This window comes from Astatotilapia calliptera, chromosome 22 (assembly GCF_964374335.1).
Source record: "Astatotilapia calliptera chromosome 22, fAstCal68.1, whole genome shotgun sequence".
Lineage (NCBI taxonomy): Eukaryota > Metazoa > Chordata > Actinopteri > Cichliformes > Cichlidae > Astatotilapia > Astatotilapia calliptera.
This window is the reverse complement of record NC_137442.1, coordinates 18473384-18586445: the sequence shown is the minus strand read 5'-3', so window position 1 is coordinate 18586445 and position 113062 is coordinate 18473384. Positions and strand designations below refer to the sequence as shown.

General features: G+C 41.5%; 9 protein-coding genes across 12 annotated transcripts; 6 read left to right on the top strand and 3 right to left on the bottom strand.

The window, feature by feature from the left end:
• Positions 1 to 4897: 4897 nt before the first annotated feature.
• On the bottom strand, positions 4898 to 7071 carry LOC113014685 (lens fiber membrane intrinsic protein-like). 2 transcript variants are annotated; one of them, XM_026156362.2, is made up of 5 exons: positions 6718 to 7071; positions 5892 to 6100; positions 5540 to 5689; positions 5307 to 5441; positions 4898 to 5190 (listed from the first exon to the last, which is right to left on the bottom strand). In XM_026156362.2, exons 2-5 carry the CDS (start codon positions 6064 to 6066, stop codon positions 5129 to 5131), a joined length of 522 nt encoding a protein of 173 aa, XP_026012147.1. In that variant the 5' UTR covers positions 6067 to 6100; positions 6718 to 7071; the 3' UTR covers positions 4898 to 5128. The 2 variants fall into 2 exon arrangements, with proteins under 2 accessions (XP_026012147.1, XP_026012146.1); XM_026156361.2 differs by having other exon boundaries at positions 6533 to 6751.
• Positions 7072 to 9184: 2113 nt separating this feature from the next.
• ubqln4 (ubiquilin 4) lies at positions 9185 to 17782 on the top strand. The gene is made up of 11 exons (XM_026156359.2): positions 9185 to 9435; positions 10852 to 11003; positions 11182 to 11330; positions 11430 to 11692; positions 11850 to 12008; positions 12171 to 12393; positions 12548 to 12687; positions 13119 to 13202; positions 14766 to 14881; positions 14960 to 15125; positions 16344 to 17782. The coding sequence occupies exons 1-11, from the start codon at positions 9292 to 9294 to the stop codon at positions 16494 to 16496; spliced, it is 1749 nt and encodes a 582-aa protein (XP_026012144.1). The 5' UTR covers positions 9185 to 9291; the 3' UTR covers positions 16497 to 17782.
• A 2197-nt stretch (positions 17783 to 19979) lies between these two features.
• On the top strand, positions 19980 to 22749 carry LOC113015258 (ras-related protein Rab-25-like). Its single transcript, XM_026157206.2, has 5 exons — positions 19980 to 20329; positions 20864 to 21059; positions 21288 to 21481; positions 21660 to 21740; positions 21829 to 22749. The coding sequence occupies exons 1-5, from the start codon at positions 20293 to 20295 to the stop codon at positions 21951 to 21953; spliced, it is 633 nt and encodes a 210-aa protein (XP_026012991.1). The 5' UTR covers positions 19980 to 20292; the 3' UTR covers positions 21954 to 22749.
• A 5914-nt stretch (positions 22750 to 28663) lies between these two features.
• Positions 28664 to 43259, top strand: LOC113015041 (zinc finger protein 385D-like). Its single transcript, XM_026156942.2, has 8 exons — positions 28664 to 28829; positions 30947 to 31062; positions 37563 to 37670; positions 38205 to 38367; positions 39831 to 40079; positions 40166 to 40347; positions 42092 to 42193; positions 42535 to 43259. The coding sequence occupies exons 1-8, from the start codon at positions 28820 to 28822 to the stop codon at positions 42775 to 42777; spliced, it is 1173 nt and encodes a 390-aa protein (XP_026012727.1). The 5' UTR covers positions 28664 to 28819; the 3' UTR covers positions 42778 to 43259.
• Positions 43260 to 48330: 5071 nt separating this feature from the next.
• sgo1 (shugoshin 1) lies at positions 48331 to 52538 on the top strand. Of its 2 annotated transcripts, none has more exons than XM_026155671.2 (9): positions 48331 to 48820; positions 49361 to 49569; positions 49718 to 49761; positions 49853 to 49914; positions 50140 to 51006; positions 51135 to 51266; positions 51410 to 51580; positions 51870 to 51984; positions 52076 to 52538. In XM_026155671.2, exons 1-9 carry the CDS (start codon positions 48676 to 48678, stop codon positions 52233 to 52235), a joined length of 1905 nt encoding a protein of 634 aa, XP_026011456.1. In that variant the 5' UTR covers positions 48331 to 48675; the 3' UTR covers positions 52236 to 52538. The 2 variants fall into 2 exon arrangements, with proteins under 2 accessions (XP_026011456.1, XP_026011455.1); XM_026155670.2 differs by having other exon boundaries at positions 51801 to 51984.
• Positions 52539 to 52778: 240 nt separating this feature from the next.
• kat2b (K(lysine) acetyltransferase 2B) lies at positions 52779 to 61619 on the bottom strand. Its single transcript, XM_026155669.2, has 18 exons — positions 61284 to 61619; positions 60335 to 60461; positions 60095 to 60240; positions 59917 to 60003; positions 59634 to 59815; positions 59352 to 59543; positions 59081 to 59184; positions 58823 to 58948; positions 57937 to 58070; positions 56790 to 56998; positions 56570 to 56696; positions 56360 to 56470; positions 56123 to 56266; positions 55907 to 56021; positions 54938 to 54968; positions 54669 to 54732; positions 54493 to 54577; positions 52779 to 54230 (listed from the first exon to the last, which is right to left on the bottom strand). Exons 1-18 carry the CDS (start codon positions 61482 to 61484, stop codon positions 54037 to 54039), a joined length of 2379 nt encoding a protein of 792 aa, XP_026011454.1. The 5' UTR covers positions 61485 to 61619; the 3' UTR covers positions 52779 to 54036.
• A 1088-nt stretch (positions 61620 to 62707) lies between these two features.
• LOC113014257 (ras-related protein Rab-5A) lies at positions 62708 to 70016 on the bottom strand. 2 transcript variants are annotated; one of them, XM_026155673.2, is made up of 6 exons: positions 69839 to 70016; positions 66384 to 66604; positions 66000 to 66151; positions 65762 to 65884; positions 65187 to 65280; positions 62708 to 64755 (listed from the first exon to the last, which is right to left on the bottom strand). In XM_026155673.2, the coding sequence occupies exons 2-6, from the start codon at positions 66547 to 66549 to the stop codon at positions 64640 to 64642; spliced, it is 651 nt and encodes a 216-aa protein (XP_026011458.1). In that variant the 5' UTR covers positions 66550 to 66604; positions 69839 to 70016; the 3' UTR covers positions 62708 to 64639. The 2 variants fall into 2 exon arrangements, with proteins under 2 accessions (XP_026011458.1, XP_026011459.1); XM_026155674.2 differs by having other exon boundaries at positions 64026 to 64755; positions 66384 to 66601; positions 69839 to 69989.
• Positions 70017 to 70904: 888 nt separating this feature from the next.
• Positions 70905 to 76249, top strand: otud6b (OTU deubiquitinase 6B). Its single transcript, XM_026157060.2, has 8 exons — positions 70905 to 71191; positions 72318 to 72466; positions 73827 to 73928; positions 74169 to 74369; positions 74859 to 74979; positions 75071 to 75132; positions 75243 to 75349; positions 75612 to 76249. Exons 1-8 carry the CDS (start codon positions 71122 to 71124, stop codon positions 75694 to 75696), a joined length of 897 nt encoding a protein of 298 aa, XP_026012845.1. The 5' UTR covers positions 70905 to 71121; the 3' UTR covers positions 75697 to 76249.
• Positions 76250 to 76506: 257 nt separating this feature from the next.
• lrrc69 (leucine rich repeat containing 69) lies at positions 76507 to 78664 on the top strand. The gene is given in 8 exon segments (XM_080296485.1): positions 76507 to 76721; positions 76855 to 76995; positions 77087 to 77145; positions 77282 to 77459; positions 77769 to 77861; positions 77951 to 78040; positions 78042 to 78131; positions 78295 to 78664. Coding segments are annotated over 8 exon segments (954 nt in total). The 5' UTR covers positions 76507 to 76526; the 3' UTR covers positions 78403 to 78664.
• The last annotated feature ends 34398 nt before the right edge of the window (positions 78665 to 113062 follow it).

The window sequence follows — 113062 nt, the reverse complement described above, 5'->3', positions numbered from 1 at the left end:
TTTTTCTAACTCAAAACCTGTATTAACCAGACAGGCTTGGAAAAGAGGGAATCTGAGAGCTAAAATACCAGATGTCAAGACACACCCTTCTAAACCATGTAACTCAATAATATATCACTGATGACCTTACTGACATTTACCTGTCAGCTAAACAGAGGTGTAGCTTGACCCGTTCTCTTGTTTTCAGAGAGGGCACTTGTAAAGAGTTAGTAGCTGGAGGCTGTAGGGTTTCTCACACATTCCAGTAAAAAGGTAGAATCTGACACTGGAAACACAAGGTGACTTAAAAGTGTAAGATTACAAGGAAAGTCACAGTTCCTCCTAAAACTATGAAATCTTTTAAAGAAATATCAATGAAACGGGCACAATCCTGGCTCTTTAGTACGCTACTAGCAAGTGCTTAATTCATCATTTATATATTTTTACTCCTCCTTATTATGTCATTTATAAATACAGATGTGTTAACACCATGCACAGACACTGGTAATAAACATAATTATACTAATGGTCATATCATATATATCTATTATATTTACTATATAAATGGTGAATCAAGCACTTTCTAATACCTTCTTAATCCTGAATAGTGTAACATTATTAAAAAGCGTGACCAAAATGGCAAGTTTTTGAGTTTTGAGCTACTAAGTCAAACTTTGTGGATAATTTGTCTTTTGGGGTTTTTTTTTTTTTGTGTGGCAGAGATAAAATTAGGTTAAGTCTCTGTGACAGTTATTAAGATTTAAAAAGCCATGCTGCTTTCCCCAGTCCTAATATTTTACTAAATTAAAAACTGATGTCTGCAGAGTTTAAAGATTGTATTACTTAAAAAAACAAAAACAAAAAAAAAACAGACACAAAAATAAAACAGAGTTGATCACTGCAGAAGAAAATAGGAAGTATGTATAATGTTCTTAATGTACTCTGTTCTGTGTACACTGTTACAGTTTGAGCTAAAGATGTCTTTATTCTTTTGCGGCAGTTACATTTACATTTTTTAACTACTTGTTTTACAATGTACTGTATGTAGAAATTCTCTTAACCCCCTCATGACTCTGTTGCTTTTCTTCTTCTGCATTCTTGAAACTGAACACGGTGAGTAGCTTGAGCGACGTGCGATAATGCTGCTAAAGGCCAGTCTGCGCTGCGCTGTTTGTGTTTAGCTTCGTGCATCTGATAGGTAATAAACATATGAAGCCACTTCAGAGTAACACTGTAACACGGATTCAAAGCTGTATGACTTTATGTTCTCATTATTTGTTGTGACTTTTTTTTTTAATTTTTTTTTATTGTTTTCTGCTGGAACTGTAAGATCAAACTGAGCTAGCTCCATTTGAAATATGTTTTTCTTTTCAGTTTCATTGTTATCATAGGCTCACTTGAAAAGCAAAGCACAGCGTGTTATTACCGCATGCCTGAAATTACACCCTGGTTTGCTTCAGTAACAATTTCAAAAGGATTTTTCATTTTTTACATCGTCACGTCTTGTGATCTTTAAGGCCTTTCCGTTGATTCCTTCAGGCATGAACTGGCGGATGAATATAAAAGCAAAGAGAAATGTCTGGATGCTCAAGCAATGTGCAATGTGGTGGAGAGGGTAGAGATTAGCAGTCAATTGCGTGTTCCTCGTTCATTGTAAAAAAACAACAACAAAACAATCCCCCCACAAAGAATCGTTGCTTTCCAGAAAGGATCAAGAGACATGAGCTGCACAGGAGGTTGACAGTAAATAAAAATACACCAAAAACAGTATGAAACTGGGCTTCCTGTCCTGGGGTGGAAGTGATTATGTCATTAACACAAAGAAGGATCAATCAAGTCTACATTTTTGCTTGTGGACAAATCCTTTACACGGGAGGAAGGATTGATTTAATAAAAGCCGCTAGCTGCTAAATTGTTATATATAGGTGTGTTGTAGTCCTCGCTACCTGTCAGTAACAGGTCTCAGTGTGAAAAGGTGCATATCAGTGGCTTGATTTTAAAAAAAGAAACAAAAAAGCAGAGAGAGCAGTGGAATTTGACCAAAGCTGGATTTTTTTTTTTTTTTCTTTTTCTGTTGACCAGAAACCTGTCGTCATGCTCGTTTTCCTGCATTACTTTCACTTAGTGGTTCTTTGGATTAGTTGTTAGCTTTAACCAAAATGCAATAGATGACACTGAATATATAGAAAACATAAAATATTAAAAACCCTCTTATCACATGAAGATGTTCAAAACGTTAACGTTGTGATTTTGTTGATATATTATCAAGGTTCATGTGGGACCAATTACAGTTGCAGAAGGTTCACTGCAAACTCCAAATATGTGCCACAGAAACTGATCCTACTTTTAACCAAAATGCTTTCTCCAATTACACGAGCAGCAGACTTTCACTCAGAAAATGTGTATTTAGTGTAAAATGAACCATTTCATATTCACTGCTGTGTAGACTTTTATTTATACAAGTTGTTTAAATTATATAGTTTTTTCTTCTTTATTTGCCTGTGAAATGTTTCATTATTTCTTTGTCTCGTGTTGTGTTCACTTACATAATAAAGTCTTTCTAAAACCACGTCCATGTAACTTGCCCCTGAAATATCACAGTGTAATAAAAATAGATGCATTCAGGGACCGAGAAGCGATCAAAAACACGTCTCGTTTCATACTTGCTGTGCACGCGTGACTATAAGCTGATGGTGAAAGTAATGAGTGAGCAGCAATAGCAGGAACCTGGCACAGGGTGTTTAGGATGAATCTCCACACGATGTGCCGGGGTGGGACGAGGACAGTTTTTATAAGGTCGCGCTGTGTCAGCGTACTCTTCCATCTCCGAGGGCAATAACTAATCAGTCGGTGGACGACCCGGGCAAAGAGACGTTTGGCTCTTGCTCATATGCTCCATCTTGTTTAATTTGAAGCCAAAATCCACAGAACATAAAAAAAAAAAAATTCAGAATAATATATGAATGTGTATTTTAATGTTTTGGTTTTTTTGTTATCTAAAAAGCTTTTTTGTCAAATGGCCCAATAAAAACCGGAATGTCTGTTTATACTACATTTGTTTCACATGTTAATATAAAGTTTTACTGTTGGTTAGACAATTGCCATCATTAAAGAGACATGACCATTAATGAATCAATGTTTCTGATCCAATAATCTAATGGATAAGATTTTGCATTAAACCTACATACATTTTGGGTACATATAAAGTACATTTTGATCTTGACCTTCATGCTATATATATATATATTTTAAGTATTATGACTTTTAGTTAAGTGGAGGGTCTGAATACTTCTTTCACCACTTAAAAAAATGATGATTCAGTACAAATAGACATTTCAAGCTCTTGTGTAGCATCACTTTTCATGTAATGTGGCTAGACATTAATTTACAAATGTGCTCACTATTTTGCATGCCACTTTTCTGCACTGCTTTTTTTTTAAAATCAAATATTCTGATTACCTGTTGGACCCCCTTGCCTTGTTCTTGATACCTCTTTGTGCCAAAACCAAAAAAAAGTCTTCAAAATCCCCCAACAGACTGACAGCACAAGGATGGCGTGTTTGATGTGAGAAAAATAACACGTCTGCAAAGTCAGATTTACTAGAGATGTTGTCACATAAATCATCAGGTTGTGTCAGTGAAACCTAAAACCTTCCAGGTGCTCTCAGTGACAGCAGCAAACATTTATGAGCAGACCTCTTAGAAGGGCGACCTCCCCTGCATTTTTGTGTTTCCACCGTGTGTAGTTGCCAGTTAATAACCTTTTCATTTGATAATAAACCTCTCTTGATTCTGGTTACAAATCAAAAACAAAACACTAATGTTAACCTTAAATCTTAAATGTGTGTACAGATAGATGAATAAAAATATGTCAGTACCCTTTACTCTGTTACTTTGTTTCACTCTGCTGCTATAAAAATGTCTTATTGCAGGACTGTATTAAGTCCTTAAAATAAAAACAAAATTGAAAAAATTGCCAAGTCATACCACAGACTGTAAACCCAGACTCTGGTGAAAGGTTCACAGAGGGTTATGAAAGAATCTGGAGAAAAGCACACAATATTACAAAGCTTCTCTCTCTACAGCAGCCACGGGTGACCAAGTATGGAAACTTGGACCAAGGGACCTGTCCACCGACTGTTTACATTTCTCCCATTGTTTCTGCGTCATTGAGTAGCCAAGCATTCATTACCTGAACAGCTCCTGCTCTCTTCCTTTCAGCTGATTCGAGAAGTGGATGAGTACCAAGAAAAAGACGGAAGCAGTTAGTAAAGATAAAGGCAGTAAAACAATCGCTTGCTGTGGACCCTGCCCTGATGTGTGCCCCGGTCTGGGAGCTTGGCGTTCCTCTCAAAATCTATTCTGCTGTTTGTAGCCTGTTTGACACACAAACACAAACAATCTCCCTCTAGTTTTCCATGAGCTGTCAAGCCTTAAGGGGATGTCAAAAATCAAAGGCAAAGCTCTGCCTTTAAACAACAGCCCAAAAAAGATCATATATTTTTCTATTACTTTGGGGAAATCTTTGTCAGCTGTATTGAATCTGATAGCTTCAGGGGGAACCCCGAGACAAGAATATTCCCCACAGAGGTTTGATGTGCTGTTCTTTGCTTTGTGGATTAATATTTTTGCATTACATACATTCCTCCAGTAGAGTTTGCTTATTAATAAAAAGTATTTCCATTAGTCTGCGGTGCTGAAAGTTAAAGGAGTGACTGTATAAAAATCTGATCTACAAAAACGACAACCTTACCAGGTATTTAATCCCTGATTTGATGTTTAATATAGTGGCCCTACATTCCTCATCAAATCTGACTAAGATAGGACTTCCGTGGTGTTTTAGTGCTGCCATCTCCTGGTGAGATTTCCACACAAAACTTAAGCCAGTAACAAATTACACTAGTAAAAACAGCATCAGTCATGTTATAGCTTTATTAGTTTCGTTTGTCCTCTATATTGTTACTGTGACTAAAAGAAAGTCTGTACTGCAGTGACTTTTTAAAAACATGCTAAACAGACCATCAAAGACCTCCAGCATCGGTATAAGACATAATCTCTTCAGTAGATCAGTCAAGGCCACCTTTCTGCCTTTCGTGTATTCGAAGAGGCAGCATGTCTTTATTTTCTCAAACAAGCTGCCTGTCTCGCTCTAGCGTGGTCCGGTTCCTCTCCTGCATTCACACATTCTGTAGGCACATATGTAGAAAATACCTGCAACAGGCCGAGATGAGGCTTTGATCATCAAATATATTCAAATGGTCGGATTTTAGGTATTTAATGGTAACTTAAGCAGTTATTGACTTTTGCAACTGGATGTCCTTTCTCACCTGCAAAGAAGGTCATGAGCATCGCCACCCAGCCGAGTATATATGACCAAGAGAAACGCCAGTCACCGAATCGCTTTCCCAGGAAGTTGATTGTCACCCCAGTGTAGATGGCCATCGCCAGGAGAACAAAGAAAGCTGAGAGGGCGATTGGGATGCACATGTCAGTGATTCTAGTGCCATTATTACTGTTTCTGTTGGTGTGTTTTTGCCGACTCAAAAGAAAGACAACTCACTTGAGACGAAAAACATGATTCCTGCGGCAAAGGAGCGGTTGAACCTTTCAAAGGAGGAAAAGTGCGCAAAGGACATGATGCCAGCAATGATGCCTGCAAAGCACGACATCCCTGAAAGGATCATGAAGGCCCTGGTGGCATTCCAGTAAGCTGGGTGAAAACAGACAGAAATGAACAAGGCATGTATGACAGGATTGTTTTGATTGTTGAACCAAAGAAATTCAATTGATTTTATTTCACAGCCATGTCAATATCCAAAAATGAAAAACAGACATATAAATGTACACACTCCTTTGATTTGTTACAAATACTGTGGTGGTCCAATGGGCTGAAGACACCCTGGATCTCTTACCTATGCTGTCGGTCTGCATGTAGCACTTGTTGGACATGCAGTACCTCCAGAGACCCTGGTGGGCATAATTTCCAGAGAGTCGATACTGCATCCAGTAGTCCGTGGCAGTGGAGACCACTAACAGGATATTACCCACTATGGCACAGAACAGACCCCCTCCCATGAAGCTGTACATTTTGAGCAGAGATAATGGGGCCGCTGTAGAGCACCTGTAAAAACAGAAAACGATAGACATTTTTCTTACACTGTAAAAGCCCGTTTGATCAAAACCTGCAAAGAAAAGGTTAAATATGTCACAGCTGAAACAAACACCTGCAGTGTGTTTCTGCCTTTGCTCTGTGCATATGTGATAGTAGAACATTACCCAACCTAAAATACGTTAAACAGAAAATTAAATGTTCACGATCATTCAAATTATCCCAAAACTACACAAAGGCGACAGGAAAAAAAGGGGAAAGGGAGCTAATTATGAATTTTTTAGCCCAGTTTGAAAACAGCACATAAAGCCAACCAATCCACAACAAGTACACTGGAACAACATGAATCTGATTGAAAATATTACTCTATATACAATCTTAGAACAATCACATTTTTAGCTGTCTTTTACAGAAATCCAGCATTTGATTAGCAGTTAACATTACCTGTTCTTTAGAGGAAACATTACTGTGACTTGAACAAGCAAAATATGTGTAACAGCTACTCTGTGTGATGCCGCAGTTTGTTTCTCATGTTACGCCGGTTCTTCTTCAGCAGTAAGTGACCATGAACGCAAACGTGACACTGGAGGATAAACACTCAAAAATAGCAGTTAAATCTGATCCCTTACCTCGTTTCTGGAAATGCACCTTTCTCTACTGCCCGCCTTCCAGAGGTAGATAGAGTAAATACGAACAGGCAGAGGGGGAGAAGAGAGAGCAGGCTGGAAAGAGAGCGAGAGAGTCAGAGACAATACTACAACTGTAAAGTTGTCCCCTCTGATTTTTTGTTGAGGAAAGCAAAATCTTTTGCTGCCATGAGTCTCGCTCAGTGAGATACACTTGAATGAAACACCACAGGGGCCACGGTGCAAATGACACGCGTGTGCGTGTGTGTGTGTTTGTGCGTGTGTGTGTGCGCAGTCTCTGGCATTCGTGTGCCCTTAGAGAAGGGGTGTTCCTTTTGGGGGGTTTTGTTTGTTTGTAAATGGCTTGCTCTAGAACTGGGGATGTGCATAGGTATGCAGGACTGTCAGTGTCAATGCAACATGCTGAAGCAAACACTTTTCTTTCAGCTCTTACCCCCTGTGGCAGCATGTACAGACACATATAGAGGCAGCGCTCTATACAAGCCGTATCTCTGTCACAATTTAAACCTGATACAGTATATGTTCAGATCACGAGCTCTACCCTGCAGACAAGGTTATAAAGGAGATTTTTAACTAGTCTGAAACATTTTAAAAACAACTTATATGGTTCACAAAATGAAATAGGAAAAAACACACCACACACTTGGATGTTTGGTCACTGTGAAAATACTCACTGACGTAGGGAATTTCTGTACTCTCACTATAAACCTTATCACACCCACACACCCTTATCCTAAACCTACCTATGACGAACCTATGATGCTTTTTAGAAAATCTGTCCACTTTTTCTAGATACAGTTACATGTATATTGGAAAAGGGGTACATACATGAAAATCATCTATGCTTAGTCGATTGAGATTCAGATCACTTTATTAATGCCAAAAAAGGACTATTTGTTTGCATCTTACGGACACAACCTGCTCACACAACCTAGTCCTTAAACACAAACACTGTTGCATGTCAAGGCAGAGATCAACAAAGAATGAGGTCATGGGAAAAGAATTAAAATAAATACATTAAACATAAAATAAATAAACAGGACAAGTATCTAAAAATGAACAATCATAGAAAAAAATAATCTAAATGGACCCTGTCAGTGTTGAGTAATCTAATAGCCGCGGGAGTGAAGGATTTAAAGTATACATTTGATCCACTCTGGGGTACACAGAAATGGTGACCTAGGAGGAACTTCCTGAAATCAGATGAAAAATATGTTAATAATTTTTATTGCCTGCTTCATTATCTGATTTCCCAAAGAGTGAGCACAGATGTCTCTGCTTGGCCCCTGTGACTTTGAAGCAGGTGTTAACAATACTGCTGACAGAGTTCATATCCTTAATAGACAAAACACTAAACCAACAGATAAAGGAAATGTTAAAGGACTTTACCTAAAATAAATAAATAAAAAACACTGCATAAAGGTTCATCACAAGGGTTAATTAATTAACAAAAACCTATAGTACTGTGCAAAAGTATCGATCACCCTATCGTGTCTTTATATTTTGCTTCCAGAGAGCCAGACCTTCCTGTAAATTTATAAGTGGTCTTGAGCAATAATTCTACAGGCTTTCTGGAGGCCTTTCTAACTTATTCTTTGAACGTTGATGGTTTTTTCTCTCATTTTCAGTCCAGCCATAGTGCCTGGCCATTTTTTAAGCCACCTAACACTGACCTATGAATCATTAAAGCTTAAAGAGGCACCTAAACTCACGAGAGTAATCGCTGTTTTGTCTACACTTAATAGATACCTTACATATTATTTTAGGCACAGGCTATCACAAAAACACATGATTGTTTTACATTTCTATAGCTGAATCTGTGAAAAGGGCCAAAGATGACACAATTTGATCGGCATAAGACAGCAGTTTTGCAATAAAAAGTTGATTACCAAAGAGCTAAACTGCTGAAAACACAGCAGATGATGGATGAAAGTCACGTCCTTAAGGGACAGGAAAAAATCCAGTAAAGCCCTGATACAGAACCTGAGAGATGCATCTGGACCTTCACTTGATTTGTTTACTATTACTTTTCCTATTTACAAAGTTTGTTTTTTTCCGTATATATTGTATTTCCATGGACGAATATGGCTCAGCACTGTACTTTTAAAAACAGAACGTTTTGTTTCTACATGCTTTAATTTTAAATAAATTTTGTTTTGTTTTTGTAAAGTTTGAATAGAGAAAATCGATAAATGTATGAAAGCTTGGGTGGCTTATCTCTCACCTAATACCTAAATAAATAAATAAGAATACGCCGGTCTAAAATAAAGAATGTATGTAAGATACCCGATGTGCTGCCAAAAGCCTGATTATAGTGCAGACATGTTTTAGAAAATCATTTCCGATTTTGTTTATTTGGGGGGTGGGGATGTTAATCACACGTGTGATGTTTTAGAACATCCGTTTCCTCTGGTGATACATGTGATGACCAATGATGACCAGGCAGAGACAGCGTACATACGGGAGCTTGTGAAATTCGTTCTGGAAAGAGGTTTTGACCTCTCATGATCCGGAAGCCGACGCCAAGACCCGAGCTGTTCCATCGGCGGAGTAAAGATGGCTGACCAAGGCGCCGCAGATCCTGGTAATAACAACAATAATAAACCTGAAGCCTCCGAGGGAACTATTATAAAGGTCACAGTGAAAACTCCTAAAGACAAAGAAGAAATCGCCATCGCAGAAGATGCCTCTGTTACTCAGGTTGGTTGGGTTTTGCTGGTGGGGAGCTAGCTGCTGCGCCTCTAACGTCATGCCTCTGCCCACAAGTTCAGCTAGGAAGCTAACGAGCTAGCCCTGTTAGCATTTGTCGTCACTCTAGCCGGCAACCAGGGGCTTTGTGAAATTAAAGGGGCTGTGTTTAGCGGAAATGTTGCCGCTTAGGGTAACAAATGTTCGGTGATATTAACGTTGGTGACATCCAATCGAGGAATATGACCACACAATAGATGAAATTGCGAACCGGTTAGCCTGCTAAGTGTTAGCACTTAGCAAGTTAGCCAGCCAACTTGCTAGCAGAGCCATTAGCTAACTATGTAGCCAAACAAGTGTCAGCTGACGCTTTAGTTATGCCACTACCACAAGTAGGAACCGATATAACCGATAGTTGATGTAACCACGACAGGGGTTTCGGATTTACAACATACTTTAATTTTCTGTTTCAGCCCGACGGCTTTAGCGAAAGCTAAACTTTGCTTTCCCTCTAGAACATTCTCAGTGCTGCCCCTGAGTCATTGGGCTTTCTTGGGAATATACAGTTTCTCAGTGTTACTGTTGGCTTGGCGACGTGGGGCACTGAAAGCATAACGCAGTCTTTTTAATCACAATAAAAGGATAATCTCTTCAGATGTGTTTGTTATGGCTGCTTTGCCACTGAATGGTTGTGGTTTCACTGTTCATACATGCTAGCCGTGTTCTTTAATCTGTTCATGCACACGGGCCTGTGTTTGTTTGGTGTACATAACATTTAGTGCAATGACCAGGTTACATGTATAAGTATTAAATTGTTTAAGTTGCATTGTATAATCATGCGTATTTACTTGTGTAGATTCTGTGCTGCTTTTACACAGAGGTTGCTAGGCCCCTGTGAACGAAACGATAGTAGTCAACAATTCTGGGCCATTATTAAACCATGGTACTGATTCCTTTTTTAAATTCTTCTTTTACAGAAAGCGGTCTTAAAGCTTTTCATGTTTTATCAAACAGAGTAAAGTTGATGAAAAGTAACAGGTAGACATTGACCATTCTGATTTTCTAAAGGGCTGATTGCAGTCAGGAAGGCCGATTATAGGGTGCTAGTGATTTCTTTTTCCTTTGTCCTTAAAATACTCATCAAAAGTGTACTTTATCAATGTAATTTTCACAAAGTGTTGAAAGACTAGTGGTAATCTGATAGATTTAGAGTGCATGGTCCCAGATAATGGAATATTTAGAAATGGCATCTGTAATGCCAGAGGTTTGCATCAAAACAGAACCAGATAATAGCAGCATGTCACGTGAGTAATCATCTCTTCCTTTATATTGTAATTTTCATTTCCAGTTTCTGTCTCCATCTCTTCTCTTTTTGTAAGAAATTTTCTGGTTCACTTCTTATGTTTTTACTTTTTTCTTGTCTTTTAGTTTAAAGAAGAGATCTCGAGGCGATTCAAAGCCAAACAGGACCAGCTGGTTCTGATTTTTGCAGGGAAAATCTTAAAAGATGGCGACAGCCTCAGCCAACATGGCATCAAAGATGGCCTGACAGTGCACTTGGTCATAAAAACAGCACACAAGTAAGTCAACAAACATGCTGATTCAACCAAATGCTTCGTGTCTGTCTTCAAAAAGGATTCATTAGATTTACAGTTCAGTCTTTTTTGTGCATTTGGATTCATGTTTCTCTTCAAAGCACAAGGCGTTCACAGCATTACTAAGTTTGTCTTTTCCCCCCCAAAAAAATCATCTCTGTAGGGCGGCAGATGGTGGTAGCACATCAGCCTCTAGCTCAACATCCACCCAAGCAGGCAGTACCTCCACTTCAAATCCAGGCACCAACCCCTCAACCACAACAGGTTCTACTGGCTCAGCCCCACCACCCACACAGACGCCCAACATACTGAGTAAGTGCAACTTTGTGTAATTTTATACAGGCAAACACCTTTCACTGTTTGAGAAATGCGGTGTGTTTAACCAGCACTCTCCAATCTTTCCTCCTTCAGCTGGCTTCGGTGACCTGGGTGGTCTAGCTGGACTGGGCATGGGCTCGGCTAACTTCATGGAGCTGCAGCAGCAGATGCAGAGGCAGCTTATGTCCAATCCAGAGATGCTTTCTCAAATTATGGAGAACCCGCTGGTGCAGAACATGATGTCAAACCCAGACTTGATGAGACAGATGATTATGGCTAATCCTCAGATGCAACAGTTGATGGAACGCAACCCTGAGATCTCCCACATGCTCAACAACCCTGAGCTTATGAGACAGGTAAACAGAACTAAGAAGGGCTGAATGTGTCATTCAGGTAGCACAATATTAGATTCCCACTATATTATCTGCCTTTTTTTAAAGGATTTTACAAGCTCTGTTTAAAATGATACCTTGATTCAGTTGTTTCCTTTCCTGTTCTTATAACACCTCACAGACCATGGAGCTGGCCAGGAACCCAGCCATGATGCAAGAAATGATGCGCAACCAGGACCGGGCTTTGAGCAACTTGGAAAGCATCCCAGGAGGATACAATGCTTTGCGGAGGATGTACACAGACATCCAGGAGCCCATGTTTAGCGCTGCCAGAGAACAGGTATCTGTGAGGAATACTTGCTGACAAATGTTTTGTTTTTGTGCACTGTTGGTGCTTGTTGAACTTCTCACTCATTCTGTAGTATTTGTTGTCTCTTTTTTGTCAGCATTGCATAGCTAGTAGTATTCTGACAGTTGTGTTTCCAAATGTGCCTCCTTGTAGTTTGGTAGCAACCCATTCTCAGCTCTGGGAGGGAGCTCCGAGTCTGGTGCCCAGCCATCACGGACAGAGAACCGAGAGCCCCTACCAAATCCATGGGGGCCACCAACTTCTTCTAACCCTTCTGAAAGTGGAGGGGGCAGCACGGGGAGCAGTAGTACCACCGCAGGCACCACCCCAAGTGTGTCGAACCCTCTGGGCATCAATCCTGGCAGTCTGGGAAATGGTAAGCCAGAGCGAGCCTGAATTCCTTAAATTTAATATTATCTAACTATCAAATTATTTATTTGTAAATAATACTTTGATGTAGTGAATTATGTATACATTACTTTTTTTTGAATTTCTTGTCTATATTTTCTATTGTTTTCTTTTTATTGTAGGCATGTTTAACAGCCCAGGCATGCAGAGTCTACTGCAGCAGATCTCTGAAAACCCTCAGCTGATGCAGAACATGCTGTCTGCTCCCTACATGCGCAGCATGATGCAGTCACTGGCTCAAAACCCAGAGTTGGCCTCCCAGGTAAGCTTAAAGATGGATACACACACACATTTAAACATACATATAATGCACAGCCATGCAGAAAACAATTAGATTAAAATATTTTTCTGTTCAGAATGTGCATCAGACAGGTGCACATGTTTATACATAGACAAGTGGATCATAATGAACAACTCGGTTTAAATGTACTGTCAGTATCAGGTTAGCCACTGGCATTAAGACAATACAGAGATTGTCTTTTAAGCTCATATTTAGACCAGAGCAGCTTCATGATAAAGTGCTGCTGAGTGATACTAAAGACATATTGATTAGGTTACAGCATCAGTTTGAAAGCTGTGGTGAGGTGCTAAAATGAATTTACTTAAATCTTTCTATTATTTTAGTGAGTAAGCAGCATAGCCTGATGTGGAATGATCATTTTGCTTGACTGTATTTCCCTTTTTCTCTACCAGGTTTTGATGAATAACCCCTTGTTTGCTGGAAACCAACAACTGCAGGAACAGTTCAGAGCTCAGCTGCCTATCTTTCTGCAGCAGGTACAGCATATTTGTTTAGTTTAGTACCGCAGTTCTAGATTTGCATGTTTTCTATAAAAGACTGTAACAAAGAATGGAGCTGATTAGATCTGCAGGGTGGCATAATGAGCCTCAGTCTATGTATCTGCCGAGGGTACATGATGAATTATATCATTAAATAATATCTATTTAATACCTGATTTAGAAGTTAAAATACATTAAACACATTGAAATATGAGGAAATTACGTGTTTCATTTTTAATTAGAAGTGAATTTGGCAGTAGTATATCAAATGATCACCCAGAAGGGTGGAAGTGACTGTCGGTTTCATAGTTAACAGACTCCATCTGGGCAACCAAACCACAAGACAACAGCACACAAACGGCTCCCTCACAGGTGCTGCTGCGCTCACTTAGAGCAGTGCTGGCAAATGTCCCAGGTTCTTTAAATAAAACTGAAATCTGAATATTAGAAGAATCTCCTGAATAGTTGTTATTTGTTAGTTGAGTCGCTTTCCCACTTGAGTCAGTTTTTGGATAATTGCATCAATACAGTTTCTACTGTTCTTCTTTCTCACATGTACCACACAACATGTCACAAATTTGAAGCAAAGTGTCAGCTTTCAAACTATTGGCAGTACTTCACAGGGTTCACTTGAGGGAACTACTGGACCTAGCATGCAGGAAATATTTGCTAACAGTAAATGTAGCAGAATATTACCTGTGGTGCTGACACAGCAGCACCATTTGACATAGCATGAACTTTGTACTAGGTAGCTGGAAAATGTTTGATGTAATTGCGTCTGACTTTTAGTCTGTGAAGGTTCTCAGTCATCCAGGTCATCGTAGTCAAAGGGGCTTGCAAAGAAAAGCGTCTGGACTTCTTTAAGTTGCTTGAAGACATTTCACCTGTCATCCGAGAAGCTTCTTCAGTTCTAAGGTCAAATGGTGGGGAGTCCCAGATTTAAACCTAGTGGGAGAATATCCCCCCACAGAGGAACAAAAGGACCCCCTGATGATCCTCTAATCGCCTGAGCTACATCTATGTCCACTGTGAGCGACCATCTTTGAAGAGAGGCAGTGGTTTACGACACCAACTGTCTGCCATCTATAATCCAGCTTTGAGTTCCCTCCCCAGACGCCTGAACGCCCACTCACATCCTGGGCCATCTGACCTCAGGAATTCGCATGATAAGGTGGGGCCAGGTTTCACAAAGAGCTCACCCGAAACTCTGGCTGATTGGGACCCACACCCATTTTCACACCTTGGCTCAGGCGATTAGAGGATCATCAGGGGTCCTTTTGTCCCTCTGTGGGGGGTTACTCCCACTGGGTTTAAATCTGGGACTCCCCACCATTTGACCTTAGAACTGAAGAAGCTTCTCGGATGAGAGGTGAAACGTCTTCAAGCAACAAGAAGTCCAGACGCTTTTCTTTGCAAGCTCCTTTGAGCCTGACTTTTAGGTTGTCCAATGCACCTCTGTCAGCTGAACAAACCTGCAGTGCATGTGTGAAAACAGCTGTAACGCTCACACAATTTAGACTGCTAATCCTGTGACAATTTCAATGAACTGTTGGGTTGCAGATGCAGAACCCAGAAGCTCTGTCAGTGATGACCAATCCACGGGCCATGCAAGCTCTGATGCAGATCCAGCAGGGCCTACAGACACTGCAGACAGAAGCACCAGGCCTCATGCCCAGGTATGCTAACACACATTTAAACATCGTTCATTTTTGAGGTGGATATACTCTCTGCTGTTAATTTTTCTTTCATCCTAGTTTGATGCCAGGTGGAATTCCTGGAATACCCACAGGAGGGGCCATGCCCACAGAGAACCCTGCATCCTCACCCAGCAGTGCTGGAACAAACATTGCCCAGCAGCAGCTGATGCATCAGATGCTCCAGATGTTTGCTGGAGGAGGAGGTGGAGGCGGAAGCGCAACGGTACACATGCATAGGAATTACAGTACTGTCTTGAGCCACATTTCTTTTTATATTTTGGTGGTAAAATAGGACATAGTTCCAGTGTTTTATTGAAACATGGAAAAGTATAAAAACTGAGTTTTTTTTTCAGTTTTAACAAGGTTTAAAGTCAACATTTGGGTTCACTATCTTTATTCTTCAACATAGTCTGAACTCTCTTAGGCAGCTGTTTTGTCATGTCTTCGGGAATAGATCTCTAGGCTTCTTGAAGGACATTTAAAGCTCTTCTATGGATGTTTGCTGCCTTTTGTTCCATCCTCTGTCAAGATCATCTCACACTGGATTTTGACATACCTCTCAGCCTTTTCTCACTGTTTGTCCTCCTTATGAAATGGCTTCTTGACAGCCGCCTTCCGTTTAGACCATATATGATGAGACTTCAGTGAGCGATCCACTGAAGGACCAGATGTACCTTGCTGGTCCTGTGTCAGGTCTTTGCTGGAGTTTTTCCTTTGTCTTAAAGGTAAAGTCTGTAAAATATCACTAGATGTCAGTAGATTGCAAATTGCAGTTAACTGAATTCAATTTTTCTTACCCCTCTTAATTCAAGTGTGTAATCATAGGTACAGTGAGCACTGGGGTACACACTACACTTTAAAATATTTGAATAATGTCAACACTTAGAAATGAATAACGAATAAACTTTGTAAAAGGTGTCCACAGCGTGGTGATGAGTCGCTGAAGCGTACTTCTGGCAAATGACAGCAATAGTGTGATGAGTTGAGGATATCCTGAACTTTTTTGTCATCAAGTGCTGCTTTGTTTCACTGGTCTCTAGCTCTCTAGTCACATACATAAACATAACTAGGTGGAACACTTGAGTTAGGTTGTTATCTTTGGGTGGATGATTTATCAGCCTGTGTTAAGTGGTCAAATAACATTCCTGTGAAAATGGTCAGGTAAAAGGACTGGACTGAAATGAGTGGAAAATCAGCCAAAGAAAAACATTGAAAGGCCTTCAAAAAGCCTTCTTGAGGACGCTTTTTAAAAGGACAGAAAAGTGGCTAAGCAAAATATAAAGAAATGGTGGCTCAAGACTTTTGCACAATACTGTACAATTTGTGAACATGTGTGCTCTCAGATGAAATGACTGCTTTACAGAAAAAAAGGGGGGGGAATGGACATGGTCACAGTATGGTACTAGTATAATTTGTCTCGCATCTCATTTTGTCGTTGTAGACCCAGACCCCAGAGGTTCGGTTCCAGTCCCAGCTGGACCAGCTTAATGCTATGGGCTTCATCAACCGCGAGGCCAACCTGCAGGCGCTCATAGCTACTGGAGGAGACATCAATGCTGCAATCGAGAGACTTCTGGGCTCACAGCCCTCGTAAAGACATACAGTACCTAGTGATACACAGACATGCGCATACATACCTAACTCACAAAAACACCCAGCATCTACAGAGAACCAAAATAAATTTCAGTGTATTGTCCCCAACTTAACGGAACGAACGTGGGCAGGATCTATAAGACCTTCACTCTACATCTGTTCTCAGATCATGCCCCATTTCCCATACTTTCACTCTTTGCCACCATCCAACCAGATCTCTGTCAAGAGTGCTGCCGTAGAGTTGGACTGAACCACTCTTACCGTAAAGGGTATTCTGGTGCAGAGAATAAGAGTGAAAATCTCTCCTGGAAAGGGATTCCCTACCATTTTCACTATATATTGTTTTCTTCATGTAAAACTGGAGTAGAGTGCTACAGGTTAACATTTTCATGATACAAATTGAACCCACGTGATGTGATTGGCATCTGGCTCTTTTTCCTACATGGCTACTGTGAGGTTTGCTGGTATTTAACTAGCAAATTGATAAATGAAGATTTTCTGATTACAGGTGGCAAACCTGAGTGTTAGCAGGAAGGTAGCTTGTCCACGCAGATGATCCACCTTATTTCCTCCTTTCCTTGTTCTAAAGATTCTACTTAAATGGCTGTCGTTCCCCAACAGCTTTCACTATTTATTGCAAGCTCTTAATAACATGACATAATACGTCATTCAAGATAAAAGTGCCCACTCACAGGTGCAGTGGCTTTTCCCCACTGAGGCACCATTGCTGTGCCTGCTGTCTTCCACTGCCCTATCATCAGTGAATTGCCTCACTCAGTGGGTTATTGAGGACCCTGCCCCAACTAAGAAAATTTCACGCACCATCCAGAACTTTAGCCATAATCAGATATCACATCGCAGCGTCTCTGAAGCAGAGGGCGCAGTTAGAATGAATAAGAATGAAACAAGTTTTCCTTTCGTTTTAATCTTATTCTTCATTTTAATTTCTCTTTCAAGGTGCAGTTAGTACCTAGAGGTGATTTGTCTCATCAAAATAAAATGGAAATCAAATGATTAACGAAAAATGAACGATGGAATGGCTTTACAAACAACTCTGGTACAGTGGCATCATAAATTTCTCAAATCAAGCCTAGGTTGTTTTATTTTATTTTTTTCCTTTTGAAATTCTCAGCAATGTAGTTGTGGTAACCTTGGCAACTGCTGCTATAGCTTTGCTTTGTCTGTTGACCTCAGCTGGAAAAAAAGAAAATCCATCTCCGAATTGAACATGTTGGAACTAACTTTTAACAGTACTGTACTAAAAAAATAAAACATGATTTAAAAACAGCCCACACATGTGTCAGTTGATTATGAAAGTTAATTTGTATGAAGTCATTGAACTTTGTTTCTGTTTTTTTGTTAAATGTGAAATGTTGAAATCTGTAAGATTAAATCTACTTTTGGAGGGTTTTTTTATTTTTTATTTTTTTTGTTTTTAAACACAGTTGGCCATCCTTTAAGGTTTTAGTTTGGTACCACTAATTGGATGATATTTTAAATATTTTAATTTTAAATACCTTGGAAGCTTGCAGAAAAGTACACAGATTACTATTAATGATGCTTAAAAGTTCCAGGAAGTGTTTTCATCTCTGATATTAATTTAGTCAGTTAAAATCAATATTTTCACTATTTGTAAGGAAATGTCTTGTCAAAAATGAACTTACTGTATATTATTTTTATCTTTTCTATTGATTCAAATATTGTATTTCTTACAAAAATAACGTGGTAATTCAGATTTTATACAGTCACAAATAGTCTGTAAGACAAACATGTCACTATAACAATAACACGCTATCTTCTTATAGAGTGCTGAGTTATGAATTACTGTGTGAGCCTGAACTGTGTTTCCTGGTTTGTATTCATATAGGATCGATTGTAGCTGTGTTCTGCTAATCACGATAATTAAAATATACTTTAAAAAAACGTAAAGGAACATTTTGAACACATCAGATCTATGAAGAAAAAAAAGGAAATGCTTGATATCTACATTGATATAGACTGGGTAATTGGTTAGGAATGAAAGGATGCCAGATATTTTAAAGGAAATAGTAATTATTAGCCTACAGGTGGCTAAATTTAAAGACACAAGTGAAAAAAAGATGTGGCAGACTAGTCAATTTGACCAAAGCTTCAGTTTATCAGGTATGCATACTGCAAATGCAATGTCAGGGTAGGCTCCTAATGAGACTGGATGGTCTCCTCTCGGATCTAGATCTGGGCATCCATGATCTGGAGAATGAGGTGCAACCTGATGGTGTCAGACGGACTGAAATAATAATAATAATGATGATAATAATGTCCAAGAGGTGTTTTATTGGATTTGGGTCAAGAAAATGTGGGTGGGGTCACTGATACCAGTTCATACATCCCAGAGGCGATCGTGGCTCAAGAGTTGGGAGTTCGCCTTGTAATTGGAAGGTTGCCGGTTCGAGCCCCGGCTCGGTCGTTGTGTCCTTGGGCAAGACTTCACCTACCGCCTACTGGTGTTGGCCAGAAGGGCCGATGGCGCGATATGGCAGCCTCGCTTCTGTCAGTCTGCCCCAGGGCAGCTGTGGCTACAACTGTAGCTGCCTCCATCAGTGTGTGAATGGGTGGATGACTGGGTGTGTAAAGCGCTTTGGGGTCCCTAGGCGGGACTAGTAAAAAGTGCTATACAAATACAGGCCATTTCCCATTTCCTGTGTACTCTCGCCACATGAGGCCAAGTATTGTGCACCAGGAGAAATCCAGGACCCACTGCATCAGTGTAGGGTCAGATGGCAGGTCCAAGGACTTTCTCCTGATACCTAATGGCAGTCAGCCTTTGTCCCTCCATGAATATGCCTCCCTAGAACATCACTGACCCACCACCAAACTGGTCGTGCTAAACATTGTTACAGGAAACAAAGTTTGTCACAGCTTCTCCAGCTGGTCTGTCAGGGTGAACCTGCTCTGATCGGTGATAAGCACAATTCACGAGTGGTGTACTTGGCAATTCTGGTTTTCTACACTAAATGCCAGCTGGGCTCCGGCTCCGCAGTCCATAGAGAACCCTCAGTCACCCTCATGAAGTCTGTTTCTGATCGTTCGGTCAGAGATATTTACACTGTCAAATGCAAAACTAGATGAGGGACAACTGTCACTGTTGCCTCTCTAGTGCATCTGTTGTTAATCTCATCAACACTAAAGCAGCTGAAACTGAATAACAATCCCCGCTGCTACTTAACTGATCAGTTAAATATCCCAGAAGTTTAACTGACTTATTGCTATATGCTTATTAAATTCTGTTTAAGCAGTGTGTTACATAATAGTTAGTACACTATAAAGCACTCTTAACTCCAAGTTTAATGATCAGAAAGGTGGGGAATGATGACGTGTGTTTGCACACAGAAACCACCTTTTAAGTGAGGTCACACCACAAATGATCAGAATCAGTGCGTGAATAGAGCAGCAGAGGGTGGAGACGCTTCATGACTACCTGCCAGTGGTTCTACCTGTTCCACCTGCTCTCCTCCCTCCAGCCCTCCTTTGGGTGTCAGCTGATGAGAGCTCAGGACTGCCTGCCCTCAATCTGAAGCTACCCACTATGCGTAGATAAAGAAGCAAGCGGCTCAACCAGTTCCCTTTTTTCTTTCCATTCTTTTCTTCACCTTTGCTCTCTCTCCACATCGGAGAGAGAGACTCAGGACTGAGGCTGGATTTTTTTTCTTTCTTTCTGTTTTTCTTTCTTTTTTAAACTCTACTTTGGGAGCTAATATTTAAAGTGCCTTCAGGATATTTACTTAGCAAAGCAGGAACCGTTCGCCTCTGAGTGCAGCATGGGGTCTGATGATTCGTACAATTTTGTCTTTAAAGGTGAGTCATGTTTGCTTAAGCTGTGATTGTGTAGGAAGACATGAATGTCTTTTTCTCTGTGTATTATTGCGTATTTGTAGACAATGAAGCTGGCAGGTACAACTCCGGCTGTAGCTGCCTGCTGCTATTTCCAAGGAAGTGAATAGAGCAGGGAAAGTAGGAAGTGATCGCTCTGTATCCATTCGGCTGTAAACCATTTAACCTTTGACCTATTGTAGAAACATATAATCTACACGTTATAATCTTACAAAGAGCCTCATGATAATGTGCATGTTCCTTATTAAAATAAACTTCCATCCATTCCAAAGGGAAATCAGCCCCAGGGGAGATGTGCCACGTCTGTGTGGTGTCATAGTGTCTAGTATCTTTTGAGGGTGACAGAAAGTCTGGATATAAAAGAATATGTTTCAGCAAGTTACCATGAGATAGGTTTATCCTTGATTTGTTCTAATACTCAGTGTTATTGGTATCTAGTTTTTTAATCAAATAAAGGATTAAGAGCCATTTCAATACCTGTTGTGTGTGTTTGTTTAGTGGTTTTGATCGGAGAGTCTGGCGTAGGAAAGAGCAACCTTCTGTCTCGCTTCACCAAGAATGAGTTCGCCCATGACAGCCGTACCACCATCGGTGTCGAGTTCAGCACACGGACCGTGCAGATTGATAACCTCACCATCAAAGCTCAAATCTGGGACACGGCTGGCCTGGAGCGCTACAGAGCTATCACCTCAGCGTGGGTACACACACATAAGCACACACACCATTTACGAATGAGTAACAGACACAATTGAGGTGGGAATTATGAGATTATCAGTGTTGGCTCACACATGTTTGCCAGTTTAAGTAACACTGATTGCACTGTGTTTAATTAACGGTCACACCTCTTTCATGCACAACACCTACTTAAAGGAATTGTTTCCTGTTTGAATGTAACACCCAGCCCATGTGTGTTCCTCCTCAGGTATTACAGGGGAGCAGTTGGAGCGCTGCTGGTCTATGACATTAGCAAGCACTTGACCTATGAGAGCGCAGAGAGATGGCTGAAGGAGCTGTACGACCACGCAGACCCTCATATTGTGGTCATGCTGGTGGGAAACAAAAGCGATCTGGACACTCTCAGGACTGTACCCACAGATGAGGCCAGAGACTTTGCAGGTAAGTTAAGTAGTGTTGTATAGTTATTTCTTTAATGTTGTTTTGGAATATTTCTAATATATGAGACTGATTTTATTTCTATGTTTTGCAAAAATTCTCATAAATGGTGTTTTCACTGCTAAATACATTTTGCTCTGTATTAATGTTTTTTTGTTTTTCAAACCCCGGTGCGATTCAGAAAAGAAAGGTCTGATGTTCATGGAGACATCAGCGTTGGGCTCCACCAATGTTGAAGCAGCTTTCAGTGAAGTTCTCACAGGTAAAGGTGCCCAGAAAGAGCATTCACACCCTCACTTGGACTTGTGTCTGTGTTGATTGCCAATCTTCTTCGTCTCCGTTTTCTCCAGCGATCCATAAGAAGGTGGCCAGCAGAGAGGTGACCCGTGGCTCCATCAGTGCTGTGACCCTCTCCAGCCCCCTTGGGCCAAGCAGCGAGGCACAGGAGGAGCGCAAAGGCTGCTGCAGGAGCTAATAACAGACTGCGGCACCTCCCCAGAAAGATCTGCTGTGTACATACTGAAGCATCACCATGCTTGACTGTCATTCAAGCGAGGCTTCTGCTTGACACTGAGCTCTCAGTGTTCAGGCGTCTTTCAGTATACCATCTGTACAGTATCTAATTTACTGAATAAGTGTTGCAAATGGTAATTCACTTTCATGTTTTATACATATTTCTTTTGATGGCTGACGGGCAATTTCTGCATTAGATGACATTTTTTCCTTTATGTTTCTAGAAATACTTTGTAATTTTTTATTGCTTTTATAAAGGAATCCAGAGGGAACGTCTTGGAATAAGTTATTTATGCTTCTTCTATTTGCTTGTACTTGCAACAAAAAGTCATGAAACATCTCCATGAGACTCGAGCTATGTGGAAATAGGAGATAAAAGGAGGTGAAATAAATAAAGTTATAGTGTTAACACACTAGCTGAATAAGACTGGTCCAGTTTGAATCAATTCATATGCTGTTAGATAAGTTAATCTTTAAAAAATTGTATTGGTGGAGTTAAATGAGGGATCAGTGAGACCGATGGTATTCCTACATCATCATAGTTAATGCTATTTTAGGACCAATCACATGTGTTGTCAGATATATGACTTTTGGGGGGTGGGACTGAAGTGGGGTAAGTTTGTCTTCACTGCTTTCTGACAAACACTGAAGTAGAAGTAAGGTAATAAAAAGAGCATCAAAATCAATGTAAGGAGCAGGTTGTCCTACTTGAAACCAAAAGTCACTGTTGATTTGTTCAATAAACTGGTGTGAGATGATTAGAGTTTTGTGACATGGTGCATTATCCTGCTGGAGGAAGGCGTCAGACGATGGGTAAGCTGTGGTCATGAAGGGGTGGGCATGGTCAGGAACAGTACTCCTGCAGGCTGTGGTGTTTAAACAATGCTCAGTTGGTGATAAGGGTCTCAAAGTGTGCCAAGAGAATATCCCCCACACCAGAGTTATTAAAGTTTTGTGTTTTCTAAGTAGTTTTATTTAATTTTTTGTTGTTTATTTTAGTTTCAGCTAGGTTACAGAGTGTACTTTCTTGTTTCAGTTTAGATTTTATTGTTGGAAAAGATTTAGTTTTAGTTTAGTTTTCATTAGTTTCAGTGTTAGTTTTAGTCTTTTATGGTTATTATTGTCTGAGGCAAGATATTGGTATTCCAATAACAACACAATGCTTTGAAAGCAGATGACTAACAGTCTTGTAAACATCTCACAAGTCTCAATAAACACATTTATCATGTGTCATCAGGCAGGTTAATAATACATTTTTGCTTAATTAACAGGTACCAAAGGTAAGAACATTTCCTTTCTCTATATATGTGTTATTTTAGTTAGTTAGTTTTCCCAGGTCACAAAATGTTTCAGTTTTTAGCCTATTTTAAATTAACTTTAATAACCTTGCACCACAACATTGCAGGATGGAGCCATGCAAATTTTGATCCTACCATCTGACTGACGCAGCAGAAATCAAGACTTGTCAGATCAGGCAAGGTTTTTCAATTTTCTGTTGTCTAATTTTTGTCTGTGTGAGTTTTAGGCTCAGTTTCCTGTTCTTAGTTGACAGAAGTGGCACCAAGTGTGGTCTTCTGCTGCTGTAGCCCATCTGCTTCAATGTTTTATGCATTTCTGCTTGGTTGTAATGAGTGGTTATTTGAGTTACTATTACATCCTATCAGCTTGAAGCAGTCTGGCCATTCTTCTCTGCCATCAACAAGACATTTGCACCCAGAGACCTGCTGCTCACTGGATATTTTCTCGCTGTAATTCCATTTTCTGTGAATCCTAGAAATGGTTGTGTAGGAAAATCCAGTAGATCAGCATTTTCAGAAATAGACCAGTATGAATTATGTCCATTGATTTTCTAATCATTTCAGGGTGCTCTAGATTATATTAGTTGTCACGAAGCAAGAGGCAGGGTACACCTTGGACAATCTGTCAGCCTGTCCCAGGGTAATGCAGAGATATAGATAAAATAATTCACTCTCACGTTCTATGGTTAATTTACGACCCCCGGTTAACCTAAACTCATGGATGTCTTTGGACTGCAGGAGGAACCTGGAGTGCTTGGCGAGATTAATATAATATACAAAACTCCAGGTTTGAGGTATAGGTCAAGTAGTAGTTTTTCCCCAAGTGGCAGAGAGATGGTGTCACACCAGCACGATTGGTTTTCAGATCTTGCCCAATGATAGTCCTGAGATGGTCTTTGAAGGTGCTATGTCTCCTCTCAACCTGTAGATGGCACTGCCGATGTTACAAGTTGAAACCACAGCCCGAGGGTACTATAGTGAAATACATTTGTTCCCCCTCTCATTCATTTAGTAACGCCTACATGTCTCATACTCCTGTCTCATCTCTTACTATGCATCACATTTACGTTCATTATATTAAGTTAGCAACCTTTGCTGCCTATGATGTGGGGTATTAATTTACATTTTCCCCAGACTTGGTAATTTTATGTCAACGTGTCCACTCGCAGAAGAGCTCCAGACTATGGATGTAATTGTACAAGCTCATATGGCACAACTGAGTGAATATAAATCTACAGCGGTGGTAGTTAATGACATTCTGGACAGATAGTGCTCTATCTCTGGTTCACAGATGTGCATGAGGAGCCTTTGCTGTGGTATGAGCGTGCGTGTGTGCTGCGTGCATGCTGTGTCCCCAAGCAAGACTTCTCTGCCGGAGATGATTTTGCTACAGTGAAATGACCACAAATGCTTTTATTAAGCTTCTCTCGTGAAAATATGATAGGAAGGCTCTGCACCAGGCAGTAAATGTTTAATTATACCTTGTGAATGGGGATATTTTATAGGCTGAGGAAAGACATCTGGTGTAATAATCCACACAGGCTGAGCAAGCTGCACAGGTTGAAAGCCTGGTCACCAAACCTGTAAATTTTGCTTCATCCCATGCCTATAAGGAAGGTTTATACTTACTAAATCTCTTTTAAAAAAGAAATAAAATAAAAAAATACAGGTTCCTTTATTTTTTCTGAATGAAGAGGGCTGAACAGTGAAGCAGCATTTCCTTCTGCTGATTGTTCCAATTTTTTCCTAGTGTGTCAGTGTGTTTCTGACCCAACCTTGAAAGTAAGGCTCTCATCATGGTTGGAAAGAAATGGATTTAGCACAAACATGTGGTGGCTATTACTCGCATGCTACTAGACATGTGTAAGTTGTAAAAAGTGTGTCTTAAACCAGGACTCGTATATATGCTAAAGTGATAAGTGCAATGGCACCTCTGACCCCAACATGGATCTGTTTATCTCCGGCTTACGATGCCCCCCTCTCCATCCCTGCAGCACTTTGTTTCGCAGGGAAATCTTGGAGTTTTAAGTCGGAGCATCAAATCTGTACGGTTTGGGTTGTAAACTATGTTTTTCTTATGACCTTTAACTCTCATTTCTGTTGCCTTGCAGTTTCTCTTCTGCTCTCCAAATCCCGCTTTCGCAAATTGTGTCTCTCACTTGGTTTCTGCCTGTCCAGAGCTCATTTTCACTTGTTTATATCCGCTTCCTGTATTTGTTTGTTTATACGCATGATCAGCAGTGATATAAGTCCTACAATCATAACACAATCCCACTCATATTTACATTTCATCTAAAGAGAAAACAAAACAGAACAAAAACCCCCAGCTGTCCTCTGTAGCCATTTTTAAAAATGGATTTTTTTCACTTCCTCACATCTAAAGTACTCCAAACACACACACGCATGCACATGACTTGAAAAATAAATTGTCAGCTTTTGAATCAAGAAAAGCAGCAATGCTTGCAGTAGAGTGACAGCAGTTTTTTTTTTTTAATGTTTATTCAGCAGGATGTTTAGACTCATTAAGGAAGACTTTTAGTTATCTTTGGGGGGGAGATTCAAATACAGAAATGCATGCTAGTTTGCTGTTGTGCAGGTGGCAGACAAGGTCATGCACTAATCAGAGGTTTAGCCCTTTAGTGCCTCCACATGTACAAGTGCCATTCAGCAAGACTGAACCTGAATGAGCAAAAGAAGAGATAAAGTGGTTTGAATGCATGTCACCCACTTACACGCTTTTCACTGAATAGCAGCATCATGTGGGCATGCTTAAAAACGCATTAAATACATAACTTCCACCTGTTGCAGATTTTTTTTCGCGCCTTACTGTGTGGGTTCACAGCTACAAATGTGCACGACGTGAAAACAACGTCTGGGCGTGAGTGTGTGTGACGGCCTACATTCCTGCATCATCCCGCATCTGTCAGCAAAGAGCACACACTGATATTTCCACATCAGCTGACATCATCGCATAAATAGAATCCAAGTCAATGCCGCTGATTGCCATGGTGATGTTGTTATGGCGACCAATCAAAAAGAGAGGTGAGCTGATGGGTGCCTGTGTGTGCTCTCAAAAAAATATAAAATAAAAAGGCGCAGTGGAGGAAAAGAAAGCTGAAAATGGGCAGAGAGGTGGGTTACTGCCTCGAGTTCATCGCAAGCAAACTGTTAAAGAGTGCTTTCATCGATCTCTGTTGAAGACCGGAGGTGTTTTAGTCTCGGCTCGGCTTATCGTGGAATTAAAACGTCCTATAATTCAGTTCTCTAGATTAGTGTTTGCACATTTGTCTGCCCCCTCGTGCTTGGCTGTATCGCCTCCCCATATACTCGAGTCAATTAACTCCTTTAAAAGCCTCTAATTTCATAACGGAGCCCGTTGTGCTTGGCTGTCTGTGCTCAAGGCCCAGCTGGGGTCACAAGATTCCTTTCCAGCATGCAATTAAACAGGTTGACAGCCACAAACGAGGCTGAAAGCCTCAGCATCGGTCCACTTAACATAATATTACATACCTCAGTTGCCATGACAGCCTCAGTGTTTGTCTGTGAGTCAGTGATGCTAAACAGCTGCAGGTGTAAAGCTATTATTTCTATTATTAATTATTTATCGATCTGCTATTTGTGGGCTGCTTCGAGCTGAGTCCAGAAACAAAGTAAAGTAGGAGTGCCATTAACAGATTAGCTCTGCTGTCACAGGTGAGCTTTCTGCCTGCTCTCAAGTTTGAATTTTTGCTTTAAGTGATGACATCTGGAGAGTGGGAAGCAGGCAAGGCTGTTCTGGCACATTAGCACAATAAAGTCTTCTATCCTCAGTCATAACACCTGACTTTTGTGTAGTTTTGCTGCTCTGACCACAGCTCCACTGATCCATTTTCTTCAAGGTGGCCTGACAAAAGTTTGGCGCCAATATTTCAGAGGTGATTTCTCACCCTGGCACCACTCCTACACTGGAGGAGAAGAAGCCACGTGGCTAAAACTAGAATGTGAAACCACGGGCTTCCAAATGTGTGACACTGAGATGAAGCAAAACTTTTCAGCCATCTCCAGCAAAAGAATGGGACAGGCAATAACAGCTAGCGCACATAGCCCCCTAAAAGCCCTCGGCTCTTTCTCAGGGGAGCACAAAACGCCTGGCAGCGCGGCGAGTGACAAAAGGGGCGTGAAATTGAGTTTATGAGTAGATGTTTCCATGTCTGTATTTTCCTCCTCCTCAGCTTTTGTTCCATGTGGCTCATGAATGGAGGCGCAGTCCACATGAAATGGCTCAGGCTGGAGATACGCCCCGAGTGTAAAGACACCGCATTTATTTGCGAACAAGCACATCACACACTATTTTGTTCCACTGAATAAACACTACTGAATGACTCCGAGTGAGGCCTGTTGCGTGCCACGCTTTTGTATTATTTATGTTCACTTAATGCCTGGTTTGTGTGGCTTCTTTTTGCTTCACTTGTTAATCACACATTTGTGTGTGCCTGTCTGTTTATTACCAATTAAAATAGCCTGTGAGCACACAAAGTCTCTCTCTCTCTCTCTCTCTCTCTCTCTCTCTCTCTCTCTCTCTCTCTCTCTCTCTCTCTCTCTGTGTGTGTGTGTGTGTGTGTGTGTAGTTTCAGGACAGCACTTGTTGAACTGACAGCCTTCCTGAGATAAGTCTCCCTAGAGTTTTTGGATTGTGGGAAAACACATGTTGTTGTCCACTTTATTGGCACAGGGAGAAAACATGTTTGGGCTCGAGGACAAGAAAGTCAGTCTGCCAAAAGATACAGTACATCTGAGCTCTCCAAGCATTTGCGGGTGCATGCAAGTCAGAAAGACAGACAGGAGCGATCCATGTTCTTTTTAAGGATGAATGATTATAGAATTTGCAAGCTCACATTAAAGTGTGCTTGCACGTATGTGTGGCAGACTGTGATGTTTTCACCTACTGTATGTGTCCGTGTGCAGTTTCCTCTCCATGGAGCGAAAGGATGCATCTAAAAATACCATAGGCCCGAGAGGAAAAGGAGGATGGGAAAGCACTTACCAAAGCAATAAGTGGAACACAGGTCTCTCCTTTCCTTTCCCGTGCGCACCTTTCCCATGCACTTTTATTGTGGATGTGTCAACTAGAAGTTCAAATTAAACCTAAATAATTTCTGTTGTTCCAACGAGTTAAAAATGTGCCTGTTGGTTTGTGGATGCTGGCACTGAGGGTGCAGTGGTGTGTGTGGGGGTTACGCAAATCCTGGGTGGTAATGTGTACCAATTAAGGTAATTTCCGGGTATTTGCCAAATTAAAACCAGACTTCTGGGAGATGTAGATACACGGACAGATTTCTACACGGATTGTGTAAAGATGAGGAGGAGGGGTGAGTAGTTGAGGAGGAGGAGGAGGAGGAGGGAATCCAGATGGGAAGGAGCAGCATCGGCGCAGGAAAGAAGGAGAGAGAGGGAGAGAGACTGGAGCAGAAGACACGAAGCCTCATCTCTGCTCGGAGATGAAAGACACTTTTATCACACACTGAACAATCGGATCTCACTTGGTGCCGCAATGTATTTTGGTATGTAAACGAAGCTTTTTATTATTATTATTGTTGTTTTACATTAGTTTTTTAATAGGCTGGTAATAAGCGGAGTCACCTGTTGCTATGTTGGATTGGACGTGAGCTTCGTGAAGTCAGTCACCTGCACAGCGGTATAGACAGAGGGACTCAGCGCACAGGTTATATCACGGTGTTTTTGACTTTAAAGTCCGTTTACGCAAAAATAAGTATCGAAAATATTAGTCTATGCATAAAAGAGATGCAAAAATATAGTAACAGCATGCTGAGAGAAGACAGAAGCTACTTTACTGCGTTTCTTAGATTTCATAACTTGCATTTTAAACGGGTTTCACGATTGGGCTGTTTGATTGCTTTTGATCGTTGCCTGCAAGTTATTGATTGTCACTCCGCTGCGCTTAACAGACTGCAGTCTGTCACGTGTTTCTCAAAGGCATAATAACTTCTTTAAAGTAATCCATCCCAAAAGCAAATCAGATCAATCGCGCAACGTTGCGTGCGCGCACTCACACGTGCACCCTGCAAGACTTTAGTCAGTTAATCAGAGTAATGGCAGAGCGGATGGGTGTGTTATGATTGTGATTGCGATGATTACACACGGTCCTAAATCAAACTGTAATCAAGCTGAGAGAACATGCAAACTATAGAAAATAAGGCTCTATAATCACTCAGCACAACAAACAAGACCCTTATCAGCCATGGCCTCAACATACTCGTGCACTGTTTTTCAGGTTGCATGTGCACTTATGTACGTGCTTGGCATATATTTGAGTTTGTTTTTGATTAGACCCCCCCCCCCCCCCGTCACCAAAAAGTGTTTTGAAAGGGCTGATTGCTTGCTCGTATGTGTAAAAAAAAACCCTCTAAAATGATTTATTTGAGTAAATAATTTTAAAAGCAAAAGAACAAAAAAAAAAAACCAAAAAAAAAAAAATGACAAAGAAAAATGAAACTGGGAAGGTTGTCAAGAAAATAATAGGCCGCATTTGTACCCAGCATAATTACAGCATACAATGCATCCCCCCAGCAAGAGGTAGAAGAATCCTGCATAGCCTTTATTTAGTCAAAGAAGAAAAGTATGAAAAGTACAGTTTTACTCAAATTCTGCAGTTTTCTCTCTCTCTCTCTTTTTAAATTTCTTTTTGCTACCCAAATTTAAGGCAAGTATCTCAAAATTTTGAATAAGTTAGATAAAGTTAATTTCTCAGTTTTGAGTTATTTTCTTCAGATGGTTAGTTCTTGAAAATTTGAGCTAAATGAGCTAAATTTTTCACTTATGGATGACAAAAACAAAACATGTACAAGGGTTCAGTATCTTACACAAGGACACTTTGACATCCATTTCAATTCAATCTAGCACTAAATCACAACAACAGTTGCCTCAAAGCACATTTCATTGTCAGGACCCAACCATAATACAGAGAAAACTCCAGCAATCAGACCACCCTCTGTGAGCAAGCACTTGGTAACAGTGGGAAGGAAAAACTCCCTTTTAACAGGAAGAAACCTCCGGCAGAACCAGGTTCAGGGACGGGTGGCCATCTGCTGTTGCTAGAATGGAGATACTGACCACTGAGCCACTCTAAGAACTTAGGAAGTTGTACTTGATTACAGTTTACAGCAAAGTGGGTGTTTCAAAGCAACATAAGATGATTTATAGCTGTTCAGACAGAAGCTGTGCCTATTTAAGTAATTTCCAGGATCTGTGAGTGAGAGAAGACCACTAGGATCAAATATTGGTATATTTTTTCCAGTTAGAAAGCCCATGAAAGCAAATTTCATGTTTTGGGCTACAATATAGCTGGACTGATCCCAAATGCACTCAAATTGGCTCAACATCTTATTTGAATTGAAAACATTAACACAAATGATGAAAAGCATTTTATGTAATAAGGTTTAAATTCAAATAAGACAAGACAAAGATGTAAGAAAGCATAAAAAATGTATCAAAACACTGCAACCAGAGAAGTTTTTGAGCACAGAATGGTTCGCTCTGGTCTATTAGCTTTTATCATCATCATCATCATCATCTCAAAGGTACCACCTCATCGCCATCGAGTCATTGCTCCATATGTTTATCTATCTGCCTGTCTCCTTCCTCCTGTGATGTCTCTCAGGTAATGTGTGCCACAGCACTCTGCCGCCGCTGGCTCGTCCCACGCTGGGCAGGACCCAGCCCTCTCCTGACCCGAAAGCCCTCCTCCCCCTCCACCTGCTGCCTGGATTCACTGACGTGAGTACTGTCAGTCATCGTAGCTGTCATGGCAACAAAGCTCTCACCACCTGCACTCTCATGCCTTTTATTATTATTATTATTATTATTATCAAAAGCAAAATTGTTCATTTTACCATACCAATGTTTTGCCTCAAGCGGAGGAGTTAATTTCGTGGAATAGTCTGCCTGCATGAAGTAAAATTTCAATGCACAGATGTATGAGCACGCTGCCTACACCTTTCCAAATATATCATCCTTAATGCAGAGAGCTGTGACATTTCCACACAACCTGGGGGGTGTGGAGCTGAATCCTTGGTATTCCTCCTGCAGAGCTTTTCTTAGAGCTGTCTGCCCCGGTGTTTGTGAAAGGTGAAGGTGGAGAGAACCAAGGCAGGCCAAGTCTAAGCCCAGAGGACTGTAGATGTGTCAGGCTGAGGGTTGATGTATGGTTTACACGGAAATCGTGTGATATCTCTTCGTATAATCCAAGGTGTTAAATGCCTTGGCTGTGTCTATAAGAGTATGCTCATAACTCCATTGAGTCTGACCAAATAACTGCTCGGAAGCAGAGCTGACAATTGTGCTTTTGTTCCTCCCTCGTCTTTACTCTTCTTTCCCATGATATGCTGTCAGATGTTTGGAAGATGTCTCAGAAGAGACACGTGAGGGTTCAAAAAGAGTGTATTTGTCTGCCTTTTGTGGCCTCTCACAGTGTAGCAGTTATTTTGCATGTGTGAGGGATTGTGTGTAGCGTCCGTCTCTTTGTCAAAAAGCCCATCTGCCACCCAGGGAGACACTGCTCTAGGTCTCGGCCCTCTTGCCTCCCATTTCACCTCGCTTTCATCCACCCCTTCCACTTTCTGTGTTGCTTGTGCTCCAACGCCCTCTTCACTTCAGCTCTCTCTTCATATGTATTTTCCACTTTGTCCCCTGCTGTCATCTTTCCTCTCGCTCATCCTCTTGTGCGCTTTTTCTCCCTTTTGCAGCTTTCAGATCCACTTCACCTTCCTTTGAACTCCTCTGTTCACTACTAAATGTAAGGCACATAATAAGAAACTTAATATTACAATATTTGTTGCTATTGCTGGGTGACCTTAATATAGCACGGACAGAAAAATGTTTTTAAATATCTCACTCATACTCTCCCTGCTGTCTTTTCCCTGTTTGTCTCTTTCTGTCATTTCTTTGATTTTACCCCATGTTCAACACATTTCCCAGTTGGCAGCCACAGAAATAGTGTAACACCTGTAAAAAGTGACTGAGCGCTACATTGTTCACTACTCTTAATGCTGAATGAGTAATGTTGGAGATTTAACTCCTTTTTTGGAAAACAAGGTTAGAGAAAGAGTATTGGCTAAAAACTTAAAATCCAGCATATCTCCACACTAAAAGCCCTCTTTGCCACCTCTGTAAACTTGAAATCTGCAATTAGCTACAGGCTATTATCTCAGTTAATTGCTAATCATTATCTCTGTAAAGTTAAAGAAAATAGTGACAGTGTCAAAAACCCACATATAGTAATTTTACTGTCAGAAATGACGAGGAAAGCAGTGAATGCCCTCACTGATGATAAGAGAATTTGATATGTGGTTAAAATATTAGCTTCTCATTACATTTTAGCATTTACATTAGCTAATTAGCTTGCCATTATGTCAACAGTTCAGTCATAACTGGCAGCCAATGTTTTTAATCGCTAATCTATTTAACAGATATTAATAGTGCTTAGTGATGTTTTGACAAAACTCTTGCTTGTTTCTTCGTCCTTGTTTCGCTTATAACTTCAACTGTTTAGCTATTTTTTTAGCTTATAATTGATAACTTTTGATTCATAATGTTAGCTAGCTCCTCAACTGTTTAACTTTTCATTTTGTTTATTCCACTAACAGTTTATTATGTTATGCATTTTTTAATCTATACTGTTAAGTTACTAGAAACATTAAAAGAGAGTAGAAGTTGAGGGACTGTAGTTAGTAGCTAGTAGCTTCAATAGTTCATCCATATTGTGCGCTAACAGTTTCCAGAGTGAGGTCCTTTAAACAAATGTTTTGTTCGTTAGAAATATTTTTCAGACTCATCTATTCTTAATGTAACCATTCACACCGACCATGTAATTTCACTGGATGTTTTGTAGCATTTTTTTTCCAAATCTGACCAATCACTGCATTTGGCAATATGTGCGCTCATAACTCAAATTAATACCAGTACTGAATGTATTTGAGATGGAAATATTAAAATATTCTATTATACCACAGACACACTGCTAGATGCTGCTCCAGGTCAATCATTCTCTGAAATTATTTCTCTCCTTCCTCAAACTCTGCCCCAACTCTGCCAACAAGAGCTCAAATGGCCCCACTGAGATCCTGAAATATGTACGAAAGCAGTCGTGGTAAAGCTTCAACTCCTGGATCAAACCATAAAATTCTCCCTGCTGCTGTCTTTTTGTGAGAATTAGATGAACCCAGAATCTTAGTTTCTTACTTTCCTTGTTTAGAAACATCATGACCAATTCATCATTGCTTGATGGTCACTTCATTTTTTTCACTGTTTTTCGAGGCTGAATTGTGCGTATACGTTACACGGCTTGGATTGGAATTTTGGATTGGAAAATTTTAGCTTTAATTTTAGCTACCTCTACAATCTATTATCATTTGTTATGGAAGCTTGTTTCTGCCACTGGGAAAAAAATAATTGACATACAGAGATAATTTTAAATTTCTGAATATCTCAAAATTTCAACTTGCTCACTATCTCAAAATGTAACAAAAATCGAGATGTTAAGTTGAAATTCGAAGGTACAAACCTTAAATTTTGACTTTGGACAACAAACTAAAATTTTCTTCAGTGGCAGAAACAAACTAACATAATTTATAAATGAAGTTTGGATATCTTTTTCTAATACTTATGTGTTAATTTTAGTTTTTCTTCTCAAATCTGTTCAGATGTACTTAAAAAAAAAAATTCAGAGCATTTTAATTTCTCTTTTGTCATTTTAGTTGAACTAATCCTGCTGTACTCCCTTTGGGTTATGCAGACATAATCTCATTTGTGAATCGCTGAACTCTTTCGGTTTTGCTGTCTTTATTAAATAAATTAAACCTCTGAGGTCCCCATATCCTTCAGTTGCTTTTGAGTGTTTGGAATGAGCTGAACGAAAATAAAATATCGTCTAGAACGTATTTTGTCAGAGAATTGTCTTGCTCCTCTGAATCGAACCTGTGGGTGTGAAGTAAGTGGGCACGCAGCTGAACTCTGACGGCCTGTGTTTTCTTCTGAAATGTGTCTCTTTATGTGTGGGTTCTTCGTGTGTGTGTATTTGTGTGTAAGCAGTGCATTCACTTGTGTGCTTTGGCCTCCATTAAACTCTGCACAGGAGTTTGTTTGGTGCCCACATGTGCGTTGTCATGACTACAGGGTTGCAGGCATGTGTGCGGATGCTTGTCGTGATTCAGGGACCTCTGCTTTTAAAACTTGGACTTCAGAAGCTTGGTTGGCTCGCATTCTTTTTATTTCTTTCGTTTTGGAAACAAAAAAACCCAGATATTGTTTCCAAGAATAAAATAATTGAAATGACAAAGAGCCCAAAAGCAGCAGCTCATTCGTCAGAACTCACTCCCTTTAGGTGTTTGACGTCAGACATTCACACATACCTGTCATGCTGGTACACAGTGTAAATCCAGGAGCATTCATCATTATAAAGTTAGAAGTCTGCTTTACTTCACTTGGCCATATGTTTCTGCCATAACTGACTCCCTGGAGCAGAGCATGTCTGACATGCTGACACCCTGTGTGCGAGGAGGTTTCTGGAGGGAATATGCTGGATATAATTGATGCTGTGTGGTGGATGTGATGCCTTTATTTAGTGTACAATCCACTGAATGTACTGCAGAAATCTTCATGAGCTCACAGTGGCAGATTTGTTTCTGCATGTGATATATGTATTTGTGCGAGTGTTTGTGCAAAACAAAACTGAAGAGGCAATGAGTAAGAAGGGCAAACTGACTTTGCTGCAGGTGCTAGTCCATCGTAGTGCCGAGTGGGAGTGGAGGGTAAGAGGGTGACTCCACGGGGAGCCGGGAAGGTGACTTTGATCAGACGCAGGCGAAGGGAGAGGGTTCAGAGGTAAGCAGATGGAGGGGTGAAGTGAGGAACGTGTGATGGAAGGTCAGGAGGAGATACAGGAACCTTGGGGCTGTGGAGCAAGGAGGGAGCGAGCGGGCTGTTAGCTGATGTTAAACTGTTCGATCTCATTCACAGAAACATAAAAAAGATGTCAAAAATACTCTCACATAAAGATGTTTGTCACACGTTACATGACAGATTTAGTCCTTTGCTTTGTTTCTTAAATTTCTACGACTTTTTGCATTTTACACATGATACACGTGATATATGTTTGTTTTTATGTAAGGTTGCTGGAGTTTTCTATAGACAAACAGCTGCAGGGAAACAGGGAGATAAGAGACTTGCGACTGCACAGATACATTCCAGTGTAGCAGCCCAGAGTGATGATCAAAGAAAAGTAGTGAGAACACACACACACAGACACGCACACCCAATGTTGAGTTTTTCACTTTTGAAGAACGTGTTCAGGTTTGGCTCTAAAGAAACAAGGTACATCTCCACTGCAGTGCTATACTGAGGGTTCTCTGGGGTTAGAGGACTAGCTGGCTGACCCATAAGAATGCATAAATTTTTACTTTTACCACTAACCAGATTTCCATAAAACCCCCACTCCACACTCCCCACTCCCCGCCCACTTTGGCTGCTTATATGGCCTCCTACATTTCATCTCAGGTAATAGTCTTGTTTTGCTCCACAAAGGCCAGTTGGGTTTTATTACACTGAGTAGTTTTGCTCATTACAGTTTCCAGCAATGTCCAGCAGTGCACAGTGTTGTGTGGTCAGATAATGGTATTGTGTTCACGCATATATGCAAAGGCATGGACAGGTTTACTGCCTCTCTCTTACACGCATAAATAAAAGTAGTCTGGGGGGGTGAAAAAGTCTGAAACTTCATTAGCTGATCTGCAATACGAGGCAACACAAACATGATTATGCTGCACGCAATTTAAAGCTATTTAACGTAGTTTTCTTAATATGGTAATGGTTTCTCGCTGTTCAGTTGGAAAGACCATTTGCACGTTTGGTGTTATGAAGTCTTCCTGGAACAGGGCTGTGTGAGTAAAACTCTCACCCCTGCAGGTTTTAAAGGTGCCTGTAAAAGGTTTTGTGTTTTCTCTGTTATGGATAGCAAAGGCTGTGGCACATGGCTTCAAGGTGGTCTGAGTGGACTGCAACAGTGATGTGCAGAAAGAAGGGCAGGGCCATTTTACCACTGTGCAGCATCCCTTTTTATTTTAACAGTCTGTAAATGTCTGGGAACTGAGGAGAGTAGCTGCTGTTCAACAGTCCTCTGTGGGGGTTTTTGTCCATCCATCCATCCATCCATCCATCCATCCATCCATCCATCCATCCATCCATCCATCCATCCATCCATCCATCCATCCATCCATCCATCCATCCATCCATCCTCCCTCCACTTCAGAAATTGTACAGAGATTTCTTCAGATTCTCTGAATCTTTTGATGATATTGTGCAATGTAGATAATGTGGTATTCAATCCCTTCACAATTTTACGTTGAGTAACACTGTTCTGAAATTACTCCTCAATTTGTAGACACATCTTTCAGCAGGTTGGTGCACCGCAGCCCAGTTTTAGAGATTAGAAACTTTGCATCACTAAGATATCTCATGTTACTGCCTTATTGCCAGTTAACCCAATTACTAGCAAAAAGTTCCTCCAGCTGTTTCATTTTAGCACCACCTACTTTTCCAGCCTTTTCTTGCTCCTGTGCCAACTGTTTTGAGATCTGTTGCTATATTTTTCATGAAATACCAAATGTCTCAGTTTAACATTTGATGTGTTTTCTATATTGTGGTGTGAATAAAATACGTTAAACACAGTGCACTGAATTTTTCAGGATTGGCTTTGCTCTTCAGAGTGCTTATGGCCACAAGGGCAAAAAGCTTTACCACACGTGACCATTTGGAACATGTGGAGAAAACCTGTGGGCAGCAGACAAGTGCGTTATGCTGCAGAGTGGTGTGACAGGTTTCATATAAACATTTTGAATCCTGTTCTATCCCATGAAAACAGTTCAGTGTCAGTGTAATTAATCCCAGCTGAAATGACCAAACAGACGGCACTGTGAAAGCTTTTCTAAGTCACGTTACATCATGTCAGTCAAGATGATATGTTGGTATTTGTCTCGGGCAAGCCGAGGCAGCAGAGAGCACGTGGTTTGCTGTGTTGTTGATTTCACTGATAGATGTGTGAACATCAATATTGTTATGTTTATGGGCACCAACACCCTTAGTAGGTCCTAAAAGATAAAATTACCTGCTGATAGCATGACATTTAAAGAGGAGATCACTTTTTACTACCTAACTCAGTCAAGTCTGTTAGAGCATAATCCAAAACCAGTTCAGACATAACTTTTCACTTTTCCTTGTTGCAGATGGATCATATACATAAAGCTCTGATTGGCCCAGGCTTCGGGCTAACGTCACACTTAATAAGAAAGCCCAGTTCCTGCGGCGTCTGTCGTCTTAGATTCAACTCTGAGGTGGGCGATGCTGTGTGGGAAACACATGCTTTGTCAGTAGTTTTTTGTCTTTCAAGGTGCGCTTGTTTTTCTCACACACACCCTTACATGACAGTTGAACCACAGAGAAGACCTGCCCTTACACATGGCTGTCTTACTGGTTTTGAAGGTTTAAAGCTTTCTTACTTAATTACTGGGTCAAATGTGAACTCCCCTGATATTTGATCTTGGTAGAAAATTCTGTATCATTTTGTATTATTTGTGCCATAGCATGACTCATAAGAAAGCAACTCAACAACTGCAAAGTACTGTCACGTATTGTACGGAAATCTTTGTAAAAATGTGGAAAAAGTGCACATAGTGCTGCACTTATTTACTTTAACGACTACCACTTGATTACTTACTACACTGGCAAAAGTAAGCAAGTCAGAGAATGATAGCTTTCTGCAGTTTTTCCATTCATATTCAAGTCATGCATTGTTGTGTAAAGTAAAGATAGCCACTTTACTGCATGAAGCAAAATCTTTTTTTTTTCTTTTGCTGTTGGGCATCAAGGCTCAGGCGTCCTCCCATTATACCGGCACGAAGCATGCGAAAAAGCTGTTAGCTCTGGACGCCCCAGATTCAAAGATCAGGACCTGTGAACCGGTCTCCAAGGAAACTGCAGTCCTGTTGTCATCGTGCTCACGGCCCTCCAGCTCTGACACAACATCAGGAGGTGAGTGCATTTCTGCAACCATGCATGCACACATGTGCACAGACATCACGCGCATGACACCGTTAGCCATATGAATGCACGGCTCAGACCTTCTTTTTCTAGTCACGACCTTAACTCTTTGATGTGATAAACCACCTGCTGCTTTGGGTTGCACGGTGAAGTGATTAAAGGTTGGGCATTATCCTCTGCTTCTTCTTCGTGTCTACATTTTCTGACCTCATTCAGTGGTCTCCTGAGATCAAAAGAGCATTGAAAATGCGTTGAATATGATCTGTGGGTAGCTCTCCTCCACTATGTATGAGTGTACGTTTGCTCAAGGGCCTTGGGCACATGTGCGTCTGCAGGCATGCAAGTGTGGCGGCGTGTCAAAGCACAGACTGCTTTCCAGCGTTTGTTTATATTTGTGCCAGTGCTGATGTGCTACTTTTGCACATGCGTGGGCGTTTAAGGATTGAAAATAATGCATTTTGCCACAGCTAAAGAAGAAAGAGGTTGAAGAAATATTCTTGACAACGCCGACAGGAGAGTTTGTTTTCGAGAAAGTGAGAGGGTGAATGATCATTTCAAGAGTTTCGAGGAAGTGGATGAGAAGCAGGAGCGCTCTCTGAAGATTACTTTAGTGAGAGAGTGGGGAATCAGTGGTAACAAACAGACACCCACTCAGTGAGGCAGAGCTAATAATCATTGTTATTAACAGAGAGTGAATCCTTAAATCTGCACACGCTCCTCTGTGGGAAAGTGGGCACCACAAAAGATAACAGAGTCAAATCATCTCTATACAAAAGTATCCGTTTAAGTGCCGCGAGGCAGAAACTCAGGAGAAATCATTGATTATTAGTGTGATTAGAGAGGTTGATGGAGCTCATAATCATGTGTAGCCTGCTGAGCTTTTATCTTTCTCTTATCATAAAGAATTCAGGAATTTCATAGAAGTGGAAAAATCTTCACGTTTGTCTTCCTTAGTGCTCATTCTTGCCAACAGGATTTTCCCTAATGCATTTTTTTGGGGGGGGGGGGGGGGGCTTTGAAGCTTCAGCAGTAATCAACAGAAAAAATTCAAAGTTTCCCATCTGAATTTAATACCCCAACACTGTCTGACAAAATCACCACACGCGTAAGTTTAAAAGCTTTAAGGTGCTGCTGCGCTGTGCCGCTCTGTGAACAGAGCACAGAGCGAGGGAGAGCGAGCCGTGGAGAGCAAGACCTCGTAGACTGAGATTCTTCACTGGCCATAAAAGTTGATAAATGTGTACTAAATCTAGAAATTATGTTGCTAAGATGGCTACAGTGTCTTAACTAAATCACCACAAATCCATTTATTTCTTCAGTCTACAGAAAAAAAATACACATTCAAGCAAGCACATTCAAATATCACAGTTAAGAACTGAATATCTACCCAGACGATGAATATCCAAACAGTCAAATATTAAAGTATAACCTTACTTTCCCCTCCTTTGTTTTAGAGCCTTCATCGCTGAACCCTACCTCAGAAATGGCACCATCAACCAGTGGCTCCACTGAAACTGTGAAAGCACCTTCTGACCCTTCCTTGTCACCCATTTCAAGGACAACAGAGAAAGAGGCACCAAAAGATGGAGAGGCAGAAGCTCCAGGAGAGGAGACCGAAGAAGCAAAAGCTATTCGTCTTTTGTACTGCTCTCTCTGCAAGGTGGCTGTCAACTCAGCCTCCCAGCTTCAGGCCCACAACAGTGGTGAGAGGCAGTCGCTGCCACGGCCAGACTTTGCCCACATGAAGCGTGTTTCTATACTTTGTTGATCTGACTTTATATCTGCTCAGGCACCAAGCACAAGACCATGCTCGAGGCCAGAAGTGGCGATGGAGCCATAAAATCCTTCCCCAGGATGGGGGTCAAAGGCAAGATGGCTGCACCATCTGAGTCATCGACAGGACTCCAGAATAAAACTTTCCACTGTGAGATCTGCGACGTGCACGTCAACTCTGAGACTCAGCTCAAACAGGTGATCCGTGCAATAAGTTTTTTATTTCATATTTATATCCTGTTCATAGCCTGTACATAGCTTGTACTCACTACAGCCTGTACATACTTATAGTTATAGAATATTCATAACATACTTCATACCGTGTACATTATAACATACCATAATAGACCTATTTCTGTAATATACTTACATATCTATATTATTGCTAATATATATTGTAATATATCTATATCATGGCTAAAGCACTTCTGTGTTTGACATTATATAGAATCTTAAAATGTTTTACCATGAAAGGTGGTTTATAGATTTTTAATACAAACATCAATTAATTACAATTACAACATGATTAATACAAAAAACTTTGTATATATATGTTAATATTCCGCTGCATTTGCTTTTACCTAAAAAAGAAAAAACAGAGATGCTTCATGAAAAACTACTCACATGATGAGAAATATACATTCACTTTGCTAGGTACTCCTTGCTAGTACCAGATTAGACTCGCTTTGTGTTTGGACCTGAATTGAATCTTCATGGCATAGATTCATAAAGCTGCAGGAAGCATTTTGGTCAGGTGCACAGTTGCTGCAGATTTTCCAGCTACACATCCATGATGCTAATTTCCCTTTCTACCACATCCCAAAAGTGTGCTTTTAGATTTTGATCTGGTGACTGTGGAGGTTGTTTGAGTACATTAAACTCTTGTCATGTCCAAGAAACCAGTTTGAGATGATTTGAGCTCCGCATACCTAAATGCACTCAGTTGCTGCCATGCGATTGGCTGATTAGATATTTATCTTAACGCACATTGCAATGCACAAGTGTCTGGTGGTCATTACAGGAATCACATGATATAATGTAAAGCAAAACTTCAATTGTATGGTTTAAGGAAGAAAGCAAATTTATTTAATTAGATTTATCCAAGAAGTGATCCCTTGTTTTTCGCAGTCACACCATGCAATGACCTTATTTTATTGCACACTGATTGCCAGTAGTTGTTTTGTTCCTGCCCTCGGGGAGTGACCAATGGAAGGTAACATAAGAAAACTGACTGTTGCACTAACTTACTGGTTAGTTCCTCTTGTGCATGTAAAGTTATTAAAAGGTCAGCTGTCACACAGATTTGCTATTCAAAGAGTTCAGGAAGTACAAAGCCACCGCGATCCATCGTCACTTTATCCATCATGCATTAAAGACGGGAAACTCAGGGCCATGCAAATTTTATTCTCAATCACAGTGTGAACGGCTCACACCTGTCGCTGCAGGTGAGTTAAAATCACAGATCCCTCAAGATAAAGAGCACAAAGCTACTAAGCCTTTGCTATTTCACTGAGCATTTGAATATGATGTTAGCATCTCTGTTCGTGATGTGAATGCATAGCGTTGGTCTTCACCGCCGACTGTTTAAAAGTTAACTTTGGCCAGGTGCTCATGAATATTTAGCAGCTTGCTGCTGATTGTGTGGCGCGTTGGCCACAGCCATCTGTTTGTGCTTGTCAGTCAAATTTTAAAAGATTTCCTAACCCGCCCCTCATAAATATTTGGAGTCTCAAATTCAGAGTCAACAAAATACAAACAGTCTGCCTGAATTGCCAAAAATAGGAGCTTTGATTCCTGCTTGCCTTTAATTTCTTTTTCACATTATTCAGATTACCAAGCATCATCTTCTTCTTTCACCCATGCCATCTTTCTGCTGCAGCCCGTGTCTGTGTGGGTTTATTTTGCTGCGTGCTTATCTACGTGTCTCTTTCCTCGACTCCAGCACATCAGCAGCAGGAGACACAAGGATAGAGCGGCAGGTAAACCAGCCAAGCCTAAATTCAGCCCCTACACCCTCACCCAGCGTCACCAGAGTTTCCAGGCAGTGAGTACCATGTTATTGCTTGACTTACTTTCACCCCCTCATCATTGTGTTTGTGTACATGAGTTGATCCTCATGGGCTTCTTCCAGGAAGCTCCACTCCCTACTGCCAGTGAAACAAATAGTCAGCAATAGCTCAAGGATAATAAATTTTCTGAATTCTAACCCCTTGACATGATGAGTTGGACAAAAGGGCAGGATTTCACTGGAACAGAGAGTGGATTATTAATAAAAATGCCTGGTGATAAATGGAACAGCTTGTACTTTCCTACTTTAAACTGTTTAATTTCCCAGGAAAAACAATCAACTTGATACTACTTTGTCTGCCTGTCTTTCATCCTCAGATAAGGCTGACTTTACAAAAGAACCAAGATCTGACCAAGCCTCTGGCGTCTTGTGTCCTCCAGCGTCAGCTCTCTGTTGCCGCCGCTGCTGCCATGGCATCTTTGCCCCCATTCCCTCTCCCACCTGCATCAAACTCGAACCCCGCCCTGTTTCACAGTCAATCCCTCCCCCAGGCCCTGCTTCATCCGGCACCCGGACCCATCTGCACAACGCACACATCTGTTCTGTTTTCCCCCTACTGACCCGGCCGATGTCTCTATTGCTTCTGAACTACAGCTAAAAGCAGACATGAGGCCCGAACAAGATGTGATATAAGCCAGTGCCCTTTGTACTTCACATGCCAACAGACACCATGGGTGTCACGGACCAGAGTGGGTCAGATTGAGGTAGCAGATGGGCGAAAACAGAGTATTTTGAAATGTGAGAGAGTGTGTGAATGCTACCGGGTGCGTGGACAGACGTATTCATCACAGAAGTGCAAGTTTTTGCTTTATATTGTAGCACTTTTGCTAATAATCTTTGACGCATTAAAGAAATTCCCTCTCTCGAAATATATATATATATATATATGTGTGTGTATATATATATATATAAAACAAAGATGCAGGATAGCGAACTTCCATGATGAATATATCTGTGTGTGTTTGTACGTGCACACGAATGCTATTCAGAGCATGCTTAATTATTACTTTCCAATTTAATAAAAAATTCCTGGGGACGCTCACATCAATTGCACAATGTTCCTACTTTTCTTTCTGTCTGAGGCTTAATGCATTCTCACGAGGTTATTGTGAAAATGCTCCAAAAATGTGCAATTTATCAAATAAATAAGTGCAATAACGATTCAAGTTCATGTCTTTGTCGGATGGAAATTTTGAGCATCAAAAAGATGAGAGCGTACCCAAGACAAAAAACATTTGACTTTCTCATTTCAACTCCTTGTGTACGTGTCTCCGTGTATGTGCCGGAATTGTTGACGCAGCCAGGTGTCGCCTCCTCTCCAGATCATAAATCTCAGTATCTGACTACGACTTAAGCTCAGTTAATCTCCTTTGATACTTAGCAGCACACAGAAAATTTTTCCTAGGTTTTTTTTGTTTCAGGTAAAAAGGACACATCCATGGCAGGATGTCTCCGAAGGCCCCTCCACATATCCTCCAGCTTCAATCTCTGAGATAAATCAGTGCAGGAATGTTACCGATGTTATTGTCTGTCTTTCTGATAAGGTTTACTACACTGCAGCTGCAAGCAATGTGGTCAGTTTGGTGCACTTAGTATGGATACAGTGAGTGTGTGTGTGTGTGCTGCAAGAGTACCCCTCGTCATATTTTCTTTCATCAGACACCAAACTGGATTAATTTGTTAGATGTTTTACTTCTGTCTCCTGCAGTTGCTCCAAAGCAAATAACCTTACCGGCCAGTTCGGAGAGTTATCATCCAATATGTCACTGCCTCCTGATTCTTCCCATTGTCACGGCAGTTAATATTATTATAAATTGCCTGGGTGATGACTGTGAACATCTGTGTGGGGGATGCTCAATTCTCCACACGCTATTGGAATTCAGACCTCCACTGGCCCCCTAACTGCCTGGCTCACTCCCTGGCCAGCCTTCACCGCCTTTTCTCCTTCACCTTTTGCCATCTTTCTTTGGTTATCTCACATGTTCACGTCTATGTTCTCCACCAGCTTTCTGGCAGGTGCACGTGCACACATAAACATATGTCAACAGTACAAAAGCCTGACTTGGCATCCAGGGAATTTTTTATTCTGTGCTACCTGGAACGACTACAAAAGTACAATGCAGAGCTATGCATGCCATGTGAAGGCTGCTTGCTGTTCACGTTCATAAAAAGGCTATAATAAGCTCTTGGCGTGTGAACGCAACCTTTTGACACATTTCAACTCAGTTCAAATAAGTAAGAACAAAGGAGGTTGTGTATACAATGAGTATGAGTGACAGGAATCACCATTCAAGCTTAAAATACTTACGTTTTTCTTATTATTGTATTAGACCAGAGTTTGTTGAAAGAAGAGAAGCATACCTTGGTAAATTCACTGATTTGCTTCATAGCCTTTGAATCATAGAAGAAGACCAATCCTACTCTCATCTCTGTATGGAGGTGCCAGTATAGTTGTGTCTCCATCACACAATTCACCATTTTATGGGGTTATCGTGGATGTTTATCAGGACTCTGTGAAGGGAAATGTCTCACTTGGCAACAAAAACACACCTTGCACACAACACCTATTAAACAAAGTGCAGTTTTGACGCTTGAGCTTTTGCAACTCATTAAACAACTGAGACCAACAAATGGGCTAATTGGTGAAGTTTAGAGACACAAGGATTTATTTGAGTAACAAAACCAACCGCACAGTCTACATGAAAGTGGACCTGTTGTTCTCGTTTCTAGCGCCGTATTTCAATTCTTGCATTCAACCAGAGAAACTTTGATCAAAAAAAATAAAAAATAAAAAATCCTGATTTGTGTTGTAAAAGCTCTGGATGCACACACCTCATTCACCTGCTATGTCAAACAAAACTTTTTAAGTTCTTATTACTTTAAGGCCACAGTTTTAATTGATTGGCTGCCCCTCTCAGTCAGAAGATTTAAACAGCAGGTGAGTGTGGTCTCTCTACTCAGAGGGTTAGTTAGCAGCCCTTCTCTATGACATCATGTAGTGCCAAGAGTAAAACAAGAGATTTAGGGGTGTTGCAGGGAATACTTACACACACACTGATCACATTATTTAAAAGACTGACCCTGTAACACTACAGATATGACTGGCCCACTTGAACATGGCATTTTCAGGGATCTGAATTTTCTTTTTTTCACCTATTATAAAAAAAAGAATTACGACAGGCCTGTTCAGAGACCTCATGGTATTTGACCAGGTGGTTAACAGCAATCTGTGGGCTTTAAATCCAGTCAAAGTATTGCACATCTAAAGGCTGGCACTCCTACACCACAAGACCTTTGCAAGCTGCCCTGTGGGAGCAATGTCTCTCCAGCTCGAGTGGGCAGACAAAAGGTGAGCAGGCTGAGAGGGCGCTGCAGCATAAGCACCATCTGTCTGGGTCAGCATACCTCCATGGCAATCTAGTGAGCACAAGTTAAAAGTTCAGACAAAGCCTTCAATTTGACCTCTTGCTTAAGATGCATCTGTGGCTGTTGCAGCCCCAGACAGGATATGTTAGGTCCCTGCAAGGCTTTCCGGTCCTGTGGAGGCAGTGCAGCAGTATGGCATGGCGCAGCAGATCAGTAAAGGGAACGGATGTTGGCTGTGAAGTTAATGTCTCGGCAGGGTGTTCAAGAGCAGGCTGTAAGGCATAATGGCCAAGGTGCAACCCACTGAGAGCTGATTGTGTGTCTGGGGCCCGGTCCTGCTGTCGTCTGTGTTCAATGGGATGTGAGTGTGAAGGAGTGCTGCTGCAGTTATGTTTGTTAGTAGTGCAGCAGCTGGTTTTGCATCCATAGAAGGAAAACTGCTGGAATCCTTCTGCATTGCTGAAAGAAAGAAAGAAAGAAAGAAAGAAAGAAAGAAAGAAAGAAAGAAAGAAAGAAAGAAAGAAAGAAAGAAAGAAAGAAAGAAAGAAAGAAAGAAAGAAAGAAAGAAAGAAAGAAAGAGGCCACCTACTCCACCAGTATCGGATCAGTCTGAGGCCTATAAAACAACCTCTACTAAACCTCTACAAAGTTTAATTTTAGGCTTTGATTACACAACCTATGTTATGATTTCATTACCATAAATTGTGATTATGGCACCATAAGCACATTTTCCATATTAAAAAATGGGACTTTGTATTTTTGGCCCCAGTAGAGGCGAGCTCACAGATTAGAGTTAATACTTTTCATCTGGTAGAAAGGCAGATGATGGTTTCATTGGCCAGTCAGGATGTCTGGACACGGATGTAGGAGCTAGAGATCTGAGTGGACAGAGATGAGTTTATGATCTCTTTATAACCGTATTACGTCACAAAAGGTTGACAGACTCCTACTGGCTACTGTTATACTAAAAAAGGCAACCTATTCGTGTGTGTTGATGTCTCGTCTTGCTTTTTATTATCTTTATTGTACCCTAATTTCACAGTCAGCCACAGCACTCACTCTATTTTTATTTTAATCACTTCCTCCTATCCCTTTTCCTCTACCTGTGATAATAAGTTTCTCTCCAGGCAGCTGACATGCGGGTAGCGAGGAGCTGCATGAAAAGACTGTGTGATGGATTTGTCCATTAAAGCAAGCTGAGCTAAAACCCGCGGAGTCCCTCTGGCTGTCTATCCGTCTGACTTTATACGTTTCTCTCTCTTTTTCTTTTGCTCTTTAATGCAGTCAGACTCTCTAAAAAAACACACACACGCACAAACACCACTCAGTATTTCCCCTGCTGTGAGGCAACAGCTGTAACATTTGCTTTCTTTTAGCAAGAATAATACACCTTTTAAGTAAACACCAATGAGTCACCACAGGACTGTAAGGCTTACACACACTCACTCAGTTCCACCCCAACACTAAAATGGCATCAGCTACATTCTTTCAAAATAAGTGTAATTTATTTTGTTTGTAATTAAACTTGATTGCTACATGTCCTCATGCAGGTAATGTTGAAATAATCCCGCTTAGAATTCACAAAGAACCAAACATTTGTGAGAAAGGTCAGCTAAACGGAGGACTGTTAATGATCCATGGTCTTGTCCAATATCAGGTGCCTGTTTACAGCTGAGCCAACTTTTCTGAAGTCATTTTTTTTAGTGGGTGACAGTGACAACACCCAAACCTTACCAAACCTTCGCTGTAGTCTCGGTTTGCTTGGCTGGCATCCTCCTCACTTGCAGAAGGTCCAAATGAATTAGCTGCAGTGCAATGCCAGAAAGGTCCAGGTTTCCTCCCCATCCCATGCCAAGCAAGACATCCCCTGTGTGGCTTGGAAAATTAAATCAGCTCATGACTATGTAATACCAAGTAATCCAGTATTTATGGAACATTTATTGAGCAAAACCTGGGTTAATGATGGGTACTTATGGGTGCAGGGTGACTGTGAGAGAGGCAGATCTCTATGTGTGCATGTGTGTGTGAGAGAGAGACAGTGTGCATAAAGGTATGCACTTATTATGGGCCTCATGTCACAGAGAAGAAGACAGGAGTCTGTATACTGGAAGAGACTGTCAAAAGACCTGCTAGCTCAATAAAAAAAATACATTGATCTAATCATTGACTGTCTTTCTTAGCTGCTGTACAATCGTACACTGAAAAAGCCACCGCAGTTTCAGGAAAAACTCAAAATAATATGACTCAAACACTGCTTGCCAGAGGGTTTAGGATGAACACAGTTATCAGCTCCATCCACATGCAGCTGAGCACTCTACTGAGCTCTGAATGCTCTTATCTTCAGCAGTCAATTATGCTATAAATGCTCATTTTGGTTGAATGAGCCTGATCCTTAATGGGTTTTAATCTAATTCCTACTTGTGAAAAAACAGACGTTTACTATGGCTCTATTTCCCAGTTGTGGATGTTTTTTTTTCTTTGCTTTGTTTCCAGCTGACAGGGATGATATGGGTGAAAAGGGACAGCTTGAAGCGGCAGGGATTATAATTAGATAATTGTACTTGTGTGCGGTAGTCTCCTGTTTAGTCTCAATGGAGCAGAATATGCAGACGAATAATGAATACTAAATAAATTACGTCTCCTCTGCGAGGAAACGCGGTTTGTTTTCTATTATACATTAGCGCCATCTAGCGGACGGCCGTTTCATGCGGAGGAAGTGACGTCGTCTGAAATTCTTACCAATCAGCAGTCGAAGTTCTCAATTCGAACGGCAACTCTCGGAGGACGGAGGCTGCGATTAAAAAAATTATTATTTTGTTTCCTCATTTTAAGCGCTAAATGTGTTTTTTGCTCGAGTGGTATCATATAAACGGATTGTGTTGGTGATTTAAATATTTATTCCGGTAGGTTTCATTTGGTGCTGTTTTCGAATACAATGCCAGACTGCAGTTAGTGAAAAGTGCGTTGACAAACGTTAACGGCTAGCTCGCACATTAGCTTCCTCGTTTGTTTTGCTCCGATATACCGTTTTGCTACTGCGTTAAGCTTTTGAACTGCACACTGAACTTCGCCGTAATAACCGATCCCGAGTCATGGTGAGAGAACGGACCCAGAAGAAGTCCTTCCAGCAAAGTCTGGAGGACATCAAGGAGAAAATGAAGGAGAAGAGGAACAAACGTCTGGCCAGTGCCACAGCCCCCAGCGGGGGCCGGTCAAGGATGATGAACAAAACAAGTGGTAAGTAAATAATCTTTTGTCAATTCTGCCCACCCCCCAATAAAGTTACCTAATAGAATAGAAAAAATTTGTTGTTATTGAAATAACGAGATTGGGAATGCCTCTCCAGTTTGCTGCATCCATGTTAAACCCACATTCTTGCATTTATTAATCCATGAAGTTACTGAAACACACTATAAGATTGTTTAAAAAAAGGTAGTTGGAACATAAAGCTCCTGGGTCAGCTGATTTCCAATCTGCAGGTGAAGATTTCTGGCATGGGGGATAAGTATAATAAATAAACAGAATGTAAATATAAATTAATTGTGGTAATAGAAATAGAATCTGTGAAACCCAAGTTTTTAATGAGTGTCTGCCTGAGGGCTGCAACTCAAACAGATTGTGGCCAGGCTGAGAGCTGTCGTTTACAGCTGTGTTAATGGCCTTCAGTAGAGCTTTTTTGTCAGCAGCTGAGCAGCCAGCATACCACACTGTGAGACGGTGTGTTAATATTCTGATAATGATGCTGACATTTACTGGATTCCGTTTTTCTTTTCTCAGGAAGTACCTCCACGCACACCATCCTGATGGGTGTGCAGGTGAACAACAAGGCGCTGGCTGTGGCCTTGCAAGCTGAAAAGGAGAAAGTGAGGCAGGCTAATGCAGTGATCCTGCAGCTGAAAAGAGAGCAGCAGGCACTCTTCCTTCACCTGCTTCTGCTCAAGAGAAAGCTGAAAGAACAGGAGGCTCTGCAGGCGAATGCTTCAGAGGTACGCACTGTCAGCTGTCAGATTTTTTTTTATTTTATTTTTTAAATTAGGAATGTCCTAAGTTATTAGTAGACCATATGAATTATTTTGAGACACTGCACTTTGAATGTAAAAGAAAATGTATGAATTATTTATTTGCTTCGTTTAGACTAAACCTTCTACTGATGCCAAGCACAACATGCATTCAGTTAGGTAAGGTTTTAAAACTTAATGACTTACATAAAAAATGTTATATGCCTTAAACTGAGTGAAATATTGAGATTTGCTTCCTCTTAAATTACAGAAGAAAGCGGACCAGCCAGAACCTGGACCACATCATCTGTGAATCTTCACCAGTTTGTGCAGGTATGCATAAAAATACTTCAATATCCCAGATTTTTTGTTATGTATTATCCATGACTGTTAACTTATTAACCAAATATATTACTTATTGGAGGTCTTTCTTTTAATATAGTAACTTTGGACATTGTCTCAATCTTATTCTTCTGACATTTGCATCTATCTTAATCCTACAGTCAAGACATTGAAATTATTTAATGTGTGTGTGCGTGTTCGTTTGTTTCTTCATAGACCCTCAGCTCTCTAACAAGAATGGGGATCCTCAGTGTGAAAAACAGGTGACCTTGCCATCTACAGTAGGAGTGCGGCGTCAGCGTACAGATAAAAACAGGAGGAGGTCTGAACGTTTGCAAGAACAGAGGATTCTGGGTGAGGAAGGTCCAGTTCCTGGCTTTGGGTCTTGGATCCCAAGTCCTATTCGCAGTGACAGTGAAAATCTCAGTCAAATGCAAAAATTAGAAGAACAAGAGATGGCAGATCCAGGTTTCGCTGAGGAGTTACAGCACTCTACTCCTGAACCAGTGCCACCCAAAAAAAGCAGACAACAGGTCGCCAGGAAGCAGACACAGCAACAGCAGCTGTCCTCCAAACCAGAACAGGTTTCAAGAAAACCCGAGAGAGGGCGCAAACCAGAGCGTGCCCCATTAAAGAAACCATGGGAGAATACCAAACCCAGAACCAGGTCAAAGAGTCGGGACCGATCAGCCACACGGGCCAAAACGGCACCTCCAGCACAGGGCAATAAACTCAACACTTCACTGGGATTTAATGACACATTTGACTTTGACTGTGAAGAGACCGTCCACATCACGCCATTCAGGGCCAAGGCTGAGGATAATCAGCGAATTACACCCTTGAGTGAGGAGGCTCAAGAAACAGGACAGGCCCAGGCTGAAACTTCACCTGTGATTTCCAAGCACAGTGAATCCAGCTCTTCATCTCCATCTTCTGAATCAGAAGACAGCCTTTATGTTCCTCACAAGACCAGACAGAGACCAGCTTCCCCTAACAAGACCAAGGGCATCACCACTCGAAGAGGCCGGCTCTCCAGCGCAGTCAGAAAGACGGAAAACATCCCTCCGAAACCAGAGATCACTGGTAAGCATTTAGATTTGTTTTTAATCTCAGCTTTTGTTTAATTTTTTATTTGTTGTTGGTCTCTTTTTTTCTTTAACATTTGATAATTGAAGACGTTCTGGTATTTTATTGAATTTTGTTTTTTGTAGTCTTCAGAGATGAAGAGGCAAGTCCCAAGACTACAGGCTCTGAAGAGGCAGCAGGTCGCCTCGATCAGTCACCTGATTTTAGCTATTCTAACAGCCCTGACCCTGTAAAGATAGAACATGATAATTATCAAGGTAGGTGTTTAATTTGTGCCATTAAAAAACGAATTAAACAAAAAACATAATAAACATAAACAAAAAAGTATGAAATGGTAATTAAACTGTGTGTGTGTGTGTGTGTGTGTGTGTGTGTTTGTTTGTTCGTTCTGGTGCTTCAGAGGCTCGTGGAGAAGGAATGGAGAATGATTGTTTGCTTCCTGTCAGCCCTCTGATTGAAGCTGAGATGATGAGAATAGACAATGTCCTGTCCAATTTTGGAGATTCCTCCGGTGAAGCTCCACCACTTTTACCCCACCAAACTCCAAAGAGGCTCAAATCATGCAAGAAACGTAAGCTGTTACAGGATTCAATCCAAAACTGCATGTCCAGTTTACACATCACTGTGAAAGTGTTCTCTTTCTGATAAATAACCTTTTGTTGCCAACATCTTTGAGCACAAGGGGCTGGCTGATTCACCTTTTTGTTGTGTTGCACTGGTGTATGCGTGTGAATTTACCGTTTCCTTTTTCCTCTTTCTCACGGGTCACGTTTTCCTTCACGTTCCTGCAGGTGGGCTTGGTGTAAGGCCAGCAGGGCGGGGCTTGAGTCTGTGTGATGTGACCAATCTGTCCCCTGCAGCCTATCGTAAATTTTCCTGTGGAGGCTCATCTGATTCTCGATGCTCCACCCCCGTTCCTATCCGCAAGCGGCGCTGCACCATGGCGGTCAACTACAAGGAGCCCTCGTTGCACGCGTAAGCTCACAAACGCTCTCTACTGCACGTGGTTTACTGTGTTTTTATTTTCTTTGTTACTGCAAGAAAACTCAACATTTCTCCTCAATAGGAAACTTCGGCGGGGAGATAAGTTCACAGATGTGCAGTTCCTCCGCTCTCCAATTTTCAAGCAGAAGCCTGGCAGGAGGTCTGTGCAGAATCCAAGGAATTCAAGGAGCGTGCATCAGCCGTTTGAAAAGTACAATGAGTCTTTTGTTGGGTGTCGCTGAAAGTTGTTGCCTGACTTTGAAGTGATTTTTAATTTAGTTTTTTTTCTTGTATTACTGTCAGTGAGATTTCTTTGTGATAAAGAACAACTGTGATGATTTTTATATATTTCTTTATGTTTGTCTCTTAAGCTTTCATTTCTGTTATTTGTCTTTAGGTGAATGTAGTATTAGCCTTCTCAGATTTCCTAATTTTGCCATTTCCCAATTTTAAATTGTTTATTATGAATTCTTTAAGAAGTTTGTTTGTAATTCTGCTTATGTTTCTTCTACTGTATGATAATAAACTTCATATAAGCGTTTACACATCATTGTGACAGGTTAATATCTGAACACAACAAATTTGGGCTTAACTCAATGAGGTCTGGACATCAGTTTTAGTGTTGTGTAGTTGCAAAGGAACACTGGCCATGCAAACCATTTATAGTCTGGTTCTCATCAAAGCCCTGTTTCGTTTTTTTGGGCCTGAGAAGCTCAGCTGTGTTTGCAGCTGAACCCAATTAAGGCTAGCAAGGTCTTTGTGTAGGAAAAAGTGCACACACGCAATTAGCCTCACTTCTGTTTTATTCAGTCTATAAAATAGGCTAATGCTATGTCACTGTAGAAAGCATGAAATTATCTCTCCAGACATTACAAAAGGTATTTTTTTTTCTAAAGCTTGAAAAGTACAAACACCTTTTTTACAAAACAGTAAAAGTACATAGTATTGCACAATCTTTTCGTTTATCTCCAAAGTATAAAGTTATCAATCTCCATCTGCCGGACAAAAATAAGAAATAATAAATTAAGAACTTGCCTTAAGTATCATTCTTCTAAATTACAGCACATAAATAAGAATATACTCTAGATAATTAAATTAGTCCTTAGTCAACAGTGTAATTTCTATGTAAAACAAATTCTAAAGGAAAGGAGATGCTCTCATTCATGTTAACTAATACTTGGAAAAATAAAAGTGCATTTTGATAGTCAAATTGCCCTACGTGACACGATAAAAGCAAAAGATTGGGTTTTTTTTGTTGTCCTTTTTCAGTTCTGGGAAAGAAAATATATGTTATATACACATTTAAAATGTACAGTGGGGTATAAGTGCATTAAAATCTGTACAAATTTAAAGTATGTATTCCTCTTTTGGCAGGATGAACTCTTCACAGACAAACTTTGACTTCATTAACGTCATGCGTGCTCACAAGAGTAGAGTTTTACAGACAGGAAAACTTGGACTCTCAGTCCCTTTTCTCACAGGTAACACTAATCTACCGCGCATGCGGCAATTCCTCATGACATCTCTACCTGAGTCAACTGAGAGGAGGAGGCAGACACAGAAAAGGCAGTATGAAAACAAAGATTAAGTAAGATGGGTGGTTAATCTCTGATCAGCTGTCATGATACAGTGCTTTCAGCACACAAACAACACCTGCTCTGCTTAATGTTTTACTACTGCTCTTCTTTTCTTTCCATGGGCCTCTGAGACACATGGTCAAATACAAAAACTACAATGCTTTTGTCTGGAAACGGAAACAGTCTTACAGTTCTTAAATGAGGCCTTCCCCTTGTGACCCATCTTTCAGGGTATTCTAAGCTACTGATTTATGGTCTAGGCCAGCAAGCATCAAACATTACAAAAGTGTTCATCCAAGACCCGTTTGCACCTTTTACATTAAGATATGTTTCTGAAACCTATCTACTCCAGAATCAGTAGTCGTGTCCTTTGCTTTGCTTGTCTTTTGCATTGTCTAAAACAATAGTTCATTGTCCCAGGACACCCTCATCCTTGTGCAGGTGAAGACAAATCTCTTCCTCTGGTTTACTTCTCAATTAGGCCCGCCTCTTTGATCTTAGTGTAGAAGAACTTCTCCAGTAGGTTCGCACACTTGTAGTACTCGCTCTCTGGAGGGTTGTATTCACGACAGTTTGTGAAAATTCGCTGCATGTCGGCCATAAAAAGCTTCCGTGTCGTGTAGTACCGGCTCTTTAGACGCTCGCTCATTGTCTTGAGGTCTGTAAAAATGTGAAATTTCAATTATGATACCTTTCAGTGGTTGGATGAGTATAGCATTTAACAAATAAACCCCACTTAGTTCATGCTTTAATGCCAGCTGAATAACAACAGTAAAAGATGTGGACTTTAATTAGAAATGATCTGCTGTCGTACCGCAAAACAATGTACAACTATGCAATGACTAGTGCAGACAATTAGTAATACACAAACTGTAACTCATCTCCTCCCCTTTAAGACAACTGTGCTTGTTAACACACGTACCCATGGGGAAGCGTATGACTTGGTAGTACCCAGGTGCTTCTGTTTTTTTCACAGGCTCCATAAAAGGCCAGGCATTCTGGTGACTCTAAAACACATAAAGCAGTCCTTTAAGAAAACTGTTTGTCTGTGTATGTGTGTGTCAGATGTAGACCCCATTATACGTGTCTATCCCTCACCTTCACATGTTGGAGGATAGTTTTCAGAGTGCTATACAGTTGATCGGGGTCTTTCAGTTCTTTCCTGAAGAGTGAAAAATGGTAGAAAAAACGATATAAAACTGAGGCTAGCGAAGTGCTATTTCCAGATGTGCATGCGTGTTATTATTGCCTGCAAATTTTTGTCATAAATGAAGGCCAGAGACAATGTCTGACTGTATCATTGTTGACAAAAATGATCAAATATATAATGTGAATACATTAGCCAAATCATTAGTGGAGCATCTTACCCTTTGCCCACAGGCTTCCAGCCAGTTTCACCTGTTGATATAAATAAACTAATATTACACTCATACACCAGAATGGAGTCATTCTCTAGTCACTAGAGGAAGAATAGGTCAGCAACTTCCGTGTAACCACAAAAAAATGCTGGCTGGCGAATGATTGTGCAGAATTTTTTTTGGAAGTAGTTGGATGACCAATTAGTTACGCAGAGGTTGAGCGTGTTGCACTCTAAACCTGGCAAAAGTCTGCAACGAATTCCCATTTAATTGGAAAAAAGATAGACTCTAAACAACTTGCAGTCAGTCTTTGCAATAGCAGACATGATGCTGACTCAGTCTTATTGCTGATTTCTCACTGTCCTGACACACCAATGTTTCTATAGAGATGTTAGCTGACTGGAAGTGGTTTACAATCTGGTTCCCTTCTTCAAAGCAACCACTTCAAAGGCAGGCACATAGCGAGCTGAGTGCAATAATTTTGGTTGCCCTGCAGTCTCCAACCACTGTTTTTCTTGTGTGACATTGCAATTACTGCTTGTCTTGTTGCCACAAAACAAATTCAAAAAAATTCATCATAATTCTTGCATTCACGTGCAACCTGCTCTAGTCCTTGGCTGGTAGCCATACATACGGAAAATAACCACCCATCCAGATTTCATAGAGAACAGCCTTTAAATCCGAAAAGTATTTGATTAATTAGCTTTTAGTTCTGCCTAACCTGTCACTCCGAGGAAATTAACAAGGTTGATGGTGATTATAGAGGTAGATGTACGATAAAGCCCATAAAAACCCAGTAGATAATATAACCAATAAGTTGGACAGCTTAATTGCACAGGATGTATGTGGTAAGTGGCCTACTTTCCTCAGCATTAATGCTGTAATGGCAATCATTACTTTTTAATGCCAATAATCTTGTAATGTATCAAGCTACTTTTAAAAGCCAAGGTTACCCAACACTGAAAAAGAATAACATACGTATGCCAGGAATGCTCTCAATGGGAATCTGCCGGACTCCATCCTTAAAACAGGACAGCCCTGGATAGACTTTTCTGATCTGAGCCTGTTTCCTCTCAATCAGCTTCTTGATTATCTGAAGGCAACAAATGAGAAAAAAATCTTAGTTGAGGGGACAGAAAGAAGCATTTAGATCAATAAAATATTAAAGAGTTCATTTAAAAGTCACCCACACACCTCTTTCTGCTTCTTGATGATGACAGAGAACTCTGTGTAGGGGATGCTGGGGTTGAGCTCACAGCCCATGAGTGTGGCTCCTTCATAATCCTTGATGTAGCCCACATACTTGGACTTGGGAACCTTTATGTCTTTTGAGAAACCCTGATAAGGAGGAAGTAATAATTTATCCTGGAGCTGCCACGCACTGCCTCTATTTATTATATTATTGTTACTAATGGCCGTTATTAATGTTACCTGTTTCTTAAAGTACCCAATGGCGTATTCATCAGCGTAAGTGAGAAAATTGAGGATTTCATGCTTTATGTGATATTCTTTCAGGTGGTTCATCAAATGTGTTCCATAACCCTGCAACCACACAGTCAGACCAGGAAAGGGTTAGAGCCGGCCATCCAGATATCACTGAATACCCACCAAGCTGAGAAATAAAGCTGGGCACGCTCTCACCTTGACCTGCTCATTGGAGGTGACGGCACAGAAGACAATCTCTGTGAAGCCTTGCGATGGAAACATCCGGAAACAGATCCCTCCGATCACTCTCCCGTCCTTGATCAGGGACAGCGTTTTGTGTTTCCTACCAGAAAAAAAGATGAATTTTACAGAGGGAATCTGCTTCTCTATAACCCTCTGAACTTAAGGTGGGACGATGAGGCAGAGTTACACTCACGGATCGAACACCAGCCGCGTGATGTACTCCTTGGGCATGCGGGGAAGCTGATGGGAGAACACGTTCTGAAGGCCGACGAGCCACATCAAGATCCTCTTGTTGGGCTTCTGGTTTAGGGAGTTCCCAATGACGTGGAATTCAATCACGCCCCTGCGCTCCTCCAGGCGGGCGGCTTCGTCACGTGCAGAGTGAGCTGATAGCAGGCTAGTCTGCACAGACAGGAAGGTATCAAATAAATCATGGTCCAAAATTTGCTGTGATGTGCAGAGGACTTGAACATTTTGTGCAGGGACAATTAACCTACGACTAAAAAAAATAAATGAAGTGCTATACAGACACATTATGGCAGCTTGGAAGGAGATTAAGACCAATTACCATGAGATCTGACACTGACAGGAAAATGATTAGGCTGGAAGGATGAGAAGATTTACAATTATCTAATGACTTTAATTCTTTTTACTCTTGTTATAAAGTGTCAGCCTGGAAAATCTGATAGAGGCTGTGGGTCTGGATGGTATCTGTGAAGATTACATAACTGCCCTTTGCAAATCTGCAGTGCCTTCTTATTTCTCTTAAAAATCCAAGACTTGAGTCAGATTGAAAAGCATCGCAGGTGATGCCAGTTTCAAAATAAACTAGGAGTAACCCCAAAACAACTGAAGAAGAGAGCACGGGCCATTTCCGTTTATCTTCACTTGATTTACAGATGTGAGACGTCTTGACTGACAGAAAGGTTTCAAGAAAACAGCTGTGTATCAGAAGCTGGAGTGATATGCGCTGGTGTGTCTTCTCACTTTTACTTTTTGTCACATACAGCAACAGTGTAAAAAGGGCCGTTATCTTATCCCACTCATAGATGACACCGCGCCGCAGTGATTGGCTCAGATTTCATATGAAGCTCGCAATTAAGTTTTCGACATGGCAAAGATAACATAACAGGGAGCGTTATACAAGAAGAGGAAGTGGAAATCATCAGGCCTCACAAGCACTCGGATACAGTTTCTGACAAACAGCTTATAAGTGGGCTATAATTATAGAAATGATAGAATTTTAGCCCAAATTACTACTTATCATACTTATCATATGAAGATTAAATTCACTTCCAACTAATTGGGCTCCATGCTGTGACTAAACAATAATGGGTTACCTCTGGAATGGCAGCAGGATCAGCGATAGTCGCCATGACTTCATTGATGAGGTCCATGGGGATGTCACCAACCACCCTGGGTCTCTTGTTTTCCTCATGGGAAAGGGGCTCAGAAGGTTTACGCTTTTCTCCAGCTGGGGAGTGTACACAGAGGAAAGCTCTCATTACTCAAGGGGCTTTATGTTGTAAGGTAAAAACAATATTAGAGAAAAAACCCCAACAATCAGACGACCCCCTCTGAGCAAGCACTTGGCAACAGTGGGATAGAAAAACTCCCTTTTAGCAGGAAGAAAGCTCCAACAGAACCAGGCTGTGGGAGAGGCAGCCATCTGTTGTTACTGGCGTTAGAGGGAAAAAGAAGAAAGCAGGTGGAGACAGAAATCCTGGAAACTGGTTCTACAGAATGAGATGTTTGAAAGCTGAAGCCTCTGCCTCCCATTCTACTTTTAAATATCCTAGGACCCACAAGTTAATCTGCAGTCTGAGAGCAAAGTGCTCTGTTGGGGTGATGTGGTACTGTTGGTATGGTTGGTAAACAAGTGACGGACATCTGAAGTCTACTATCTTCAGTCTTCATTTTAAACCTATATGTACTTTGTTTGTTAGAAGCAGCTCTGGGGTTTACTTCACCTTCATGTGATGACAGATCTTAGAGGCAGCATTTAAAACAGGGTTACACTAAAAGCATAAAAATCTCCAAAACTAGAAACGATCTTAAAGGACGGCTGACTTGAGTCATTTCGCTGTAAAGTAGAAACCGTTCCACTTTTAAATGTGTAAAACAAGGCTGACTTTACTCAGGTCCACACTTTTTGTTGTTGTACTGTTACGCAATAAGTTGGCTTAACTGAAACCTCGTGAGTAATAACAGGCTTGTCAGCAATACCTGGGTTTGGCTCCAGTACAGAAGCTGCCTTCCTGGCAGGACTGACACTGCCGCAGGTGGACGGGTCCACTGACACGGGACTGGTGCTGTAGTACAGCGGCCTGGCCACTGAAGCAGCACTTATAACTACACAAAAAAAAAAAAAAAAACCCACAGAGGAAATTGAATTTATTCAGTCATAGGCTTTAACCTTTTCATAAAAAAACAAGTGTCATCTTGAGAGGCGTTTCGGCGAGGGTGTGTGGGAGGGCGTGTCACCTGTGTGGATAGGAATCTGCCCTCCCGCTGCCCCTGCCAAGAAGTCTTGGCTCCAGATTGGAGAGTTATGACTGTAAACCTCCTCCTCCAGCATTGACAAGAACCTGAGCAGAGAAATCACAACAACTACTTAACTATATTAAAACAAGCAGTCAACTTTACATAAGTGGCTACGGTCTGGTTTCATACTGAGGATGTGAAGCACATCCCAGAGTGTAGCTACTTGAAGGCCTGTGTGGCTAACTGCATGTGAGCCTTCTGTATCTCTTACTTGGGAAAGTGTGTAAGAATGAGTGTGCGTTTCTCAGGAGGGAGCTTGTCCTTCTCCTGTCTGGCCTGCTCCAGCAGCTGTTTCCTCATCACAGTGAAGACAGAACGCAAAAGCGTCCGCCCAAAGATCTGAGTGGTCTCGTAGCGGGGCAGGCTGTCACAGAACTGAGGAACATTGCAGTAGCAGAGCCATCTGGAACAAGCATATCCCATAATTATCTTACAGCTTGTAACTGTACTGGTGCAGGAAAGGCAGGCACAAGATATCTGTCTACTCTGCTACCTAGTGTAGTTGACTTTGTATCCAGCTGCGTCGTCATTGGGCACCCTTTGGCGTCTTTGAGAGGGCGTTTCCAACTGCCAGTAGTTGATCTGGTTGAGAAACATCTTAGCCAGCTCCATAATGGTTTGGCGTTCTTTAGATGGCAGGTGGCTGAATTTGTACTGGACAAAATTGTTCACCCCCTATTTCAGAAACGTGGAGTAAAAGAAAGAACAAATATATCAAAAGTAAGATAAAGATCAGAGGATGAAAGAGTCTGTGCAGTGGAGACTTATTTCTCTACCTGCTCGATGCTGGGCTTTTCAAACGGCGGACTCTCCTGTGCTTCTAACATTGGTTTACCCATCTGTAGGATGGACTTCCTCAGCAGCTGACAATGGAAAAAGATGGCGTTTGTTTAAAGCGAGCGAGATCTGAAAACTCTACCTTGCTTCAAATCGAGTGTAAAGCAATAAAATTACTTTGAAGAGGGAAAAGTAGACTTGTTTAGTGTCAGCATCCTCCTCTTTGTGAATGCACGTGTACAGATACTCCACATCCAGAACAATGCCAAGAAGCCTGTTCATTTCCTCCTCTGAAACATTTTCTAGATGGGTCACATGATCACCTGGAAAGAAGAAATAAGCCAATGAAATTCATCTAGCTTACCCTTCTTGGTATTATTTTCTGATGCAGCTTCTCTGGTGGGCATGCCGACTTACCCAAAGTGTGAGAGCAGCTCCGACAGGGCTCCTGGAGGTTGACTGCGTTGGACTGCTGCTCTGTTTGAGGAGGTGTAGGAGGGGGGTTCTGACTTTTCCAGCCATTACACTTACAGGCTCCTTCAGCCTGCGATAAATAGAGGTTAAATGAGTACAAGCAGGCACAAAGACGATATTAAAAGCAGCAAATGAGCAATAAATGGGGGCAGATTACATAGAACAATTAAGGAAAACCATTCATCTTGTTAAGTTTTGCTTTTTTATTACATAAATATCTTAAAAGCTTTTCCAGGCTCTCTCAGGTTAAACGAGAGATGTTATGCCCGACTTTCTACAGTAACAGGGGGCGGGGACATGATCAGCTGAAGGTGCTGTTCTGAGCATGCGCCCTGAAACAACAACAAACTCCGCCCCCGCCAGCAGCTGTCACCCTGTCAAAACAAAGACCCCGTCCCTCTCTGCGGATCATACGCTGCATAAGCCCAATAAACTCCTCTCTGTTTACCCCCCCTGCTATGACGGTCTCGTGCACGACCACACACACGCACACAAACACACACGCGTATCCAGACCTTGTGCACACAGCCAGCTACTCCCAAAACCAGCGTCAAGCCAATGTTTACGTTCACCAACCCCCCACCTTGACAGAAGCAGTAACACTGTAACAGGCTGCAGCTGCAAGGCCCCTGCTGAAAAGTCCAGATGTAAAAAAAGCCCCTCCAAAACACTTAATGTGTCAGGATTTTATTTTTTTAGTATTACCTCTTTAGTAACTGGTTCATGCATGCAAAAGAAAAAACACAAGAAACTCAAGTGCGGCAATGGCTTCCTTTGCTGTGCTTGCATTTTGAAAACTATTGCAACCAAGCCCAGGAAATGCAGCACACTTTAAGTATGAGCCCCGAAAACTACCCCGCTTTAAAGCCCTGCTTTTGCAGATGTGGCATACTTTGCAGGATGAATACACTCCGAGTTTTTCCAGTTTCTTGGGCCGAGGCGAGGAGCGTAGTTGTGCCTTCTTCACGGCGATACGTGCGGATCCTCTAGCGGCGCCTGAGCCCTCCGTGCCTCCGGCTCCAGGAGCGGCCGGAACCAGGCCCGCGGCTCCGATGGCCGGCGAACCTTGCTGAATCCCAGCGCTGTCGGCCATGATTCCCACCGAAACCCGAAGGGACCGCCAGCCCGGGGAATATTCGCTGCGCCGTCCGCTCTATTCCACAAACGGAGGATCAGACATGGCGCTCATCCTTATTTTCAATTTCTCGCTGTAGGCCCATTTTCCTCCGCTAGGGGACCTTCATGGGATAGGCCAACTCCACAACAATTCAAAGAGGAGAGGTCACAAAATGCAACCATTTATAGCAAAATTTCAAGGTCAAACGTGGTGGGAGCGGAAAAAAAAAGCGGATCCATACTTTCAGTCAGGCACAGGTGACTTCCAAGACTATACTGAAAAATTACTGAAATTAATAGCAACACCATTTAGAAATATATTTATAGACCCTTAAAAATATTTTCACATCATATCAGTGAACATGTGGAAATGTCTTAAGTATGCTCACCCAAACAACAACAATAAAAAAAAGGTTAAAGTTCAGGATTGATGATGATTAGAAGCTTTCATCAGTTTCATGATGAGTATGAGGGAAGTAAAAGTGTGGGTCATAACCTCCAGAGGACAAAACAAACATATAGAGTAGTAGACAAAAAGTAAAAAAAATAAAATAAAAAAAGCTATTGAGGCCCAGAGGTAATAAAGGCACGCACACACATGCACACCGCCTGATTACAATAATAAATGATCAAATTTATTTCAGTATTTATTTGGTCATTACATAACAGTACTGTAAAATGCTTGCATTTAAATGTTTCTGGCTGCAAATAAGTGTTCACTGCAAAACAAAAAAAATTAAAAAAAAATTACAATTTGCATCCTTATGTGTTAAATCATCTATTCATAAACCGCCATTGTGCCAGCTGATAGTTGTTTTACTGTTCCTACAATTATCGTCACAATGTTAGCGAGATGTAGTAGGACAGACAGAGGAAAGCTCAAAAACTGTGCAGCGTGGTGTCCGACTCCTCTGGAGTTTTACAACCTGTGCCTCTGAAAGCTCACGTCTACTTACAGGGAGGAGTAGGAGGAGGAATAGTTCTGGACAAGGCATAGACAAGAAAAAAATGGAGAAGTGTAAAGTAAAGAGATAATCTTAAAAAACAAAAAAACAAAACATGTTTGGATATATTTTTTATGACAGAAATATACAAGACAGATGACTAAATAAATGCAATTTCATTTTTTTGTTGTTGTTAATAAACACTAGATACATTTATAAAGACCACCACTGATTATAATTTAACCATTTATATGTGTAAAAAAAAAAAAAAAAAAGACAAAGAAAAAAAGGAACAGCAACAAAACTCCAAACCCAGATTGTAGCTGTTTTTTTTCCCCTTCCTGCTAACTGTACACTTTTTTATGATTATCTAGACAACTCCCTAGCAAGCATTAGTCCTGTCACTGGTAAATTGAAAAAGGTAGACTACACTGCAACACCTTATTTACAGTATATTATTTATATATTTATATTTATATATTTATATATATATATATATATATTTATATATCACACTGGCTGAAATCATGACAAGATATATTCATGAACATCATTAGTGCAAGGCATGAGTAAGACAGACCTGTAAAAAGAGTTATTTACTAAAAGTACTCTGTATGTGTGTGTGCATGTGTGTGTAACAATTAGGGGGGTTGTGTGTCGGTGGGACAGAGTGTGTGCTTGACAAAGGTGTGGATGATGTGTAACAGACTGTGTGTATGTTCATGTACAGTGATGTTTAGGTCTTACAGGGAATAGGGGAAGGTGGGGAGGGAGACGACAAGTCAGTGGCGTGTGTGTGTTTAATTGTGGAAATGTGTGTTAAAAAAAAAAGCCAAAAACAACAAAACACACGGATAAATGCGTGTGAATAAGTCGAAGGATGTAATCTGTCACCAGACAGCAAACCCGGGCCGGGCTTTGTACAGAATGACACACCACCGTGTCTAAAGCACTTTCTAATCAAGAGAAGATGTCAAACATTTATGATTCCGATATTAATTAAGAAGCAACTTTACATATTGCAACTCCCCACTCACTGCTATCACCTTCGATTTACCCCCAGTGCAAACCCAGCAGTCGAGCAACATTGACACAATGGAAAAAGTAACCGCACAAGAATAAATCGTTGAAAAACAGAAACCCAAGAGACCGCAGTATGACAACAAAAGGGTGGTCTAACACAAGGTTTATGGACGGACACATCATGAAGTGGGCAGTTGGTGACACTGACGTGTACCGTAGAGGCCTCTGCGCTGTGTTTATAGACACAAGGGGATTTGCTGCGCAGCACTGGTCCTTGCAGACAACTCACAGAGTAAATACTGTGAAACATTGCACAATGCCACGAAGGACAGCTAGGAGCAGGCACGGGCCCAGAATGGAGACAAGGTGGTGTGAGAAGCTATGCACTAGTGCTACGTTGGGTTTAATGGAGGGAGTGGGGTTATAAGGACCAACTATTCTCCCCCCCCTCCCAGCTACGAGATAAAGGGCCCTAGAAACAACAAGAGAGACAGAATCTACAATTTCTCTCTGCCTCCTCCACCTTTCCTCTTTCTGAGATTAACAAGAACACACTCCTCCAACCAACTTTTTCTGCTCTACTGCAGATTGAATGTGTAACTCTTTAACTTTTAGGCCGCCTAAATATGCTAGCATGTGCATCCACAAGTTTGACAAAATTAAAGTAAACAATAATCAACAAAGTTATAAAAAAATTGAACAAAAACAGAAGACTGGTATTAGAAATGCAACATTAAAGACTTAAGCTATCCCAGAAAAGAGAAGTGATCACTTCCTCCAGATGAAACTCATGTCTACACGGTGTAAAGATGATGACAACGCAAGGAAGGGTGCTCTAATGTTTCTAATACCTGCGATCACTGATCTATCAATAATACGATAGATGTAACAAGCTCGATGGCAGAAAGTAAGACAAAGTGGTTAGGAGGCTTCCCCGGGTAGCAGCAGAACCATAATGGAGGAAAAGAGGCAGAACCGCAAAGAAAGATCAGTGTGATGGCAATGAATTTGTTAAAAGTGGACGAGTGGGGTGGCGAGTGCAGGGCATATTTTCTTGTTTCAGAGAGTAGGTGACACATTGCATTAGTAACTGCAGTGGCATTTGGGGCATTGACCACATTAGTTACTGCCATACAGGTTGGTAGGGAGGAGGGTGTTCTTCATGTTAGTTACTGCAGCATGGAGCCTTGGCTGGCTGGGCAGCTTCTGTCAGGTCCACTCCCCGGCTGCGCCCAGTGTTTGCTCCTGCAGTCTGAGGCTCATTTTTTGGCAATCTCTTTGCTGGAAGAAATCAAAACAAACAAACAAACAAACAAACAAACAAATAAATAATACAACGATTTTCAGAAAAGAGAAGCTACAAATGATAAAAAAAAAAATCATTAACAAACACATCAATCATGCTAGTTTGACCTTGTCCTCCAGTTAATTTTTAACTTGCATTTTAAGCAGGAACTGAAACCTCTTAGGAATTTGTGATTGTCCAAGCCTAACAGCAGCTTTGTAAACCTTGTGTACTTTTCAGCAGAAGAAAACTAGAGCTACAGTAGAAAGCCCAGGGTAGCAGAGAACATGCAAACTCCACACAGAAGGAGCCCTAAACTGGGCTTCAAGCCATCACCTTCTTGCTATGAGGGAACAGTTCTAACTCCGAATAATAGAAATATGCAGAAAAACAAATATCTACAAATTGAGTCCTAAAAGTTACCCACCAATGGCCATAAATATCTCATTCACATTCATAGACGTCTTGGCCGATGTCTCCATGAAAAGTAAGCTGTTGTCATCTGCGTATGATTGGGCGTCCTGTTGACACAGTGTAAACAAACAAATTTTTAATACATCCTCCAACACGCATTTCTTCAGGCATAAGAGAAACACAATTAGGGGATAATTAAAAACGGAAGTCATGGCTCTAGAATACAGCGTCTGCTAGGAACGTGATCACCCATCCACCTATTTTCCTCCCCTCATCCAACTCAGTTTTGCGGTGGGATTGGAGACGGGTTGCCAACCTGTCGCAGGGCTAACAGAGAGGTACAGATAGCCATTCACACCATAGTCACACCTATGAGAGATTTAGAATCACCAATTAAATAACTGTACTAACTACATGTGCTCGGACTGTGGGAGGAAGCTGGAGTATACGGAGATAAACCACGCAGACACAGGGAGAACATGCAAACTCCACACATAAAGGTCACAGAAAAATTAGATTAAAAAATAATAATAATAATTGTAAAATCATGAAAGCCTAAGACACAGTCTAAGGTTTGTCTAGACTGACCTGGAAGTCCACAGCTCTTTTGTTAGCCAGGTCAGCTTTGTTTCCTGACAGAGCGATGACTATATTAGGGCTAGCTTGTCGTTGTAGCTCCTTCACCCAGTTCTTGGCCCGTGCAAAGGACTCCTGAAATAAAAATGAAGACACGGTACCACTTGTCAACATCTAATGCTACTTTCATGTTTTAACTTGCTCTACAAGTGCTCTGGAAGGCCTGGGTCTTAGTCGAGGATGAACGTGCCTCGTTTGTGATGTCGTAGACCACAATGGCAGCTTGTGCTCCTCTGTAATACATTGGTGCCAAACTGTGGTAACGCTCCTGGCCTGCAGTGTCCCAGATTTCAAATTTCACTGTTGTATCATCAAGACACACTGTTTGGGTTAGGAAGGCCGCTGTGGAGATAGGAAGAGACGAGTCATTTTTGCGTGATCATTAACGACACCAAAACTATATCTTTACGAGGTCATATAAACAGCTGATAAATGTGTCAACACAAAAGCATCAGTATTCTGAATGGGGACTTCTCAGGAAAACAAACTAACAAAACAAACAACAACAACAAAAAAAAAAACAACAGAACTGCCAGGTTGTCAGAAACATCCTGATTTGATGACATGACCTTACCTCCTATTGTGCTTTCCTGGAATTCATGGAACTGGCCCTTGACAAAGCGAAGCACTAAGCTGGACTTCCCCACAGCCGATTCACCCAACAGCACCAGCTTAAACTGACAGATCTTATTCCCTGCATTTGGTCCATTGGGTCTCGTAGCTCCTCCTCGATTGGCCATGACCTAGTCAGATCCCAGGTGTCCTGTGTGCCGAACCTCACTGTCGGGACTTCTGCTGCAGGAAGCACGAGAACAAACATGTTCACAGAGTAAAAACAGATATTAAACTCTAAGAGATTTGTAATTTCTTTTCCCTTCAAATGCAGTTTAACAAGTCATAACAGGAACGGAACAGTTATTTTTGTATAGATTACAGTCTGACATTTAAGACAAATGAGCATTACTCATATATTCAAATCATGCAACAAATTTATAAATATAAGATCAGCTTCCTCTGAAAATCATTATAAAATTACAAATCTTATGAAAACTAGAATCCGACTAATGAATAGGCTACTAGAAAAAAGTAACTAAATTAGGCAATCTTTTGACATTTTGACTGGGACATAAAGGTCAATGAAAGTTCCTCAGAGCAGACTACATACAAAAAATGATACATCTCTTACTCATACTTGCACACATCAAAGTCAAGCATGCACCCACTGGTATCACTTCAATTTGTTGTGAATTAAGAAGGTTTTCACACACAGAGTGTTTCAAAGAAACAGGTGGTTTTCACACGGCAGTTTAGGCAACATGAAGAAATTTATGTGATCAATAAATTCAAATATAATTCATATACAGTGCATTGAAAATGATAGCCTGTATCAATTAGCTATCTTTTTTATCTGCAAATTATGGCTGTAAATGCAATTTTATAACGCTAATAACTGAATTATTCTGTGAACATTTCAAGTCAGTAAAAATAACATGCGAGCATTTCAAACACACAAAGGCCTGTTCTGAATGCATGTGCAATTTTTGACAGGGGATGCAGAAATTTCAGACACTTCTTCATGAATGTAACTTACAGTAACACCAGGAAAAGGAAGCCTTGTCATGAACTACAACAGTGATTCATGGCAAACTCGAAAGAGAGCCGGGGAAAGACCCACCCACATTACACAAGTGTGGTACAACTGCGAGAACCATTGCATGCATGCATACCATGCGTGCATGTAGTGCTTACTAACTTATTTGGGAATGAACAGCTCAGAATTTCTAAAAAACACAGACGGCTGTTGTAAGGAGATAATCACGGCTTATGTCTGGCCTCACAGGGTGAATTTAGTGGAATCTTGTGCCTGACCAAAAACTGGCCTTTCGCCTCACATCAAACTCACATATATGGTGCAGTGCAATAAAGCACAAAGCAACCTTTGTTAACCACACAAGTCACACTTTGTTGAGGAGAGGCATTAATCTGTGGTGGCTGTAGCCTCAATGGCAGTTTATGAAGATGTTGTACTGAATTATAGTATACTGTAAGGTAGCAGTACGTAATAGCATACGACACATTTGAGTGTCTGTGGCTGTGGCTTGAAAGGTTGATGGATAGATTCCCCGGCTACTCTAGACTGCATGCTGAAGTATCCTTGGGGAAAGCACTGAACCCTGAGTCGCCTGCAATCCATGCATTGTGAGCTAGAGTGCATGCAAATGATAGAAAAGGCGCTATGGTAAAGAAAAAAAAGCACTTGTATGCATTTATGTGTGATGGGATGAACGAGTAGTAGTAGCTGTGACTGCTCCAAGAAGAAAAGTGCTACTTAATTATATAAGTTAAGAGTTAACATGTGCTTATAATCTGCAAGATAACTAAGAGGATACAGCTATGAATGTACTCTGAACAAAATTGCAAAAATAGGCAAGTCAGTCTATAAAGTAACTGTGCCAGGACTGCTTAAATGCAAATGCAACAGAGCAAATAAAAAAAAATGTCTGCCATTACAAATGTGCGATTCACTTTTTATCTCCATATTTTTGCCTCCAAATCACTGTCATCATCACCCTAACTTCTTCTTTCAGTGTCCCCTTCTTGCCTAAAAACTACAGTCGACTGGGACTTTGTGGTTATTGCCCCTAAGCGCATGGGGACTGGTTCAACAACTGATGATTTTAGATCAGCTCTAATGACATACCTGTTTTAGCTGCTTTTAGTTTAGCCTCAGGTCCGTCAGTGTTTGGTCAAACACACTGTAAATGTTTTGTACTACTGTTTTACTTGACTGTTTAGCATTGGTAGAATGCAGCTGTTTTCTGATTTCTTTTCTTAAATATTATATTTTATTATGTTCCCTGTTTATGTAAGCTCCATGTTTGTAATTGGGTTCTTGAGACGTGGATTACAAAATGAGTGTGCCTGTACTGCACTTATGGTCAACTCCAGTCATTTCAAAATGAGCTCTATAAATAGCATTTACTTTTTTCACACACACTATAAACCTGTGCGTCACTAGCCCACATCTGTGGCAAACCGTTCTTACTTGTGTCGCAACACTAAAGGCTGAAGGCATTCATATAACAGAGTTTATTAAGGTAAAGATAACAGCCACCAGATTTCTGGGTCTATTTCAAATAAAGAGCTTTGGGGAAACGAGTCAATAAATTGACCGGCGAGGTCATGCCAAAACATTTCAACCTTATCTCAATCGACTTATCCTTGAGACGAAGTCTTGAAGACGCGCAGCAAGAAAACAAACAAGCTCCAGGAACTGGAATGAGAACAGTGACTGTATTTACCCACACTCATGACACGATTTGTCAACAAACGCTGCGCATTACATGACTACGACGTGCATATTTGGCTTGAACCCTCGATACTTAGTTGACTATAAACACACTCGCTCTATGTTAGCAGTGGCTATCGGTCTGTTTTGATGTTAGAGGGGGCCGCCATTTTCCCCAAAGTGTTTTTGTTCTCTAGCTTGTTAGCGTTTATGCTGTTAGCAAAGCTTAGCATTCCTAGCTGTCTGGTGTCATTAGTCTCCCGACTGCTGTAAGGACATAAAAACAACACGACAGCTATCTGCATAAAACTAACGCCATTGTTTTTTTCTTTCGAATTGAAACCCTGATTGCCGGTGCTGTTTAGCTAATGTTGATTCAAGGGGAATAGCTGAGCCCCTCAATTAACAAACACTAACGTTAGCTTGCTGTCACTGTTAGCATTACACCCACTGAACCCAGTCCACCTATTAGCAAAGTCACTGTAAGCCTGCCATGCTACCTGCTATACAAGACATTATAAGCTTTTTGCTATTGGTATACAAGAGAACAAGCGGACTCGACAGGACAAAGGCCCGCATTTCTGCATCCCCCATGCCACCAAACACCATCGACATTAGCTGCACTTAGCTAGCGACATAGCTAGCTAACGAAGTCACCGATGACAACTAAACAAACGGCGGCGTCATGTCACCGAGCCAGCTGCAAACCACAACTTGTAGATTCGTGACAAGTACGTTACCCGAGAGCCAGGCGATGTACAACTTTAAATAGCACCGCTGCAGTTCGCACACAGAACCCGGGACACTGTGATGAGCTGGTGTCAGGGGAGGGGGGGACCGAGAAAACAATTTCAACAATCCTGTCACGTCTCCTCCTTTCTTTCTTCTCGCAACTTCCCCTTAGAACCAAAACACAAACAAGCTCTTCCGCTCCCCGTGCCACGTCACACGACACGCCCGCTAACAGGCAAAATTTGATTGACTGTATATTATGATCAGCTCTCGATATCTGTTTTTAATGAGATACAAATAAAATCAGACATTAATAATAATAAAAATTACAAATAATATTTTCATGCGTATTGGATCATACTGGATAATTTAACAAAAGGAAATCAGACACAGCTGATATTTAGATAGACAGACTCGGTACAATATAGATACCTTTTTCTATGGGTTAAAGATGACCTTGTCAAGAGGACAAAGGCATTTAAATAGTCACATACATTTTTCCCCCTTTAATTTGAAATTAATATTTACAGACAAGTATTGTTATACCCTTTTGAAAAGAAGCATGCAATCTATTTTAAACCCACTGGATCTTCTTGGCGTTTCTTCTTCTTTCATCTGCTCCCTTTAGTAGATCATCTGCCTCCATTTCACCCTACTTCTAGCATCCTCCTCTGTCACAAAGGCCCTCTGTATTCACTCCTTCACTGCATCCACAAATGTCCTTTCAGGTCTTCCTCTTCTCCTCCCTCCCGGTAGGTCCACATACCTTGTTCAGTATAACCACAAACCCTCATATTCAAAATATTTGTTTTCTTTCTGTCTCAGAGGGTTATTGTTATTCCCCAGGTTGCAAACCAGTGGTAAAGATCTAAAAACAAGATACGAAGAAAGAGGAAACACTTTTTCCTGTCCACTCTTAGATGAAGATGAGATTAAATGAACACGACGTGTCTAGAAAATATATTTATTTAAAATATATTTAATAAAATGTATTAAAATAAAGAACGTAGTCCCGAGACAGCCTGGAAATGTAGTACACAACATACCGAGAGGTGGCGGTATAGAGACAATCTCGGAGTTTATCTTTGGCGAAGAAGAAGAAGCCCCACCCTCTCTTCCGGATAAGGCCATATCAGCACGTTTTATTTATCGTTCACTGTATTTGTGTGCTTTTATCTTGTGCTAATGATGAGCTACATTTTATAACAAGTCATTAATAACACATATGGTAGTCAGGTTCATGTACCTCGTAAGCACTGTTAGTGGTTGACCTTAACAGCAGCATCCAGTCATGGAGGAGGTGGAGACACCAGAGGAGCTCCTGGCAAAGCAGCACCGCAAGGAGAAGAAGGATCTGCAGGGTAGCTACTTTTAACAGTGCTCTTTTGTTTGGTGGGCTAACATCTCAGCCTTTGCTGGTAGCTGGTTAGCGTGCCCGTGTGTTGTTTATGTGTCGGAGTGTTTAGTCTTACTTTAGCCGCTATTAAGTGACCATCAAGTAAATAAATAATGGTCACCGCAGACGTTTCTGTGGTTACTATTGTGAGGCAACTGCCAGCCTTATCGCGTGGTTTGTTTTGCTTTTAGAGTAATAAACCTCTAATACACAGATCACTGTTGGGAGAAACGTTTAAGGATTTGATGACTTTAGCCCAGGGGGTGTCCAACATAAGGCACGAGGGCCGGATTCGGTCTGACAAACACACCAATCCGGCCCCACCGGCTTTGGAAAATGTGATTTGTATTTTAATAAGCTTTATAGTTTTTCCGAATGAAAAAGATCTTCACCATGGCATTTCATACTACATCCAAGTAATTAGGTAATAGATAAGTAATTAAACAACAGAAAAGAAATAAAAATAGAATTTTGTCAATTAACAAAGCTTTCTGTTTTAAAGGAAAAGTCTTGCAAGTTAGCCACCAGAAATGCTTCTGTAATTTTACACCTTTGTTTCCTACGGTTTAAACCCAAAGAGTCATTTTGAAAGATTTATTTCATTTGCTACTGCAGTATTTCTTTATCATGTAGAAAAACTGAGATATTTTTTGAAATTGCACTTCTTTGTCTTATTTGTAGATGTCTCAAGGATTCAATTTGTGGTTTAACTGCTTTACACTGGCTGAAAGAAGGTGTTTCACTGGTCTGGCTCACTTACTATGAAAGTTGGCTGTATGTAGCTCATGATGTGAAATGAGTTGCTGCTTTAGCTGACCACTGATATCAAAACATTTCTTTCACATGCCACATGTTGCAAAATAATTAATAATGTCTGATAATGTAAAATCAGCTGTTTGTGCAGTTGGTGTAGACAGGTGCAGAAACATTTTAATCTTTTTTTTTAGGTGCATTAGTGCTATCTATGACAGTGTATCCTTCACTATGTTGGCAGTTTTGTGCATGTATAACTTTTCTAACCAGTATGCAGCATCATCTGTATTGTTGTGTTGTACTGTTTTGTTTGATGGTCTGCTTTGTGTCATTTTCAGCTAAAGTCCAGGGCATGAAAAATGCAGTCCCCAAAAATGACAAGAAGAGGAGGAAACAGCTGACAGAGGAGATCTCCAAACTTGAGGCTGACCTGAGTCAGAAACATGAGGAGGAATTCAGGCAGCTCAAAGCAACAGCTGACACAAAGGTGACTTATTATGTTTACATGGTCGACAAATCGGGTAGAGTTTGATTAGTAATTAATGTAGAAGCACTCTTTCATAATGGGGTAACAAGTGTAAGATGGAAAGGGAAAGAACACAGCTGTTAAAAGGTTTTTGTATGTGTTCAGTATACATTCAGTATGTAAATGATTCTAGTCTTTGTGCTGTATCAGCTGCAGTTTACAATAGGGCTGGGTATCGTCACTGATTTCTAGGTCAGTGACGATATTGATTCGATCCACGATTCGATTCAATTCGATTTAAATCTGGGAAGTTTTGCCTCAGACAGTTAGAAATATTATAATTCAGATCAGTACATTTACATATTTTTTACATATTTTTGTATCTATAAAAAGGAAGCTGACACACGCAAGACTTTATCAAAGGTGTAAACATCACAGCAGATGCCTTTGTGTCAAAGTAGCTGAAGATAAAACACAGAAAAACATGAAGGTGGTTTTGCTGGCCTGGGATTTTATAAAAATATTCTGCAGTACATCAAAAACGAAAGAAAACCATTAATCAACATATGACAGCGGTTTTATTAGAGACGCGGCTAAACGTTTTGCATTTTGCACAATTTAAAAAAGTTTACATTTGTTCAGAAGTCTGTTGAACAGCAGAAATGAGGCTTTCTTTTCGGAAGTAAGTAAAAGGAAAAAAAACAGCGGCCAACAGCGCTGTAAACAACGGTAGACTTGTGCGTAAAAAGCAAGCGAATAATGCAGAAAACAGATTTTTAGATGGGAAACTGTTCTTGAAGTATACAGAGAGAGTGAGAGTTGTGCATGAAGTGTGATTTTTATCGTGGTGGAAGCAAAACAGCAAAAGTCAGAGGGAATTCATGACGATGTTTATGTGGAGCTTAGTTTGGATCTTCTTTTGCTGCTGGTTCGGTCAATATTGTTTGGAGAGAGATAAAACTAACAGCTTTAGAATCAGCCCAAAAAGGGCGTAAACACAAAGCGTGGACCCGCCGAAACATCGGAATCAGCGAGCTGTCGGCTTTCAGCCCCGACCATGTCCGTGCCGTCGGGTGAGAAAGGCGACATCTCACTGATTCTGATCTGCGGGTCCGCGCTTTGTTTTTACGTCTTTGTGCAGAATCCATGTTCCTGCTCTCATTTACTGTTTTAAATGTTTGGTGGTTGTTGAAATTTTGTGAGGTTTAACCTGAGATTCTGGCGTTTCTGGGAAAAAAAATTAATATAAAAAAATTGATTCAGGATTTTAATGAATCGATATCACGTTATCCAAGCCAGAATCGATTTTAATCGATAAATCGATTATCAAAACCCAACCCTAGTTTACGACATAACCATTTCTCTCTTTACTCAATATTAGAAGGTGGAAGAGGTCATAAATGGAGTGGAGACTGTAAAGGTGGAAGATGGAGAACAAGAGGAGGCGAAACAGCCGCGAGTAACCAAAGCCCAGAAGAGAAGGGTGAGGTGCAACTTTAAAGACTTGTGTGTTGTCGAACCTTTATGCATTTACATTTTAGGTTTTCCTGAAGAAGAACACTTAGAACTCATAGTCAATCGTCCTTGTTTACCACAGTTCACATTCATGATGTCTCTGCTTTAGAGAGGTCTCTGATGATCAGTTCTGCCTGCTAGATATAAGTTGGAGTCTAATAATTCACCCGTATTTATCTGCTTTTGACCTTTAAATGATTTCGTATAGGACAAAAAGGCTGCACAGGAGAAGGAGAGGGAGATCAGGATAGCAGAGGCTGAGGTGCAGAACCTGCAGGGTGTGAGACATCAGGAGGGTTTAAAGCTGGTCCAAAAACTCGCCCAGCAAAAGCTTCAGATCAAGGAGATCTCCTCTGATGGCCACTGCATGTACCGTGCTATTGAAGATCAGCTGACACGGCGATCAAAGGTACATGTTGTTATAGAGGCATCTTCCGCAGCATGTCTTTTGTCCTGTCGTCCTTCTCTCACCCAACTGGTCATGGCAGATGGTCGCCCTTCCTGAGCCCTGGCCCTCTAAAGCCTGGAGGTTTCTTCCTGTTAAAATGGAATTTTTCCTTCCCACTGTCGCCAAAGTGCTTGCTCATAGGGAGTCATATGATTGTTGGGTTCTTCTCTGTATGCGTTATTGTAGGGTCCACCTTACAATATCAATTGTCTTGAGGCGACTGTTGTTGTGATTTGGTGCTGTATAAACAAAATTGAATTGAATAATAACTGTAGCTGTAGTTTATATACTGAGTCAGGAATTACATAAGAAATTGAGCATTGCTGACAATCTTTGACACCTTCCGTGTTTGGAGTCTGTACAGCTTGTCATACAGAAAATGACTCAATGAGAAACTGTCAAGTTTAGACACACAGAACACATTTTCTACTGCATTCTGTTCTGTTTTAGCTCCAATTACCCACAAGTGTGAAGGAACTGCGATCCCGCACTGCCGAGCACATGAGAGGCCATCCTGACGACTTCCTGCCTTTCCTCACCAACCCAAGCACAGGTGACATGTACACAACAGGTGAGACCATCTGTGTTTTTGGTAATGAAAGTAAAACTTTCACTGCTATATTTGTTAATATTCAATTGACATGTTTGTCTTTTGCTTCCAGATGAGTTTGAGAAATACTGCAGTGATGTGGAGCACACATCAGCTTGGGGTGGACAACTGGAAGTGAGTTCCTCCTTAACTGTCATATACTGTACTATACACAGTGAAGTGTTTTGTTGTACTTTTCAATTCATTTTAATAATGGATTTTTTTTAATTTTTCAAATTTTGCAGCTTCGAGCTTTGACGCAAGTTCTTCATTTGCCGATCGAGGTGATCCAGGCGGACTCTCCTACCATAAAAATTGGGGAGGAATATGACGGCGAACCCATCACACTTGTGTAAGAATGTTTCCAAATATGTTTTTTGCTCAGAGTACAACACTGTCAGTAAAAATGTGCAAATGAATGTAGTTGTAGTAAACATTTAAACATTTTAAATTTGCAATCACAAATTTACAAACACATTTTTCACTACTGCCAGTCTAAATCCAATCTGACTGTTTGGATTTTCGTGTAACTGCATGTCAAAGCTAGGAAACTGATATACTGCGTTATTTTTTCCTCCTATACAATAACCTTTTCTCTGTCTCTTTGCTTGTAGCTATATGCGGCATGCTTATGGTCTAGGAGAGCACTACAATTCTGTGGAACAGCTAAAGGACCCAGTCAATGCTGAGGACAGCTGAGAGAGAGTTAACATAAGGCTGTTGGCGTAATGCAGAGAGTGTTCAAACTTCTAACACAAAGCACCCTAAAATATGACATATTTGAAGGGAGACCCCTGGTCAAGCGAGACATTGCTGAGCTCAACAGAGAATGCTTCTGTTTTCACATCGGTTAAATGTCTGTGTTGAAGTCAGATACGGAGAGTGAAACCTAAATGAATACATAACTTCTAATGTATAAACGATAACATTGTGTTAATCATGATAATGATAATAAAAAAACACAATTGAACAGAATGTGTGAAAAGATTTTACATGGGTCACCCCTGGCTAATCCTAATGATTACAGGGTTACCTTTTAGCTCATTTTCAGAGGCATCGCTGAATCTTTTTTTTTTTTTAAAGAAAAAAAATACAGTTCCACTCATGCAGTTGAGGATTCAGGAGCTGCTTATCATGTGTGACTACCAACCAAATGTGGACAACGAGTGGTTGTTTTCAGTGTTGTTTGGCTGAAATGAGCTGTTAAACGTGTAAATGATACCAAGTTACATAAATGCATACAATACCATGAGTGTGTGTGTGTGTGTCACAGCTTTATTCTGAATGTTTCTAATGAGCATCCTTGTATTCCTCATAGGCACCACAATTTATATACCATGCATTAAAAATGAAAAACCCTCACTGTCATGGTAAAACTGGCCATTATAATCAATCCACCCATATTTAACAGTTTAATATCCAGCTGTGTCCACCAGAGGTCGCAGCTGCTCCGGATCAGATCTTTGACTTGTCAAAGAGCGTGCTGTTGCCACGGTAACTCCACAGAACGTTACGATAGGCGTAAAGAAATGGCTAAAAGGGAATCGGCGGCTAGAAAGTGGGTGATAAGGGTTTTATATGCCGGAGCAGCCTCTTTAAATTTAAGCTCGACGCACATAAAGGAAGTTCCCAAGTGCGTTTCCAGACTCACAAACCTGTCAGTCCTCCTGTTAAACAACAACTCCATCACAGGCCTTCCCACTGAGCTGCTCTCCTTACATCAAGTGAGTCTTCTCGCTTCGTTTGTTTGCTCGCAGCTTATCTATTTGCTGGAAAATTGCCAAGGTGCCACTTGAAATGTTTTACACATCACGCAGATTTGTGATTAAATACTTTTCCTCCTGCAACGCCCGAAAGCTGGCTGAGCTGAATTTAGGAAATAATGCCTTGAAGGAGTTTCCCGCTGTTCTGGGCCATCTGGAGTCCTTGAAAAAGCGGTACCTGTTCAGAAACCAAATTACTGTAGTGCCACCTGATGTGATAGGTAGGCTCTTACTGGTTTTGTATGATTAATACAAAGCTCCAGTCATCTGTGTGTGTGTGTGTGTGTGTGTCTGTGCAATATTCATGTTTTACAGGTGGCTTCAAGAACCTTGTCCTCAATCTGAACCACAACCAGATTCACAGACTTCCGCCAGGGATTAAAAGGTGCCTTATGACTCCCTATATCTGCAATTATAGGTTCTGAAGTCAACAAATCATTTAATGACAGTTTAATTCTGATACATGTGTGCACACATTGTGAAAATGCTGCATGTAAACCCCCCCTCCTCTCAAATTCAAGTCTGACTATGCTTGAACACCTCAGCGTGCTGGACAATAAGCTGGAGGAAGTTCCTGCAAAGCTTGGTCATCTCACTCGCTTGTCTGAGATAAACCTAAACTTCAACAAGCTGTCCTGGCTTCCTCGGCAGCTGTACCAGTGCAAAGAGCTGACAAAGCTGTTTTTGCAGCCAGAAACTTGACCAGCCTACCAGAGGAGGGTTCTCATAAAATCCCACACCAGTTACCTGTTGAGTTTTCCATGTTTTTTCTTTTCTTTTCTTTTCTTTTCTTTTCTTTTCTTTTCTTTTCTTTTCTTTTCTTTTCTTGTTTTAGTCAGCCAATCAAGAGTTTTAGGAAAATCAGTAATTTGATTGGCCACTCACACGATCTAAATTTCCCTGAAGTTAATTTTTGACTGAAAATAGTGTTCCTATACTGATAAGGTAGCTTTTAAGATATTTGTGTCAAGCTGTATCTCTGCTTCTACTTTTGTACTGTGAAATAACTTGGCCGTAACGGAACTGCACTGTGAAGGGAACAGGTTTGTGCAGTGTGAGCTCATGACTTCGGTGCAGTATGCTGAAGTACTTATATTAAAGGTAAATGTCAGTCTTTTAAAAAAAATAGATATTTTGCTCCTTTAATGCTGGCTTTGTTTCCATATCACTGTTTCCTTTTGTACCAGTAGGAAGTGGTTGTTAGGTTTGTATTGCGGGAGGACAGAAACAGGTTCTCTCTAATCCATGTGATGCTTCCCCACTATCCAAATCTAAAGACGTCTGCTGGATACCGCCAGTTCTTGTGCGGTCTGCTGCAGCCCCTTCCTCACCACCTGGTTGCATTGTGTGCATTATGTAAATCTAAAGAAGGTGAATCCATTGTTTTTTTCCCTATTCTAGTTGCATAATTTCAACAACATAATTCTGTGACACCTGCTAAAGCAGATATACATTAGTATGCAATACGGCTGAAAAATGCTACATACATAATGACTGAAGTAGGTAAATGAGCTCTGTTGCCTTTGTGTTACAGGACATGAAAATGAGGAGTATGCTCACTATTCTAGTGCGTGCCCTTCTCTGTTCATACAGGTGCTTTAACACAGAAGGACACGCCTACTTTGGTGTTGCTACAAGATAAATACAAGTTTATTTAAAGATACAGTCTTCTTTTTCATCTCATACATTTTGTTTCATCTCTTAAACTGAAGGCACAAAATGTTTCAATGAATATCAAAGTAATGTGTGTAGGTCTGGAAGCATACATGGATTCATTCCTCAGTGATTTTGTCCTTTAAATTTATTTGACATTTCACTCTGTAGCCACTAGATGGCAGCAAATGAACATTGATGGGACCCTCGTTTCAATGGGGCTCTAAAATGCAGGCTTTATGCCAGCTACAACGATGTAAAATCCTTGAAAACAGATAAAACAACACAATTAAAAAAAAAACAACTTTATTTACAAATACTTGAACATAAAACCTTTGTGAGAGAATACCTGTCACACCTGTTTTTCTCAGTAAAGAGATAATTCTGTGGAGTCCTTCACTGGGTTTAACCCGCGCAAAATCTATATGAAGACCCGTTTACATTTAGCAATGGAATATTTTATTTTTCTGTCTGTGTCCACCTTGGCACATCCTTTTCCCATCAGCGCTGATCAAACTGCACAGCTATAGCTGCCCCATCTCTATCGGCTTCTACAGAAAGTGGCATCTGTTCCAACCTGCCAGACAAGAGAAAGATAGAGAGAGGGAGGGAGGGCTAGAGAGAACTTCATTTCTAGCAAATTAATTTCCCATCCACGCCTCCAGAGCTTACTAGCTCGTTCGCTAGCTGCTGCGGCCGCTGCTGCGTGTGTCTGCTGAGTCGGAGCCTCATGCATAATGCATCAGGTTTAATTGCAAACCCAGAAACTAATGACTTTGGACTGGTTAACAGCAGGGGAGCCATACATCTCGAGCAAACTGAATGAAAAATCAGCTCAGAGGAGAGAAAAAAAGGAGCCTAGCCCCTAATTGATGAATAATTGAAGCGGCGAGCTACAGGGCATAATTGTGACATTTTGTTTCAATCAATTTCCAAGTGGTGTGGGCGAAAGTGCACTTAAAGGAAAAAAGCAATGACAATGAATGAGAATGAAAGGGAGAGATGGAGAGCGCGGACGGTGATGGAAATGAACGTTGTGTCTTCAGTCATTGTTACGAAATTTGCTGGAGCAAAAAGGCAGGACTGGACCAAACGCTTTTATCTCTCTCCCTCTCTCTCTTTATAGGTTTATCTGTCAGACCCCTGCTTTGCTGTAGTTGGGTTGCTTTTAAAAAAAATCTCAGCTAATGGATCCGTATTCTTGAGTCATTTTCACGTACCACATCCGTTTTAAAAAGAAAGAAAGAAATGTGAAGTTGCTCGAGTGGACATGCTTTTATTTCCTTTTTCAGTCAACCTAATTAGTTTATTGGGAGAGTACGAGGGCCAGGTCACAGAACTGAACACCACGCAAGTCAGTCTTGAACTATCGTGTAAGGCCACAACGCCTCGTGATTTTATTACTGCACACGGGTGCTGTGATCTCAGCTACACTTACATGCAAAATGATCACTCAGAGAGAAAGTTAGGTGCAGCACAAGGTCTTTTACCTTTTCTCTCCCACAGCGCACTGCTGCTCTCTGTCGCTCTCTGAAGCCTTACTGGCCGCTCGACCAGTGGGCGCAATAGAGAGAGGAAGAGTGCTGTTCCTCTTCCAGGAGACACTGCTACTACACTATGGAGCTAGTATTAGGTTAGGGCTACGAAACTAAAACTATTGACCAGCTTTATATCATTATTTACATCTTCACAATGGACAAAAATCTATGTATATATTTGAGTACTTTATAAGGCCACAACTGATAAATAGGTCATTGCAGCTGGCATCATACTAATGGGTGAAAGGGCAACAGTGTGTGCCTTCTTGCAGGCAGCAGATGTTGGGTCCTGCAGCAGTGCAGCAGCAGCCGCACTCGCTCAGTGGCCTCAGGACTTGTCTGTTAGTGGGTCTGGTGTCTGGTCTCTGGTGTCAAGCTTTATGCGTGTCTTTGCACGTACAAACACACACATACACACACACACACACACACACACACACACACACACACACACACACACACACACACACACACACATCCCTTTAACGCACTACAGAGGAGCAGACACGCTCACTTCACTCGCTCTGCACCGATGGCACATCATCACAATATTTTTTCCCCACATAGCGTTGTTTTTATCATGTTGTTTCACAAAACGCATAGTCACACACACACCCCCACCCGTGTGCACATGCATTCCTTTTCCATATCACTGAGCTCTTCCTTATGATTGCCACATACAGAGTGTGCTGCATGTTTCTTAACATCACGCGCAGCATGATTGACGTGTATGGAAATGAGGAGGTTACATCCTCAAAGGAGATACCATACGGATGGGAGCAGCACACTGATGAGAGGCATCTACAAAAGGCGCTTGTAAATTCCTGACATGCCTAACATATGTTAATGAGCCATTCTCTCGCTCTGATATAATTACTGCGAGGGGATATTGCCTTTGGTGAAAATATCCGTCTCGCATGGCATGGCTACCTCATGGGGGTGAAAAAAAAAGTAAAGAATGATAAAGTAGCGGGGGCATAAATTCTCATTTACCATGCTTGGAGGTAAAGAGAGTGATGTTGGCAAATTCACTCAGGATGATATATTGGGGACAAGGCACCTTAGGTTCATTACATACTTCCTTTGTTAAAGCACCTTCTGTAGTCTTGCATCGTTTGTTTGGAGGTATTTAGTCTGTCTTGTCATTTGGAGCATTTACTTTGGATGTTTGAGCTTACATTGTATCTTGGGGCCAGAAAGACAAGTGATATGTAAACTGAAATATAAGATTAGATACTAATTGTTTATTTGGTGTTAAAGCTCAATACATCACTACTATTATCCCTTCTGTATATGAATCCCCACCTTTTAGTATCTTAAATATATTATGCTTAAACTGGACATATTGTGCTTTCGCTTAGTTTCTGTCATATTGTTACAATGGTGGATGCTCATATTAAACATAGCCAATAATAAGTGTTTGTACCAGTAATCAGACTCCTTTAAATGCTCAGTTTCAGATTTGTTTTTTCTTCTCTCGGCTCTCTCTGGCTTCAGAGTTTATATCCTTAATCTTATCTTCTCAGGGATAGAAGCCCCTCCCACCTGCCGTTGAAGCCTTCTGTTTGCTAGGGGCAGCCAATCAGAATAAAGTTGGTTTTAAATGGTGCTAAAGTGTGATGCTTTTTTAATTGAGGGGATGCATCTAGGTCCAATGGAATTTAAACAAGACTTTTAACTGTGAGTCATGCAAAGCTACTTTGACAGTGTCCAACATTCAAAATGTGGAACTGGAAATGACCATAATAGCTCCCTTTAAAGCAAAGGATTTCCAGCTCACTCCAGAAACAAACACCACGATGTGATATGCCCTGTCATTCGGTCATTTTCAGAGATCCAGCAAAGCCAAGATTGTGGTCTTTGCCAGAATTATTTGACAATAGCTCACGTGGATTCCTCATCTTCTCTCCTTGGGGCAGCAGCACAGGGTCTATTGAAATGTGTAGCACTGATTGCTGAAGTAGGGGTCTTGTGAATGGAGAGAGGGGAACAACAGGCATTCGATAGCGAGCGGTGGACCGGTGTCATAGCCAGGGGTGTGCACCACTCCAATCACTAGATTCTATTGTTGTGCATTGCTGCCCATGACAGATCTTGGTATCGAGCCACTGGCAGAGTACCAGAGCATTGTCTGGTTGACAGCTGCCCCAACAATCCTGTTGTGTTACTAATGAGTACGGGCACTAGGGGGCAGTGTGATTCTCTGCTGGCTCTCGACCAGATGGGAGAGAGATGCACTGATGCACACAGCACACTGAGATATGCCTGACGAGTCTAAGAGATAGAGCAGTTAATAAAAGCAAGAACAATGAGCTGTTATTGGAATTCAAAGCTTTATTGGAATCTACGCATCAAATCAAAACATTCAAAGACATGTTTGACTTTTAAATCTTATCAGTGCGACCAAAGATTCCTTGGTGAAAAGGGAGAAAGTTTCATTGCATTCATTGTTGCATAGCAATAGGAAAAAAATGGCAAAGACACCAGATGTACAAGACAATAACTGTATAATCTCTTTATCCAAATCGACACAATGCAACAAAAGAAGTTCCCTTATACAGGCGAGAAAGTAAAAAGTAATAATGTAGACGAGCTAGACTTGAAGTGCACCCGACTGTCAAGAAATGCTGCAAAACAAAGCCATCCAGGCTTCTTACTACTCTTTTGTTTTTTCTCTTCTTTCTCTCACCATAGAATATTGTAAATGAACAGAAGCAAGTAAACTGTCTGTCCTTGGAGGTTACAAGGAAGTGATACCATTACTGAACCATTCCTCATTAGAGGGGGTGTAAGACAAGAACCCAGCCGTCAGGCCAGCTCCCTGTCTCTGGCAGTTCTGGGTCACCACCAGCCACACTGCAAAAAACCCCAAAAACAACCACCATTACCAGACTGCATTTGCTGCAGAAATCAGACAGAAATGCTGCAGCAACATCAAAAGAAAAAATAAATCTTTAATCTTGAGTGTCTTTGAATCTCTTCAAAAGTTTCCTCGGGTTTGGTAACAGGGAGCGTGGAGAGGGACAAAGATTGTGTGTTTCTGTTTGTTCGGGATGGTGATTGTTTTTATGTTTGGGGAGCAAACAACATGGGAAAATGAGGCTGAAAGAGATGTTGATGCTGCATTGTATCTTTTGATCTTACTTACTCAATAGCTATCAGAAGTAGCATCTATGTGATGTGTTTTTATGTTTATTTTGATGCAATTTTCCAAGATTTAATCACCTTATACTTTCTAATGTATTGTCACTATCGGATTTCATTATTCAAAACAAATGAATTCAGCCTGTCAGATCCACCTTGACGAGCATGCTGAGTCGACCCGAGGACATCTATCAGTTCCAGAGCCGCTCCACTTTGTCACCAGTGTGACTGACAGCGCGCAATCTGAAAACCCGGCTTTGAGGTCATGTGATGGCCACTGAAGCATACCCACAAGAGCGGAGCGGCAAGCGGGTGGGACACCAGGTAGAAGCATCTGCTCTGGGTTTTTCTAGAACACACACTGCCTGTGGCGCTGCAGGCTTGGCTGGCCAAACATCTGTCTGCAGTGTGCAGGCCGGCTGGATGAGCAGACCCACAACCCAGCCAGCCAAATGAACGTCCTGCACACATGAACGTCCTTCAGGAATATGTGGGTTAATGTCTTCGTTATCTCAGCCGTACGTTACTCGTTCCTGTCGGGGTATCACTTTTTCCAAAGCTGCTGTTGGTGTTTGTTTTTCGTTCTGCAGCGATCCCTCAAGATAAAGACCACATCCTCTGAAGTTGCTTGTTTGTTAACGCTTCATTTCTTGTGAAGCAAATTTATTCTCCCAACATCACATGGCTCAGAGTACCGTTGCCGCCAGTGAACTCTATCCGTGCCTATTTAAACCAAATATTTGCCTTTGTTTTAACAGTAAGATGCCATGTATATTCTTAACATTGAAGAATTTTACATAGTCATGAAAATGGTTGCTCAGTTTGTATTTTCTATCCCTCTGAACAATATGTTTTGTATTTCCAGCAAACCTGATGTTGTAAATACGGGTATTACATGAATGAATTTTCTCAGCACAGCGAATAGATGCTGACTCTCTGCGCGAAAAAATTCTGGGGATTGTACTGTGTTGTGCAAAAGCTTTAGGCATCAAAGTAAAGTCCGCATTTTTTCAAAAGACATAGCCCTACCGTTAATAGTTATTCATATATTCATACAAATTGCAGTAAATTCTCAAACTAACTTTAAATAACTCGTGTTTTTAAGATAAGCAGGTTCTATACTATCCTAAACTGAGTCAGTGTTTTTGAGGTCTGGGCTAAATGATTCCTTGAATTTAAACTCTTTGTAATTATGCCTGCTTTTAAAATATCCATACAGCACTGAAGATGGCTAAAATTCTGCACGACATCATATTGAACAAGCCTACAGTCCTTCAAGCACATTAGGCACGATGCTGCTTTTGAGCTAAATGCTAGCATCAGAACGCTAATGCTACAGTCACAAAAGGGAAAACAGTTGGGAGACTCAACAAGACCTAAATGACTGTAACTGTGTGCAATGACCTTGAGATCTCATAGCCTTTGAAATGGTCCATTCAGCAATGAGGAACAGGTCTGCAGCCACTCGCAGGAACTTGCCATCTTCAAAGCAACTTTGGTGAGTCGAGATGGTGATAAAACTGCAACAAGGTGGAGTTAGTTTGCTTTCAGTTTGCAGTTGAATGGGGTTAAGATAGCAGTTACTTTTCATCTGTTTTGTTGCCATCTGCATAGACATAAATTCACATCAGCTACTTACATCCAGAATTCAACCAACCAGTCATTTGCTAATCTCTCTGAGAGTTACTGCAGGCAAGTCTGTTTGCCTTGCAGTCCAAAGAGGTTGCACAGAGCTTTGAGCGTGCAACACTCTCAACCGTCTGCACAAACAACTGGTCATTGCAACTACTCTCCTAGCAAAGCAATTCAACAATTTAACCATGGAATTTCCTAGTCACAGGGAGCCGTCCTATTTTTAGTCCCGTGTGACTTAGTACATGCTCATGATGACAATTAGCATCCTTACATTTGCTTTTTTGTTACTCATTCCATAAACCACAGCTAAAAGGGATGCGATTTCTGATGATTTTATTAAGAATCATAACAAATTACGATTTTGACCTGATGATGCCTCTAAATGGTGAGATAACTGATCATCTGAGTCAGTATAGGATTCCTCTTCCAAGGATCAAAGCTGTAAGAAAAATCATGAAGTCAATCCAGTAGTTATTGACGTACTTTAATATAGACAAAAGTGGACTGAATAGCCTCCAACTGACTGACAAACATCAGCCACCTGTTTTAAATATCAAAATCTTTTTTTTAAATGGTTCGAACTCCACGTTTGTCTTTTATATACAATCTCAATGGGCTTGAAATTCATAGGTTACTGAAGTGTAGAGTTTAGTACTTCTGTGCTCAGAATAGGACCTGCTGTGAAACAAGAGGCAGGCATCGTAACCTTGCCAGGATAATTGAAGAAACTTTGCAGTCACTATCATGTCAATCAAGCATTCATGTGCTGTCTCCCTGTGAAGCGGGCTAAACATTTCCAAGATAATTAGGAGGGAGTACAATTTGACAAAAAAGCAACCATTAAATGTGGTTTTAATGAATCCAAAACATTCTTTACAGGACACTGCTTTTGTGTAATTAGCACGCATGTTGAATTCCTGGAAAAAAAGGTGGTAATGCCCACAAGAGAAGCTCCGGTTACTTTTAAATTTGCAGCATTTGCAGGGGGAATTGTAGTCTATTTAATAATAATAACAAAAATGATAATAATTTAAAAAGTACATTTTTCTGTTGCTGTATTATTTCACTTTCAAACAACAAACGCCATGTGCCGTCACGGCACAACACTTCACACAGCTCAGACCAACAGAAAAGAGCAGCATGATGCATCTCGCCCCCTTGTCCCCTTCTAATCCAGCCTTGCCGACAACAGATGGCCGTCTCTCCCACAATGCCATGCGGTCGCAGATGTCAACAGAAGAGGTGACAAACACTCTGCAGGTGTCTGTCCCTCTGTGTCCGCGGTGCGCGCGCGCGTTTGTTTGTGTGCGTACATCAGGGGACAAAGAGCATCTTTCTTGCTGGGAGAGGAGTGTGTAATTGATAGCAGAGGACAACCTGCAGGAAGGAAGTGCCATCATATGCTAAATGGATGGGTAGGCACAGTCTGGCACGAACTGTTGGGACAGATGTGATAGAAGTAGACATTTGTCATTATGGAATCTTATAGGAGTGTGTGCAGCGTCTTCTAAAATCACTGAGATCTGTGTGGTCGCTGATATTTAACAGCTCACAGAGAGAGACGTATTCTTTATAAATCCTACATTATACATCAAATTGCAAACATATCCAATATTTCATGCTTTAGTGTTGGAGCACTTTTAACTGCACTGTGCAATCTGTTCCCTTTCCGTGTGCGCTGGCCAGACCAGGTGTGGTGGTTGGCAGGGGCTAGCAGAGCCAGGTGAGCAAGCTGCTGGCCAGGTGCCCTCCAGAAGCTCACTAGACTGACCAGATACCAGATGGCTTTGGAGCACCAGCAAGCTGGCAAGTACAACGATACGCACACACACGAGAGCATGCGTAGGCGCTCATGCAAGCGGACCTTCTCGCACATATTTTACATACGCACGCACACAGGCGCTCTGATGTGTGCTATAAAAAGTCGAGCATTAGGAAACACTGCAGCCCTCCAGCGAGTTTGGATGTGAAATGCTTAATGTGCTTTTACTGTAGTTCTCTCCCAGCGGCCAAGGTGGAACTCATGCACAACAAGGCGATATACAAGTCTCTGCACCTCGGAGCTCACATAAATGTCAATCACAAAGTCTAAAGCTGGACTGCATTAGGAAGAATTTTGTGGTGTATAAAGACTTTTTGGCGTGCGACTTGAGCAACTAATGGAAACTTTTGCTGCACTTTAAAGGGGTATCATATTTTCTAAATACGGGTCTGCTAAGCATTCACATGTTTGTATATAGTACGCTACACTGTGTGAATAATGATCGAACATGGATTGAGGTTTGCTTTTTTCCTTTGATCTGCTGTACCCACAAAATTCTTTGCAAAAACGAGTCTTTCCAAGCTTCTTGAGGATTATATTTCCACATTGTACTTTCACTTACATCCTTCTACAGAGCCACTTGATCACTTTAGCTACCACGAGACCTGCCCTTTGATCAAGCGATGGTTCCTAAAGAATTAGAGACACTATGCAGGCATTTGTTGCTTAATTTAAAAGTTAACAATTTCATATTGATTTTTTCCCTTCTGCTTTATTATTTAACCTGATTGACACTGCTTATATTTGTATACTTCATCATATATAACTTTGCTTTGGGTTAAGGGGTTGTTTGACTTCCAGATCCAGCCTTATTTTAATTCCTAATTTCTCCTCTCAAACTGTATTGTTTTAACATTTTATAGATGAATAGAATATTTAGAATGTAACAAGGTTTCTCGTCTTATTTTTCCTTTTTTTTTAAAACTTTTGATGTTAATACCCAGTGATTTCCTGTTATCTGCCTGCTGAGGTGCAATTCAGAATCTACAGTTAACAAAGGGCTCTTACAAAGGTAATTTTACAACAATTTAAATAGTCAGTCAGGGTTAAAGTGACATGTTATTGCAGTAAAGGTCAAGTTAAAACAGATTTCACACCAGGTTGAGTCAGATCATTTCCAGTGTAGAGTTTTAAAACTTTAATATATTCCATTTACTCTTTCACCTTGCCAGTAGGTCCTCCGTATCTGACAAGACCTGCCAGCTTTTGAAGCTAATAACACAGCAATGCTTCTATAGGTTAATACAGCCTCAAGAACCTGTTTAAACGACAGATTTCATCCTCATAACAGCTTCTACTTGCATGTGTTAACACAGCAGCGCCTGAGACCTGAATACGGCTGGTTTTAAAACATGCATGCATTTTAATGCTCAGCCTCTGAATAGAAACAATGACAGTAGTTTCTTCTGCATAGCTGACGGTTCATAAGCTGCACTTTTGGGCCTGTGCTGGAGAAGACGAATCGGCCATCTGTAAATATTTATTCAGCATCTCTATAATTAAACAGAGCCAATGCATCATGTCAGGCATACATGTCTGATGATACCGGCTCACACACAGTGCTGAATAATACAGTGGGGAACAGCTTGGTCAAACATTTGTTGTAGATCCAAGAGAGAGACAGCGAGACTGAGACGGACGGAGTGATGAAGTGACGAAGAATAGATGCGTCCAGCCTATTAGACTAGTAAATAGTTGATTGATGAATTCAAGATGACATTTGTGGTGTGATAGTGAAAAGGAAATAAACAGATGAAGTCATAGATACAAGACGTTACAGTGGAGAATAGCTGGGTGGTAGCAAGAAAATATGATGTCAGAGGAGGAAGACAGACAGGCAGAGTGGGGAGGTCAAGGAAATAAGCTCACAGTGGTCTGTCAGTAGCTGTTCAAACTATTTGAACCAAAATTTTGGATTCATCACTCCATTAGATCTGTTGCCACTGATTTTAAGCCCAGGACTTGTGTAATTTGGCCTGCTTCAGCCTTTTCTCCCACTTTCCATTCATCAGAAATAGTCTCTTGACAGCCACCCATCCACTGAGACCATTTCTGATGAAGCTTCTGTGAACAGTAGATCAACTGAAAGGTCAGATGCATCTCTCAGATCGTGTGTCAGGTTGTTACTGGATTTTTTTCCTCTTATTTCTTCAAGAGAAGACTTTCAGATACTGTTCACATGCTGGAGATACCTTTTTAGGGCTGCCACATTTTCTTTTCCACTTGTCCAGTTTCCTCACATTTTTTATGGAAACATTGCACACATATACCATGTTTTTGGCTACTACCTCTTTGGGAATCACATTGTTGGTGCAAAAACACTATTTTACATCTGCCAAAGTGTGTTATCTTTGGCATTTTTCACAGATTGGGCTAAAAAAATTGGGATATGTGTGTGTTTTTGTGAAGCCTGCTTGCAACAAAGTGCCTAAAGGTCCAGTATCTGGACCTTATTAAAGTATCTGTTATGTGTAGCACAGCAATGGTTCATCCTTTGACTTAGATGCTTTTTTTTTATGCTGGAATGATTTACAGGTGAGTGTTAAGTGGTCTAACAAACAAAAAGACATTCTGCTAAAATGGTCAAGTGAAAGGACTTATATCACCTTTAATGTTTTTAAAGATATTTTTATTTCTTTTTGGTGACTTTTGGTAAAAAGCCCAAATCTTAGCAACAGGCAATGATGATTTTAGACATTAGCAGATCCTTAAATTTAATATTCTCACAGAGACATTTGTATAAAAGCTGTGTCCTCCTCCAAAATGCAAACAGTGCTCAGAACCCAGTGACAGTAAAAGAGGAACTTGTCCTTGGTCACACGAGCAGGAGACAGTCACCTTCAGCTGTGCTTTCAGTAGTGGAAGTACTGGAGGTTGAGGTGAGGGTGCTGCTGGATAGAGCATGCAGGAGGTAGCACACATGCTCCACCACTTAAGCGCTTTTAATTCACCAGACAGCTCTCAGGTATCCTTACATGGGCACAATCAGACATCGCGTCGACTATACCATCACTAAACTACTTAGTGTCTGATTAAATCACACAGACATTCGCATTCTCACACACACCTCTACTGGATGATGTCCAAAGTTTAGGGCTGTAAGGCACGTGTGAAAACAGCTTCAAGTAGCTCATTAAATCCCCTTAACTCGATTTCTCACTGAGCTAAGTATAAAAAAAAACAGTCTCTGCAGCTTAACAGACATGGACCTGTTAAGCTGCAAACGCCTTACATTGCTTACTCATTCAACAAAAAAAGAGTGACACAAGCCACAGGAGTCCTTTTGCTTGCTTTCTATCAAATACAAGGCCAGCTCTGGTTTGACTTCACATCTCCTGAGAAAAAAATATGAATAAAGACTCTTTGGTGTACGTAGGAGTGATGTTCCTGTTTTTTTTAAGTGATGTTCTTCATTACTGAGTGTTGCTTGTTGACTCTCAGTACAACTGGAAGTCAACTGATTACAAATTGATATATAAAATAAAGAAACAGTATTTCATATAACATTAAGAAATCATAGGAAGAATACAGTTTAGTATCATTTGCTTTATTCTGTACTACCAACTGCAGACCTATGGGGAATCTGGTGCAAACAGCACACACAGACTAGGGAGCACTGTAAAGCCAGATCTATGAAAATTAGTTTTATAAACAATTTAGTAACATTAATGTAAGATGTAGATTAATAGAGGGGAAATCAAAAGTTGGGTTTTGCTGCACACGGGCTCAGCTTTTAGCTATAGTCTTTCTAGTAGATCCATAGCACATCAAAAGCATGATTTACTGGCATAATAAGATATAACCTCAGTACAGGTATATAAATGGTTTAATTCACAATTTTAAAGAAAAAAATTGGTGTTTTTTTTCCATAAAACTAAATATGCAAATAAGCATAGATTCAAATTGACCATGCCACAAATCTAAGACCCCATTAGAAGATGTTTAGTTTCTTTCAGCCGACTGTGTTTCTCCTCCATTTGTTGCCTGTGCAAGCCTCTAAGTACGTCCCTGCCTGTGTGCAGTTTGTTTATTAGTATGCCAGTTGTGCCTGGATTCAAATCCATATGGGAGCTGCCATTTCTGATCATAGACATTTCACGCAGATATAGAGCAACGTTTCAACCTCTCCGGGTCCCTTGACAACAAACCACGGACAATCTTCATCCATCTTCCTTCCGTCTCAAACCAATCAAATTTGTGTGCCATGGGAGAGCAAAGAAGTCCCATGTACATTTCAACAAAATATCTCAGCCAATCTGCATTGCAAAACTTGGAGGAATGTGACATTTAGAATGAAAAATTGATTTTGCAAACAAGCCGTTCAGGAATAAATTGCTTTTAATTAAGATGTTGGCTTGACATTCCTGCAGTGCCGCTATCACATTTTAATATTTTTATTAATACATGGCATTGGAAATAATTAATTTTGTATTGTCCACAGAGACAGCCTCATTAAGTATTTCACTATTAGTACTCTATTGGCTCTGTTATGGTTTTTCAACTTTTTGTCAACTTTGGAACAATTTTATGATATCCTAAAATCTTAAAAGAGCCTCTGTCAACTTTAAATTGTATTTAATCAACAACATCTTCCTTTTTTAGTTTTCTTTTGGTTCAGGTTTATAACATTCTCCGTTGAGTCACAGCAAAGTCGGCCTGACTGCATTTCAGATGCATTGTTTGATAGCCTGAAGCTTTGCCTTCTCAGTTGTTCTTGGAGAATTATGTGCAATATGTAGCAAACTGTAATGAACAGGTGATTTTTGTGCATTTGCTATAAATAGCTGGGACAAACACTTTTAATTGCGAGGCAGTTGCACAAGTTACCTCACAAGAAGCAACTTGCCTCCAAAAATTGTGGACTCATGTAAACCGACTACAGTCACTCTCCGAAAAAGTAGTCAAGGGTTGCAAATAACTGCTGCCTAATTTATAAACACAGACAAATTGCCAACATGTTACACTCAGAGTCAGTGCGATGATGACTCCAAGTCGTCTGTGATGTATTTGCAATAGGGGTCTCTATTGAACTGGTTGCCAGCTGTTTATATTCCTGCATAAAAGCAGGGTTGCTTAGCACCCATGTCATTCTGCTACCAGGGAAGGCAAGGCAAGGCAAGGCAAGTTTATTTGTATAGCACAATTCAACAACAAGGTGATTCAAAGTGCTTTACAGAGACATTAGAAACAAAAACAAATAAAAAGCATGATTTAAAATTGATTAAACAAACCTATATTTGAACTTTTTTAACAGTCTATTTAGACTGCTGCTTTGTTTCACTGTGGATCTGAATCAATGCACTCAGCAGACTTGCAGAGGAGGTACTTTGTTTTGTGATGCTTAAAAGTTTCCCAACTGACCTTAAAAAGCGTTTCAATACAGTAAACATTCATAGTTTTCAGACTGAATGTCTTTTGCATCCATTATTGTAGCAACCCGTGTTGCCACAATTCTCGGGCTTATAAACCTTGAGACCTTCACTCGAATTTAAAAGTTCTAGGAGTTCATATTTTTTAAAAACATTTCTTTCATCTGTGGTATCTCAGAGGTTCATACAGATCAATAAATTACATTTCTTCTTTTCCCTAACCTTTGCATGTATGCTGGTTGATGCCAAACCACATCTCACTCTTGGGTTTTATTATTTTTACATCTTACCTCCCGCTTTCAGGCTCGAAATAAATACAGACATTTTTTAATGCAATAACATGGTGTTCTTAAGTTTCCTTTGGTAGACATAGTTGTGATTTTTATTTAGGATTAAATAACACTGATTACAGGGGCAATCGAACAACACAAAACTACATCTCTGTCATTCAGTTTTACCCACAAACCATCGCCCATCATGTCCTTTGGCTTTCTGGAAGTGAACACACACTCACACATGTGTGCACACACCACATGTGCCCCCTTACAGAGATTGATGGCATGCATTGCTGCCTCTCTTCTAGGCTAGCATCCAGGTGCATAACAGCTGTGGAAGCCATGGAGAGTGTGCTGGGAAAGGAGAGTTGGGGACTCAGTAGACCAGGGATGGGTGGATGGAAGTGGGGCCAGGGGATGTAAAGGGTGCTTATGGCTTCTTCCTGTCCATTGCAACAGAACTACTAATCTTCACTGTTGCTGTGGTGGTGAGCTCAATTTCATCACACCCTCTTGGTCACAGCTGCTTCTCCCTCCGAGCGTAAACTTTGCTCTGTGCTCTCTACTGTCTCCGTTGACGGACAAGAGTTGAAAGGAGAAAGCAGCATGGCGATTCGCACAAAAGAAAGACAACAAAAAAGAAGCGGTAAAGCTCAAAAGAAATGTGTTGCATAAGCAGTGCTTCATTTGGGCTTCAGAGAGATACATCGCAGGCACTCAAAGGCACGGTGGCTTACTGTTCAATCGGACCAACTGTCAGTCACTTTCACAACGCGGTAAAAGGCTCAGAACAATGCAACCAATGTTTAACCACAAATTCTCAAGTCTCAAGCCTCAGAAAAAGGTTGATCGCACTTGTTCTAGCAGCAGGCACCTTTCAGATAAATATACTGCCATCACCTTTAAATCACAGTAATGGATACGTCTCCCTACTGCTGTTCGCAATTAAGAAAAAGAAAGTTTAAATACGCTGAATAATGTCAAGAGTTGATGTAACTTGAATAATGTCAAGTTTCTTCAGCTTGAGGTCGCAGACAGCCATGATTGATTAGTTATTATGACATTTGTTGATTATTTTCTAGCCACTTTAAAAAAAATAGTGTTAACCATTTTTATTAATATGAGGCATTTTAACAAATCTATATATATATATAGATTTGGCGGGGTACATATATATATGTACCCCGCCTCTCGCCCTATGACAGCTGGGATAGGCTCCAGCGCCCCCCGCGACCCTGAAAAGGATAAGCGGAAGCGAATGGATGGATGGATATATATATATATATTTTATCTCTTAGCAACAAAATTCTTTAAATGCCATGTCGATGTCGCTGGGAAAAACAATGTAAACTATCTTATGGTTTATAATACATTTGATAGATTCAGCCGTCGGACAAAAACATCACAAGCAATGATGAAACTAATAATTAGTAGGGCTACTCTTGTGAGTGTCATTGTCTGTGTATTTTCTTAGATATGCAGGGAACTCTGTCAAGGTCAGGACTCCACACAGAACAATTAATCACTGAGCCAACCTGGAGGATAAAACATGGTTTCCTAGCGCTCCATATGTTGCAGGGTTTATACAAGGCTTCACACTGTGTATATAGGTGAGGTCTGTGGAATTTTTGAATGGGGATGGATTCACTGAGCAGGAAACAGTGGGGTTCGAGATGACTGATGGGCTGTGATGTCCCACTGAGTGTCGCGGTGAACTTTCTGGATGTGATTTGGCTCAGTGGGCTTAGATTATAACCAAATGGGCTGAAGACAAGATACAACATAGCAGAAATGCTCCAGAGGTACCACAAGATTTGTTTTAACTTCCAGATATGATTTTTTATTTATTTATTTTGCTGGTTCATGAAACAGTGAAATAAAGGGCATGCGCCCAAGACTACCCGAACTGAAAAAAACAACTTTCGATATCAGTATGCATGTCTGATGCTGACACATCCACTAAGACCACACAAAGAAGCCTTTCCACACACACTTGGAACTGCATCATGTGTATGTGTGGGTACTGTATCCCAGCATGCTATCCATCATGTGGTAAAGCCACAGTAGGCAGTATACTGTGTGTTTGGCCTCGACTCGTCGTTCAGCCCTCATTAGCCATCAATCACCTCCTCTCTACTGGCTGCCTGCATGGGAAGAGACCTCCTGACTTCACATCCTAGCAAGATCTTCAGTTTGGCACTTAAAACACCCGCCCACACACACACAGCCACACGTGCAAACAGTAAAAACACATACTCGCTCATTCTCAAGAAGACAATGTCAAAGAGTTTCAGAGAAATGTTTGCTTACTGAGAGCAGGTGGAAGGTCTGCATGTTCCTAAAGTTAAATAGCTTGTTTGTCCTGTTTATCTTTTGGAAATGTCACGGAAAGTCCATGGATACTATAAAATCTGCAAAAGGTTAAGATCTTTCCTTTTAAAAATTATTTCAAGCTGATTTTGAACATGAAGCCAGTTTGACTACCAAGGCCTCCTTTGACTGCCGCTTTATTCACAAAGCACCCCTATGGCTTCTACTTCCCACAGGAGGTGGAGCTTGTGTGGCTTGTTTGGGCTAAGCCCAGCTAGGTACAATGGGCAGGCTGCCATTTGCTCACCGTTAATCATGTCCTCCATAATCCAGGATCCAGCGTGGGTTTGATGTCCCTGTTCCCAGTGAATTTGCTTGGTTTCTAGAATTTTTCTTCTTTTGAAAATTGTAGTTTGTGGGAAACCTTTGGAATAAAAACCCTAATAATTAAATGATAAGGTTTTTCTTTTTGGTCTGAGGAGCAGTGAGCTCAAGATTGCTCTTGGGTTCAAGTTCAAAGCTTTGACAAAGGGTGGCTTGCCCGCTGGATTAGAGATAAGTTAATGCTTCAATTAGAAAAGCTAGGTTGTTCTTGTTCACATGTGGAGGAAGAGTGAAGAAGAGATCTAGAGCATCTGGGTTTATTCTTGGAGATCAGGTGAAGAGCTTGGTTATTTGGATGGATCTCAAACTTGAGCCAAAGAAGAGCTCATTAAATTGGTTCAGGTATCTGACAGGGATGCTTGGTGGACACCAAATAGGTGATTCTCAGGGCATGTGGAGAATTTAGAACGGGAATCTTGGGTATCTTATTATCACCAGAGCCAGGTGAGATGTGAGGCCATCTCCGGTGTAGTCTGTTGTACAGGAATGTATGTCCAAATTTCATTGTTTACATATCTTAGATTCTCTATATTCCTTAGAAAAAACTTGTTTTTTTTAACTGACCAGAACTTTGTTTTCAGCATTTGTACGACTGAAAATGGGCTAAAAGCAGTTACTATATGTTCACTGTATGATCTGTTCAAGCTGCCTACCTGTGCACTGAATCAGCATGTGTGCATGAACTGAATGTACATCTACATCTGTGTGAAACAACTGTGTTTGTTTGAACCAGAACAACCACATGGTGGATTACAGGATGCTGTCACGGTTAAGGGTGAGATTGCAGGAGGTGGGATGGAGTGTAAAGAAATGAAAAGGAAAGAGTTTTTTTTTTTTCATTGACTACTTGTGTTGAGTTTTCACTGTTCCCTGGGGACATAAGAGGCTTTGTGTATTTTTTCTACTTCACCTGCTGGGCAGTGTATGGAGGCCATTACTTAACATTGATAGCTGCAATTGCTTTTGTCCTCCACAGCTGAATACACTGTAGCGTTGAGGAGATGTAAGGCTGTGCGTTCCCTGCGCACAGCAAGATACAGAGTGTCTGTGGAACTGGTGTTTGATTTTGTCTTTTACTGCAAGGACTTTCTCTGTCCCATTCTGCTGGATCACCTAAACATAATGCAGGCTTTGCTTAACCAAAGTGGTTTGCAGCTCACAGTGCTCAACACAATACTCACAGGTTTGGAGTTATTTGCTTTCACTGAGTCATAAATCATTTTGAACTTTTGCGATTTGGGCATTATTACCAAACCCTGCTGATAAAAGGAGAGCATTTCAGCGTCATATCCTTTACCCTTTAGACTTCCCCGCGCTTCCTCGTCCTCTCTCTGCGTCTCTGATTCCTCAACTCCTATCTCTTCCACCAGCTCTGCTCATCTATCTCTGGCCCCTGTCTCTTTTGCGATTTTTCTTTCCCTCTCCGCTGTTTTGCCTTGTGTGTGTGTTTGAGAGCGAGCGAGCGGCAGACAGACACAGAGAGAGACAGACAGAGAGAGGCCTGACACATGGGCCCAGTTCCTTAATAATGTCATTCGTTGTGAACGCTATTAGCAGATTACCCTTGGCCCAGGGCAGCCTAGCCATGTGCAGGAACTAGATAACCTTGTGTTCGGTAATTTAATATCAACACTTCCCCTCTTTTCTTACCACACTTTACAACACACAAATACCCTGCTTGTCCCCTCCGGTCCTATTTCTTGAACAGAGAGGGAGGGAGGGAGGGAGAGAGGTGTGTGTGTGTGTCGGGGGAGGGGAGGGGGGAGATGGGGATTATACGATAGTGACTTCTTGAAGATTCCTTTCCTCCACTGAGAAGTGTGTCAAATCGCCCCTTGTCCATGGGTGTGAGAAAATACATAAACAGGCTTATAGTGAAAATTCCATCAGATTTAATGCAGTGAATTTAGCTCAGCACAGCATCAAAGGAGCCACCCATTTTTTAAAGGCCTCAGATGGGGGTAATGTCACCCCCCTCTCTTAATTTTTCTTCCTCCTGGTCTATCATAGATGTAATATTTACCACATATCAGGCCAATGTGAAAAGCACAGAGGAAATTTCCTGTCGCACAGTTTGATTTTGTGAGGAGTGGGTGAGTTCAGGGACGTACAGGAGGGGAGAGATCTACCACTTAAAGGAACGAGCCGTTCCAGAATCAAATCCCACGCTCCATCCCCCACGAGCTGATTCACAATCCTGCATTAGCGGCTATATCACACTTCGTCCTGCTGCTAGTCTTTCTCCCTCCGCCCGTGAACCAAGCAGGGGCGAGAGGGCCAGGCGGCACAGCCCTATCACTCACCGGCACTCTCTCACACCGGCATTACCACGCCTTTATCTCATCTCCTGCAGCCCGCCACGGCCGGTCGCCTCCCGGTCCTCCAGGCTACTTTACTAATAACCTACTCCTTATCAGTCACTGTGCACCTCTGCCTGTGATCAAAGAGCCAATTAATGGAGCGGGGAAAGGTGAAGCATTCAAATAATGGAGACAGCTGTTTTTCTCTGTTTGAGAAAATCCATTTTGTATTGTTATCGGCTCCAAGCAGCTCCCCCCCCCAACTAGCGCTTAATTCAAGTTGCTGACTGCTTCTGCCTGACTTGATAAGAGAGAGTGAGAAAAGACAGGGAAAGAGCCAGAGGAAGATGAGGGTGGGTGGTGGGTGGAAGAAGAAAAGAGCTCTGGTCACAATGAACTTTGTGTAGAAGAATGTGGCAGGAATATCACAGCAGTCCAACTCATCCCTGAGCTTTATCAACTCCAAAGTGGTTGAACACAGAGATAAGGATAGGGGACGAGGTCGTAAAAAAGGAAGAGCTTCCAGAGCTGACGAGCTGCTTTGTGGCTTCACTGTCATTTGTTTTGAATGGGACCTGATTCCAGCTCTTTGACGTCCGGCAGTATCGTGCCGTGCAAAAACCTGAGGTTAGCTCAGGGTTAATTCCACTAGTGTTAGAGCAGCACATAACAAAATCTCCACCAAAGGCTCATACGGTAACTTCTTTGTTGTAATGTATATCCTTCTACTTTAGTTTTAACACTTCACTGAGCCCTGTCACTATGTTTGGTGACATTTTAATGCATAGCAGAGGGGGCTGTTACACCAGCTGTTTGATTAGTCTTTCAAGAAGATGAGATGCTCTGTCTCCCACACTGGATAATCACTGCAGCTCGTTTCTTACACTGTATTAATAAACACATAGATATACAGGTCACATATTAATGGGATGATAATCAATGCTTACAAGGCCACAAATTGGCTCCAGCTGGTTTTGATTACTGTTTGTCCTCTTTTAAACATCACAGCGAGCCCCAACACTTGGCCACCCGAGGCTGTGTGGCGCCCTGAAAATTAATCATTTCGTTTTCTTACCTACTTGTGCTCATTTGTCACTTGCAGCAGCTGCTCTTTGTTCTTCCAAGAGTCTGATGCAGGTGGAGATAATATGTTTAATTTAGAGTCAGTAAAATTTTTACCACATGTCTTACTGTCTAAGGGCAGAGTTACTTATTGCACCTGTTTCTGACCAGTTCACATCAGCACCTCAGTCCTCCCATCCATTTTCTTAACTGCTTATTCAACGGGAGTAGCAAGGGAGCTGGAGCCTACGCTAGCAGACGCCGGTCCATCACAGGGCCGACACGGACAGCCCAGCAACCACTCATGTTCACATCCACACCTACGAGTCATCAGTTACCAGCTCCAATAAATCAAACTTGTTGCTTAAAAACACAAAATTGTTGAAGCTTTTTGTGTTTCATACTTGTTAAACAAAGCACAATATGATTTCTCACATCAGTCAGAGTCTGTCATTTAAGATAGGGCTAGAATTACTGCCTTGACTTTATTCTGTTTTGTGTCTTTTTAGACTTTATTCTAAAAATAAAAATACGTTTGTGGTTAAAGTGAGAATCCAAAGGTTTGCTTTTAACATTTTATTGCTTTTCTTGCTCTGGAGCTGAATTTAATCAGCCCACCTTTAAGTGGACATATCTACCACATTTTAAGACATGTTCTTGAGGTGTTGCTGCCATATCTCATTCATGAATCGGGCTAAAGTCTAAATCATTTTCTTTAAGATCACAACGAACTCTCTGATCATTTCATCCTGAAATCCATGTAAACATTTGTTCCCATTTTCAAGAAATTCCTGAAATATGGTGTTAACGCAAGAATGCAAAGAAGGAATACCCCAAAAACACAATGCCATGAGTCGTGGATGTTATACAGACAGATAATGACATGGACATCACTATCACACACATTATAAGAAAGGTTTTTGATAATATATATTGTATTTATGATCAAGAAGTAAAACAGTATGCTGTTTCAGTATCAACAATCAACATTTACTGTAGAAACTCTTCAGGATGGTTACTCTCCGTTAAAGTAAGAAAAACCCGCAATGGTCACTGAAATAAGTTCCATCTTTTCTAGGAGAACCATCATTTTTTTTCAGGCCATTTTCCTTAGTTTACAAAAAAAAAAAAGATTCTGTTGGACCACAATTTATAAGAAATGTCTAATTTGCTGTATTTCTCTGTGTAGCATGTTTAGGCTGCGTGATGTCTTTTATTTTGAAAATTGGATAGGTTCTACTTTGCCCGACTTCCTGTTCTCCTCATTTGCACTGTGCAAATTGAGGTTGCGTGTGTGAAAATGAACACTGAAGCTATTTTAAGTGACCACTGACCTTATTTTGGATGCCTCAGAAATGCACTTGAGAGTATGTGGTGGCATTGTCTTGAGTGGGTGCAATCAGCAAAGGGCACCGTTAAGTTGTGACTGTGGCGTCTAGTAAATAAAATGAACCAACGTGTGAAATATTATAATAGCAAGCTACCAAATAAAAGATCATAACAAAAAATATTTACAGACTTATATCATGTCACAATTAAGTAGGAACAAGCTGTTGTTTTCTATGTACATTTTAAAGACACAGTAAAAGAAATGTGCCCCTTATTAACCACCGAAAAGCCATCTGTGTGGAGAAATGAAGAAGTCACTTTTGGGGTTTCGCTACAGAGAACTTAGAAATAACTATTTTTCCACTTTGCACTCCTGGGATTTCCACTTTAAAAACGACAGCTGAACAAATTAAAAGTTAACAAAATAGCAAAATAGGTTTTAAACTGCAATTAATTGCTTATATTTTAATACAAGCCCTGACACTCAAATCTGTTCATGTTTCAGCTTGTCAGGCACTCAAAGATGCAAAACACGCAATAAACTAAGAAAACTCGAGGCACAAGACGTGACTTGGGCAGACTGAATGGGTGAAGTACTGACAGAAGATATACACTGGCAGGTGTATTACTTCTAGACCTCCACTCCACATTTTAGCAGCGTGTAAAGCACACCTTGAGCTAAAGTTGGCTGTGTATGAACTTTAGACGCAATGTTATAATAGGACAGGAACGGCTGCCTTATAGTTCTAATATGACTCAAGATATGCTGAATATGACCTAACGGTATCCTTCTCATCCTTCTCATCTGTTGCAGCAGTGCAGCAGTGTCTTCTCAAAGAGCCAGTCGCCCTCCTAAAGACCCCAGCATACTCGTGCACCGCTCGTATCATCACACAGCCATGTCCAAGCTTTTTTTTCACTAGTCTAATCTTTTCAGACGGGTGCAACATCTCCCTCTGTATAATCGGTGAATCTTTGAACTTCTGTACTCCGACATGATTCTACACTTCTGTCTTCAACCCTGTTGTGGCTAAAAACCCAGCTGGGTTACAAAATCAAGAAGTGCACGACCTGTGGAAACAGCAGTGGACAGGAATTTAATTTGTTGTATGGTGCTGTTTGTTAGGAACTACACAACAGGAATACAATGGATCTAAATGTCTGCTTCTTTCAAATGTCAAAGGTCTACTTCTTACTCCAAGATAAGGTCATCATTATGGAGACCAGCTGTTTTAACTAGAGATGGACCGATTCGATATTACGTAACGGTATCGGTCCGATACTGACCTAAATTACTGGATCGGATATCGGAGAAAAATAAAAAATGTAATCCGATCCATTAAATATCACGAAAGCACCTCACAAAACTTGCAACACGCCGTAACTCACCTCAGAACGTTAGCACGTCGGAGCAGTATGCATCACGTGATAGAGCGGCTGTGGCATGCGGGACCTGTCGGTGGTATGGATAGCATGTGGAGCTTCGCTAGCAACCCAGCATTTCATCTCCGACAAAGTTATCCCCGAGAGAAGTAAAGCAAGTGTGTAAGTCCATCTCTGAATGTAAAGCATTCCTGCGTTAAGCTTAACAAGCGACTGCCTCTCCTGCTGCTACTTCAATCATGAAACTGCTTAAATGATCAGCTGATCGGCTTTTCTGTCGCGAGTCCGTGTCTCTTGTTTGTTTTTGTCCCACTTTGCACCAGAAAGAGGAAACCAGCGGCTGAACAACAGCAGCACGTTTAAGCTTGATAAGCTGTTGTTAGAATGTATTTAATATTAGTTTCTACTCGAGGATCTTTTTCTACGTAGCTGATGGCTGGTAACTGTGCAGGGGCGGATCTAGCAAAGTTTAGCCAGGGGGGCCGATAGGGCATTAACAGGGAAAGGGGGGCACAAAAACATACTTTTCTTTCTTATTCTCATTTAAAATGTCGAGCTTTTAATAAATAATTATCTGACACCCAAAGTTTTAATTTGATGTAAAATGAATAGAAGTCAATTACTGTATATAGTAACTATTAAGTCTAATATACCCTAGTAAGCTATAGTACTTTTTCCTTTGGGAAGGTACCATCTGTGCAGTCTGCAATTTTGTTGAAGAAAGATGTTGAATCTATTTAATATTTCTTGAAAAATAATTGATTTCTGTGCATTTTTTTTCACACTGCATCAAATTAAGGTTGATTACGTCGATTAAGCATCATGAGGTGGAGTGTGAGGGGTGGTTCCCTATTTTTTATTTATTTATTTTTGTTGCTGGGAATTGGAACCCTATTAGTTAGGTTGCTTAATATTTACGCTAAGTACTCTTTAAAATACCAGAATAGGGAGGATGGTGTAGGTTTAAGTTTATTAGATTGATCAGTATTGCTGAACTATGAAACATTTTTTTTGCATACAGGTATAACAGAATAGCTTTAGTGTAGTTGTTGTTTTAAACTTGAGTATGAACTTATACAAAATGCAGCAAGATATTTAAAAAAACAGTTTTGTTGATTAAAAAACACTATATCGGATTCATATCGGTATCGGCAGATATCCAAATTTATGATATTGGTATCGGTATCGGACATAAAAAAGTGGTATCGTGCCATCTCTAGTTTTAACAACAACAAAAAATGCTTGTTAAAGCTGGCTTTAAGGAGATGTCCACACAGGACGGCTACAAGGCACAATCCCGCCCTCCGTTTGGCAAATCCGAACACGCCGCCATCTTCGTCATGCCAAAATACAAACAAAGGCTGAAACAGGAAGTTCCGGTTCAGAGGAAGATCGCGCGCTGGACTGATCAATTGGTGGCCGCGTTAAAGGACGCACTCGATGACGCAGACTGGGGCATGTTCAGAAACAGCTTCGATGATGATGTCAATGTGTTTACGGAAGCGGTTGTGGGATTCATCGGGAAACGAGCGGATGATACCGTGGAGACAAAGACTATCACAACGTTTCCCAACCAGAAGCCGTGGGTGGATAAAACCATCCGCGACGCTCTGAGATCCCGCACCGCTGCCTACAACACGGGACTCATGACGGGGGACATGGACCCGTACAAAGCCACGTCATATAACGTGCGGAGGGCGGTGAAAGAGGCGAAGTAGCGCTACGGGAGGAAACTAGAGTCACAACTACAACAGAGTGACTCTAGGAGCCTGTGGCGGGGACTAAGGACAATAACGGACTATAAAGCACCAACAACCGGTATGACGAATGCGGCCGTGACTCTGGCAGACGAGCTGAACACTTTCTATGCTCGCTTCGAGGCTGCAGCTAAGGACTCCAACAATGCTAGTGCTAGCGGCGCTAACGGCTGCGGATAGGAAGATACTGCCAGCACCGGAAACGTGCTCGTCATCTCCGAGCATGAAGTAAGGAGAGCCTTTATGAGAGTGAACACCAGGAAAGCAGCAGGACCAGACGGCATCCCAGGTCGTATCCTCAGAGACTGCGCATACCAGCTAGCTCCTGTGTTCACTGAGATATTCAACATCTCTTTATCTCAGTCGGTGATCCCCACATGCTTCAAAGAGTCCATCATTGTTCCTGTCCCGAAGAAACCCCACCCTGCTTCTCTCAATGACTATCGCCTTGTAGCCCTCACCTCAGTAGTGATGAAGTGCTTTGAACGCCTGGTCAGAGACTTCATCATTTCTTCACTACCAGACACACTGGACCCACTACAGTTCGCTTACCGTCCAAATCGTTCCACAGACGATGCCATCTCTCATCTCCTCCACACATCACTCACTCACTTGGACACTAGAAGGGGGAATTATGTTAAAATGCTCTTCATAGACTACAGCTCTGCATTTAACACCATAATTCCCTCCACACTCACCACCAAGCTGGAGCATCTGGGACTCAGCTCATCTATGTGTCAGTGGATCTCCAACTTCCTAACTGGCAGACCACAGGCAGTAAGGATGGGCGGACATGTCTCAGCCTCCACCACTCTCAGCACTGGAGCCCCCCAGGGGTGTGTTCTGAGCCCCCTGCTGTAGTCTCTGTACACATATGACTGTGTGGCCACTACCAGCTCCACCACCATCATCAAGTTTGCTGACGACACCGTCGTGGTGGGCCTGATCTCTGATAACAACGAGACGGCCTACCTGAAGGAGATTAGGAATCTGGAGAACTGGTGCCAGAGGAACAACCTCCTTCTAAACGTCAGTAAGACAAAGGAGCTGATAGTGGACTTCAGCACTAAGCAGGAGAGGAACTACCAGACCCCTGTCATCAACGAGTGCCCAGTGGAGAGAGTGGACAGCTTCAAATACCTCGGAGTTCACATCACACAGGACCTGTCATGGTCCTGTCACATCAATACCGTGGTGAAAAAGGCCCGTCAGCGTCTCTACCACCTCAGACGCTTGAGAGACTTCCAACTGCCCTCCAAGGTGCTCAGGAACTTTTACTCGTGCACCATAGAGAGCATCCTGACGGGAAACATCTTAACCTGGTTCGGGAACAGCACCATGCAGGACAGACGAGCTCTACAGAGGGTTGTGCGATCAGCTGAGCGCACCATCCGTTCCGAGCTCCCTGACCTGCACTCAATCTACAGCAGGCAGTGCTGGACCAAGGCCAGGAAGATCGTGAAGGACCTCAGCCATCCCAACAACAGACTGTTCTCTCTGTTGAGGTCAGGAAAGCGATTCCGCTCCCTAAAGACCAACACAGAGAGACTGAGGAGGAGCTTCTTCCCGCAGGCGATACGGTCTCTCAATCACACCACCACACAGTACTGACCCACACATATAGTTCTTACACACACACTGGACATTCTGGACATTGTTTTTCACTTCATCACTTAAATCACTTTAAGCATATTTGCACTGCACAAGACATAATGTGGATTGCACAACACTGGTCACTATATTCTTCATTTCCAGTTAATACTTGTACAGCTGCTGTTATTGTGTGTGTATATATATATTTATTTATATTTCTTCATACATTCTTATATAGTTCTATACTGCGTATTGTGTATTTTGTTGTACAGTTATTTTATTTTCAACTTTAATTTATATATTTTATCTTATTCTTTCCCAGTTAAATTTACCCTTCGTTCTAATTTGTGTTGTACAGTTATTTCATTTTTTATATTTTATATTCTTATATTTTATTCCTTCCTAGCAGTGTTGGTCAAGTTACTTGAGGAAAGTAATCAGTAACTAATTACTGATTACTTCCCCAAAAAGTAATCCCGTTACTTTTCTGATTACTTATTTTCAAAAGTAATTAATTACTTAGTTACTTAGTTACTTTTTAAAAACACGATTTACAACCTGAATAGGTGATAAAGCGATAGATCTTTCAGCCCAATTCTACTTTTTCTGCATAATCCATCATACAAAATGTAATCAAATGGAAAAGTCTCTTTTTTTAAACTTGTTTTATCAGTTTTAATCTTTTAACTTTATGCATCAAGCAAAAATTTAATTATATGCAACATTCTGATTTGAATAAATTAGTTTAACATTTAAACCTATTTTCTACACATTCCAGCACATAAAATAAAATATTTTTTGTGTTTACACTCACTCTTTCAAATAGATGCAAGTAAAACACAGCAGAAAATAAATAAAGACTCAGCGGTCCTGTTGCTCTATTTTCACCTGTAAAGCAGGACTGTGGTAGGCGGAGGTTTACTCTGGTGCAGGTGTGCCGCGGTCAGTTGAAGAATCCGCGAGATTCTCTGTGAGTTTCCCATTACGTGGTAGCGCACTCGGTGCTTGTTTGGAAGTTTAGGGGTTTTTTTTCGTTGTAAAAAGTTTTCCTCCCACGCACAACGGACACTAATGTTTTTGTCAATTTTATGGAGTCAAACTCAAAATAAGGTCAGTACTTTCACGCTTTAAACGCTGCATGCTCATACTCTCTCCCACAATTGATATATGATCCACTGTTGATCTGCACACAGCTGTTGCCACTAACAGCGCACTCGCTTACGTCACTGTCATGAGACATTCTCGCAAAAAAATCACGGTTTTAGTAACGCAGTAACGCAGCGTTCCTACGGGAAAGTAACGGTAATCTAATTACCGATTTTGCAATAGTAATCCCTTACTTTACTCGTTACTTGAAAAAAGTAATCAGATTACAGTAACGCGTTACAAGTAACGCGTTACAAGTAACGCGTTACAAGTAACGCGTTACTGCCCATCTCTGCTTCCTAGTTAAATTTACACTTTTTAATTTCCATCCATCCATCCATCTTCATCCGCTTGGTCCGGGGCCGGGTCGCAGGGGCAGCAGCCTAAGCAAAGAGGCCCAGACCTCCCTCTCCCCAGCCACCTCCTCCAGCTTATCCGGGGGAATACCAAGGCGTTCCCAGGCCAGCTGAGAGATATAATCTCTCCAGCGTGTCCTGGGTCTGCCCCGGGGCCTCCTCCCGGTGGGACATGCCTGGAACACCTCACCCAGGAGGCGCCCAGGGGGCATCCTTGTCAGATGCCCGAACCACCTCAGCTGGCTCCTTTCGATGTGGAGCAGCAGCTGCTCTACTCTGAGCCCCTCCCAGATGGCCGAACTTCTTACCCTATCTCTAAGGGAGAGGCCAGCCACCCTTCGGAGGAAGCTCATTTCTGCCGCTTGTATCCGCGATCTCGTTCTTTCGGTCACTACCCACAGCTCGTGGCCATAGGTGAGGGTAGGGACGTAGATCGACCGGTAAATTGAGAGCTTCGCTTTTATACTCAGCTCCCTCTTCACCATGACGGACCGGTGCAGCGTCCGCATTACTGCAGCTGCAGCCCCAATCCGTCTGTCGATCTCCGGCTCCCTTCTCCCATCACTCGCGAACAAGACCCCGAGATACTTGAACTCCTCCACTTGGGGCAGGAACTCATCCCCGACCCGGAGTGGGCACTCCACCCTTTTCCGGCTGAGAACCATGGCCTCGGATTTGGAGGTGCTGATCCTCATTCCCGCTGCTTCACACTCGGCTGCGAACCGTTCCAGTGCGAGCTGGAGGCCCTCACCCGATGAAGCCAACAGAACCACATCATCTGCAAAAATCAGAGATGAGATTCTGAGGCCACCAAAGTGAAAGCCCTCCGCCACTTGGCTGCGCCTAGAAATCCTGTCCATAAAAATTATGAACAGAACCGGAGACAAAGGGCAGCCCACCAGGAACGAGTCCGACTTATTGCCGGCAATGCGAACCAAGCTCTTGCAACAGTTGTATAGGGATCGAATGGCCCGTAGCAATGGGCCAGACACCCCATATTCCCGCAACACCTCCCACAGGACACCCCGAGGGACACGGTCGAATGCCTTCTCCAAGTCCACAAAACACATGTAGACTGGTTGGGCAAACTCCCATGCACCCTCAAGTATCCTGGAGAGGATAAAGAGCTGGTCCAGTGTTCCGCGACCAGGACGAAAACCGCATTGTTCCTCCTGTATCCGAGGTTCGACTAACGGACGAACTCTCCTTTCTATGCACCCTGGCATAGACTTTCCCAGGGAGGCTGAGGAGTGTGATCCCCCTGTAGTTGGAACACACCCTCCGGTCCCCTTTCTTAAAGATGGGGACCACCACCCCGGTCTGCCAGTCCACAGGTACTGCCCCTGATCTCCACGCAACATTGCAGAGGCGTGTCAACCAGGACAGCCCTACAGTGTCCAGAGCCTTCAGGAACTCGGGGCGGACCTCATCAACACCAGGGGCTCTGCCACCAAGGAGTTGTTTAACTGCCTCAGTGACCTCGCCCCCGGAAATTGGCGGGTCATTCCCCTCATCCCCAGACTCTGCTTCCTCCTCGGAAGACGTGTCAGTGGGATTAAGGAGGTCCTCGAAGTATTCCTTCCACCGCCTGACAATTTTCTCAGTCGACGTCAGCAGCGCTCTGCCAGCACTATACACAGTGCAGGTAGAGCACCGCTTTCCCCTCCTGAGACGTCTGACGGTTTGCCAGAATCTCTTCGAGGCAGTCCGAAAGTCTTTTTCCATGGCCTCTCCGAACTCCTCCCACACCCGAGTTTTTGCTTCAGCCACTGCCCGAGCCGCATTCCGCTTGGCCTGTCGATACCTGTCGGCTGCCTCCGGAGTCCCACAGGCTAACCAAGCCCGATAGGACTCCTTCTTCAGCCTGGTGGCTCCCTTCACCTCTGGTGTCCACCATTTGGTTCGGGGATTACCACCACGGCAGGCACCAACCACCTTGCGGCCGCAGCTCAATGCAGCAGCTTCGGCAATGGAGACGCTGAACATGGTCCATTCGGACTCAATGTCCCCAGTCTCCCTCGGAATGCTGTTGAAGCTCTGCCGGAGGTGTGCATTGAAGATCTCGCGGACTGGGGCCTCTGCTAGACGTTCCCAGCACACCCTCACTACGCGTTTAGGTGCACCAGGTCTGTCCAGCGTCTTCCCCCGCCACCTGATCCAACTCACCACCAGGTGGTGATCAGTTGACAGCTCAGCCCCTCTCTTTACCCGAGTGTCCAGAACATATGGTCGCAGATCTGCTGATACGATTACAAAATCGATCATCGACCTACGGCCTAGAGCGTCCTGGTGCCACGTGCACTTATGGACACTCTTATGTTCGAACAGGGTGTTCGTTATGGCCAAACTGTGATTAGCACAGAAGTCCAATAACAGAGCACCGCTCGAGTTCAGATCAGGGAGGCCGTTCCTCCCAATCACGCCCCTCCAGGTCTCGCTGTCGTTACCCACGTGAGCATTGAAGTCTCCCAGCAGGACAACAGAGTCTCCAGGTGGAGCACCCTCCAGCACCCCCCCCAGGGACTCTAAGAAGGCTGGGTACTCTGAACTGCCACTCGGCGCATAAGCGCAGATGACAGTCAGGACCCGTTCCCCGACCCTAAGGCGCAGGGAACAAACCCTCTCGTCCACCGGGAAAAACCCCAACGTACCGGCAGCAAGCCGAGGGGATATTAGGATACCCACCCCTGCCCGCCGCCTCTCACCAGGGGCAACTCCAGACTGAGACAGAGTCCAGCCCCTCTCCAGGAGACTGGTTCCAGAGCCCAAGCCATGTGTAGAGGTGAGCCCGACTATATCTAGCCGGTACCTCTCAACCTCACGCACTAACTCAGGCTCCTTCCCCACCAGAGAGGTGACATTCCATGTCCCTATTGCCAGTCTTGGCAGCCGGGGGTCAGTCCTCCAGGGCCTCCGCTCCTGGCCGCCACTCGGCACACAATGCACCCGACCCCTATGGCGCCTCCTGCGGGTGGTGGGCCTGCGGGAGGATGGGCCCATGTCTCCTCTTCGGGCTGTGCCCGGCCGGGCCCCATGGACTAAGGCCCGGCCACCAGACGCTCGCCCTCGGGCACCCTCCCCGGGCCTGGCTCCAGGGCGGGGCCCCGGTAACCCTATCCCGGGCAGGGTAAACTGTTCCCTCGGTGTCCTTTTCATAAGGGTCTTATGAATCGCTCTTTGTCTGGTCCCTCACCCAGGGCCAATTTGCCATGGAAGACCCTACCAGGGGGCAAAAGCCCCCAGACAACATAGCCCCTGGGATCCCTGTGACACACAAACCCCTCCACCACGATAAGGTAGCGATTCAAGGATTCAACTTTTTAATTTTTCATATTTATTTCCTATCTTATTCATAGCCCTTTCCTTTTTTTTTCTTTAGGTCACGAGCAGTTGTCTAAGCATTTCACTACATATCGTACTGTGTATGACTGTGTACGTGACAAATAAAAATTTGAATTTGAAACGATTTTCTCTTTGTGATGCTGACAATCAGTCACTAATGGATACTCCAGGCTCTGATCGTCTAGGTAACCCTCTGATGGAGTTATCACCGTGCAATGTGTCAAGCAGTGGCATCCTTCACGCTCACTGGCAGCTGCTTCAGAGAAAAGTTTAACTTCACACCGGCAGCTGTGATTTCACCCGTTAAAGTCGCCTAATGTCGTTGACTTTTTGTCTGTGGCCGCCACGCCACTGAAAATATTGCTTCCTGCGTGGACGCCCCTTTAGGCTTGCCGCTGTAATGAAATAACACAACTCTGAATTCTCTGGGCAGGAATTAACATATTTATTACACCGTAAAGAACAACAATACCAGAATTATACTGCAAAGTTTCACAGACTGACAGACCATAGTTTACAGCCCAAAAAAAGAAAAGAATTAAAATTAAGAAACAAAAAAAAGAAATAAAATCAACAAGAAACCACAGTTCTGACATAGTAGACTGGAAAGCTCTCTAGAGGACACTGACAGTAAGCGATGGAAAGACCGCTTAGCGTCAGCCTACCACTAACCTGTGGTTTTCATGTCTTAATTAAGTATTGCACAACAACTTCAAATTATTTGAGCTCTGTTTTTTTTCACAATAAATTTTCTCAAGAGAATGGAAAAACCCTCCCACCCCTGAAGTTCAACTCCTTCCCCCCCAAATTAATGCTACGGCCTTGCTGTTTGCTGTCGGCCCCTCCATTTCCCTATTGTTTCATGTTAAGTAGGAAATTTAAATAACGTTTCCCCCCATTGTGAAAAACAGGCATGCCTAAACTCATAGCCTCAATTTTTTTTTCTTTTCCAAGATTGACCTTTTGTATATCCCCCAGCTGACAAATCGACAAGCACTTCTGCATGTCTTAACAACAGAGAAAAAAACAATATAAAAAGAGGAGAAAAGGCGGTGGGGAAACAGGGAAGAAAAAAGAGCAAGAGAAACATTTCTTATCTGTGACCTTAGCTTGTGCCGTCGAGATGGGAATCGACAACACTTTTCTTTAAAATTAGCACAATTTTCTCAAATCTGTTCAAACAATTCAAACTCTTGATGTACTCTAGAAATGCCACAGGCATAAAGGAACATAACAAAAGTTTTTTTTTCTGTTTTTTTTTTCTCATTTCTATTTAGGTTTCATTTATTTATGAGGTCTGCATTGTTACCAAGTAGTGATATGGTTTTGCAGCTGTATGAGCTTCGACTTTGGGTTTTATATTTTCCTGTTCTCTTGTGCCCATTTGGTTTCGACTAGACCAGTATCAGCGCCGTGACTGATGCTCTTATCGTGCTGTAAGAGGTAGAGTGAGACTTGTTTGCCACCGAGGAATTTGTAGCAAAACACACATAGAGGAGGGAAAAAAAATAAAATAAAATAACAATAACGCTTCTCAAAGCATCATTGAATGATCGTGTTTCCTAACTTTTTTTTCTCTTTTTTTTCTTTTTAAACCCAGATTTTGCCCTGAAAATTATGAACACATACATTATTTGTTGTATACCTTTAAATACACTAGTGTTAAAACAGCTTGGCTGTTTCTTCACAGCTTCTGAGAATTCGCTAGTAGGGTGTCAGACACCTTTTTGGATTGTTTAACCCTTTAAAGTCAAGAATGCAAGTGTATGTTGTAGTTAGACAAGGAGGGAGAGATGAGGAAGTACAGAGGGAGCAAACTGCCCCGAAACCTTTGTGGGCCTCCACTTGTTCCTTGAGGTCAGAATTTGTAACGCGCTTCTGTGTAGCACCAAGGTGTTTGGGGTGAGTGTCGGGGTAAGTGCTCTCTTACTGCGATTGAGAGGTTTGTCTGATTTACGCTAAAGGTTTTCGACAAAACTGCGATGGATTAACCCAAATGATATAAATAAATAAATACAGTACAATGGCGTTGGTGTGAAAGCCCAGTCTCACATTTACCTCTGCGAATCAAAAACTTAACTGCTTAAAGCTGAAATGGGCACTGAATCTGACAGTTGTGTAATGAAAAAATGTGTAAAAAAAAAAAAAAGGAAAGAAATCTCGAGAATCGCTTCAAAAATGGTTTCAGAAGTTGCGTTTGTGTCACATTAGCTATTATTGCTGCAGTTAAAGTGTATCTCCGCTCTGCACGCTCATCGGGGTCAATTCACACCTTCTTATTCCACAATGTGAGACGAGTGCTCGTGGTTTCCAGAATACGGTAAAGATAAATGAATCCTTTTTCTTTTTGTTCATGGAAATATGAACAAAAGCTGGAGAAACGAATGCCTGAATGTCTGAGTGGACAAACCTCTTTTCAAAAATCGTTTAAATCAGGATTTTGGTCCTTGGTGTCAGTCTTTGGCTGTTTTTGGTGTTTTTATGTTTAACTCTTGTGTTAATACTGCGTGTTACCTGGTGCTTTGCAGTGTTAAAGCTGTCAATCGGAGTCTACACCTCTGCATTTGGAAAGTTAGTTTGTTAGAATATTTTTTTTGTATTGTTTTTTAAAAATTATTATTATAATTTTTTTGGTTGTTTTTTCAGTTTTTTCTAAAAAATAACAAATATTTAACAAACGCTCAGTAATGTGCATGCACTGTTGTAACTATTTAAACAACAACAACGGAAAAAAAAGACGTAATGGCTGCTCTTCTTAGCACGCAGAGTAAAAAAAAACAAAACTGAAAAAAAGAGAAAAAGAAAAACGGAATGGGTTTGGTGGTTTACGTTTTTCCATCTCCTCCCATCCAGAGAAAGTGAGAATAGAAGATGCTAATACTACATACAAAATGACTTGATGAGTTATGGCTCTATACCGACAACACAAGTATGCTGAAAAGAAGCATGCCGAGATAACCTCTGTGACAGTGCAAATACATTTATGTATGTCCCTTTTACAAAACATTTAGGTTAGCATTCCGCGCAACATGCTAGTTCTCAGAAAAGATCTGGGTCGGACTCAAGTAGCAGCTCTGAGATATAGCTTGTGTCTTTTCTTGAGGACGTAGGGAAGGAAAACTTATAGAACTACAAGGAATCTACCACTTATACACAGAATAGAAAAGAAGCAGCTTGGGGAAGAAAAAAAAGAAAAGATAACACTTCTTTTTTTTTTTTTTATCTCTTTTTGCACCAGCTAGAGAGAAAGAGTTATGAAGGACTTAGAGTTGTGACTGGTTGAAGTACTATGCATTGTCACAATTGTCCAACACATATACAATAAATAACCATTGGTGACACCACAGGACAGAAGTCTTAAACACCATGACATCTACAGAAAACGAGTAAGAATGTGAAGAAAGATGAAAAATGTTGTCAGAGTCGAGATAGGAGGGGAGGTTGTCTGGGGCGAGTCTATGTTTCCCGAGCCTGCTGTCGAGGTCATTTGACAGTCTTGCCAGTGGGTTGATGACTTCACTTCCTGTTTGAGAGCGTCTGTGACCCACCGAGCGATCGAGTTGTATTTGGTCCGTCCTCCAAGTGTGCAAGGTTTTTGTATCTTATCCAAGAATTCTTCCTTTTACATCAGAGAAATGGATTTGTATTTCCCAGACCACTGACCTGGATATTATTACAAGTGAGAGGGAAATAACATCAGTTGAACAGCTGGCAATCTGCTGCACATCTGCCCGTTTCGTGGCGGTCTGTGGGCCGGAGATTCAGTCCATCCCCTCTCCCCTCTCCAGGCAGCGAACATGCTTATTCATCCTTTTGTGTGTCTTTCAGGATTTTTAAATCTAATATCTCTCTTATCCCAAAGTTTTCTCTGAGACAGTTACATTCCCCGTGATATGCTGTTTGA

Excerpts from the sequence above, each read along its gene's own strand:
- LOC113014685 (XM_026156361.2), bottom strand. The coding sequence starts at position 6,552 with ATGTTTCCTCTAAAGAACAG. Across the intron at positions 5,690-5,891 it reads CATGCAGACCGACAGCATAG|CTTACTGGAATGCCACCAGG; the intron begins GTAAGAGATCCA and ends GTTTTCACCCAG. Across the intron at positions 5,442-5,539 it reads AATCATGTTTTTCGTCTCAA|CTTTCTTTGTTCTCCTGGCG; the intron begins GTGAGTTGTCTT and ends TCGCCCTCTCAG.
- ubqln4 (XM_026156359.2), top strand. The coding sequence starts at position 9,292 with ATGGCTGACCAAGGCGCCGCAGATCCTGGTAATAACAACAATAATAAA. Across the intron at positions 11,331-11,429 it reads ACAGACGCCCAACATACTGA|CTGGCTTCGGTGACCTGGGT; the intron begins GTAAGTGCAACT and ends TTCCTCCTTCAG. Across the intron at positions 12,009-12,170 it reads TTAGCGCTGCCAGAGAACAG|TTTGGTAGCAACCCATTCTC; the intron begins GTATCTGTGAGG and ends GCCTCCTTGTAG.
- LOC113015258 (XM_026157206.2), top strand. The coding sequence starts at position 20,293 with ATGGGGTCTGATGATTCGTACAATTTTGTCTTTAAAG. Across the intron at positions 20,330-20,863 it reads GTACAATTTTGTCTTTAAAG|TGGTTTTGATCGGAGAGTCT; the intron begins GTGAGTCATGTT and ends GTGTTTGTTTAG. Across the intron at positions 21,060-21,287 it reads TACAGAGCTATCACCTCAGC|GTATTACAGGGGAGCAGTTG; the intron begins GTGGGTACACAC and ends GTTCCTCCTCAG.
- LOC113015041 (XM_026156942.2), top strand. Across the intron at positions 40,080-40,165 it reads GCTTCAGGCCCACAACAGTG|GCACCAAGCACAAGACCATG; the intron begins GTGAGAGGCAGT and ends ATATCTGCTCAG. Across the intron at positions 40,348-42,091 it reads CTGAGACTCAGCTCAAACAG|CACATCAGCAGCAGGAGACA; the intron begins GTGATCCGTGCA and ends CCTCGACTCCAG.
- sgo1 (XM_026155670.2), top strand. The coding sequence starts at position 48,676 with ATGGTGAGAGAACGGACCCAGAAGAAGTCCTTCCAGCAAAGTCTGGAG. Across the intron at positions 49,915-50,139 it reads ATCTTCACCAGTTTGTGCAG|ACCCTCAGCTCTCTAACAAG; the intron begins GTATGCATAAAA and ends GTTTCTTCATAG. Across the intron at positions 51,581-51,800 it reads GCTCAAATCATGCAAGAAAC|GTGGGCTTGGTGTAAGGCCA; the intron begins GTAAGCTGTTAC and ends ACGTTCCTGCAG.
- kat2b (XM_026155669.2), bottom strand. The coding sequence starts at position 61,484 with ATGGCCGACAGCGCTGGGATTCAGCAAGGTTCGCCGGCCATCGGAGCC. Across the intron at positions 56,022-56,122 it reads TCATCAAGAAGCAGAAAGAG|ATAATCAAGAAGCTGATTGA; the intron begins GTGTGTGGGTGA and ends TGTTGCCTTCAG. Across the intron at positions 54,969-55,906 it reads TGAGAGCATTCCTGGCATAC|GTGAAACTGGCTGGAAGCCT; the intron begins GTATGTTATTCT and ends TTATATCAACAG.
- LOC113014257 (XM_026155673.2), bottom strand. The coding sequence starts at position 66,549 with ATGGCCAATCGAGGAGGAGCTACGAGACCCAATGGACCAAATGCAGGG. Across the intron at positions 66,152-66,383 it reads CCAGGAAAGCACAATAGGAG|CGGCCTTCCTAACCCAAACA; the intron begins GTAAGGTCATGT and ends CTATCTCCACAG. Across the intron at positions 65,281-65,761 it reads AAAGAGCTGTGGACTTCCAG|GACGCCCAATCATACGCAGA; the intron begins GTCAGTCTAGAC and ends CTGTGTCAACAG.
- otud6b (XM_026157060.2), top strand. The coding sequence starts at position 71,122 with ATGGAGGAGGTGGAGACACCAGAGGAGCTCCTGGCAAAGCAGCACCGC. Across the intron at positions 73,929-74,168 it reads CCAAAGCCCAGAAGAGAAGG|GACAAAAAGGCTGCACAGGA; the intron begins GTGAGGTGCAAC and ends GATTTCGTATAG. Across the intron at positions 74,980-75,070 it reads AGGTGACATGTACACAACAG|ATGAGTTTGAGAAATACTGC; the intron begins GTGAGACCATCT and ends TTTTGCTTCCAG.